The sequence below is a fragment of the Protopterus annectens genome, chromosome 6.part0 (genome assembly GCF_019279795.1).
Source record: "Protopterus annectens isolate FY-2018-M chromosome 6.part0, PAN1.0, whole genome shotgun sequence".
NCBI lineage: Eukaryota > Metazoa > Chordata > Ceratodontiformes > Protopteridae > Protopterus > Protopterus annectens.
Window position 1 is genome coordinate 1,887,769,263 of NC_056737.1, and position 144,179 is coordinate 1,887,913,441.

The following is a 144,179-nucleotide window of genomic DNA, read 5'->3' on the forward strand; positions in this document are numbered from 1 at the left end:
GCTCCACAGAGTTGCTGCCACAACGGACCACAGACAATATCAGCCTATAAGGCTAACTAGCCTGTTCTGCAAAGCTATGGAGCATATTGTAATGGGACTCATGCACATAGACATCGGGAACCTACAGACACTAGGTCCTACACATTTCAGTGTTGTTGTGGGCAGATCTTGCCTCCTGGACCTGTTTGTATTCTTTAAACAGCTACCAGGTCCATCAGTGTAAGGACGGTTGTCCACACAGCCTGCCTGGACCTTGCACAACCCTTCGACACAATACCCCACTCGGCCATTATGCATAGGCTCACCGGTGTCGATATCAACACATATCTCACATGATGGATTGCTACCTGGATCAAGGATAGCACCCACATGCTCAGTATTGCAGGTGCCATGTCTGACTATACACCAGTTACACATGGCATCACACAAGGCTCAGTCCTGGGACCTCTCTTGTTCAGTATATATTTGTGTGACGTACTGCTAACACAGGAGAAATATGGCTGACCATGTTCGCAGATTACTGCAAACTGGATGCCATAATCAACTCTCCAGCTGGCAGATGCATACTCAAACAGGGTCTCACAGAGATAGGATGACTGGTGCCTGAGCCATGGACTACAGCTAAATGCTATTAGTTGCATAGTCATCCCCTTTGGGAATAACAACATGCCCACACATTACCACATAGGTAGTAATCCATTACATACGGTAGTAGTTGTTAGGGGTTTGGGGACACAACTTGTTTGTACTCTTGCCTTTGACAATCATGTTGCCAAAGTGGTTAGACAGAACTTCTATATAGCCCACCTTATCCCATATGGTTTCACATGTTGATCAAGTGAGGTCATTGTGTCCCTATACTCATCACAACCATGCTTGGTTACAATGCCACATTTGGGATGTACCTTACCCGACACCTGCAGCAACTGTAATGACCACAAATGTTACACAACAAGCAGATGTAGGGACTCACATGGATGCCCTGCACAGTTCAGATACAGTAACCCCAGCTCTACTCAGTCGCTTACCATCTACACGGATGTGTTGTGTGCCTGTAGTTTAAGGAAATATCCAACCCAGATTTAATGGACATGCTCCACCTCAGGATATCCAACTCCCTTGGAGCTACACACCCCAGGGACATATACCTCAGCACAGATGTTAACAGGACATGCTGGAGGGACAGATTCTTATCCCAGAGGCTCCACTCACTCCGGATTGTAATCCCGGTTTTGCATGGGCAGAGCCAGCCACTGACCTCCTACAGGAGACATCTTGACAAGTGGATGGGTGATCGTATGTTTACCCATGGGATATCTTCTGGGTCCCTGCTAGACAGAGGCACAATACACTAAACGTAAATGGGCTATCTTGTGTGACCTACTATTCACAGGCACAGTGTTCTACTTTGACAGGGTTGCGAAAGCCAAACACATTCTGGCTAGGCTTGTACATGCCCTAGGGTGGATAGGCTAGTATCGACCTCTGAACCTATGCTAATGTTCAGGATGCACAATGTTTATTGCTGATACTGTTTGCAGGTTTTATCATCTTTGCTTTCCCACTTTCTATGAACAAATTAGGTATCTGCAGAACATATTTGATTATGACAGGGTCCCACTATATTATATATGTGTCTGTTGTCCTACAACTGTGTGCACAGGGCAGATTGCTGGATAGTGAGAGGTTCCTGGGTTAACACATGCAACTGCCTGATATGTGTGGCCCACTGCTGTACTCTGACATGGCCTAAGTGTGTGAGCATGCCCAGTTCAGACTGTCAGTGTTCTGTTGCCTGACATTTGTCTCAGTTATTCAAGTGTGTGAGCATGCCCAGTGTGACTTTTCAGTATGTTGCTGTCTGAGGTCCACTACATCTATTGATGTATGTGTACATGTCCAATATTAACATTTCTACTGTGTGTGTTGAAAGTCAGCTTCTATTCTTACTGCGGGACTCACCTTTGTGTCATAACTCAACAGGGATTATGCTGTGCCTGCAGGGTTTCCATGGAATACTTAGCATAGACATATCAACGTTTCTTCATACAGGCTGACCACTGCAATACTGTCATGGCTTAGTGGTTCAGTACTATGACTATAGTGCACAGTATCCTGGGTTCGAGGCCCATCACTGCTTTACATTTTCATACTGAGCAGACCAGACTGCTTAGGGCCAGTAGAGCAAATATGAGCATGTTGCCTTTTGTTCAGCTATGCCCTACTTAGGTTCATAGGTTCATACTAGGCTATCTGCCCTAAGGCATTTACAAGCCTAGCCAGAGTGTGTTTGGCTTTCGCCACCCTCTGAACTGATTTTACTGTGCCCTTTTTAAGGTTAGTTTACTGTACATCTGTCTAGTAGTGACACCGATGTAATCCCCGTTGTAAACCTATGATCTCCCATCCACTCGTCAAGATTCCTCTTGAAGAGAGTCAGTGAGGGGCTCTGCCTAACATAGACTGGGATTCTATTCCAGACCGAAGGGAGCCTCTGGGTTAGGAATCTGTCCCTCCAGCATGTCCAATTTATTTCTGTGCTCAGGTTCAAGTCCCTCGAGCATGTAGCTATACGGGATTTGGATTTTCTGAGGTGGAGCATGCTCATTAATTCTGAGTTGGACATGGCTTTATACGTCAGGCATAGATCGCCTCTAAGTAGGCAGTATGCAACTGAGTAGAGCTGTGGTTTCTTTAACCGAGCAGCATAAGGCATCTGTTTGAATCCCATGATCCTTTTTGTGAGGTACTTTTGGGGTCTTTCTAATTGCTGCAGGTGTCAGGTAAGGTACATCCCAAATGGGGCATTGTATTGAATTATGGGCCTGATGAGGGATGAATAAAGGGGCACAATGACCTCCCTCGATGTAGGTGTGAATCCTTTCATGATAAGGTGGGCTATATATAAGGTCTTTCTAACCACTTTGGCAATGTGGTTGTCAAAGGGGAAATTACTGTCAACTTGGGTCCCCAGGTCCCTAATTACTTCTTCCATACTTAATGGATTCCCACCTATGTGGTAATTTGTGTGCACTTTGTTTTTGCCAAAGGGTATGACTATACACTTTTTAGCGTTTAGCTTTAGGCCATGGCTCTGGCACCTGTTATCCATCTCTATGAGACCCTTTTGGAGGATGCTTGTGTCAGCTGGAGAGTCAATTATGGCAGTCATCTGCAAACCTGGTCAGCCACAGTCCTCCCGTGTTAGTCTGTACCTCCAAAAAATATATGCTGAACACAAGAGGTTCCAGGACTGAGCCTTGTGGGATGCCACTTGTAACTGGTTTAGAGTCTGACATGGCTCCAGCAATTCTGACTATGTGGGTTCTGTCCTTGAGCCAATTTGCAACCCATCTTATGACATAGGGGTTTATATTTAAGCTGGAGAGCTTATCTATGATGCCCGAGTGGGGTATTGTGTCGAAGACTTTTGCGAGGTCCAGGTAGGCTGTGTGAACTGCCTTCCCCTCATCAATGGCCTTGGTGACTGTTTCAAAGAAATCAACCAGGTTTAAAAGGCAAGATCTGCCCTTAACAAAGTCAAATTGTGTAGGATCCAATGTCTTTGTTTATGAGTTCCATGATGATCCTCTCCATAGCTTTGCAGACCGGGCTAGTCAGGCTTATGGGGCGATAGTTTCCAGGGTCTATAGAGGCACCACCTTTGTGGAGTGGGACCACTGTTGCTGTACACCAATCTTTGGGTACATATCCTGTAGTAAGGCTGAGATTGAACAGTAGCTTTATGTGGGGGTTTAGCTCTTCTTGGAGTTTATGTAGAACCCAGCCCAGGACACCATCTGGTCTCATTGATGCTGTGTTTTTTGCTTTGGAGAGGGCGGCTCTCACCTGAGCATCTGAGATGTCAGGGAGGCAGCACTCTGCTGGGATAGATATTTGCTCTTTGGGGGGGAGTTTGCACTGAACCTGTCTGCCAGGATGTTGGCAATGTCTGTGGGTTCAGTGTATTTGCTGTCATTTTGGACCAACTCTGAGCATATCTGGGAGTTGCCACCCAGGTTCCTAACATAACAAAAGAAGGCTGTGTGATTATCTTTAGTGTCCTGTGCAATTTTTCTCTCGAAGATGGCCTTGGATGATTTTGTGAGGGATCATAGTTTTTTGCTAGTACTGATCAGAGATGCATTCCCTTTTAAGGATTTTGCTCTATCATGTAGTAGCATTCTCCTTCTGTTGTACAGCTTATTTATGGCTGGGGTCCACCAGGCAGGACACCTGCCTTTGGATGATTAGGTCTTGGTTTTGTTTGGGATAGCATGATCCATGCATTCCTGAAGGTGTCCATAGAATGCATTTATAAAGCATTCTGCAGTTTGAGCCGTACTTTCCACAGGCCTGGGGGCCTTGAAGGATTCCACCTCGGTTTTGAGAAGTGTGACATTAGCTTTTGAGAAGTTTTTCAATGTGGTTTTCTGGGCTGTGGGTGGGATCGGGATGTGGATATCCAGTGGAATTTATTTATGACCCGATCTTACCAATGAGGCGAATACCTCTGGTATGGAGCATAGAGTCCCCATGTTGGTGATGACCAGGTCCAGTATGTTATCCCCTCTTGTGGGGGTGGTGACTAGTTGTTCCATAGCATTTGAGTTTATAAATTCTAGGAACCTTTGGGCTAGGGTGTTGGGCCTTGAGTACTGCTCCTAGTCCATGTTTGGGTAGTTGAAGTCACCCAATATAATGGTGTTTGGAGAGACCTTCATATACTTAGACCCAGCTTGTTCAACATTGCTCAGTATTAACCAACATTGCTGGATGTTGCCCAATATTACTCAACATTGACCACAGTTGTGCTAGTTGGTGTCTGTGATTTTCTTTACATATACTACATGGTGGTAAATGCTGTTTAGCACTGCTTTATATTGCTTAACACATGTCAATCATGCCTCAGGTGGTGCTGCAGGGCTGGCTATGTCAGATGCACATACTACACTCCCTATACATGTTTGGAGGCAGGTGGTGTCAACTTAGGCATCCCTTTTACTATATGTGCTAGTCAGAGAGAGGTATAATTTCCAGGGTTCCTACTGAGCCAGTGTATGTGCTATACATTGCCTCTTTGCCAAGGCCAAAGCATACTGGGCATGCCTCCTTCTGCCTACTGGGGCAGGCTCAGGTTGTTCCTCCTCTGAGTCACACTCTGCCTGTGATGGCCTTGGCAATGGTGGGGGGCTGTTTGGCCCAGGCCTATGCTGGTCCTGCTGCAGCTGTTTTCGCAGGATCATATTATGTAGCATAGCACATACCATGACAATTTGGGTACATGTAGTTGGTGAGTACTGCAAGGCTCCACCAGATGTGCCCAGACACCGGAACTGTGACTTGAGCAGCCCAAACACACGCTCAATTGCATTTCATGTTTGTGCGTGTGCCTCATTATGGCGTTCCTGTTCAAGTGTGTGTGCGTTTCTGATGGGTGTCATCAGCCACGGCTCCAGTGCATAGCCAGCATCCCCCAATAGGTGACCATGTGGGATGTCCCCATTGGCAAATGTCTGGTACAGCTGCATCAGATGCCAGATATGGGAATCATGGTAGCTTCCAGGGCAGCCAGCACACACATTCAGTATTATGCCCTGGGCATCACACACAACCTGGCAGTTGATGGAGGGGAAGCACTTGTGGTTGAAGTAGACCCTACCCCGCTCACCAGCTGGTGCTTTGATGCATATGTGCATGCAGTCTATTGCACCCACTACCTCAGGATATTCCACTATTTGCTGGAAGAGATGCATATTGTTGACCAATTCCTCATGGGAACTGGGGAAATACACATGATCACTGACATGTGCTGACATGGCATCCAGGAACTGGTGCAGTACCCTGGATGCTGATGCTTGTGATATCCCCATCATATTACCAGTTGGTCTCTGGAAGGTATCTGTTGCTAATATTCTTAGGCCAGCACATACCTTGGTTTCCACTGGAATGGGTTCCCCTCTGTGGGTTCTGTGTGTGAGGCGTGGCCTGCACAGCTCAACAATTTGCTGCAAGAGGTCTCTGTCCACTCTATAGTGCTCCACTATCTCCAGCTCATGTAGCCCCAGGTAGGTTACCCTGGGCCTGTATACTCTTCTCCGTCTCCTCACTGTGGGTAATCCAGCAGCATTTGCATTATCACCACCCTCAGCATGTTGCATATGTCGCCTTTAACAGCAATGGCAGCCTCTAACATTCAGTTTTCACTTCTATTAGCTTACTGCAGTGTTGCAGTGTCTCTTGAGAGAAACATAATGGACTGTTGTTTGCAGAGTTTTAACTGCTGGGATGGGCTGGGCTAGTGTACTGCCTGTGTAATTGCCTGATTCTGATTGTTTTCTCCTGCTAGCTCTGCTAGTACTCCCTGGTAACTTCCTACTATTTGGTGTGCTTCCTTTTTCCTTTCTGTTTCCTCAGGGGGGAGCGCCGCGCACACAAGTGCAAACACGTGTACACCCGCTAACACGTGCGCACACATGCTTACACGGACTAAAACTTGCTTATTTTTGTTAAAACGCGAGCACACCAGCGCAAATGTGCTTACAACTGTTTACACAGCCTTACATATGCTTACTCCGGCTTACATGTGTGCACAAACGCTAACACGCACACATGCTGTCTTACTCGGGTTTACTGGCGTGCACAAGTGCGCATGCATGCTCAGCAAGAAACTTTGGTGTTATCCATGGCATACACCTTCAATTTCTTTACTTTACCTAGCCTACCTGTTGACACACCTCTTTCAATGATATGTAAATGTCACCTGACACATGCCACTCAGCTCCAATGAGCTTCACGTCTTTCATACATGCCCCCCTCATGATGTCACATATCTTCTACTCTGTTACTACCCTTATCCTACACCTACACTCCACTGACTGTGCTCATTTTCTATGTAAACTTGCGATTCACTATCCTAACCCTCATTTATAGGATTGCCTACTAATGCTTGGTTACATCTCTTAGACTGAGCTTCCCCCCTTAGCAACCTCTACTCGGTGGCCATGTTGTCTTCAGCCTTCCATTCACTTGCATTGTAAATTCATATCAGCTATAAAATCCACATTTGTGGATCTTAATTATTGATTTTCTGGTTTTTAGGGCACAGCACATGTGGTAGGCGCTGCGCTATGCTTAAACCCTGGAGATCGGGATAAAAAAAAGTTATTTTATTTTTATTTTGCATAACTTCACATTGCCAATGGCCGTATTTTTGGCTATTGGTATGCTTCCTCCTGTAAATGCATCCTTTTTTTGGAGCTGTCATGGCTCTGTTTTGCTATTTGCAGAACCGTACTCAGTTGTCAACTGAGTACATTTCTACAAATAACACTACTCCTACTCGGACAGGTTTGGGTTTCCTGGATCGCAAATGTACCTCATTTGCATAGCTTTCACCTGCAATTGAGGTAATTTGCATATCTAAGCCCTGTCCGTGTAGGACTAGTTTAAGGAGCTCTGTTACACACCCCTACTGGCTCTTCCTGGATCACTCGGTGGACATGTTGGCTGCATGGAGTCTTACTCTACTCTTAGACTCCGTGCAAGCCTTCGTGAATCCGGCCCAGTATCTAAAATATTCATTGTGATGATGTAAAATGAAACATGTTGACAATGCAAGTATGTTTACTGTATAGTGTTTTGAATAGCATGCACATAAGACAGTGGAGGAAACTATACCTTCCTGTTTTGGCTAAAATTTGAGCCATTAAAATCTGCTTTTGCCAAAATTTCTCTTTTTGCAAGACATCCACATGTTAGATAAAATTAATTATTCAGAGAAGTTTCAGACATTACTAATGAACTTCATTTGTGCGCAAAACCTCCCAGGTTTCCAGGAAAACTCTTATATAGCCATTTAATAAAGGGGATAGGTTTTTCAGATATTAAACAATATACCAGGACAGCATCTATAGCACAAATTCTTCAAGTGAGAACTCTGACACACGCATAAGGATACTAATAAATTAAAGCTTGTCAGCATGTGAAAGTTAATCACAGCTCAGGAAGTTAGGAGTAATATTTAGAATCCAAGAGGTAGAGATATGCAGTATGTGCAGGACATTTTAGGCTCTAAAAAGAATTCTTGGGCATACTTTTGGGACAGGGTGTGGGACAACCCCTAGTATAATGTAAAAGGTAATCCCAGCAAAGGGATAGGGTATTTACTGTGTGTACTTAAAACAATTCAAAACCAGTGGTTGAGAATAGTTATCTTTGTTGTTGCAGGTATTATATTTAGTCACTGTAAAACAGAACCGTCAGGCTTTCTAAAATAACTATCTACGTATAAGACTAAACTTTGGCATAGCTATAAGTATAAATCACATGGGGTAGAATTTCAAGAATCCTGGTTAATCTTTTTATTTTGTCTGAACTACTAACCTGTATCCACCTCTAAGTTAGTAGAATATGGACATGGTTATAAAAGACAGTTGTATGAGCAAATATATTGTACCTTACACAGTAGATTTTCTTGCAGTGGTGATAATACTTTCAACAAAAGTATTTTAACAATTGTATAATACCTGTGTTAGAAGGATTTACAAAATCTGGAAAGGATCACATTCTTTCCCTTCCTTTTTTTTAATATTCTTCTATTTGAATGTGTTACACAGGGTTTGGGAGTATACTATGTATTTTATCTAAAATGCATGGTAATGCAACGTGATGATATAAGCTTGAAATATGTTGACCACACACTTGCATTGAATAATCAGTGCTTTGAATGATATCTCTATCTATATCTATATATATAAATGTTTGAGTGTGTGTGTGCGTGTGTGTGTGTGTGTGTGTGTGTGTGTGTGTGTGTGTATGTGTGTGCACATAACCTTCTAGTGAGAAGGTTTGTGCATTGCACAAGAAGCCATGAAATTATATGCAGAGACCTTGTACACTAAATGAAATAAAAGAAAAGCAGTAAAGCATCCGACTGCTACTGCTGCTCAGCACACAAATGCAATTAAAAGTTGCATAATAAAACATCTTAAATGTTATAACAAGACTGAGCACTAAAATCCTGTATCTCCCAAAGATAAGTGCATGTATGTGGCCTCTGTAACAATTACAAGTGAGTCCTGTCACTGAAATAAGTAATAGTTTGTTTCACTTGCCACTTAGACAATAATATTGTGATAGCCTTCATAACAAGCTAGAACAGTGCAGTGAGAAAAAGTAGTGCATTTCACCAGCAAATAAGAAATGCTGAAAGCTCACTGAAATGCCACAATAAATACATACTCAGTAATGGTAACAAAAATGCTCTTCCAGGCAACACTGCTGAAAGACTATTGCACATAAAACATATTAGTATGTTGTGAATGGCACACTAATTTGATGTGTCTTATTAGGAGTAAGATGCACTACAACACATAGCATGATTAGGTATGTAAGAGTTCATCTGAATGCTATGAAACCAGTGTGAGATACTTTCACTAAGAAAGTAAGCAAATTATATTTTGATCAGCACAGACAAACTTGTAGTATTTTTCCAGTGCACATTACTTTAAGTGTCATGATGCTTACTGTCCCTACACAGACTGCCTGCAACAAAGTGAGTAAAAGAGGTTATATTTGTGACATATTTCCTCTCTCTCTCTACAAACCTACCTGTCTGTAATCTTGGTCATGAATGTCTGCAAGCACCTAGATGGGCAATCTAGAGACAGTTTGGCTCCTTCACCTGGCTGAATACCTTGCTTTCTGTTTTTCTGCTGCAACAAAAGTATTCTTTTCTGCAATAGTTATGTGCCAACAGGTGGTAGAAGAGCTCTGTCATGTCATGGGATGCTGTGATCAGTGGAGCATTTCTACCATCATCAGAATGGTCTTTTGAGGTAGCAAAAACAACAACTTGAAGGTATCCTTTTGAAGGTTTGCAGTATTGTCCCCAGGTAAATAAGGAAGAGGCCCGGCTATATATATTTCAGAATTTGTCACAAGTACATGCACAGCTGAACAGAGTGTAAAAAAAGACAATATTTAGAAATACTGTGAATCAGATCATAGCATGAGTCAATGCATGTGTGTGTGTGTGTGTGTGTGTGTGTGTGTGTGTGTGTGTGTGCAAGTGTGTTATATTTAACAAGTCACAACTCTCAAATATATCAATTAGTGATATGCACAATACATGTTGTCTTACAAGCATATGTCTCCATCCAGGCTTATGGAATCCAAGGTCTTAAAATATGACTATGATGCAAATATGTCTGTAAAATACACACAGTGTGGGCTGACATGTAACACACTTATATTAAAGTAATGCAGCTTTACAGCTTTGCTGCAGATGTGTACAGGCATATTATAAGTATGTTATCAAGTATAGCTAATATGTACACATTTAAGTATATCAGATATAAATATTACTACCACATAATGAATGTTATGCATTAATTATACTTGCTGCACATTAACACTGTAGGAACTACATGCTCTTGATGCCCATAACATGAATGGATTCCTGCAGCAGCATGCAGTACAGCTAACTGTAACAGTGCTGCTTACGATGTTAGTGCTCATGGCAGGCCAATGATCATGGTACTCTAAAGGCACTGTGCTACTGCACTATGTAAAATTCCTTTGATGTAAACACACATTTGTGAGAGACATTTATACATAATGAGGTCATATAATTTATGCAAGGCACAATGTACCAAGGTATGTTCATGTGTGTGCCACTTTGTCAAGAATATATAATGTTGATCAAAAATATCACTGTCTATATACTAGGATTGCATTATCTAACACAGCTCTGCTGCTATCTGTACATCAATCACATATTTGTGATAGTTTTTTCTTATACTTCCTTAATCCATTATTCTCATCAGCACCACATACTCAGTATTCTATTTCCCCTTCCCAAAAGGCATATATGATAGGTTGTGCATGCTCAGACTATTTGTCAATATATTGGGCCATCGTGTTCCTTTCCTGTCCTTACAGAGACAACTACATATGCAGATACTGTACTGATACACCCATAACTTGCTATAGTATATGTCACATGCACTGAGTCTGCTTAGAAATGAACAGCAAATTACAATATTAGCTGCTTTTGTGCACACATCTGCTCTCATTTATGTCCATAGTGGAGAAGTTTCACACGTCTGCTCACATCTATGTCGACAGTAGAGCGATTGTGCAGACATCTGATCATATACATGTTCACAGTGAAACTACTGTGCACATCTTTGTTTAGTCAGATAAATGTTCTTATTGAGCATGGCACTACTATAAACTCTGGAAGAATGGACAATGCTGGCTATAACATGACTATAGTGACAGTCACTTTGTAATGCAGTTGTAAATATACTTTATGTGGACTGAATATACTGTGGACCATAAATTGACATGATTTTAGGTTCATAGGTTCATAGGTAGGTACTAGGCTCTTGGCCCGAGGGCCTACATAAGCCTAGCCAACAAGGTTTCCTGGCTTACGCCACCCAAGAAAGTTATTTTCCTGTGCCACTGTCAAGCAGAGACACAGAAGTGATCCCTGGGGTGTATTTCCTATTTCCCATCCACTCATCAAGATTTTTCATGAAGAGTGCTACTGAAGAACTTTGCTTGACATAGATGGGTAGCCTGTTCCAGAGTATGGGAAGTCTCGGGGACAGGAATCTATCCCTCCAGCATGTCCTGTTTATTGTGGTGAAAAGGTTTAGGTCCCTAGAGCATGTAGCTTGGAGAGATTGGGATTTCTCTAGGTGTAACATGTCCAACAGCTCTGGGTTTGACATAGCTTTATATGTTAGGCAGAGATCACCTCAGAGTAGGTGATATGCAATAGAGTAAAGCTGGCGTTTTTTGAGACGGTCAGTATAGGGCATCTGTTTGAGGCCAGTAATCCTCTTTGTGAAGTACTTCTGTGGCCTTTCCAGCTGCTGCAGATGTCTTGCGAGTTACATTCCAAAAGGGGCATTGTACTCTATAATGGGTCTAATGAATGTTGAGTAGAGGGGAATGGTGACCTCTTTTATGCTGGATGAGAACCCTTTTATGATGAATTGTGCCATGTAGAAGATCTTCCTCACTACTGTGGCAATGTGACTTTTAAAGGACAGACTACTGTCCACTTGGGTCCTAAGGTCTCTTATCACACATTCTGTGTTAAGTAGACTGCTGTCTATGTAGTAGTTCATGGGTACAGAGTTTTTACCAAAGGGGATGACAATGCACTTTTTGGCATTGAGCTTGAGGCCATGGCTCTGACACCAGGCATCTGTCTCAGCAAGGCCCTTCTGTAGGATTTCCACATCATTTGGGGGCTCGATTATGGCTCCTAGTTTGCAGTCATCTGTGAACTTCTTTAGCCAAAGGCCTTCTGTGTTAGCCTGTACTTCAGAGAAGTAGATACCAAACAGGAGAGGACCCAGGACTGAACCATGTGGTACTCCAGTTGTCACTGGTTTGAGGTCAGATTTAGAGTGCAACTTTTACAGTGTGGGTTCTGTCAGTGAGCCAGTTGGCAACCCATCTTGTGACGTTGGGATTTATACCTAGTTTAGTGAGTTTAGCTATAATTCCAGAATGGGGGATGGTGTTGAAAGCTTTGGCGAGGTCAAGATAGGCTGTGTAAACCACCTTACCCTCATCTACTGCTTTGGTGACTGCCTCAAAGAAGTCAATCAGGTTCAGGAGGCATGATCTGCCTTTCACAAATCTGAACTGGGTGGGATCCAGAGTTTGGAGGTTACCAATGTCTTTGTTTATGAGTTCCATGATGATACGTTCCATGGCCTTGCAGACCAGGTTTGTCAGGCTAATAGGGCGATAGTTCCCAGGATCAGTGGTGGCTCCCCATTTGTGGAGTGGGATAACTGTTGCTGTAAACCATTCAGTGGGCAGAAAGCCTGATGTGAGGCTATGATTGAACATGGTGCTTAGGTGGGGAGCCAGTTCATTCTGAAGTTCGTGTAAAATGCAGCCTGGGATGTTGTCCGGTCCCATGGATGCTGTGTTTTTGGCTTTAGAGAGTGCAGCTTTTACCTGCATAGTTGTGATTACAGGGACTCTGCATTCTTCCTGTATAGATTTGGGCCCTTTAGGGGGTGGGGGGGGGGTAAAGTTAGCACTGAACCTATCTGCCAGGATGTTGGCAATATCAGTTGGTTCTGTAATTTTCGTGCAGTTGTGCTGTAACTCAGAGCAGGTCTGGGTGTTGCCACTGAGATTCTTGACATAGCTATAGAATGCTTTGTGGTTGTCCTTAGAATCAGTGGTGATTTTGTTTTTATAGCTAGCTTTGGAGGATCTTATAAGGGATCTCAGCTTCTTACTGAGGCTGACCAGGGAGCTCCTCCACTCATGGGATTTTACTCTCTTTTGCAACAATTTCTTCCTTCTGTTGTACAGTTTATTTATGGCAGGGGGCCACCAGATTGGCTTCCTTTTTTTTGGAGGATAGCATGTTGGTTCTGTTTGGGATAGCATGATCCATGCACTCGTGTAAGTGCTTATAGAGTGCATTTGTGTAGGATTCAGCAGTCGTAACTGTATTGTCCATCTGCATGGGTGTTATGAAGTTCACCACTTCTGTCTTAAGAAGCATGAAGATGGCTTTGGAGAAATGTTTTAACGTGGTTTCCTTAATGGGGGGAAGGCATTTTGTCTTGCCTACAAAGTTGTTATAGCAACATATGCAACAGGTGTCATTGTTAGTGTTTTTTCAGGTAATATACTTAATTTTGCTGCAGGAAAATTTTAAACACGGAGTTCTATGCCCCATAATAGGTGCTTGGATTCAGTTTGCCATCTTTGGATGAGATGATGAACTGAAGTTTCATCTGCTTGAGTTGATGGTAGCTCAGACAGAGCTCAAAACCAAACAGAAAGTGACAAATAAATCCATGGTATGATAGCCATACCAAAATTAATTTTGTTACTCACAAAAAGGAAAAAAAAAGAGAAAGAAAAGGACAAAAGTATCGCTTCCCATCCTTTTAACTACATCATTTTTTAAGTATTAAAAGTTCCGTTTTGCTATTCCATCTTTATTTATATAAAACAAACATCTCCTCTTCCAAGCATATCACAAACAACATATAAATATCTGCCTATTCTCATCTTTTGGGACTCCATCAAACAGCCCACCACATACATTTTCTATAATTAAATTCTAAAACTATGTCAAATATAATTTCTAAGTATTAGCCAACCTTTCCAACAGCACCACCCAGCATCTTTTAAAGACAAGGAATTATTCCCCATTTCCTTATATTTCATTCACAAATTTTCAGTAATTTTTGAGGAAACAGTCTTCATAAAATTTGCAGGCGCCCCAACCAATCAATGTTCTACTTTCCTTTATTCTCTCATTCATCACAAACCACAAAACACCCTGTTTACTCTTGATTTAAAGTTCAGCAATCTTTGTTTTCCAAAACATCCACACATTGCACTTTTTTTTCCACAAATATTCTTCCTGTGTCTACTCAATACCTCTCAAACACCTTCAGATGTCTCATGTAACAGGCTTTTTTCAAATTAAACTCTCAAGTTTTACCATTTTCAGAATATAATGCAGATTTAAAGATGTTATATGCACTATAACATTTATTTTATTCAAGCTCCATGCTGTCTTTTTATAAAGAAAAACAATCCAGGTTTTATGGGATCATTACTTTAACTTTTAAGTTTTCTAGAACATTGACACACATACACACACCTGCAAAGTATAGTCCCATTCCTATCAAAACTGCCTTTATTAGGCTTGGAAAAATTATTCTACAACTAAATAAGGTCTTTCATTTTCTCGGTGGTTCCCCTCAATTGCTCATAAAAATACATTTGTTTACAGTCTGAAAGCCTAAACATTCTAAAATATGTTCTACTAATCATTTTTTAACACCTCTGCATTTTTGTTCACATTTACCCTAGCTTTTTCCTACTCATCTCTACCATATCAAAAACAAATGTTGCAAATTTCTTGTATTTCCTTAACCATTAAATCATCTGTACAAGCTACAAATACAGAACTGCAGACAGCCATGTCCACTGCAACTTCAGATGCTTAATTTTCCAAACCACAGTGTTAATCACAAAACAAATGATAAAGGGTGAATTTGCTATTCCTGCCTAATTCCATTACCATCTATATTTCTGACTCTACCCATGAATTTATCGATGTAAAACATAAGAATTATCATGCATTTCTAATCATCCCTGAAAATGTATTATCAAACCTGCAAAACTTCACAATGTCTGATAACTGTAGACTATAATATCAAATGATGTTTGTTATTTCAAATGTTACTGTACATGCATGAGACCTACATCCAACTATCACATGCAGCATTTCATTTATAGAAAACAATCTCCCAGATTTAGTAAACTCCATGTAGGAATAGTATTATTCCTACATGGAGTGAATAGTATCTGTGCCTGCATCTCTCTCTCAGAAGCACACCTTGCATATTAATGAAGACATTTTACTGAGGAGGAGACATGTACATGGATACTGAATGAGTACTGGGGGGGGGTGATACAGTGCTTGCAGATCTGTAACCCACCCCCTGCACTCTCAAAGTGCCGTATGAAACTAAAACAATTAAGAAACTGTCCTTGGACACTTATGTAACGATGTCAAGTGTAATGTCACATAGGGGCTGTATTACAGTATCTGTAACACACCCCCTGCATCGTCAAAGTGCAGTATGGCACTGAAACAATAAAGTGTCCTCAGACATGTATTTAATAATTTCAAGTGTAATGTCATGTAGGGGGTGTGTTACAGTGACTGTAACACCCCCCTGTACTGTCAGAGTGCCATACGGCATGGTAATTAAATGTTATGCCCCCTATTATATGTATTTGTTAATTTTTTTATTTCTTTTTCTTTAAAGTTTAAGCGTAGTTGAATGGGTTTGTGTGGTGTGGCACCTTGCTCAGCAGTGCTTAAACGTATTGAGAAGCTATATAGAAATGTATGGTGCAAATCTTCACAGCCAAGTTAGCTGTGTGCAGTAGGTGGACAGTTCAAATACCCAAACAGACCACCAAGCTTTTACATGGGAAAGTATTTTTAAAATTGTATTTTATTTATTTATGTAGTTATTAATATTTGTTAACCAGGGTAGTGTAGCTGGTGCAGAATCCCAGTGTCAGAGGAGATATGAGGTGAAAAACCACCATTTAAACACAAGTTTCCGATACAGTACAGTTACACTCCAAGGTAAGTTAATAAAAGCACATGGAGAGGTCAAGTAAACTAAAATACATACACTTAATAATAATGTATCAATAAACTGTAATTAATATCCATATATTTTTTAATGAAAAATCTTGTTTTCCCTTAGCTGTGGTTTGCTAAGCACTGCTAAGCCAAGCAATGCTTAAACAGGATCTGTATGAGCAATACTTAGCAATGCTTAGCTGGTTTGAGCATTGTTATGCAGTCCCCTTCTAAGGAGTGCTCAGCTGAGCAAAGTGGATTTGCACACCACTAAGCACTGCTAAGCATTTGCCATTTTAAGCACTGCTCAGCTAAGCTTAGCAGGTCTGCGCACTGCTGAGTTGTGGTTAGCATTTTTAAAAATGGTCCAAAAGCAGCAAAGGGTGGGATAATAGCCTTATTTAAACCACACAGGTGGGGATACAGCCAGAACCTGTTAGAGTTGATCTGTGCAGGAACTATGGCAAGTGCTGGAGAGGGACTGGGCTTTTGGGCACAGTGGTGGGGCATGTTGGAGTCCAGGGTCATGGCTGAGCTCCTTGTTAAGAACGATGATGACAGACTGCTACAGGGCTGGTACCAAGGCTCAGAATACAAGACTGAGGCCTGGAACCATCCTGCACATGAGATCACCAATGCCACTGGAATCCCATGCACTGGTGAGCAGGTCCATCATCATTATGAGGATCTGAAGCAGAGGAAGGGGGTGCTCTTGGCCTAATGGATCCAAGATGCTTGGTCACAGAATGTCCCAGATGTTTGTAAGTATATCAACTGGTGACTTATAAAATTGTAGTATAAATATCTAATAGACAGGTATGCATAAAGGTGTGTTTTCTTCCCACAGCTGTAGATGAGAGGGCTCATAACATTGAGGCCCACACTGGGTGTCAGGTGAGGCTGCACTGACAGTCTGGTGAGTGCAGATCTATCTTGCAATATATAGAAGAATAAATAAGAAAGTGTAATTACCTACTGCCTTTAGGTATAGTGTTATGTGTGTACTGAATACATGTGTTGTTAGACCCACATTGATATAAGTGACTAATGCCAGGTACTGTGCAATACAAATGAAGGCAGCAAACAAGCTACTTTTGATTATAGAAAGCCAATACTGTAGTAATACTATGTAGGAATTACAAATGTATATACAATATGAATACTAATGTTCTAGTATTAAAGTACACTGTGATTGCTACTGTGAGGGTAATAAATGACATTCATTCATCATCTACATGATACGCAGTACAACTGCATTTAGAATTTTGAATTAATAAACCACTGTGTCATGTCACCCTCAGAAAAAGTTAGTTCCACAAACTGTTGTGTTTATTCTGGTCTATTGTTGAAGAAATACAATTGTACAGGTGCTACACAGCAAGCTATGAGACCATGAATTGAGTGAGGTTTGGCTGATAACCAATTGTTATGCTAAACTATAGATGTGCAGCTATAAAACAAGATACAATGAAATTTGATATATGTTCTGCACTAAGATCTGAACCTTGAATAGTAATGTGTAAAGTATTATAGTGTGTTCCCTGCAGCATTGTGTTGTGTTAACTTTTACATTTCGACTATATGCAGTCCTGAATGTAGGTACGCTAATGCAGGCAAGTATGAGACTGTAATAGGTGGAGACTGCAAATATATGATGTGCAAATGTATATGGGTCAGGTATGCAACCCAGCACCATGCTATGGTCTGTACAGATCACACATATTCACATCCACTAGGGGTTAAATGTGTACACCTGCAGTCAAAGTATTAATACACAGTTCACTAATGATCTATAATGCATGAATCTCATGCATGTATGTTCAACTATCACTACAGTCTTCTATGACACTCTACTTATATTACAAGGTCAGACTTTAAAACCAAGGGATTTTTAGACAGAAATCAGTCAAGCAACCAACAGCAGTGGCTCAGTAGCTCATTGTACTAAGAAATATATATGCTGTTTATTTTTGCACACACAGACCATGGTTTGAATCCAGGGACTGGTAGTAAGATGTGTTTATAGTTACATACAACTAATCCTGACTATTTGTAGAAACAGTCAGGTAGTGTTAACATATATTTTCTCCACAGGTCTTACAGGTAAAGAAATGTTTGTATTAGCTGTATGAAGGGCATATTAATAAACTGTGTACAAATTTACTAGTGTCCAACCCAGTGCCTACAAATGACAGTAGGATAAGTATATACACCATGCACTCTTCCCAATACTTGTCTATCAAGTGTCACGCTGTCACAACTAGTGGTCACTGTTGCCAATAACCTTGGACACAGATATAGATCCAGTTGAGGTATGCCAGTAGCATACTCACATAACATCAGTGCAGGGTACACCTTGTTAGTCATATATGTAACCCTGACATATATGAATCCCCTAAAGTTATGTACCTAGAGTTCTCACAGCTTGCCCCATACCATTCCAAATTGACAACTTGACAGGTATGTATGTGTTACAGAAGCTATAAGGCAGAGGTAGATGTAAAGTAAGGGCAGACCTGTAGAGTATTGAGCAGTCCTGTTATGAAAATTATAGCCTATACAGTTGTTAGTGGACTGTTTTTCTCTCTCCCCACTCCTTATCTGCATCACTAATTATTATTCATATACTACGGGTATTTCATTCTCAAAACCTAATGTTGGGACTTGTGTTGTATTATTGTTCATATATTTCAATGGTTGCATACTAACATACCTTGTTCAAAAATTCCACTTTTGCTGGCCTGTTTCTGCAACTATTACTGGCATGCTTTTACAATAATGGCTGTTATTCCATTTATGCATGTGTTCCATTTGATATGCAATTTTTTTCATTTCTATTGTTCTGGGTTAATTGGAACACCCATGCATGCTGTTATAACTAATGTTGAAATGTTTTGATCATGACTAACCAATACATTTTGACAAACCTCAACACCATAGCACATTTGGGTAGGTCGAGCCCATCTGATCCACCTGTCCCACATCATCTGGCCATGGCACCAGGTCCGGGTTCCTATTAGAAGACTGAAGATGCATTCTTTCAAATGCATCTTGGTCAAACTTAAAAGACTGAAATGGCAAAATATCGAAGTAGCTTTTAAGCAAATTCTTTCCCTAGAAAATTATTCGCTTGGTCGCTTCGTTACTTTGTCATTTTTGGCACTGTAGTGCGGTCTTGGAGTTGGTATATTTAAATAGGGTGTGTGTGGAGGGTAAAGCCCCCCACTTAATGTAATGTTTAAAGTATTTTGTTTTTGTTTTTTGTTTTTTTGTTGGAACAGCAATTTTTTCCCTTGGAAAAAAAAAATCGCTGTTCTGACAGTTCAACATTGTAAGCTTTTACTTACATAGGGTTAATTAATCACTGTTCACTTTTTTAAATGTTCAGTGATCTAATATAGACCCCCAGGTCCCAGCACTTCTGGGACTCAACCTCGAGCTGCCTTCTCCACTGGTCTTACACCACCCTAGGGTGGAGCCACCTCAGGGGATGGGGTCCATCACCCCCTGGGCATGGAGAGTACCCTGTCACCCAACACCAATTCCAAGGTATGGAGCACAGGAACATCCAGCAGGATTTGAATGACTGCCTGCACCAGATAGAGAGCAGACTGGTGCACCTTGAGGTCCAGGTTGGCCCTGACACCCAGCCCCCAGTGCAGCCACCTTTGGGGCCATGAAGAGGCAGTGGTGACTGCCCATGGGTGGGGACCTCAGTCCCACTGTTTCCACCTGGGGGCACATGGTCCTCTGATTCCCATCCACCCTCCCCATCCAAGGTGTTTACCCCCCTCATCTGTCATACACCATCCCTGTCTGCTGTCTTATCTGTCTGCAAAAGCAACCTCTCCTACCCAACTTATCTCTCCAAATTTACATACAACCCTTCCCTAACATCCCACTCTCACTTTAAAAAAAAAATGGGCATCTGTCCCAAAAAAAAAAAAAAATCATCCCATACATAGCTCTCGATTTCGCCCCCATATACACTGATGTTAAGCAAGTTCCCCATGAATTACTCAACAAATGCGTGAGGCTCTAAATTCCAAATTGTCCACATCATGCACATCATGCACAGCTGTTGCTGCACAATAAATGGAGAGCTATGGTCCTTTCCTACACCCATCCTGCACATCCCTAGCTGCCATTCATAATATTTTTCTCCCTGCTTGTCCCCATTTCACCACTTTCTTATCACCCCTTTTTTCTTTTCTTTTTTTGGAAATAGCACAGGTTTAAGCAGAGATAAGTGATGCTAAGCAAAGCTAAGCAGACCTGAGGGCCACTTGCAATCATGGCATGGCACGCAAAACCGTGCAAACACACTTAAAACTGCTTTAATCACTTTATCTCATTCAGGCACTGTTCTGCCCAGTAACAAAATAACCAGCCCTGGCAAGTCTCGAACCCAGGACACTATAGTCAGAGCAACTCACCACTGTGCCAAAGCAGCTCTGAGGAGTTACTAATGCTTTTGGAAATATATCATGCAGTACAGTCATTTATTTATTTATTTATTTAACATTTGTTAACCAGGAAAGTCCGACAACAAAGCCAATTTGCAGTGGAGGTCCAGGGAGAAAAGCTCCAGATGCATGTTTTTGAACATGGCAGGAAACCAGAGTAACCAGAGGAAACCCACATGAATGCAGGGAGGACATGCAGACTCTGCACAGAAGGGATGCCAGCCAAGAATCAAACCGGAGAACCTCTTGCTATCATGTAACATTGGGGGGGGGGGACATCACTGCTGACTCTCAAACTCAGGACCCTGTGCACTAGAGTCAGAGCAATATATGACTAGGGGAATAGCCAATGCTTTTGTAAATATATCATGCAGTACAGTCATGTAACATTAGGGGGGAAAAAGACACCACTTCCAAGCATTGAATGCAGGATCCTGCGTATTAGAGTTAAAGTAATGCATCACTAGGCCAAACCAGTTTTGGGGAGATAGGACTCCTTTTGGAAATATATCATACAGTAGTCATGTAACATTAGGGAAAAAAGACACCACTGCCAAGTATTACACCCAGGATCTTGTAAACTACAACATACTGCATTACACCAGTAGGCCAACAGAGCTCTGGAAATTGAGTAGTGTTTTTACAAACATACACGTGAAAGAAAACAAAATCTGGATAAACGCCTGGTATACACCTCAAGCGAAAAAAAAATGAAAAGACTAATGGTTAGACCACAGCTGAATATAAAAATGGAATAATCGACATCAGGAAATAAATCACTTGCAGCTTCACAGTAGTGCCCTTTATAAAACCAAAAGTTGTAACTGAGATGTAGTAGTCAAGGTAGGAAACAGTTCACTTGCAGTTTCACACCACTTTATTAAACAAAAGTAAGCGCTTTCGCGATCTAAGTAAGCTGATCGCTTCTTCAGACTCATAAAAACAGTTAAAACATCGGTATTTAAAATATGGTTCAACCAATGAAAACACATGTAGAACTATGACATAGACTAATTAAAATTGCATACATCAGTACATTAATTTGTCTTATATTCTGCATAAGATGAAATAAAATATACATATAACAGACACATTTTATGTAATAATCCATATTACTTAATGTTTTAGTGGTCTGGATTTTAAAAAAAGGTTTCAAGGAAACAGCATTGTTCAATCCAGGAGACCTATCTGCCTGAAGTAATAAAATCCATCTTTGTTCTGCTTCCTCTACCTTATTCCTTATATCACCTCCCCTCTTACTTTTATTTATTATTTCTAAAACCATGAAATTAAAAGTATGTTTCCTATCTTCTTCTTCCACATGTTTTGCTAAAGCACTTGTGTCTTTTTTATTTCTTATATCTCTAAGGTGTTCAAGGATACGTTCCTTTAGACACCTATTGGTTTTGCCTATATAAAAGACATGACAGAAGCTGAAATAAACCAAATTTTGTGTTCTGCAGTCAGCATAAAAATCTATATCAATTATAAATCCTAGTGTAGGATGTTTATATGTAGATTTATTATATAAATAGTCACATGCTGTACAATTTCTGCAAGGAAAAGTCCCCTGCCTATCAGATAGGATCATTCTTTCATTGTTTCTGGATTTATAACAGAATTGCCTTTTTAAGGACTTCTTATTTCTAAAAGAAAAGCTGGGTCTATCTTCTAACAATTCTTTCAAGTCAGGATCCGACAATAAAACATTCCAATTCTTCTCAAAAATATTACAGAACCTTCTGATGTCACTTGAATAAGTTATAGGGAATCTAACTTTAAAATCATGACCTTCCTTGCTTTTAACATCTTCTATAGTATTAGAGAAGAGCGGTTTACATCTCCCATCCCTATTTTCAATGGTATATTTAGAGCTTTCATTTATGTCTTTCTTACTATAACCTCTGTTTAAGAAGTCTTTCTCTAATATAGTCATTGTCTTCACAAAGCCTTCATCTGTATTATGTAAGTGGCTTATTCTCATATATTGTCCTTTCACTACATTTTTATGTACAAATGTTGGATGCATACTAGTCTTATGTAAGATACTATTTCTCCATGTAGATTTTCTATACATCCCTGTTGTAAATTCATCTAACGCTGTCTTCTTAACCAAAACATCTAGGAACTCAATAGAGTCCCTGGAATGTTGAATAGTGACTCTTAAAAATTCAGTGGTGCTATGTAAGTACTCCACCATCTCTTGCAACTCTTCACTAGTACCATCCCATAACAGGAAGACGTCATCTACAAAATGTATATACCATACAATTTTGCCAGCATATTTATTGCTAGCACTTAATACATGATCTTTTTCCCATGCAGCCAATGCTAAGTAGGCGTAGCTGTTAGCACAAGCCGTGCCCATTGCTACACCAACTTTTTGTAGATAAAACTTGTCATTGAATATAAAGACATTATTTTCTAGGACAATATCAAGCAACTCACATATCAAATTAATCTTAGTGCTTTGAAAAACTTGTTTCAAGGTCAGAATATCACGTATTTTCTCAATACCCCATTTATTCGGTATCACTGTGAACAGTGAAGTGACATCCATTGTCACAAACATATAATTTCTATTAATATTCCTGGTCTTATTATATAATAGTCACAGAAATGCCTTTGTATCCTTTAGTATAGTCTCACATGATTTTAGGGCTATTTGTAAATTTTGTTCAATATAAATTGAGATGGCTTCTGTGGCCCATCCTTTACTGGATACAATAGGTCTCATAGGGGGCTGTGTGATGTCTTTGTGAATTTTAGGTAGAACACCTTAGAGATATAAGAAATAAAAAAGACACAAGTGCTTTAGCAAAACACGTGGAAGAAGGAGATAGGAAACATATTTTTAATTTCATGGTTTTAGAAATAATAAATAAAAGTAAGAGGGGAGGTGATATAAGGAATAAGGTAGAGGAAGCAGAACAAAGATGGATTTTATTATTTCAGGCAGATAGGTCTCCTGGATTGAACAATGCTGTTTCCTTGAAACCTTTTTTTAAAATCCAGACCACTAAAACATTAAGTAATATGGATTATTACATAAAATATGTCTGTTATATGTATATTTTATTTCATCTTATGCAGAATATAAGGCAAATTAATGTACTGATGTATGCAATTTTAATTAGTCTATGTCATAGTTCTATATGTGTTTTCATTGGTTGAACCATATTTTAAATACCAATGTTTTAGCTGTTTTTATGAGTCTGAAGAAGCGATCAGCTGACTTTGATCGTGAAAGCGCTTACTCTTGTTTAATAAAGTGGTGTGAAACTGCAAGTGAACCGTTTCCTACCTTGACTACTACATCTTAGTTACAACTTTTGGTTTTATAAAGGGCACTACTGTGAAGCTGCAAGTGATTTATTTCCTGACGTGGATTATTCCATTTTTATCTTCAGCTGTGGTCTAACCATTGGTCTTTTCATTTTTTTTACAAACATATCCTGATTGCCAGTGGCACACAAATCCTATATAGACTGGGACAAATCACAGTGTACTTGAGCTAGGGTGACCACCTGTCCCACTATGAGAGGGACAGACCCTCTTTGGGCAGTTGTGTCCTGCAAAGAAATAGAAACAATGGCAAATGTCTGAGATGTTAGGACAAACATATTTCATATATTTTATGTAATAGTTGCATAAAACAGTTATTCTGTATCTGAAACACCTAAATGTTATAAGAAACAGAATAAGCAACTAAAATGCTACAGGAATAAGCTTTTATTTAGGCAAACAAATGAAGTTCTTTCCCTTGTACTGACCATGGGCATTTTTGGCCCTGCAAAACCTGATGTATTTACCAAAAATGTCCCACTTTGACCATTTGAAAAGGTGGCAACCATAACTTGGGCCTCTGACACAGACAACAAACCAGTAAGCAGACAAATAAATGCTGGTGGATGTACAGGAGGCCTACAATATCAGGTAGACCTGACAAATGCACAGACTGTTGCTGAATGAACACGTTTGTGCCCCCTACTTATGGCAAGGTTGCCATAAAACCTATTTTGTGTCCTGACATACTGGCAATGCATTGCAGATTGGGGTTACAAACCATGACAGACAGCTCAGTGTCACACACCATACCCATCTAAACACACATGTCCATACAAATCATGTGGAACACACTGTATGCATGCGCATACGTCTTACAAATACACCTGACATACTATAATACCTTATTAGTAATATAGCATATAATATATATTATCATGATATATATAATATATTATTCGTATGAATATATAATATATATAATTAATATATTATATATCATCTATCTGTTACATTCCTAGCATGTGTCACATCTGGACACCCACAGTCCTGGCCCACAGCACAGTCTGTGACACAACTACATACATGTTAATACAACATAGGAATAACTGAGTCATGCAATGTCCAGCAAAACTGGCTGCTCCCACTGCACACACTGCCACCTACAGAAACGTGTTAAAGGTCTGCAGGGTGGGACACATTTCACAATTAGGAATATGTGTTCTAAATGTTTCCTAACATTCTCTGGATGGCATATTATGTAACATATATACCAGAGGCACATGCTTCACCTGGACAGTTATTGGTACCCTCAGCCAAGCCATGCTGTGCACAATAGCTGACACCGCTCCCTCACTGACAGTAACAGGTTATTGTCCCCCTATGTCTTCACAATCCCTAGTCAGACTCCTGGCCAGAATGCAGCAGCAGTGCCCTGCTGCACATGCAGCAGTATGTCCAGCTACCTGCTACAGACCTATCATACCTCCCAAACACCTAGAACAGAGTTTCCACATGGCACACATACATCAAGGGTTGGGGGGATTGCTCATATGAAAGAGACATGTGTCGCAGTCTCCCCCTACAAGCATACACAGTTGATAGAACAGTATCAACTATAGCAGCATGCACATTCAGATAAAAAGGATCTATGACACTCACATCTGCCTTTTTCCTTACTGACCCCAACACACATTTTTCAACAGTACACTGCTACAGAATCTGAAAGTCTGTTTTCAATGGCCAGCCATAGCACGCAACATTGTGGACATAACACATCAATCCAAACAGTGGACAGTATTTCTACCTACCCTTGGTGATGCTGTAGCTACCACACTTCAATAATGTCCTCCTCACAGGCCAGGAAAAGGAGCAAGGCCTACATGAAGGCATTAATTATAGCACTGTGTTGCCATGCCATTGGCTAATGGAAAGGCATCCCAGCTGTTCTGGATGCAATTAGCAAGTGAGAGTCACAGACTGGTGCACAGGCAAGCACCTGTTCATGAGCATTACCTACAAAAACAAGCTGCTGCCTATGGTAAACAGGTCTGAACCTTTATTCATGAAGAGAGACTGCAATTCACTAGGATACTACAACTGGATTTCTTCACTCTCAGGTCTACAACACTATACCAAGTATGTCATTGAATGAAGCATGTAATGGAGTGAGATGGGGGGATGCAGTCATGGGAAATAAAAATTTAAACTGTAGGTCTCTACAACATTGCCTGGACTGACATGTTGTTGTTAATCTGCTGTCCAGACCTATGACCATCCCTTATGGCTCTCTCTGCAGTAACATAGATCCCAGCTCTGGCCCCTGAATCACCCCAGCAATGGTCATTTCACATATGACTGCTAGGTTTGTTGTGTGTTGTACAATACTGACAGTAAGAACTGGTGGATACAGGTGGCATATGACATCATGTACTGTCAGTCAGCCCTCTCAGTCTGTGAATGTCATACAGGTTTAGTTCCAAGATTGTACTGGTGTCCCCCACCATTAATAAAGTACTCAGGCGAGGTCACTGTGTGCTCCACACCTGCATCTCATTGCCTGACACCTATGGCTAGTATACCTGGTGACCCCCCTGCAGGAGGACAGCAGGTTATAGGTACTAGTAGTGGGGGGACACTGACTCTGGCTCAGTGGCAGTGTGTACATATTGAGCATACAATGTAAGGGAATGAATACAGTACCAGATATTCATGTACCATTACTGTATTCCTAGGGGTCCACCATATCACAGTAAGATTCCTCAAACTCTGGGGACAACCATCACTTATTGTCCAATCAGTGTCTGGAAATGCACATTTATGTGGCAGGGGGTCTACATCTATGAGACACATGTACACATGCTGCAAATATCTGGATACTGCAGATGTCAGACAGCTACAAGGAGGACACACTACACCACATATGCACTGCTCTCAGTTATTGCATAGCACAGATGTTGCTGGAATGTCCACATGCACTTGTAGTACCATTCAGCTATGTTTTGGATGTAGGCTGAATGACATGGTACTAACATGCTGCCCATAGGGGACACCCAGCAGTTGATGACAGTGATGGGTGTGGACACCTAAAAACACAGTCTGTCACACTACTCAGGCCATACCTGCTAGTCCTGGTGCCATATCACGTTACTAGGCTATGGGCCCTGAGCAGCCATATGCCTAAGCCAGATGTTAGCCCATGTGTATGCAAGGCAGCTTCCGATGTTCCTGTCCAACAGGGACACAGGCTGTATCCCAAGGGTGTATGTGCAGTTAACCATCCAGTTATCCAGGCTATGCCTGCAAAGGTGTACATAGCTACACTGCCTAATGTGAAAAGGGTGCCCATTCCACCACAGGCTGATTGTGTGGGACACACATCTGTGCTGCCAGCAAGGCCACTTCATGTCACACACCAGGTTGAGGGTGTGTGTGTTAACAGAGTGGAGCATGACTTGTACTTGTGCAGCAGTTCCAGCAATATAAAGTCTGTGAGTGTCTTGCATGCCACACTGAGGTCACCCATGATGATTAAGTATAAAACCGGGTAGATGGTTGGCCTTATGGCTTATTGCTGTAAGATACATGTGTGATGGCCTGGTATTCCCTGTTGGGGAACCTCTGTGATGTCCCCAGCTGCTGCATGTGCTGTGTGATGTGAATGATTAACAGGGAAATATAGACATTAATGGTCCTCATTGGGTGGGATGTAGGGATGTTTATACCCCATGCCCCATGATGACATACCCTTATTTATGATATGGGTCATGTAAAAGGTTCATCTTACAATAGAAGTAACATTGCATTGACATGTCATCTTGCCAAATACTTGTGTCCACAGCACACTCATGACTGACTGTGTGCCTAGGATGATAATATGTGGTGATGTCACTCTCCCCAAAGGGGTTCACACTGCATGTCATGGTATGTGGCCTGAGGCCATGTGTCTGAAAATGGTCATGTATCTGTGTGAGAATCTCCTAGGTAGATGTCCACACCAGTAGGGAATCCGATGATGGCACACAGCATCCAGTCATCTGCAGACATGGTCAGACATAGGCTAATGGCTGTTACATGCACCTCAGATGTGTACATCAGACATAACAAAGGCTCAAATATGGAACAACAGGTTATAAACCTACTTATGGGTGAACCTCATAAGGTGCATTTCCCTATGTGGAATAGGTGGGTCATGTCAGTGCACTGGTGTGCTCCCCCTATGGCTCATATAGTGTGATGCATACTTGGCAGTGTTATATGTATGATGGCCATGATGGCTATATTGTCACATAGTTTGTCCAGCTCAAGATAGGCATTTTGCAGTGTCACCTCCCATCCACAGCTTTGGTGATTGTGTCATCGAGGTCATCTGAATGTAGCAGACATGAACCCTTCCTTGACAAAGCCTAAGTGTGCGTAATGGAGTGTCTCCAGGTCGCACATGTCCTTGTTAATGGGGTTCACTTGAAACTGTGCTATGGCCTTGCAGAATAGCCTAGCTAGTCTACTGTGTCTATCATGTGATTGAGTGGAGGATGGCCCACCTTAGTCTAAATGGTGACAGTGGTCGTCCATGAAATGGATCAGACAAAAGCAGTAGTCAGTCCTCCTTTGAATATGGCTCCTTATGGTGTTGCAAGGTTATGCTTGGGGTCATGTAAGATGCATCATGTGATGTAATAGGCTCCCATGGCAGATGTATACCATGACTATCACATGGCAGTGGTGACCTGTTCCCCACATATAAGAGATGAGAGTCATACTGTGGATATCTTGATGTACTCATGGGAAACACAGGGTGTGCAACTTAAACTGACTCTGTCAGGTATTCAGTATGCATTACCAACAGCAGTGGTATAGCTGGTGTCCTTTATCACTACAAGTGAGCAGCTGCAGCTGCTTCCTGTGCTGTTGCAGACATATGTGCAGCAGGGGAGTTGACTGTGTGTAGTGGATGTAGACAATACAGCCTCTGTGTTTGTTGTGCAAATTTGCAGGACCAATCCCATTCTCATGTACATGCTAAGGAGACATTGCTCCAAAATGGGCACCTGCTCCTACTTGGTCTCAGACAGCGGTATGTCATCCCTGTTATAGACAGTATGTATTGCACATGACAGACAGGTGTACATATCCTAGAAGAGGATGATGTAGGCCTGTTGGGTATACCTGACTACATGCATCTGTACAAATGCACATATAGCATTTGTGTGTATGTGTGTAAATTGGTGCCAGTCCTTGATTATGGTTTGGGCCTATGAAAGTGTGTATACCCTCCCAGGATGATGTATTCCATGTTGGAGTTGTATGTATGGCTGCCCTAGATGGATGAGTATTGTGGGAGATGATGACTGCAAACATGACTGCATGACAGTTGCTTTGCCATGGAGGATGACACTGTAGGGATGTGTCATTATTAACCCATGTTGTGTAATGTCATCTGCAATACATCTTCACCTCATGTGGGGGTAGCCATTGGCCACACCAAGGTGTCCCTACATCCACTAATGATGACATACTGGCCATTTGTGTGCTGGCATGGGTATGTCTTACAATGTATGTTAGGATTGTTCAATTGACCCAGGATTAAGGTAAAGACCATATTCCGAATACAGTTGATGAGGTCCATATAGGCAGAATGGGCTTCATGGTCACATGTGGTGTATGGTAGCTAGCTGTGATTTGAATAGGTTTATGCTGACAATGGTGAACTGCCCCTGCAGTGTCCTCTGTGCATCTTACTGTATGTACAGTGTGGAGGTGTGCATGTGTCTCAGATATACGGAAACCCCATGTCCCATGGTATTACCAGCTACACTTTGGCTTCTGCATGCATGATAGGATGGTTAACCAACTAAGGCTGGGGTGCTCTCTGCACCTTTGAAGCATGGTCTGTGTGACTGCACAGATGTCTGCAGTTCCCAGGGATAGGAATGCTTGCAATGAGGGCAAAGTTATGTCTACACCTCTAGTATTTAGCAGGATGGGCTTCAATGTGTGCTGCACTGACACTTGTATGTTGGTAGGGATAACTTCACCAGTGTTACTAATGGAGTCACTATGGGGCTGACAGGAACCACTGCCAGATACATGAAGACCTGTGAAGACAGATGGAAGCCATCTCTTACAGAACATCATGGTCTGTTTACCACATCACCCCCAACTCACAGGTACTGGAACCCCTGCAATATCACTGGAGACATGTGGACATGTTAAGGGCAATCACTCCCTGATTGTATTGTGGCATCTGTCTGGATGACAGCATAATGCTGTGTAAGGCTAATGACATACCTGTCTGGGACACATAACCTGTGTGCACACTCATGCCTCACTACATATAGTCTGGGGGCATACATGTCAGGTCAGGCACACTAACACACACTGTGACAGATCTGTGACAGTATCCATTGGTGAGAGACAGCAGTGTGTATGCATTATGGTGGAGTCTGTCACCTGACACAACAGTAACTGTGACCATCCACATACACAACCAGGTCAGAGGCACACCAATGTGTCTCCACTGGAGTCCTCTATGTGTAACATGTTTGCCATAGGCTGATGCCTCTGTGGCTGTGGGACACAGGTGTATGGCCATGTGTGTTATGTGCTGTTTACAGCTATGGCATTCATGTGTGCCTTTGACTCAGAGATCCCCTTTGTTTGTGGGTGTGCATGCTGAGGACCACTCCAGATGTTTGTGTGTGTTATGTAGGTGTGTGAGGTGTACTGATTGCACTGACAACCTGTTTGGGGACAGTTATGAAGCACTGACAGGCAGACAGCATGGACTGCAGGTTCCTACAGCCATTCCAACTCTCATACTATGTGTTCCTTGGTGGTGTTTGTAGATGGCTATCCATCTGTGTACATGAGGTAGGTGCTACACAGTGCCCTGACACCAATATCAACAACAATGGATGGGAAAACTGTAGGACATTGTCCAGCCATATACTCCAGAATCTGATGGAGGAAGGCCAGGGAGACCTGAGGGGAGGGCCTACAGACCAGGGGATTGCTAATGCAGTAGGAGGCTGACACCAAAGCAAGCCATGTACACAGCCTATGACCAAGCAGTAATAGGTGCAACAGCTTCATGCAGTGCAACACCTAATAGCACATGCAGCAAGTAGAATAAAGCATCAGGATCAGGGTGGGCAATGCATGCTGTAATGGCAATATGTTGCTGATACCCACAGACATACTGTGCTGGTAGATGGCAGGGGTATGATGTGGGGGTTAGTGGTGGACAGTGCTGGTGGTAGTGTATGTGCAGGGTCTGTACATAATGGTGAGCAGTGTATGTAGTCCTGTGATTTGTTCCCCTCTTCATGACTTTCAGGTGGAATGTACAGAAGATGCCCCCCCCCCTTCTCAGAAGCCAAGACCGTCACAATCATTGATGCCCTGAGACTCCATCACTGGAGCTGCCAAAACCTGCAGCAATGTGCTGCCCTGTGGGAAGAACTGGTAGCAACAGTCAATAATGTGGGCCACCGGGACAGAAGCTACGAACAGGTCTGACACCATGCCACTGATCTCATACACCATGCATGGCAAAGGGCTGCAGCTGTGGCCGGCCAAGGAGTGTCCAGGAAACCCTCCACTGGTCATCATGTTAATACTGTAGCATTCATAGTGGCAGGGTCTGCATACCTGTATGCATATGTCATGTCAATCTGTATCTGTGGTTGGGGTTTTGTAATGCACACATGTGCACGCATATTGTGAATGTCAGCAATTTGGGTAGTATCACAGCTTGTATTATATGCTGATAAATGCACATATTATCCTGTACCATTGCCATATGTGTGTGTACTGACAACACATCTCCCCTACAACTCCATAGGTACTTTTGGTGTGGCTGGGAAACATCAACCTGTAGCCAGTGAGTGTGAACTATCATGTTAGGGGTCACCTATATGCTTGCCATTTTAAGGGCTGCCAGTTTATCATGCACACAACTGTTAAGCGTAACCATATTTCAATATGTTCCTTGTTCACTTGTGCTGGGGTTCACTGCAGTGTATCACATTAGTAATCACAGTAGTATATTTGAAGGAGCTGTAACATATTCCCATGTAGTTTGGTATAGGTGTAGTCACTGTGCTGTACAGGGGTGCATTACTATTGTGTACACGGGTGCACTGTATGTTAGGTGAAGGTCCATCACATACTCCAATTTCTCATGTATCTCACAGGTGTATAGTACTAGCAACATTAACTGGACATAGCTACACTGCATGTTGTTGAGGTTCTGTCCAGAGTGTGTCTGTTTTGGTCTGATTGTGTATTGGGCATAGCATCAGTCAGAAAGTGTGGTCTGTATAATGCCTTTGTGGCACCTCACCTGTGTGTGTGTGTGTGTGTGTGTGTGTGTGTGTGTGTGTGTGTGTGTGTGTGTGTGTGTGTGTGTGTGGATCATCAAACATAGTTCAGGAATTAATGTAGTCATTTTGTCTTCCCCTCACAGGTGACCATGGGGGTTGGAGTGTGTGTGTCCCCCTCACAACCTAATGTCAGTGTCTCATCGGACACTGATGATGATGATGGTCATTGTGAGGCACAGGTGGGTTTGTTGGGGATTGAATCAGTCTCATTGGTTGACAACCCACTTCCACCCCCAGTGCCCCCACACATGGCTAGTATGCCCACACAAACCCAATCCCCAGCAGCCACAGATATTGGGCAGTTGTAGGGTGGTGGCACTGAACAGGGTAGTGTGGTGACTATGGCATTTGAGACTGTAGACTCTAGCCATAGCCAGAGAGCTGGTGAGGTCCCACACAGGCAGATTGACAGGGGTGTTCAAAGGATGACTGCTGCCCATCCAACCCCTATCAGAGGTGTCACAACATTTGTCACCTGACACATGTTTTGGTCCATCAAGGAGGCATAGGCACGTGAATGGTACACCAGATGGATGCTTAGGGTTATGGATGCAACACTGCCTGGCATGCATGATACCTTATATGGCATTGGTGATGCCTTCATTAATTTTGCTGATGTAGTGGATAGATGGTGGGGTGAGACATTGTCAGTTATTAACTGTGCAATGATGTCTGTGCTTGAATATGTGGTGGGAGTAGGGCATTGGACATGTGGACATAGGTCAGCAACACCATCAGCTGAGATCCCATGTGGCCGTGTACACTTACACTCCCATTGTGGCAGTACCACCAGCATTAATGAAGGGAGGGTGCTGTCCACACCACAACATGGCAGGCCATGGGAACATGGTCTTGGGTGGACCTGTGAGGGACACAGAGCCAGAAGACACCGGTCACCATCAGGAAGTAAAACTACATCTGGCCTTGGACAAGGTGGTACCAGTGCCACTCCTGGCAGAACCAGTTCCCATGTTTGTGGCTGGAGATGGTGAACTGTACATTCTGCTATGTATGGTCCATGGCTGTCCAACATACCCTCGTGTAGGGCTAGCACATGGCTTGACTGTGTGCATGCACAAAATCACACATCACTGTCACATGCAGGTCACTGACAGATGCACACAGCTCGTCTCCATGGCCCAGCTGACCAGCATGCTTCAGACACACACATGTGATGTCAACTGTATGTCACAGACTAGCCCTTTGACAACCCAACACCACACCCTGTGCATGTGATGATACCTGTGTCACATCCCTATTATCCATACCATCAATGCAGGGACATGCTAATATGTGTTTGATGCACAGGGTGATTTTAGTACAGGTAATGGTATTTTGTAGTGTAGTAGAGCTATGCCCTGTAAGGTGCTGTCTGCTGCCAATTGTCATGCATAGGCATAAAGGTGTATGTACCTTTATGCCATGATGCTTTATTGTTGTTAGTACTGCTGACTGACTGCTGTCTCACAGACCTCATTCTGTTTCTGTTCCAGGTGTCTGTGTGTGTAAGTCGTGGTGAGCTGCTGCTATTACAGAAGCTTCAGATGGCGGGCTGGCAACATGGACTCCTTTTCATCTCCAAGGTATGCGTGGAACAGTGGGTGAGGGACAATGGGGGCAGACAGTGTAACCTTGCATGCATACCCATTGACACAGCAAGCTAGTCCTGAAACATATCACCTGGGTGTTCCTTAGGATCACAGGTTCATAGTTACAGAGGAGGTTACTAGAGTACTGGACCTGGGTCTCTTATTTCTCCCCCAACACAATCATTGACCAGCACATGTTGGCCATGACATTGATGGACACATGTTGGAGCCCTGGGACAGATGTTTGTTTTTATTTCCCATCCACTCAACCTTGAAGCAATTGATGAGGGTCTGCATGGTACTATGTTTCGCATGTTTGAGGAGTGCATTCGTGAGACAGGAAAGCCTCTGTTTGACAAACTTGTCTCTCCATCAGCTTTTTGTAGTGTGTCATATGTGATTCAGGCCTGTCGTGCTGGTAATGTGCACAGAGTTATACTCTCGTATATGGGGCAGCTGTTGAAAGGCTGATCACAATGTTGTTATCTAGCCATGCTGCAGACACCTGTGGACAACCTGACCGCTAACCACTGGGACAGTACTGATTAGAGGCTGTGTGCATGGCACAGGGTGTTGAGGGCCATGGATGACCTTTGTGGGTGTTAACATAGCCTTTACAGTTTCTGCAGATGTCTGCATAGGTGCATAGCAGATCAGCCATGCCGCTAATGTATTGTTGTATTGACTGAGAACTATTCAGAGGTAATGTCCACCTTTTGTCTGGATGCAGTCTCTTTACCTATGTTGTGAACCACATACAAGCCTTTTCTGACCACTGCCACTACTTGTTGCCTGAATGCAACATTGTTAGCATGCTGAGTACCCAGGTCTGTCATTGTAGTGTGTGTGTTTATGGGGTTGCTGCTGATGAGGCAAATGGTGGGCCATATCCTTGTCATATGGTATGCTGACACTATTTTCTGAATTCAGCTTGAGCCCAGGACTTTCACACCATTCCATACCCACTGTATGGCCCATTGCAGTGTGTTAACAGCAGTTTGTGGCTCAATGACAGACTGCACTCAACTTACAGTTGACACAGCCTTATGCAGTACCTACATATGTGTGTGGTGTCAGTTAGCATTTATGCCTAGATACATGTGGATCATTGGGGGCAGCAGGTAGTCACAGGGCCTTCACATGTCTACATATTGCACACACATAGGTGATACAGATTGTGGTTGACACCTTATCAAATGTGGAATGTGGGACATGTCTTGTAGTAAAGTGACAGTTGGCAGGACATACCATACCCATGGCAAGTGCAACACACAGGATGCCCTTTGGTTTGCTAATATGACAGTTTCTTTGTGTGGCATTACCTTAACCTATGCTATTTGTCATAACATTAAGGTGCTTCTGCTGTGAAATAACTGCTCTATGCAATTAGTAGACAACTTTATGAAATGTTTGTTGTCCTACACTCTGGGGACCTCTGTATTGTTTGAATTGTTGTCATAGGTCACACCTTGACAAACATGGACTGCAACCTGCAGAGTGGTACAGATGGTGGCCATACCTGTCAGCCTTATATATTTCTGCAGAATGTTCTGATGTTTGCCACATATTTTATTTCCATTTGTTATAACATTGTGGTTTTCTGGCAATTTGGTGGAAAATCATGAAAGACTAACATTAGAGATTAACAACAGATATTGTCATGTCACAACTTTTACCCTTTGGAAAATGCATTCAAATGCACAACCTATTCTAGTATCTACTTTCCATGCATGTCAGAGCAATATGTGAAGGTTGTGCTCAATGTCTAACCTTTGCCCTACTTGTCTGCATGGCTTTAACCAGATGTCTTTCTGCGAGGGGTTGAGAGGTATGCTGGTGGCCGTAACACAGTTAGACTGTTGCAAGGGGATATACATACACACACACACACACACACACACACACACACACACACACACACACACACACACATACACACACACACATACACACACACACACACTCATGACCTGCCCTTGTTGACAGTAGAACCTCTACATGCCTAGTTTTACATACAATAGTGCTATATATATATAACATAAGCACTGCAGCGCTACTATAGTTTTGCAGTGTCTGCCCCTATTATTCAGGTGGGTGACAATTGCAGGAGCTGTTAGGATTGCCAGTGGAGGGTTAACAAGCCCATAACATGGTAGAACCATCTCAAACACACACACACACACACACACACACACACACACACACACACACACACACACACACACACACACACACACACACACACACACACTGCTGCATGGGAACATCCATTGAAACACACATGCACACAGAGTTGACACTTTTCACATTAGAATACCTACCTATCTTATGTACAATGCAGACCGACATGACTATTGCATGTGCAACGGTGCCTTTGTGTTAGAAAATGTGTAACTGTGCTTTTAAGGTGGATGACATCTGTAGGGGGCCTGAGTAGGTTGGCAATGGGGGAGTTAACAAGGTGGAACAGGCACACAAAATTGTATAACCTTTGCATACACACAGGTAAGACAGCCACAGGGGATATGCATACAGAAACACATACACTCACACAGTTGGCAATAGTCAGATTAGAACACCTACCTATCTACTTGTATGTACTACAGTGGTACGTACATATCACATGTGCCACGGAGATTATATGCTGGGGACATAACTCGCAACCTCTTACAGCAATTACTCTTGGGAATGCATTTATGAATGATGGGATACACCTGCCAAAATAGGGCCACTTCTCACATATTGCTCTTACAAACCTAGACAAGTGATAGGTAACACATTTTGCATCAGCATGACATTTCAGAAGGGTATGACATCTAAAGCTGAAATGTCTGTCACTATTTGTGACATCAACTCTAATGGATTTGCCAATGATTTGACATAAAATCCCATTGTTATGCGACATAGACCATATATATATTGAAAATCAGCATGACATTTCAGAAGGGTATGACATCTAAAGCTGAAATGTCTGTCACTATTTGTGACATCAACTCTAATGGATTTGCCGGTGATTTGACATAAAATCCCATTGTTATGCAACATAGACCATATATATATTGCAAACATCTGGACATTCTGCATACATCTGTACAGATGAGTGGTATGGCCTGTAGACTTTAAAATGGTGCATCTAAGGTGGATGACATCAACAGGCCCTTTAAAGTAATGCCATGGGGAGGGGGTCAACGGGCCTTAAAATGCTATGACCAATACACACGACAGTCACAGGGGATATGCGTCACACACAAACAAATACATATACAGTATTACAGTTGGCTGTATTGATATTCAAATCCCTACCTACCTAGTTGTATGTACTAAAGTGCTACCTACTTATCACATGCATGATGGAGTTTACATACATGGAAAGTGTCCAATAGTGGATCTAAGGTGAATGACATGAACAGACCCTATAAAGTAATGCAATGGGAAGGCGACACCAGGGTTGAATTGGCCTCAAAATGGTATTTCCAGCACACACACATAGAGAATATGCTACACACACACACACACACACACACACACACACACACACACACACACACACACACACACACACACACACACACACACACACACACACACGCACACACACACACACGCACACACTTACATACAGTATCACAGTTGACAGTATTAAGATTAGAACCCCTACCTATCTAGATTTCTACACTATAGTTCTACATCATTATCGCATTTGCCACAGAGATTATATACCTACAGACTGTCCAACAGTGCTTCTAAGGTGAATGACATCAGTAGTCCTTGTAAAGTAGGGCAATGTGAAGTTTACTGGGTGGAAAATACCTCAAAATGGTTTAACCTAGAAACAAACACACACGCACCCACACACACACACAGACACACACACACACACACACACACACACACACACACACACACACACACACACACACACACACACACAATTGCCAGTGTGGAGATTAGAACCTCTACATATCTAGTCATATGTACTATAGTGCTACAAATACACACAATTGCCAGGGCTGAGATTAGAACCACTACCTATCTAGTCATATGTACTACAGTGCTACACACACAGTTGCCAGGGCTGAGATTAGAACTCCCACCTATCTAGTTGTATGTACTATAGAGCTACATACACACACACAGTTGCCAGGGCTAAGATTAGAACCCCTGCCTATCTAGTCATATCTACTAAAGTACTACACATACACAGTTGCCAATCTAGTCATATGTACTATAGTGCTACACACACACACACACACACACACACACACACACACACACACACACACACACACACACACACAAACACACTCTATGCACGTACCTCATGTGCCAGAGAGCTTACATGGTTGAAGGGTGTCCAAAAGTGGTTCTAAGGTGAATGACATCAGCAGGCCTTGTAAAGTAGGGCAAAGGGAAGTTTACTATGTGGAAACGGCTTCAAAATGCTTTAACCTAGAAACAAACATAATTGTCTATGCTGAGATTAACCCCTACCTATCTAGTTGTCTATACTAGAGTGCTACATACTTATCACATGCACCCCAGAGCTTATATGGCTGAGGGGTGTCCAAAGGCGGTTCTAAGGTGAATGGCATCAGCAGGCCTTGTAAAGTAGGGCAATGGAAGGTTTACTGGGTGGAAAAGGCCTCAAAATCTTTAACCTAGAAACACACATACACACAGTGGTCAGTGCTGAGATTAGAACCCCTACCTATACAATTGTATGTACTATAGAGCTACATACTTATTGCATGCACCATGAAGATTACATGGCTGAAAGATGTCCAAATATGGTTGTAAGGTAAATGACAGCAGGCCTTGTAAGGTAGGGCAGTGGGCGGTTTAGTGGGTGGAAAAGGCCTCAAAATGCTTTAACCAAGAAATTCACACAGTTGCCAGTGTGGAGATTAGAACCCCCACCTATCTAGTTGTATGTACTATAGTGTAACACACAGTTGTCAGTATGAAGATTTGAACCCCAACCTCTCTAGTTATATGTACTATAGTGCTACACACAGTTGCCAGGGTGGAGATTAAAATCCCTACCTATCTAGTTGTATATACTATAGTGCTCTACACACACATACACAAATTGTCAGTAGAAACATTAGAACCCCTATCTAATTATATGTTGGATGTACTACAGTGCTAAACACACAGTTGCTTATAGTGAGATTAGAACTGCTGCCTATCTAGCTGTCTGTACTACAGTGCTACATGTTTATCACATCCACCACAGAGCTTATATCGCTGAAGGGTGTCCAAAGGTGCTTCTAAGGTGAATGACATCAGCGGGCATTGTAAGGTAGGGCAGTGGAAGGTTTACTTGGTGGAAAAGGCCTCAAAATGCATTAATCTAGAAACACACACACAGTTGTCAGTGCTGAGATTAGATCACATACCTATCTAGTTGTATGTATTATAGTGCTACATACTTATTGCATACACCATGGAGATTATATGACTGAAAGGTGTTCAAATGTGGTTCTAAGATAAATCAGCAGGCCTTGTAATGTAGTGCAATGGGAGGTTTACTGGGTATAAAAGGCCTCAAAATGCTTTAACCTAGAAACACATACAAACACACACAGTTGCCAGTGTTGAGATTAGAACACCTACCTATCGCATTGTATATACTACAGTGCTATGTACATATCACATGCACCATAGAGCTTATATGGCTGAAGAGTGTCCAAAGGCACTACTAAGGTGAATGACATCAGCAAGCCTTGTAAAGTAGGGCAATGGAAGATTTACTGGGTAGAAAAGGCCTGAAAATGCTTTAACCTAGAAACACACACACAGCAGTTGATGTGAGATTACAACCCCTACCTCACTATTATTGCACAATGCAGCTCACCTTCATACTGGCAGTGTCAATTGTTACACTTGGTGTGCAAATTTATGCATCAGGACATCACTCTCTGCCTTTCAGTGTGTGTGTCTCTCTCTCTCTCTCTCTCTCTCTCTCTCTCTCTATGCCTCTCTCTTTCTCTCTGTCTCTCTCTGTCTCTGTCTGTCTCTCCTTCTCTTTCCCCTGTCTCTGCCTGTAATTGATATATTTGCATATGTTACATATATATATATATATATATATATATATATATATATATATATATATATATGTGCGTGTGTATCACACTCAACAGATGCAGATTTATCACATATGTGCCACTGACAGATAGCTGAGGGTAATCCTGTCTGATGGCGGTGAGGAGAGATAGTTAAGGAGTACATAGCTGTCTGTATGCAAAAACTTATATGGACAGCACAGTTGTATAGTCAGATGTGGGTTTAGACATTGCCTGTAATTCTCTTAGTGTAGGACCATGCCCAGTATAACCTTCAATAGTAAGAGTTGGACTCCATTCCAGAGCTAGCTATACTCTGGTCTAAGATTTTGTGTGCTACAGCCGATTGGTTGCTGATCCTGTGTAAACAGTCCAGCACCTCAGTGATATACTGGCTGAGGATCTCTTGGCTGTGTGCTATCCTTATTAACTGAATCATATCCTAGTGTGGGTACAGAATGTATTGGACTGAGCAAAGTTTTCCATAATATGAGTGGTATACATAGTACTTTGATTTCCCGGTATGTCAGTGGCTGAGCAGTATAGAGTAATGTGATGAAACGCTGACAGATATTTGTTTTCTGACTCCATACACTGCACAGAACCTATATTACTGCACAAATTGTTCTGGTGTGCACATTCTCCGTTTGCCTGGCCAGTGGTTTCCCTTCCCCTTATATGTGTCTTGTTGTCTTTCTGTAGTCCAGTCACAGGCTTTGTCCACAGTTGCTGCTGCTGTTATGTATTTGTAGTTATGATGTGAGTGGGGTAGAAGTCATAACATCACACACAGAGTTATGGACTTTACACCTCTGGCTGTACCTGTTTATCAGGTTGTCCATCATTGCACCTCTACATCTGCTGTGGTCCTCAGATGGTTTGTGTTGCAATGTTATTATGAGGCTACATGTTAGCTATAACTGTCAAACTGTTACAGACTGACATCTGCACAGGCAAATATATAACAGTCAGACCCAGACCCAGATATGGTAACAGGGTGTCAATATTGCTCTTCCAAATGTAGACAGTTGGGAGAACCATTTTGTATTAGCTTGCACTTTCTTATGGGTATGACATCTGCTTCTTAACTGTCTGTCATTGATGTTTTCACATCAACCTTTACAGTTTTGCACATAGTTTGGCAGGCAAATGCAATGTTAGGACAACCAGAAAATATATATGAGGCACACATGTGGACATTCTGAGACACCCTGCCATTCCAGGGGTATGGATGGTGGCCACTGACTCATTGTCAGTACTGACAAAGTAACATGGCAGACATTTATAAGCTGGCACTACACTGACTTGCCACAACCTGCTGTTCTACTAGGCACTGTGTAGGTTACTCCGAGCTGTTTAGTGTCCATATGTTTGGCCCCCTGTCCCTCCATTGTCCATATTTCCTGCAGTAAAAAATATTGAATTTTAGACAGTGAGTACAATTCCTACCATAGGTGTAGCTGACATGCAAAATAATTGGCACAGCCAGTCTCGAACCATGGACCCTATCAATCACAGTAGTGTACTTACACCACTAAGCCATAACAGCCAAACACTAAGTGTTGTTTACTTCCTGACAATATTAACCACACACAGACATAGCACATTGACTCCTGCATATTGTGGACATGGAAAAAGTTAACAAGTTGACTGGGACAGGCGTGGGAATATGTGGTTTACCGTATTACTCTACAAATATAAATGTTACTACATTTCTGTGGGAACATGGGTGTGTTGCGGGAGGGGGCATACCTCTCAATTGTACAAATTTCTACAGGCTGTCCAGAATTTTGCTTCATAATTTTGGGTCTATTTAGCATAGTATTGTGGTTGTCTTGAAAAATAATGGCATATCATTAAAGACTAAAGTTAGAAAGCAATGACAGACATTTCAGTTTCAGACTTGTTACCCTTCAGAGACTTAATGGAACTGCAATACCTGTTCTAATATCATTAAGTTTGTAAGAGCAATATTTCATAACTGTCCATATTTGTGGGCCTTTGCCACATATTTCTTTATGGCTTTGTACAGATGACTTGCTGTGAGAGGCTGAGAAGTGTGTATGGGACTCTAACATTGACATCCATGCATGTGACCTATGACCCTGCAGTTTCTTAGCCCCCCACATATACTGCAGTATGTTTTGGCACCTTGGGGACTACTTCATATTCTGGGGCAGCCAGTATTTGGTGGACATTTCTTGCTGTCCCACACAGCTGTCAGTTGTCTGCTGCTATACCGGTAGCCCACCCCATTCCCTTGTATACATGCAGCAATATCATAGATATGCTACCACAGTCTACTACTCCATCCATTTGTTGTTAATAAGAGTGACTTACCTTGTGCCTGCAGCAGTTGTGAGAACAGTGCTTCAGGGATGAGTCTGTCAGATGCATGCAGTACACAGCCTATACATGGTAAGGTACAGCTAGTGTGATGTGTGTGGCATCCTTATTACTGTGTGTGCAAGTTGGAGTGAGATGTCAGTCTTTGGGTCCCCAGGGTGTCAGTGTATGTGCTATGCATTACCTCTTTGCCAAGGCCAGGCATATTTGCCACACCTACGTCTGCCTACAGGGACAAGCTCAAGGGGTTCCTCCTGCAAGTCCCCCTGCTCTTGTGGAGACCTTGGCAATGGTGAGGGGGTTGTGTGTCCCTTCCCTGTGATGTTCCTACCGCAGTTGTTTCTGCAGGATCATATTGTGTAGCATGGCAGATACTATGAACATGTGTGCACATGTGACTTGAGATTACTGCAGGGCTCCACTACATATGTCAAGGCAATGGAACAGTGACTTGAGAAGCCCAAACACATGCTCTACGATGTTGCTAGTTTGTGTGTGTGTCTCATCGTGGTGTTCTTCAGTGGGTGTGTGTGCATTTCTGATGGGTGTCATTATCCACAGTTCTAGTGCATAGCCAGCATCCCTCCACTAGATGGCCATATGGGATGTTCCATCTGGCAAATGGCTGGTACAGCTGCAATGTGTGCCAGATGTGGGAGTCGTGATAACTGCCAGGTCTGTCAGCACACACATTGATGATAATTCCCTGGGCATTGCACATGACCTGCCATTTGGAGTGATACCCCTTGCAGTTGACGTAGACTCCACCCTCCACACCAGGTGGTGCTTTTATGTGCACGAGTGCAGTCTAAGGCACCCAGTACCTCTGGGTACATAGTGCAAGAGATGTATATTGGTGATCCTCTCCTCAGGGTTGTTGGGGAAATAAATTTGCTCTTGGGCATGAGTTAGCATGACATCCAGGAACTGGTGAAGTACCCTGGATGCGGAAGCCTGTGAGATCCCCATGATGTCCCCAGTAGGTCTTTGAAAAGTACTTGTATCTATTATTCTTAAGGCTATACATACATTTGTTTCCACTGGGATGGGTTTCCCTCTATTGGTTCTGGGTCTGAGGTGAGGACATCAGAGCTCTGTGAGTTGCTGTAGTTTGTCCCTGTCCACCCTTTAGAACTCTACCACCTCCAGCTCATATAGCCCCTGAAAGGTTACTCTGGGTCTGAACTCTCTTCTCCTCTTTACTCTGGGCCAGTTGTCAGCATCATCATCATCACTGACCTCAGCATGTAGCACATACAGATATAGCAAAGCAGCAGCAACTTCTATCATTTTGTTAGTTAAAATTCTGAAGTGTGTACTCCAGTGGTACAGAATATGTTGGAAAAATGAGATTGAAGGGTGTCTGCATACGTTATACTGATATGCTGCAGATGCAGCTTGTGTGACTGGCTGACTATGATATAGTTCACCTGCCAACTACATTATTGAGGAGTTTGAATGGGCCAGTGTGAGAGGCAGAGGGTTATTAGTCATTCATAGTTGATTGGCTTTGATAAGCTATTTCCTTTTATTTATTTATTTATTTTTTAATTTCCTCCACTTTTAAGCCTTGCACCACACCGCACAAACCCATGGCTCCAGTGTAAACATTGCTCATCAGATTTGACCCTCTCCTATACACAAGCACACTTAGCTTTTCTTTAACCAGCTAAGCACAGCTTAGCAGTCTCAGACACACCCCTCTGCTTAGCTGTGCTTAGATGAACGCAAACAGGAACTGCTGAGCTTCAATGTGCTTACATAAATCGTGACACACCCTCTTTTCATGTCAGCTGTCTCTTCTGCATACACTGCCATGGTTCTAGCCCTTACATAGTTAAAACCTGCAGACATGGTGGCCCATTTTGCTAGTCAATAAACATAGCTCATTTACATACACCTAATTGCATATACCCTAGATACTGCACTACACCAGAGCCTGTGTCCTTAGCAACCATTATAGCCTGCCATTGTATGACTGCATGCTGGCCAGTATAATGGGAAACTTCAATATAGCTTTAAATGTCATATTTTACAATTTAATTTTTTTTTTGCAAGCTAGCATGTTTGCGCGACTGCGCACTGCTTAAACGTGACATATGTGATAAAAAACAGGTTTAATTTTTCATTAATTGCATCACTTTTAAATGTCAATGTCCATAGTTTTGGCTGTTTGCATGCCTAATGCACCTAATACATGCTTTTATTTGATTTGTCATGGCCCCTGTTTTATTTTTATATTCCGGTACACAGTTAGTAACCGCATACATTTTTCCTGCAGATGCGGCATCTACATTGATCCCTTTCTGCTTCCTGGATCACAAAATCACCTTATCTGCATGGTTTTCACCAGCAGATTTGGTTATTTGCATTCTGTGATTGCTGCCGTGTATGCACAGTGCTGGGAGGCTCGTGCACGCCCCCAGCCCTGTTTCCTGGATTGCTCAGTGGACATGTTCCGTGTCTGAGCATTAAGCTATTCTTACATGGAGAATAGCTCCATCTAGGCTTTATTCATTTATCCCATGGTCTTTTTCACACCCTATCATTTACCAGAATGAATTTATTTTTCTTTGTCAGCTTCACTTATTATAGTATTCCATGCCCCTTACCTGCAAAATTCTTAATAAACCTTTCTATCAGTATTTATGAACAATATAATTCTCCAGTCTTCCAAATTCTTCCCATCCCTGTTCCTTCATTTATTCCAAATAAATTTCAGCAAACTGAGTCAACTCCCTTGGTAAACAGGGCTAAAGACAAGACTATGGCCCAGGCAAGCTCAAGCCAGCCAAGTTCAGTTAGTCATTTGGGTAGCTATTGGAGTTGATATAGGAAGGATGTGGGTGCCTAACCTAATGGGAGAGGGCAGGACAGTCCAAGAGGGTGTTGTTTGGATACTGAGCACTGAATGCAGCAGGCCTTTTGGGTACAGCTGAGCATATGTCTGAATGGGTAGAGCATAATGACTCCCACAGTAATGCTGGTCACTTGTCCCATTTCCTTGGGAGAGATTAGGTCATACCAAAATATGTACCTTGGCTGCTGGGATGCTCACAAGGGCACAAACCATTGCTGAGGATGACTATATAATTGTCACCCTACTCCCATAGCTCTCACCTTAACTAGGGAGTACCCAGGCAAGATGGGAGAAAAATGAGCTTGCTGGTAGCAAAATGTCTGGTAGTTTCTTGTTACTATAGTGTAAAACTTGTTTTTTCCCTAACTCTACATGTTAAGTAAAAAAATGACCTTCAATTGCATCTTCTCATCCCTTGCATATCTTAACTTGCTCTCTGAAACTAATTTTGACCTCTACTAGCCTTGTTTCTCTTCTAGTGTTTTATTCTTCTATTATTCCTCTTTTAATTTTTTCTTTCATACACTTTCCCCAAAAGACATTATACCATCATCATTTTATTTTTACAGTGATTTAGCAAGAGTCCACCACCAGTGGCAAGAACTTTTCTTTTAATGCAGGAAAATACCATTCAGGGACATTTTAGCTGCAGTGAGGAAATAATTCACTATGACCAAATTTCCATGACTCTGACTCTCCTATAATGACTGGGAGTGCAAATCAGTACTTTCTTGTGGTAATCAGTACTGGTGGCTCATGCATCCCCCTGGCATGAACACACACACACACACACACACACACACACACACACACACACACACACACACACACACACACACACACACACACCTCTTACTTATCCCATAGTGTATAGAATGGCCCTGATTTATGAAATGTATTTTGTCACTCCCCTCATAAATCATTGATCCTTGCAGTCAGACAATAATGCCAGATATCAGAGTTTCATTTGTTTTATTTTTTGTAAAGTGTATTGTGATGCTTGACATGTTGTTCTATTAACTTTTAATAAGTGAGTCCAAATAATAATTCAACAGCTCTTTCTGTTATTATCTAGAGTTCCTCTTGTCTTTCTCCTGAAGCCTGCCATCACATGGACAAACAACCATCCCTCTCACATGTCCCTGATATTAGAGAACACTTGTACTGCCTGAGGCCTTTCCACACATGGACAAGCCACCATCCCACTCATATGTTCTTGATGTTTAGAGAACACTCGTACAGCCAGAGGCCTTCCCTTACATGAACAAACCATCATCTCTCTCAGTGTCCCTGATTGTAGAGAACATTCATACTGTTGCCTCTTATATCTGCCCTGTCCTGTACAATTCACAGGCTGTTGCAGCCAGTGAATAATGCCAGACATTATAGTTTCATACTTATTATGTAAAAAATAAATTGTGTAACCAACTCTTCAGTTAGTGTAGAGAGTTAAGGTTCCTATTTAATAAGCCGCTGTCTGTGTCATGTGTATAGACTTTGAACCGCCCCCCCTCCCATTTACTTGAATATTTTCAAACACAAGGTAATATTTTATGAGTTTCCCTAGTGTGTTATGGTGGCACAGAGGACTACCACTTTGCTAAACAGTTTTTTGCATGCAGCGAGTACAGATTCTGAATCTTTATTAAGTGCATTTGGGCCATGATATATAGAGTATCCCTGATGTCGAGTACTTCTCCCATTCTTCCACCCCACATGTTTTCATTTGATGCATCAATAGGTCACAGTATGCAGAGTATCCTTGGTGTCTAATGATCCCCACTCTCAATACTGCAGGATATGCTCATTAGTATAGAGGAGAGTTGGGATGTGACAACCCCCCACACACAAAGCTGCCCACTTACCCAGTCACACTCAGAGACACACTCACTCTTTAAAAATACATACGCACACACACACGCACACACGCACACACACACACACACACACACACACGCACACACGCACACACACACGCACACGCACACACACACACACATGCACACACACACACACACACACACACACACACACACACACACACACACACACACACACACACACACACACACACACACACACACACACACACCCACACACACACCACACACACACACACACACACACACACACCCACACACACACACACACACACACACACACACACACACACAAAGAAATAGACATACTGAGGCCACTCATCCCTCTGTATATACACTCACACACACAGCCACAACATACACATATACACATGAACACATCCCCACTACTTGCTCCCTCAATTCCATGGCACTTACCTGTAATGTAATCACATCCATTGCAAGCAATGGGTTAACCTAAGCTGTTGGCCATATTCGTTAACATGGCTGGCTGAGGTAACTATGTAAATGCCTTCCCACAGGCATTTCTGGGAGAAGAACACATGAATAATTAGCATAGACCACTCCCTGAAATACCTTATTAGAATTTGAGGTTAACTTCAGAGACAGCCCACTGCAGTGCTTTATCATGTCATGGATAGCACGATGGTAGGCTATCTCTGAATCAGAAATGGTTACCTTGAGATGTACATCAGACTTACACCTTGTGGTAACTTTTCTTAATCAGACCTTCTATTTTATGTAACTTTGTTAATCAGGTAAGTGAACTGACCCAAAGACTTAGTTTAGTTATGACTTGGGCCGGACAAGAGACAATATTTAAAAAGAGATTTCATTCATTCTGAATCACGTTTCAAATCAACATTTAAGTTCAGATCACATTATAACCTGCACTTACAATTCAATAGCTATTATAGTTGTGCTTTTACATGAATGTTACACACATATATCAATGCATTATGTACAATGATAACACAGCTCAATAACCACTATAGCTGTGTTTTTTATGCAAATGTTTTCTACATAAATCATTGCATTATATCCAAGGATACTGTCACTATTTACATATTTGCTGGACTAGTTTCATAGTTATCACTTAGTATCATTATTGTTGTATATTGCTGAGCACGGTGTGATTTTTACTAGGATAATATAGGCACCACTTTAATCGATCGACATGCTAAGTACACTGATGTTTGCTCATGATGCACATTTTCTAGAGCCTTCAAAATAGATATATATATATTTTTTGCTAGCTTTTATATTTTGCTTGGTAGAGTATTCAGTGCTACAGAGGTAGTCTTGTAGAAGGCTCTTTCTGTAGTTGCCATAGTGTATTGTGGTCTTTTTAGTTGTTGAATATTTTTCTCTCTTATGTTTTACTGATGGCTTTTGAATAGTACTGAGGTTTTTATTTTTTTAAAAGTGAGCAGTAGCTTTCATTTACCAAACTGTAGGTCAGAGTATTCAGTGAAAATGTGGTCTTTTTTCAACTGGTAATTATTTGGTTTTCAGTATGGTATAACAGAGGTTTTCCTTCTTACATGATGAATGAATCTAAGTTCTAAAAACATGCTTCTGGAGCATTTCTCCCCGGGCCTCTGCTGAAAACAGGATCTGTGGAACCTAGTTGGACTTTCCCAGTCAACAAATGTTAACTAAATAAATAAAAAAATATTTTGTTTTCAGCTATTTGAAGAGTAATAATATGTTCTTGGAAATTTAGAAAGACTAATTGTAGACTATAGGTGAGACACAGAATAAGGATATTTTTGGTTGTTGAGGCTGAGTCTTCGATAGTAAGCAGGTGGGAGATTTTATTGGATGCATTTAAATGATTTAGATTAGAAAATTCTCAAGTTGTCATTCTACATGTCTGACAAGGGATCTACCTAACATAAGCGCAAAAACTTTTGCAGTTTGGTTGATGGCATGGCTATTCATTCTGGATCCTTAATGTTCAAAGGCTGAAAATGTACAGGTCTTCTCTATGCTCCTAATAACATGGCATCAGAATATTAGCAGTTAGATTATTAAAAGGATGTCAGAGCTGTGTTAGGCGAATTTCATCTTCTAGTAAACACAACATTATCTATGTACATTGTGCATTTGTTGTTTGGAAATTTATTAGATAGATTATTGATTGAAAAAAATAGTAGATGCCCTATCACCAAGCCCTGAAGGGTTCCTTTTGTTGCATATCCCGTCTCTCAGATAACATTGTTAAGGTTAATGGTCCTCTTTTTGAAGTAGTTTTAGAACAAATGAATTTCTTCTTGAACAAAACCAGTTTGTCCCAGCTTTTGAAGCAGTAGATGGTGGTCCAAAGTTTCAAAGGTAAGTATAAAATGAAAAAAAATGGCACTTGTGAATATGTCATTTTCTATAACATTGTAGATTTGGTTACTAAAATATTCTGTATTGTACCAAAGCATGAATGGAATCTATTGTACTTGCCTGTGAGCGTTACACTTTTGACTATATTCTGTTATTTGCTTGTTGATTAGCTTTCCAAATGTTGTTATAGCACAAAAGTTGATTGACAACTGACCAGTAGTCAGGGTCTGTGGTGGAAGAGGCTTCCTTTAATAGAGACAATAATAATGAGTGTTTAAAACTGGATAAAATGGTGTTGGCAGTGCATTTGAGACAAATTATATGCTTCAATGAGTTACAAAGAATGGTATAACATTCCTAGCAATTAGGTATAGTGTGTGGAAATCCGAGTTGTAAGAGTAGGGTGTTTTATCTAATAGTTCTTGCACTTTTTTATGGAAAAGGTTTTAAAGCACAACAGTGATGTGTGTCCATAGTCTGTCAGAATGTTGTTAAAAAACTTTATTTTTTGAAAGAGAGAGGGAGGAAATGCAATGCTTTTCATTAATCTTTCTATGATGAACCGTGCACTGGAGTTAAGTTTGGAAAATATAATATTGGTACTTATGCTTCTAATGGCCCGTTAGAACCTTTTTCTGTCCTTGCTTAAGTTAATTTGCAGAGAAAGTAGATAAATCACTTTAGCTTTATTAGTGTTTATTTTGGTGCTCTTTCATAATCTTTGGGAATGTTTTGTTGTACTTTGGTTATTAATTTTTCTTTTCTAGTTTAGCAACGCTGTGTGCCTGTCTTTAATCTAGGTTTTTAGACTAGTTGTTAATCATGATGCTGTTGTTTTAACTAGATACTCACTGTTCCTGTAGAAGGAAAAACTTATCATGGATGAATACAAGGAATAGAAGGAAACAGCTCCAGTACTTATTATTAATGCCCACCCCTCCAGGCATGTCTAAAGGTCAGTTCCCTGTGTATTATCCTATTAACCTGGTAAACTTGTGCATCATGAGGCAATGTAGCAACTGCTCATGTACACTGACAGTCCTCTCCTCTTACCTCTCAACACTCAGACTTGCAAGAGATGTACTTATATATCCAAACTGGAAGCCATGCACTCTCCAGCCAAGACTGGAATAACTGGTCAAGAGGAGAAAGTCAACACTTCCACCACACCACATGGAACACATGGCCCTCCAGAACACACACCAGCACTGCCTTCACATAAAAACACAAACCGCACACCCATCTTCATGGAGGCTCTCAATAAAAATCTACCCAAACAGCAGAGATCTCCAAGGCAGAAATGGACTCGACCATCACAGCACTAATCATGAGACACATAACTCTCCTAAACAGTGTGCCACTCAACCAAAGCTTGTAAGGCAAAACAGCATGCCCAACACACTAGTCATAAGTGACTGGATAGTGAGGCACACTGATGTCCAACTCACTAGGTTGAATAAGGAGAAAGTAACAATCAGCTGCCTGTCAGGCACCAGGATCCGCCACATAATGCACACACTCAGGTCTTTCAACAACAGGTACAAATATGACTCTGTCATTGTACATGTGGGTGTGAATGACCTGAGGCATACCACTCTGGACTACATGAAAAGAGACATGGAGGAGCTCTCAGATTATGTAGCCCAGGCAGGTATGACCCTAGCCCTAAGCAGCATCCTACCATCACCCAGAATGATACCACAGTACAAGCAGAAAATGATTGATTTCAACAATTGGCTAAGTTTCTGGTGTCATTCTAAGGGGATCTAGTATCTGTCTGCATGGGATGACATGATTGACAGACCTCGATGCTTTGCCAGAGATGGCCTGCATCTGTCACCCCTGGGCTTTCGGATACTGACTAAGGCTCTTGCCACCCCTATAGTGCCTTTTTTAGGTGGTGTTCCAAAGACCAAATTTCCATTGTAACAGCTACAAAGAAATGCAATCTGATGGTCATACTACTCAACACAAAAGTCTAAATCTCAAAATGCACTCGCTTAGAAGCACTCCTTAAAATGGAGAACATCGACATTTGTGCTGTAATAGAGACCTGGTTCAAGGCAGCAAAAAGCACCCCTGCACTGCCAGGTTATAACTCATTAAACACCTTTCGGTCCCAGAACTTGGACTGAAGCTCCAAAGGCAGTGGTGTTTCCATATTCATAAAGGATGCACACACCTCCAGACTAGTAGCCCAACATAACTCATCTGAGATACTTCAGGTGCAGCTAACATTGGGTAAGACAGTGATTCAGGTCATAGCCTGCTATAGGTCCCCAACCATGTCCCAAGACTCACTATGCACATTCCTAAGCACCCCGGAGAATATTAGGGTACAACCTAACACTCTTATACTGGGTGACTTTAACAACCCCTCCATTAACTGGGAAAACTACTCATGTACCAATACACTTCCCTAACGTTTCCTAGAATTCATTAATTCCAATGTCCTGGACCAGCTTGTTCTTACCCACACTAGGGGTAACAACACCCTTGACCTGGTCATTACTAAAATGGGTGACCATTGCTCTACACCAATAGTCACCTCTTCCCTGGTTAAATCTGATCACAAACTAATCACCTCGGAAATCCACATCCCTTCCATCCCCACCCCCCTCTGTAAAGGTAACCACCATAAAAAACTTCTCCAAAGCTAACTTTGGGCTCCTAAAAACAGAGGTGGCTAACTTCATGGCACCCATGCAAATGGAGATCAGTTCCATGACCGCCAAATCATACACCAATGCACTAAACAGACATGTACACAAATGCATGGATCTCTCCATACCCTACAGAACCAAGATGTTCTCCTCCAAAAAAAAGGAAGCCAATCTGGTGATCCGCTGCCATAAAAGAACTTTACAACAGTAGGAGGAAACTAATGCAGAATAAGGTGAAGTCCCAAGACTGGAAAAACTCCCTTATCAGCCTCAACAAAAAGTTGAGATCCCTCATTAAATCCTGTAAAGCTAGCTATGAAAACAGAATTGCAGCAGATAGTAGAGAAAACCACAAAGCCTTCTATAGTTATGTAAAGAAGCTCCACAGCAATACCCAGATTTGCTCTGAACTACTGCATAATGGTACCTCCTATACTGAGCCAACAGATATTGCAATATACTGGCCGATAGATTCAGTGCCAACTTTACCCCCTCCCCCCCAGGGACCTGTCACAATACCAGTACATTGCCAGACACCCAGTATTACTGCTGCACATGTTAAAACAGCACTGTGCAAGGCCAATAAAACAGCTTCTGTGGGATCTGACAATATTCCTGTGTGGGTTCTACATGAACTACAGAGTGAACTAGCACCTTACCTGTGTTCCCTGTTCAATCACAGCCTCACCTTAGGCTTTGTCCCTATTGAATGGCACACTGCTACAGTCATCCCTCTCCACAAAGGAAGAGTGACTACAGACCCTGGGAACTATCACCCCATTAGCCTTATGAGACTGATATGCAAAGGTATGGAATGCATCATCATGGACATAATAATAATAAGCAAGGATATAGGGAATATCCAATTTCTGGATCCCACACAGTTTAGTTTTCTGAAGAGTAGATCACGCCTACTCAACTTGGTCAACTTCTTTGAGTCCGTCACCAGAGCTGTGGATGAAGGCAAGGTGGTTCATACAGCCAACCTTGATCAGGCCAAGGCCTTTGATACCATTCTCCACTCAGGAATCATAGAAAAACTCATTAAGCTAGGCATCAACCCCTATATCACTAGGTGGGTTGCAAATTGTCTCACAGGTAGAACCCACAGTGTGAAAGTAGCTGACTCCAAGTCAGACTGCCAACCAGTCACAAGTGTAATCCCACGGGGTTTGGTCCTGGGTCCTCTCATGTTTGGTATCTACTTCTCTGAAGTTCAGGCCAACACGAAGGGACTCTGGCTGACAAAGTTCGCAGACGATTGCAAGTTGGGAGCTATTACTAACTCCTCAAGTGATGTTGACATCCTACAGAAAGGCCTCATTGAGACTAACTACTAGTGTCAGACCCATGGCTTTAAGCTCATTGCCAAAAATGTGTCATCATCCCCTTTGGGAAAAACCCAGTTCCCATGAATTACCACATTGATGGTAGTCCACTGAACACAGAAGGCGTTATAAGAGATCTGGGAACACAGGCTGATAGCAACCTCTCTTTTGACCACCACATTGCCACTGTGGTCAGAAAGTCCTTCTATGTGGCACATCTCATTACTAAGGGTTTTGCATCCAGGAAGAAAGAGGTCATTGTCTCTCTCTACTCTTCCCTCATTAGGCCAATCATTGAGTACAATGCCCCATTTGGCATGTACCTCACTAAACATCTGCAACAACTGGAGAGGCCACAAAAGTACCTCACATAGAGGATCCTAGGCCTTAAAAAAATGTCCTATATGGACAGACTAAAAAATCTCCAACTATTCTCTGTCACATACCACCTACTTAGAAAAAATCTCTGCTTGACTTACAAAGCCATGTCTGACCCAGCTCTTTTAGAAATGCTACATCTAAAGAAATCCCAATCCCTCTGCACAACATGCTCCAGAGACCTCAGCCTCATTACCACAATCAACAGAACATGCTGGAGGGACAGGTTCATAAACCAGAGACTGCCCATGCTATGGAATAGACTTCCCATACATGTCAAGCAGAGCATCTCACTGGCCCTCTTCAATTGAAATCTTAATGAGTGGATGGGAAATAGAAAATTCACCCTAGGGATCACTTCAGTGGCTTTACTTGACAGAAGCACTGGGAACTAAGGTCAGGTGGCACAATGCCAGGGTAATCTTATGCGCTAGGCTTGTAAAGGCCCCAGGGCCATTAGCCTAGTACACACCTATGAATATATAAATATAAGTATATTATAAAAGTTAGAAGTTTGAGTGTTGTTTATTATTGGATTTTGTCAGCTGTATGCTTGCTCCCAGTTTATGAATTGTAACTCTGCTACCAATTTGGAGTCACTGGCTTCAGCAATTGTATGGGTTAGTGTGTCTAGGTGTTACATTTTCAGGTTTAAATTTCCAGGTAACAAGAACTAGAAATGGTTATTCATATCACTTGGGAAGATTTGTAGGGCTGAAATTTTATCAGATATGTTCACAATAACTTTATCTATTATTTTGTCATCTCCAGCAATTTTGTAGAGAGCATCTTTCAGCAGATTTGTGGCATGGCAATGGTGCCAAAGTTGGACCCTTTTTTGCAAATATAGCTATGTGCTGGTGGGAGATGAAATATTTAACCAAAATAAGTTCTTTTCAGCATGTCAACTTATACAAAAGCTACATATATGATCTGGCTTTTTTATGGACAGGCAGTTTTGAACAATTTAATATGTTTGTACAAGAAATTAATAGCAGTGTTCTGTGGCTTAAGTTTTTAGTTAGTGGTGAAGGACAAACCATTAAATTTTTGGATACCCAAATTACTCTTGATGTAAATAATAACAAGTTTTGCAGCGTTTTTAGGAAAGGCACCTTTCCAAACAACTACTCACACTTTCAAAGTTACCATCCTTGTTTTATGAAATGTAAAATCTTCAGAGGTCACATTATAAGACTAAGCAAAGTAATTTGTTTGATACTGATTTTTTGAGAGAAGTAGATGTCATTACTAAAATGTTTTATGTAAGAGGATACCCATTAGACAAACTTAAACAAATTGCTTCTGAATTTGTCCCAACTAGGAACAATACATTTCCTGCTATTTTGCAAGCTGAATTTACACCAAAAATTGTCAATAAAACTATGACACCAAAATATTCTCTTTCCCTATACCAATGAGTTTAAATATCCATGATGTTCAAAATATTCTTACACAAGATTGGAAAATTATTTTAGGGAATTAAGAACTGACAAATGTTTTGGGGACACAACCTAACCTTGTTTACAAGAAAATTAAGAATCTTAAGCAGTTATTAGAACAAATACCTAGTAACAGCAGTCAAAAGGTTAAGAATTACTGTGGAGCAAGTCCCTGTTACAACTGTAATTATTGTAGGTATATTAACCAATGTAGTAGCAATTTTTTGAACACTGTGGATTTCATTTTGTAGCAAAAGAATCATACAGTTGCAATAGTATTGGGTTTAGTTTACCTTGCAACCTGTAGAAATTGTCAAAGATTTTATATAGGGAAAACTATTATAAAAATGCCTAACAGAATTAAAGAACAATTTTTAGCCATTAGGATACACGATACTAACAATGCTGTGGCAAAGCATAGCTTGAATTGTACTATTTCAGTAAATTTGAAGTTTCAGTGTTGGAAAAAGTGGATCCTAAGTTATTTGTTGATTCATTTAACAACTACTTGGAAAAAGCTAGAGTTAAACTGGCAAGTGTTTCTTACAGTGGGTTTTCTGCCAGGTATTAATGAGACTATTAGTGTTAGAGGTATGTTAAAATACAAGATTCTATGAAGTTGTATTTGTCTCAGCTGTCGTTTTAAGCTCAAAAGAAATTAAATGAAGGTGTATATTTTTAAACTAAGTCATTGAAAGTTTTAAAAGTTTGATGTCATTCCTTTTTGTATTTAAATTGAATTATGTAGCCTTTTATTCAGTTTGTATTCAGCTTCTGATGAAGTTCACGATTAAAGAAATGAAAGCACTAAAACTGCTTTCCTGTGGAGCAGTATGTTTATTTTTTATTCTGTTTAACGAGATTTGTTTGTGTGGATAGTTGTGTGGCAAAGGGTTTTGTAGTCAAACCTTCTCATTGGTTGTTGTTCACTTGAAATCTAATGCCATACTTCAACAGTTCAGTTTTAAGTGGATTGAATTCCTTGCAGTTTTGTGCTGCAGGCCTTGCCATCGCACTCTGCTTACATCCTTAATATGTTTTAAAATATGCATTTTGACCTGATGCCTCTTCTACTCAGTGTGAAACGAATCATCCAAGGGAAGTAAAATGGGGTGTAATGACAAGCCCTACAGTACAACACTTTAGAGATTTCCTTCAGTCTAAACTTGATTTGCCAAGTTAATATGACATTGAAGAGTAGTAACAGGAAACACATGCCAAAAAGAACCTAGCTTAATTTTGAAATCTCATACTTTATTTCCGGATGGATTAATATTTAAACTAGCATGAAAACCTGTGATTAGATTATATAATTATAAACTGAGGATAATATTTAGCTTTCCAACATCAACTACTTATTACAAGGTATAAGTACTGATTTATTCATATTTTCCATTTGTGCTTTCTAGCAACTGTGACTCCATTTTTATTTTATCTGCCTATGAAGGCCAGATGCAAAAGCAACACAAACTAACATTTATTGAGCTAGCAAAGTCATTTCCACATACATTCATTTTGATGTAAGTATTGCTAATTGTATAGTGGTCAATATGTAACTATATAGCAGTTTATATAGATTACTTTCTTATTAGACATTTGACATCTTTTGTCTAATTTTTTTTGTGCTCCAAGTTTTTATTACATTAATTTTAAAGTATTGCTATGAAACTGTCAGGGTATACCCTAAGGGTACAAATGATGAATGCAGAGGTAATATTAGGATAAATATCAGTAGTTTTGAACTGAGATATAATGATAGACTCCAGAGGATAAACTGATAATGTGATTCATTGCACATTCTAAGTATTATCTTAGCTGTCCAGGCTAGTAAAACTTTTACTGGGCTTGTAGGCTAGGCACCTAGAGTAAAAGAAGCCAAACACTTATGATAACATGTATCATGATAAATAAGCATTAGTATTAGCCCATAAGCATCAGGTGAAAAAATGACATTTGACATTTTCCTTGAGTTGAAACTAAATTAGAGGAGTGGGAGTAATGTTTCACTGTAGATTAGCAAGATTTCCTTGTCAAACTTAAGTGAAAAAGCAGTATAAATTACAAAGAAGTGACACAAAATGTGTTATGCTCCATTAAAAAGAATGTTGTTTTATAACTAGCGATGACTATGCTACTTGAGCCAAACCACAAATATGAGGAGAACTTAACTACAAAAATGTAATCATCAGCACAATATTGACAGTTGCAGTTGATCTTGGTTGACAACAATCACATGGATGAAGATGCCATGATTACCAATAGACACAAAAACATTTAACATGTAGTGCACAATAGACAAGAATGGGTTTCAAGCTGTAGAGCAGTAGAATCTAAGTCTCAGAGAGCTACAATGTGACACAGCCTAAATGCTGCAATTTCTCTTCTGAATATAGGATTTCCTGTGGATTGTCAGTACAAAGACCTTAACATAAATGCCATGCTATTTTTTTTATTTCAGCAGTACTTGAATGGCACAATGGTGCTGAGGTTAACAATGATGCCTCAATGGATTTGTTTCTCTAATCTGGATTTTGCATGAGGTGCTCCTTTTGTGCAGTTTACACATCATCTCTGGGCCTTTGTAGGTTTTTGCTGGATATGCCAGCTTCTACTAACATCCCAAAGATGCAGTTGCTGAGTTTATGATCCTCTGACTTGGAGTGGTTCTTGGTCCAGAAATTGTAGTTTATTGACCATTTGGACAATTTGTCCATCTCATTCAACTTTCTGGTTTAAAAGACCACATCTGCACTTGTTTCCCATCTTTCCTCTAACTAACCTACTGGGAAGCACTAGAAAGTCTTAAAGTGATACAAGCCTTCTAGCTTAGAAGAGAGACTTTGGAGTGATTAAGTATTAGTTTTCTGTACTTTCTTGCTGTACTTAACTGTTTTCTGCCTAAACACCAATTTTCCAGCATTTATTGTGATTTAAAAGCTTGTTTTTTTTTCTTTTACATATTGCACTTATTTGACTGTCTGCACTTTTAAAAAGTTGTTTTTTGTTTACATAATTTGTTTAACTGTTGTAGGCTACACATTAAAGTGTGATAGCCTTTTCTGATCATTTGTAGTTGTTTAAAGCTGTTTTAAGTGTATTTTTTACTGTTTTTGCCTCATCTTTTAAAAAAAAATATTCCTTGTTTCCCACCTTTCTAAGCTAGCAGAGTACAGTTTTCAGGCTTGTGCTGAATTCAGGGCTGTGTTACAAGTTTCTGAGTTGCCCATACCTTACTTGGATAGAAGGAAGTTTCTCTGTTCACCTGTGAGAGAGGGGAGCTTTGAGCAGCCTATCTGTCCCTGGAGGAGTGGTTCTAGCACAGAAGTTGGTAGTTTATTGGCTATTTTGGGCTAATTTCTATCTCTTTCATTTCCCTGCTATAAAAACCACTTCTGCATGGTTTTGCACACCAGGCAGCGCCAATTAGCTAGGGTTAAATTATTCCCAGCTCCACTAAGTCTCCTCTTCAGTTTTTCCATTGAAACTAGTCTAACTCTCAACCTAAGCACTCAAAAAGCATCCTACAGCCCAGCACTTGCTCAGACCTAATTGCAAGCACTAATATACACTGACACTTGATTGCCCAGCAGGGCAAGGCTCTTTATTCACCTCTCAACAACCAAGCGACTAAGCAGCTCACCCTATTATTCAGGCATGACCAAAGGGCAATTTCAGGTGTACTCTCTAGTCCAGGTGGTGAATCTGGGTATCCTCAGGCAAAGTTACAACTGCCTCATGTACACAGACAACCCTCTTCTCCTACCACAAAACATTAACATGTGAGAGATATAATTATACGGCCAAACTGGAAGCTAAGCTGTCTCCAACCAAGACTGGAACAGACAGTCAAGAGGAGAAGATTAACACTTGCACCACACCTCCAACCACACATAGACCTACTAAACCAGTACTGGCAAAAAATACACATAAATACACAAAACCATACTCGGAGGCTCGAAATAAAAACCTGCAAAAGCATCAGAGACCTCCAAAGCAGACACCCAAACAACCTGCACCTCCCATCACAAACCAGACAACACAGAAAACACAAAATCAGTGTGCCGCACAATCACAGCCCTTAAGGCAAAATAACATATCTAACACACACTAGTAATAGGTGACTCTATAGTCAGGCACACTGACGTCCCACGCACTAGGCTGGACAAGCAGACAGTTACAGTTAGCTGCCTGTCGGGGGCCAGAATCTGCCACATAACACAAGCACTCAGGTCACTCCAGAACAAGTACAAATATGACTCTGTCATTGTTCATGATGGTGTGAATGACCTGAGATGTACCTCCCTGGACTACATGAAAAGAGACATGGAAGAGCTCCCTGATCATGTAGCCCAGGCTGGTATGACCCTGACCCTGAGCAGCATCCTGCCCTCACCAAGAATGATACCTCAGTATAAGGAGAAAATTATCAATTTCAACAGTTGGCTAAGCTTTTCGTGTCATTTAAAGGGGATCCAGTGTCTGTCAGCCTGAGACGCCATGCTCGACAAGCCACATTGCTTCACAAGAGACTGTCACCCTAGGCATTTGAATACTGGCTAAGGCTCTTGCTGCCCCCATAGTACCTTTTTTAGGCAAGGCTCAAAAGTCAAACCCACCTCCGCAAACAGCATAATTAACAAAAAACTGAGGGTTATGCTACTCAACACCAGGAGTTTAAATCTCAAAATGCATGCACTTGAAGCACTCCTCAGTATGGATAACATTGAAATCTGTGCAGTAACGGAAACCTTGTTCAAGGATCCAGAGACCACCCCAGCACTCCCGGGCTACAACTCATACCACACATTTCGGCCACAAAACATGGACTGAAACACAAAAGGAGAGGGTTTATCCATATTCATCAAGGATACCTACACCTCCAGGTTAGTGGCGCAGCATGATACCTCTGAGATCATTCATGTGCAACTAACATCAGGCAATGCAAATTGTGGCCTGCTACAGATCACCCTCCATGATCCAGGACCACCACTCCACCTTTCTGGAGACTCTGGAAAACATGAAGGTCCTACTAAACACCCTCCTACCATTAACTGTTAAAACTTCTCAAGTTCAAACTCCCAGGCTCAACGCTTCATGGAATTCATCAACTTAAATGCCCCGGATCAGCTTGTAAACTCCCCTACCAGAGGTGAAAACATATTGGACCTGGTCATCACAAACATGGGTGACAGGTGTTCCACCCCAGAGGTCAACCCGTCGCTGGTTAGATCAGACCATAAACTAATCACTCTGGATGTCCACACCCCACCACCACCCCCAACTAAGGAAACCACAGTAAAAAACTTTTCTAAAGCAAACTTCACCTTACTTAAGACAGAGGTGGTAAGTTTCACAGCCCCCACAGTAAAGTATAATGCTGCCCAAGATGCAGAAACCTTTACAAATGCACTCTATGAGCACCTACAAGGATGCATGGATCATGCCATCCAAGAGTCACTCCTCTAAGAGAAGGAAACCAGTCTGGTGGAACCCTGCCATAAACAAGCTATACAATAGAAGGAGGAAACTAGTTTAGAAAAAAAAAAACAAATTCCAAGAAGGAAAGACATCCCTTATCAGTATCAGTAAGAAACTAAGGTCCCTCATAAAATCATCCAAGGCTGACTTCAAAAGAAAAATAGCCAAGGATTCAAAAGTTAACCACAAAGCCTTCTTTAGCTATGTTAAGAATCTAAGTGGCAACTCGCAGATATGGACTAAACTAGTGCAAAATAGCACAAAATATACTGAACCTACTGATATTGCCAACATCCTGGCAGATAGATTCAGTGCAAACTTCACCCCCCTCTCACCTCCAAAAGGGCCCACAACAATACCGGAAAAGTGTAGTGTCCTAGAAATCACAGATGCACAGGTGAAAATAGCCCTTCCAGAAACCAAAAACACAGTGTCAATGGGGCCAGATGGTGTCCCAGGTTGCATCTTGCATGAACTACAGAATGAACTAACCCCCCACCTAAACACGCTGTTCAACCTCAGCCTCTCCACAGGCTACATGCCCACAGAATGACGCACAGCAACAGTTATTCCACTCCACAAAGGAGGGGACCACAACTGACCCTGGTAACTCTTGCCCCATAAGCCTGACTAGCCTGGTCTGCAAGGCTATAGAGCGCATCATCATGGAACTCATTAACAAAGACATTGGGAACCTCCAAACACTTGACCCGACCCAGTCCGGCTTTGTTAGGGGCATATCATTCCTACTAAACCTGGCTGACTTCTTCGAAACAGTCACCAAGGCCATAGATGAGGGAAAGGTTGTTCACACAGCTTACCTTAACCTCACCAAGGCTTTCAACACCATTCCCCACTCAGGTATTACAGAAAAACTCACCAGTCTGAACATAAACCCCTACATCATGAGATGGGTTGCTAACTGGCTTACAGACAGAACTCACACGGTAAGAATAGTGAGCTACAGGTCCAACTCTAAACCAGTCACAAGTGGTGTCCTACAAGGCTTGGTCCTGGGACCCCTACTGTTCGGCATATACTTCTCAAAAGTACAGGCAAATACAGGAGGACTATGGTTAAACAAGTTTGCCGATGACTGCAAACTGGAAGCCATAATTGACACTCTAGCTGGCATGGACATCCTCCAAATGGGCCTTACGCAGATGGACACCTAGTGTCAAAGTCATGGCCTCAAGCTAAATGCCAAAAAATGCATAGTCATCCCATTTGGGTAAAACAAAACACCCACGACTTACCACATAGGTGGCAGCCCCCTTAATACAGAAGATGTAAAAAGAGATCTGGGAACCTAGGTAGATAGTAATCTCTCCTTTGACAATCATATTGCCAAAGTAGTTAGGAAATACTTCTACATGGCCCATCTAATTACTAAAGGGTTTGCATCTAGAAATAAAGAGGTTATAGTGCCCCTCTACTCGTCACTCATCTGATCCATCATAGAGTACAATGCCTTATTTGGGATGTACCTCACAAGACACTTCCAACAGCTGGAGAGACCACAAAAGTACCTCACCAAGAGGATTACTGGCCTCAAAAATATGTCCTATGCAGCCCGACTGAAAAAACTACAGCTGTACTCAGTGGCATATCCCTTACTCAGAGGTCATCTAGCCTGACTTACAAAGCCATGTCCAACTCGGAATTGATGGACATGCTCCACCTAAAGAAATTCAAGTCACTGAGAGCCACATGCTCTAGTGAGCTAAACCTCGCCACAACAATAAATAGAACATGCTGGATGGATAGATTCCTGTCACAGAGACTCCCCATGCTTTGGAACAAAATTCCAAACTACATTAAGCAGAGCCCCTCACTAACACTCTTCAAGAGAAACCTTGATGAGTGGAAGGGTAACAGAAAATACACCCCTGGGATCACTTCTTTGGCTCTGCTTGACAGAGGATCAGTTAATTAATCAATGGGGCGGCAATAGCCGACACACTCTGGCTAGGCTTATGAATGCCCTCGTAGTACCTACCTATGAACCTGACTTGTCCATAGTTTTGCAAGAAATATGAGAGGGACTGTGTGAGTGTATCTTACAATGGATTGCCATATCATTCTACATCTGTTTTTGTTCCTTTCCCACTAGAGCACTGTGGCAGTCTCTTTATATCTTGCGAGTCAAAATTTTGTTATGCAGGTAATCTCAGAAGGATTTAATCAACAGAAAAATAGTTATATCAGATTCGACTCACTGTAACTTCTAATTTATTTTATTTATTTATTTATTTACATTTGTTGACCGGGAATGTCCGACTGGACGCAGGTCCATTTTCAGCGGAGGCCTGGGGAGAAAAGCTCCACAAATTAAAATATTACAGACATAGTTACAGATTAAGAATCCTAGCAATTAAAATATTACAAACATAGTTACAGATGAAGAACATAATACATTCAGTAGATAACTAGCATCTGTTCTATCCATGAAGTCATAGCAGATAACAATTGTTACAATAAGAAGTTACTGCCATATAATAATTAGACAGGCATGGAAGTATCAGAGCTTGCTGTAATCAAAGGTAGTTTGTGGGGTGGAAGAGAGGTAGAGGGTAGATGGAGTGGGAGAAGTTAGAGGGGAGAGTTACAAGGGCATAGCCAGCATGTTTTTAGGTGCACTTTATGTAAAGCTTTGAAGTGGGTCCATGATGGTAGAGAGGTTATTGTGTGGGGGAAGGTGTTCCATAATTTGGCTATAGTGCTTGAGAATTGTGCTTCTTCAGCAGTGTTATTGGCTCTAGTAGCCTGTAATTGATTTTTGTTGCTGGATCATAGTGGTCTGGTGATGAGATAGGGTTGAAGTAGATACTGGAAGAATGGGAACCTTTAGAGGATGGTTAACCAGTTTGTGGGTGAGTGTGAGTTGATATCATTGAAGGAGGTGAAAGAGTTCTAGCCAGCCTAGTTCAGTAAGTGAGAGACAGTGGTGACTGTGGTAGGATGCCCCACTGGTGAATTTGGTGATTTTGTTGTAGCGGGTCTCGAGTTTATTTAGATCACATTGCCTTACGTTGGTATATAGTAGAAAGGCATAAAGTAGGGTGGAGATAAGGTGTGAATTTGCAACTGAAATCCTAGCTGCTTTGGTGAGGAGTTGCTTATTTCTGTATAAGGCTCCTAGTTTTTGGTGGACTTTGTTTATGGTCATGGATATGTGAATGTCAAATTTGAGATTGTTGTCTATTTCAACTCCTAGCAATTTGGTGTGATCTGTTGGGTGGATAGTGGCATTGTCTTTTGCTGTGATGTTAAAGTGAGAGTTGTTTTGAGTATGTTTGGTGGGTTAGAAGATGAGGAGTTTAGTTTTGTTTGGGTTGAGTATTAACTGGGCATTGGATAGCCAAGTTTCAACAGAGGAAAAGGCATGCTGTGTGACCTTTTGCAGTTCGGGTAGGGACTGGGTGGAGCAGATGATGGTTGAGTCATCTGCATATTGTATGAGTGTGCCATGTTTGGTGGCAGAGGCTAGATTATTGGTGAAAATAGAGAAGAGTAGGGGTCCAAGGATGGATCCTTGGGGAACACCAGTAGAGACAGGTAGTTGGGGAGATATGTCATTTTTCCATACAACAGATTGCAGATGGTCAGACAGGTAACTTTGAAACCAGTTGGTGACTGATTGAGAAAAGGATAAGTTATTGAATACAGAGAGGAGTTGTTTGTGTGGGACCATGTCAAATGCTTTAGATAGGTCTAGGAAAGTAGCAGAGGAGATATGGCCATTGTTTTTATGGTGAAGGATAGTGTTAGTAAAAGAGAGTAAGGCTGTGGTGGTGCTATGGTTTGGTCGGAAACCATGTTGAGTATTAGAAAGGAGATTGTTAGTAAGGAGGTAGTCTGAGATTTGAGAGTGAATGCATCTCTCTAGTATTTTGGAGAGTGGAGATAAAATAGCTATGGGGCAGTAGTTAGTTAGATCTGTGGAGGGGCTGCCTCTGTGAAGGGGAATGATGTGTGATATTTACCAAAGTGTAGGTACATAGCATTCTGACAGAGATCGGTTAATCAAGATCGATACTGGGTAGGCTAGGGTGTCAGCTGCAATTTGTAGAAATTCACTTGGAAGGTTGTCTCTACTGCTAATTTTGTGGGTTTAAGTTTAGTTAAGAGTTTTTTTATGTTGGAGGTAGGAATGGGAGAAAATGAGAAGAGTGTGGGGAGATTACTGGGTGAAGGTGTAGGGTATAGGGGAGGGGGTTGTGTTGTCTACCTAGTGATAGTATGGTTTGTGTGAAGTGTGTGTTGAATGAGGTAGCAATATTTTTGGAGGAGTGAGGAATGTTAGGTGTAGGGGTATTGATTTTACCTGGGTGGAGGATGGAGTTTATGGAGGTCCAGAATTGTTTAGGGTTGTGTTGGGAGGAGTTGAGGGCAGACTGGTAGTATTGGATTTTGTCCTCCTTTATTAGCTTTTTGACTCTATTACGTAGTTCTAGGAATTTCTGTCTAGCTGAGCGGGTTTTGGTTTTGCGCCAGTGTTCCTAGGCTTTATCTCGGTTTTTCATTTCTGACCTAGTGGTTTTCTGTAGCCATGGGGAGGGTTGGGCTTTGGTTCTTCTTAAGTCTTATGGGGGCATGGTTACTTAGGATGCTTTGGAAGGTAGCATTGAAAGATTGGACTGCGTCATCTAGGCTGAGGTAATTTAAAGGGTGCCAGTTACATTCTTTGAGGGATGAGATGAGTGTGATTAGGTTAAAGTGTAGTTTTTTTATGTATTTGACGGTAGATGATCAGTTTAACTTGGTATAGGTGTTTTTTGAGTAGGAATGTTGGGGAATGATCACTGAGGCTATCTGATAGGCAGCTATATAGGACTGGGGAATCTTGCTGACTAGTCTCCAATCCAGGGTAGTGTGCTTGTTGGAGTTTTTATTTATTTTGGTTGGTGACTGGACAAATTGGGTGAAGCCATGAAGGTTTACATGCTAGGTTGGATGGTTGTCACAAAAGGATTGCCAATCAATACTGTAGTCACCTAAAATTATGGTATCTTGAGGGAGATGGTGGGTAGTCCAGCTAAGGAGGTTTTCTAGTGGAGGGATATTTTGGCCAGGTTGGAAGTAGTATCCTATTATGTTGATGGTTTTATTTTTGGTTTATTTTCAGGTTGGTATATATTATTTCTTCACTGGCAATTTGGGGAGCTGATGAGTTTAGAATCTGGATGCTTAGATGCTGTTTAAATATTATAGCTATACCACATCCTTTCTTGTTTAGTCGGTCTAGTCTTAGTATGTTGTAACCATTAGGGATGATTTTCTCACTGGTAATGTGAGGTTTTAGCCAGGTTTATGTCAGAATGATTATATCTGGGGAGTATAAGTCTATGGTGGCATGGAGTTTGCAGACTTTGTTGGCTATACTTCTGATATTTAGGCTTAGCAGAAGAAGATCATTTGGTTTTCTACTGGCTGGGATTTGGGAGATGTGGTTGTTAGTCTGATTATTAGAAGTGGGGTTGGAGATGGAGGGGCCAGGGTTGGGGTGGATGTCTCCACTAAAGGCAAGTTTCGATATGCATGAGGTTATTAGTTTTATCAGTTTGTGAAAGAGTTTGCATTTTAGGGAAACTTTATGATTTGGTGCAGTCGGTAACAGATGTGGGAAGGTTATTTTGTTAACTTGTAGGGATGCATTTAGTTTTAGTATTTTAGTTGATAGAATATGTGGGGGATGCATAGGGATGGTTCTTGAGTTGGTGGGAGAGGAGCAGAGTGAGGGTGAGTCATGAGTGATGGAGTGAATAGTTGTACAGTGGAAGTGGTTGAGTGGGGGTATAATGGAGTTTTGGTAATATGTAAGATTTGGTAATATGTAAGATATGCAAGGAGAGAGTATGCAAATAGTATACATATGATATGCTTATTCATGTTATCAGAAAAGGAGGGGTAGTAGTGGGTAGATGATGAGTTGGGAGTAGTGTTGTGGTTGGTGGTAGAAATGATGGGAGGGGTTTGTTCTAATAAAGGTAGGACCACCGGGGGTGGGTGGGAATTGGGGGCAGGGTGGGGAGCGAAGTGGGCAGAGACCTGTTAGCTGCTCTTAGGAGGGGTTGTGGTCTGGAAAACAATCAGATAACAGTGAATACAAGCCTTTATATAACTTCAGTGCTATGTGTTCCTAGTGGGGGAGGAGGGTAGGGACTAATTGTAGTAGGAGTCCTGTGGGAGTGATTGACAGGTCTCTCCACCAGATTCTGGAAGATGGGCAATTCAAACAAAAACAAACAATCAACTGACTCAAACTGTAGCTAAGTGATATGGACAGAGTACCAAGAGAATAGATGAACTGCAGCTAAGTAAATGGCAGTACAGTTCAAGGGGAGGGACTAAACTAGCACAAGTTAATTATTTCTGTTGTTACTAATTCTGGGGTAGTGCAGTTTAGTTTTGAAGTGGATAGCTATTGTCATACAGAAATAGTCTAATATTGACTGGTCACAGATGAAACTGGGGAAAAAAGCACAGTTGGATATAAAAGCCATAGATAAAAAATTAAAATTTTGCCTTGCTACTCAGAGAGAGGTACAGAACCCAGGAGTATGTCATCAACTAGAGTCTGAAATTGGGTCTTACAGGATTGGAGTTAGGAAAACTGGGCTAGCTAGACAGGCCTCTGCAAGTGTGCATGCTTTAAAAAAAAAATCAGTATAAAGGCATTAACATTAAGTCTTTATGTTGAAAGTTAAGACATATATTGCATTTAATTTGAAGAAAAGACGTGCTTGCAGAGAAGCCTTTGTGATATTTTCACTGGAATTGCACTTCAGTAATAGTACTTATTCAAGTCTGGAGGGTGGGGGGGGCAGGGTGCACCTGCAGCCCAAGACGTTTAAACAGATTGCGTTTAATTTGAAGAAAAGCCGTGCTTGCAGAGAAGCCTTTGTAATATTTTCACTGGAATTGCACTTAAGCAATAGTACTTATTCAAGTTTGGATGGGGGGGGGGTGCACCTGCAGCCCAAGACGTTTAAACAGATTGCGTTTAATTTGATGAAAAGCCATGCTTGCAGAGAAGCCTTTGTAATATTTTCACTGGAATTGCACTTCAGCAATACAAATGATTGCTATCCTTAACCTCTAACAATAACCTGAATTCATGAAGTTATAATGCCTAAGACTTTTTTGGAAACAAAATGTAAAGTTGTGATGAGTAGCCAACTGCCATCAATATATGATGGCCTATTTGACATTGATGGAGTTTGAATATTAGCACTGTCCACTAGTATACCACTACTACATGTGAGGGCAGGACTTACATTGTTTGGATCCATCTACTGGCTGAAATAAGTCTAAAAGCTATCAGAAGGATTGTTTAGTTTTCTATAGCCACACATAATTTGGTACTGCCATCCTCCTTTGGCTCTAGCACCAGTGATTTGGCTCACTATTGGATTATTACCAATTCCAATATATGCTGTAGTTCTTTTTCAGGTTTGCCTAACTCCTGTAGGCACCCTCTAGCCATCTTGTGTGATGGGTCACTTGTATCATGTATCCACTTGATGATCCATCAGGTGAATAAACACTAGCTGACCAATGAGCACATCCTCTAATTCTGGTAGTGCTGCTCAAATTTCTTGAACAGCGGAAGGCAATAGTTGCTTGGAAATGGCTAAATCATCCAAGAAATCAGACTGAACCTCATCAAGAAGATCAACCATCAGATCCCTTCTGATGCAACTTACTGCAAATTGATAGTGTTTCATTTTAACATAATAGAGTGTTCTACTCCCTGACTGCACCTTTACCACACAAGTAACACCACTAATTTTTCTTCACAATGATGGAAGGCCCCATCCCAGGCTGCATGTAGGTTGCTAGTCAGTAGAAGGCTTCATCCAGGAGTGGAGCATGAACAGAACCAATTGTTACTGAAGAAATCTTTTATAAGTTTTTTGAAGTGATATGTATCAGTAGTGGTTGCAATGGTCTAAGTAAGAGTATTCCATATTTTGGGGATACAGTTAGAGAAGAGACAGTCTCCAGCTTTGTTATTGGATTTGGAGACCTGTAATAATGATTTATAGAAGGAACAAAGTGTACGAGTGTTACTATAAGGTTGAAGCATTAGCTGAAGGGAGGAAGTTTTATTGGGTTGGTGTACAAGTCAGTGAACTAAGGTAAGTTGAGAGTAAGTTAAGTGATTAGAGAGTTTTAGCCAGTTTAGTTGATGTAGGGCAGTGTAATGGTGGCACTTATGTGGAGTGTTGATGGCAAATGTTGTGATTTTATTATAGCAGGTTTCTAGTTGGTGAGATCATTTTACTTATGTTTTTTTTAAAATAGCGGAGGCATATAGTAGACTGGGGAGTAGATGAGTTCTGGCTATGTCTTGTCTTGTGTTATCAGTAAGGAAAGGTTTGATTCTATACAATGAGCCTAATTTGACATCTGTCTTTTTGACTGAATGCAGTTTCACAGTGCAGATTCATTTACATATTTTATACTAGGAATAATAATTTGATTGTACAGTTTCCATTGGCTTGCACCTCAATTGAGTTTAAGGTCTTTAAGAAATGATCAGACTTTTGTTTCAAAATATTGGACCAGATTCAGTAAAGTTTGTGGAATCCTGTGCATTGTGCCAATATCAGTAGAAAAGTTGTGGATAAGCCTGCAATATGTAAGTATGCTTCAGTGAACTTAGAATATCTTGGTGCATAACAGAGCTTCTCAGTTGTAATGGCATACTGTATAGCAGTCACAGCTACTACGTAAGTCATGATAAATGTCTCACAAAGTGTGATGTACTTTAACAAAGTTAAGAAATAATATGACAATCTAAGATGCTTGATATTTGTAAATACATATCTACAACAATCCAGTAAGCTTACAGACAGATATGGAATATCTCCAAAAGTACTTTGCTATTAAAATGTACTAGCTGTCTCTTATGGATTCTTAAGAAATCCATAAAATTTCTAATAAAAAAATTAATAAAGGCAAAGGACAATCACAACCACATCGTCACAGCTAATAGTAGCTGACAATGGGTGCAATACATGTGTGAGGAACACAATAATGCACATAACCAAGGAAACAGGGAGATAGAAAAGCATACATGGGGTATAGATTAAAAAGAGGGACACAAAAGAGGTATGCTGGAATAGGAAAATCTGTGGGAAAAAATCAGAGGGCAAGAGGAGGAAAAGGCCATCATAGCAGGTATACCCATATAACAAATATCACAATATATATAAGACAACAATTTAATAATATAGCAATAACCCATGCCTGGGTGTGGGTAATGCGGGATTTACCCACGGTTGCCATGGTTTGGTCCCGAGGGTGAAGCGCGAGGGACCAAACAAAGGCAACCGTGGGTAAATCCCGCATTACCCACACCCAGAAGTGGGTTATTGCTATTATACTATGACATTATTTAAGAAAAGAAATAATTACTTTTCTTAAATAATGGCATTGTATAATGCCTCTTTACTGCCCTTCTGCAGCTGTCTGGTATCCGCGGCAGTTCTGATGCACTGCGCATACCTACGCAGTACATCAGAGCTGTGGCCAAAAGCAATGGAGAAAGCAAGATCTCTGATGCTTTTTACTGTTTTGCTATGTTAAATGGGTTTGACATAGAGAGACAGCTTTAAAATAAGCAACGGAGATGTCCATTGCTTATTTTAAAGCTGTCTCACTATGTTAAACCCATTTAACATAGCGAAACAGTAAAAAGCAATGGAGATCTTGCTTTCTCCGTTGCTTTTTTTTTTAAACCTGTCTCGCTATGTTAAATGGGTTTAACATAGCCAGACAGCTTTAAAATAAGCAACGGAGATTTCCGTTGCTTATTTTAAAGCTGTCTCGCTATGTTAAACCCATTTAACATAACAAGACAGGTTTAAAAAAAAAGCAACGGAGAAAGCAAGATCTCCGTTGCTTTTTACACACTGTGTCACTATGTTAAAGGAGTTTAACATAGCGAGACAGCTTTTAAAAAAGCAACGGAGATCTCCGTTGCTTTTTTTAAACCTGTGTCGCTATGTTAAACTCTTTTAACATAGCGAGACAGTGTTTTGAAAGAGACTTATACTAATGGAAAAAGTCCGGGCGACCGGACCTTTTTCCATTAGTATAAGTCGATTTACAATGTGCACGCTGGCCAATCAGCATGCACGTTTTGGAATATTAATGGGGGGTCATGGTATAATAAACAGTAGGTAAGTTACACAGACAGCACACTACACAACATGGGCACTGGAAAGTTGATAGATTGGGGATGCATACCAGCCATAGTGAAATGCAGAACTACATATATACCTATGCACTATCACTTTATGATATGTTGCAAACTCTGTGGCAGTCATACCAGAATGTGTATGACCGATGGTAGTTGTGTATTGTAGGGTAATAAACTGGGATTATAGTACACATTAGATAAATAAACCAATTTCAAGTAGTCTGTCAGCAGTGAAAGTGTAAGCCAAGCACGTCACAGATGAAGAAATGCAATTCTTGGAATACCAGATAATACCAGCAGCTGACAGAACAGAGCCTCCAACCAAGCATTTGAAAGGCAGACAACCGAACACAGTACCAAACAACAGCATTGGAGCAAAGCAGCAAACTGGCTGCTACTTACACAAGTACGTAGGTGTACACAACCCAAACAGATGTGTGGAACACAAAGGTAGAGGCATATATGTATGACCCTCAATGACCTAACAGGAAGTGAATTGAAAGCAACATCAATACACATACCACACAATTGACATGTAATAATAATACATGGTCACAAATCTAACGTTACTGCTATATAAACAATATCAAGTTGTGTACAATGATTTCAACGATGTACACTGGTTAATATGTAACATACAGGTATAACAAGAACAAGTATGTATTGCAAGTAGCAGCCAGCATCTTGTGTGCATATGTCCTCCATCTGTATAATGGCCACAGAAATGGCACACATTGACCAGGTAACAAAACAAACACATGAAAATGGAAGAGAATTCCAACAAAGGTGAACGTACAAGATATATGACATACCAACAAAGGTTGAAGGGAGGTGGACAATATGCGCCCACATCAATGAAGACATGGCATCTGATCTCCACACGCAAACAGTAAAGCATGACAACAATATGTAAGGTGACACATTGCAAATGAATGTATACATGACATAGGAGGTGTTGAAGTCAACCCAAACTACATTGAAGCAAATGGCCAATGTATGTTACATGGGCAGACTGCATTGTCAACATCAACAAAATGGGCATGTATAAATCACACACAGTATTGTGCAATCATACAGTATCAAGAGGCATACGTAAGCAAGCTAAGAATTGATATTATATACACATATACACACATACTGTCATGCCAATGTTAAATAACGAGCAGAATAAATACCTGGTTATTACTGAGCAGAGGACAGTCCAGTCAGCATCATTACAACACATTAACATGAAGTCAATGACTGCTCACATTTCCATGATACAACAGTGTTTCCCTATGGATTGGAATATGTGCAGAGATATGTACATAAATCATTGAATATGTACATTGTTTGCCAAAATGTGTGAACTTATGTGAATAAGGAATGGATGTGGAAATGTAACATAGGCCAAAGATGGCATAATGTGCTGTTACTGAATAAATTGTGTATACATGAATGGTATACTGGCAGTCAATGCATTCAGTAAAGGAGGACTGCCCATATGAAAGAGATACATTTATATGACACAACATGGCTCCAGCATTGTCAACATATGCCACACACAATGTCAGTATGCCAGTGGGACAACATAACAACTGTCTTCCAAAACACAGGTGCAATGGTATGTCCTTCTGTTGCACATACATGACATGGCAATCTAAAAATCATACCCATACCACTGTGGTATTTGTGGAATATGGGAAACATGTTGTTTGCAAGTTTCTTCCAGTAACACACATTTACAATGGGATCGTTGCAGCATTAGCTGCATGTTAATTGTGAAACTCATTGATGGCTGAATGTTGAATTAAAGTCTAATGTGGCAATGTGTGACGTACACACATTGAAACATTATGCTAAATGTCACACAATATATGCACTGTATATTTAGACCTGTGTCACATAATCATGGCAGCAAAATGGTATGCATTCACAAATGTGCATATGCAGTTCAGTAACTGATATGGCATACACCATGGTGGCAGCATTACAACAGTGGATCACACAGACAATAATTACAGAGCTGAGGGACTACTCTGATGGAGATTAACATTAAGAATGATCTCTCGGGCTATCTTCCTGAATGATTCATGCATACCCTGTGCCATACATTGGTAGAAAATCCCCATCATGTCCCTCATCTGTGTACACACACACATCGGTCACCATTTCTCTGATCTGCTCCCAGTGATCATCTTGTTGGGGTGCTAAGCGTCATTTCCTCTGGGGTGCAGCAGGGATGATGACATATGCAGGTGCAGCTTCCTCATCATCATCCTCATCATCATCATGATCGCCATCATCATCATCAGAGGACTCTGACAGTGGTCTGGCATGTGCTTGTCACTGACATCTGATGGTTGAGTGTCCACAGTTCCCATGCTCTGTTCAGGTGAATCACAACGCACAACAGAATTATTTATGCATACCTGATACTACGTGACTTAGTACCATGCCCACTATGACACAATGAACAGGCAGAAAACAGTCATTATGAAACTTTAAAATACATTATGGCCATAGTCAAGTGTACCACCATATGCAATGTATGTCAGTAATCAAAACTGTTAAAATGAAAAGTAAATGCCTGTCTGGTCACACATTCCTGTCAAAATCATAGTTGACATTAAATTGAAACTGATGTGCACATCTGCAATGTAATAGACGTTAAGTAACATCCCATCAACATGTGATGTCAGATTATGAGAATAAAAGTATATCTGCATACATTTCAGATATCATTAATAACACATTCTCAGATGAAATGGCCAAAACTTATTATGTAGAATTATAATTAACAGATATGCTGGTAGAGGATGGCTCCTCATGCACACAACACCTTCTCTATATCCCATATCTACAGTTATGGATGTTTTCAATACCAAGACATATCAGGGACACTGAATTCATCAGACAATGTGAGCAGCATACTCAAGCCCAAGCCATGGCATACATAACACAGCTTACTAATAACCATGATATACATTGCTCAGATCAGGTTCTCTAAATTTTAACTTGAAGATTGCCACTTCTCTGGAACAAGCTTTCAATTCATATAAAACAGAACCCCTCCCTGACCCTGTTCAAATGCAACCTAGATCAATGGATGGATGATCACAGATTCACACCTGGGGTGGAACCCATGTCCCTCCTGGACAGTGTAATTTGGTATTAACTACCATAGACCCTTACTTCTGTGAAATTAACTCAACTAACCACTGATAATTGGGGCAACTTGGGATAAATATGGCTAGGTTTGTAAGGCTTCTAAGACTGTTAGCATAGCAACCTACTATGAACCTATGAACATATACAGATATTTATTGGCAAAGTAAAAACTATAACTCAGAATTATCCATGATATCAGGTCATCTCCCTTTTCTACAGTCCAAATTTATGTCTGACCATCCCACTCCTTCTAAATTTAAAGATGAGAAAGCTGTTGAATTCAAATTAATAAAGAATGCCACAGTTATACATGAAATTCTAGTTGTAAATGTTAGTATATTCCACAAAATGTTTTTGCAAAAATATATCAGTCTGTTCCAAGCTTTACCCATAACACTGTACTAAAAGAGGTGCTGTTGTTAGAGCATTATAGATTACAGAGATATTTGTAAAAGTATGATGAATAATCGAGGTATTCTTAAGCATTTTTAAATAAACGACAATCAGAATATAATGAGAACTTTCCTCTATGTGGATTTGAACCCATATCTAGCCACGATATACATACATACTGGTCTGCTGCTTTACAAGTAACGTTAACAACCATCCTGAATGCCTTTTCAACCAACTAATATTGAGTGTGTGTGTGTGTGTGTGTGTGTGTGTGTGTGTGTGTGTGTGTGTGTGTGTGTGTGCGTGTGCGTGTGCGTGTGTGTGTGTGTGTGTGTGTGTGTGTGTGTGTGTGTAGTCTGTAATTCTGCAGATAAATGATGAATACAGAAACATCTGACACATAAATGCTATAGGCCATTAAGCTCCACAAAACTACCAGATATCATGAAGTTTTACAACACAGAAGATATGTTCTCACAGTCAGACGTGAATTGGTCTTGTGTTAAAAAAACAAGACTGTAATAAGAATGTTCACTTTGTAAAGCAGAATAAACTGACACATTTATTTTTTGAGTTAGTATTCACACATAGACAGGTAGCCTAGGCAGTGGTGTCAAAGTATCACAGATGATGCAGAAATGAGTAGTCAGCAGCAGTCTACATACTATAGGCATCAGTTATACATAACCATACTGGATGTGTGAAATGATGCCGTTATATGTTGGGAAACAGATAAAATTTACAATGTTCAAAATTATGTACATAAACATCATTAAAGAAGAAAACCCAATGGGAATAAACCCTATACTTACAAGAAGAACACTCACCTTGCCTTCATAATTACCCAGATAAGCTAATTGTCAGAACAGCTATTTAATGGTTTTAAAAGTCATGTATCTGATACATTTGGGACACAGGTGTATCTCTGAATTCCTTAGGACTGTACAGGTATATGTAGGATTGTGACACTTACTGTTTGCATTCAGCAACTGCTTCTGCACCACGGCGACCCTCTGATGAAGCTCCTCTGTGCTCCTCCAATGCAAGTCATCATAGCAGTGGTGAACCTGCACTCCAGTCCACTAGATTCTCATATATCATTGATATTGCCTGGCATTCTGGTTCCAGATGTCAATCATTGTGAAGTTCCGTGGTCTAGTTCTCTTGCGATGCTCCACTCCAGTGTAGACAGGCAGTATCTGGGTGGTCTCCTTCTTAGTCCAGTATGATGCTCAGACACATTGAAGCCTCCTGGATGTAGCCATCTCCATGATAATGTTGAGTATGAGTATGTCGATATTTCACAGTTCAATAAATTGCTCACTGAGGTCCCACTTAGGTCGTAGTAACAGTAGTTTGATCTGCAAATGTATCAAAATCAGTATTTAAAAGTGATGCTTTTGACATGTTATCAGGTCATTGGAAGACAATGGGCATGTGCTACTTATGGTCCCATTTAACAACACCTATTGGGTACTTGTGCAGAGTACTTTCCCGTTATGCCATGGTATTGGTTAATGTGTTGAATTTCAAGAAGATATATGGATATGCTCAAATGGGATTCCAAAACTTTGAATTTTAATGAACCTTATTAATTATGGATAGTGCAAACGTTACCTAAAAGATATATACATATAGCTGGTCTTACATTCAGTTATACATGAGTAACAGGTAGCTGCAAAGGTAATTTTGTAGCTGGTAGCTTTGCTGTGTTGTGAAATGTTTATCTCCTTATCGAACAATGTTAATATTGCTCTTTATGAAAGTATGTGTATATGGTTAGATTGAAGTAGTTATGCAAAAATGTGTGCATTATGAAAAATGTTTGTGACATATTGGAGGAGTGTGGGATTTACCTGTATGCATATATGTGGCAACATCTGCATCCGTAACATGCAGGAGGTTCACATATGCAGTTGTACAGACATATGTAAATAACACAACTGAACATTACATAAAGATGGATTCATGGATTCCCTGTATATATTGCTGGTGACTCAACACACTCTGTGGTATAGGTATGGAAAACTATGGATTCCAACATTATCTGCATGTTTCTAAGTAGTATGTATTCATATTCCTGTTATGAATATTTATTCATGGATAGTTCTTAAAACATGTATTAGAACTAGATACTCAATACAAAACAATCCATGTTTGTCTGTTTATCATGTACTGTATGTGGCCTGCTTGCAGATACAGAGGTTTTTAATGCCTTCTTTAAGTTGCTCAATTGATAATTTTCATATACTCTCTATTAACGTTTTCACTGGTTATCAGTTTAGGGTCCAATTGCATTATAGCTGGATCCATCACACATTTTTGTTTTACATACATGTGTGGTATGTTAATGTGATATGCATGCACTGTGTGTGGCTCATGTGGCACAATGCTGTTGTGCTTGGACCTCCACTACTGTGATATCCACTGTAAGGGGTCCAAATCCCACAGGCAGCCTAAACAGATATCACAACCTATGTTGCTGTTTAAAGTGTTATGTATTCATGCATTGTTTTATGGTTTTACATGTCATAGTACTATATAGCATAGGGACTATTTCCTAGAATTTTGCATTGCATATGACTGCATACAGTTTACTGTAGCATAAGCTGTCCATATAATCTTAATATGTGGGCCCCCACATAAAGCTAACCATGTGCATAAAACTGTATTTCAGATGGCGAATAGACCTAGGGGTGACACTTTATTCCCAAAGGAGAATGAAATTAAAATAGATGCACTGTGTCAACATAGATGGAGAATCTTTCGAATGGCAGGAAATACAGCATGGAAGAATGAAATCTGGATTGGCCTCACCAACATAATTAATGTTGTGGGAGGTCACAAAAGATCTTGGGGGGGGTCTGTCACTTATGGTGGTCTGACATGATCCTTCATGCAGCCCACAGAGTACACTGGTGTGAGAGGTCAAAGATGCCACCGGTGGTGGCCCATCACTGACATCTCTAATGAGATCACAGTTTCTTGCATCACTACATACAACAAGTAGGGAGCACTGCATACCTAGGGGTGGGATATAAACAGATGCTCCAGGCTTAACATTTATGTGTTTTGCATATAGAGTAAATTAATACATATTGCTGTTGCATGCATATTCATGTATTGTCATTTTTGTGTTGCAGGAGCAGAATTGCATCGTTTGCATGGGTCCACACAGGATGATGATGTCCACAGTAAGTGTAATGATGTGTAGCCATGCAACTTCATACAAAACAGTGCAACCAACATGTGTAATGTTGTCTGCTTTCATTTGCAGAGGTCTTTCTTCTTCTGCACAACAGCCGTACTCAACAGCTGAGTATCTCCATATACTGTTACTGTTTCTATTACCTGTTATTGCCTCAGCCTCCTGTCATGCCAGTGCTGTTTACTGTCATATTGATATTTCCCTGACATGGTAAAATACAGGTACATTTTGTGGGAGCACAAGCTATGCAGGTGCACCTACAGACAGACTAGGTATGGTTTCCCAACATGTTCATAGATAGTAACAATGCATAGCAGACCTGTGTTGTATGAAATTAATGTTGTTGTTTTTCTTCACAGGGACATCTGGCCAACAGCTGCATTATGATCACATGAGTATCAGCAGACCCTGTTACTGTATTGTATATGTCATCGTGTGACAATGCCAGTGCCTTCAGACATGACTGTGTTTGTTTTGTCTGTACTTTCCTACTCCAGGATCAGCATTACAACACAGAAATTCACCACATTGAGAGGGTGTCATTGGTATGCTATTACCTATCTTTTATACATGTCATTGCTGTTACATCTATTGTTGTCCTCTGTTAATACTGTGTCCTTCTACATCCTCATAGGACAGCCTCCATCACCAGCTCAACCACAAACAACTCGTTTGTGTATGTACTACTTACTGCATGTTTTACCTCTGTTGGAATGGTCCATGCTGGCAAGGATGTGATTAAGAATGCTGTGTTTATGCTTTTGTTTCCCCTACAACAGTTGCATTTCATCCCTCTCCTCCTATATCATCTTCCATGAAGACATGTCAGGTGTGATATGCTTGTATTCCTTACATATGTCATGTTTTGTTGCATATGTAACACAATTGTCAACTCCTTGCTATATAGATTTTGTTACCTGTTCACACACACAAGACTTCCTGGTAAGTCATTATTATGTGTAACACTGTAGTGAGATATAAGAGGCATATGTCACTAATGCTATACAGCAATTGATATAAGTATGTATTCCTGACCTGTGTCACCTGTCTCTTCTTTTACCACACCAATTGCCTATATCCTCCATTAGCCCATCTACTGATCCCAGTGTGGGATCTGATGTGGCTCAGTATTGTAGCGTGGCCTCTGGCACACAGAACACATACCTGGTGATAAAGTCCAGCCCAGATGGTGACAGTCATGTGAATGCAGCTGTAGCCACAGATATGGAGGAAAACTTGTCCAGCCATTCTGACAAGATTCTGAAATCCTACCCCTAACCACTCCTGCTTCAGAGTTGACAGACTTCATAAAAAAAAGTTGGAGGCATTGCCTTACTATTCCCAAGCATCTTTACAGTAATTCTTACTCAAAACCCATTCCCCTTTTTTCCACTGCAGAGCTGCTTGTCACCTTCCTAAACCTTAATGGCTGTAAAACCCTATGCATCATAGCCATATACATCCCACCAGGCAACAATAATCCCATTAGTCATAAACAAAAATACATAAAAGTATGAAAAATCCCCCCTTTAGGCCGATAGTGGCGGCAAAAGGATCAAAATCGGAACCTTTAGCGGCATTTATTGACATTACATGTAAAAATGTTTTGAACAAAGTGCCACACATATTAAAAGATTCTTGGCACTGTCTAGATTGTTTGAGAGGTTTGGCTAGTACTGATTTGGGAGAATTTTGGTTTGTAACAGTGGATGTTGCAAACCTATTCTCAGTTATACCACATGACCAAGGTCTTGAAAGTTTTTCAAGGAGTTTACGGAAATATGGGAACATGCAACAGGTTAAGACAGATTTGTTGACGGACCTAATGGAGATGGTTTTAGAAAACAATTTTATTCATTTTGAAGCAGAATATTATAAACAACTTACGGGGGTAGCAATGGGTGCCAGATGTGCACCCATTTAGGCCAATTTAGTGCTAGCTGATTGGGAAGAGCAAAACATGTTGACTTCACCATTTGCATCAAAAATGCTGATTTACTTGAGGTTTCTGGATGATATACTACTTTTATGGAAAGGTAATGGTCAAGAGTTGGAGGAATTCATTAAGTACCTTAATGCAACTACTACTTATTTAAGGTTTACCAGCACAGTTGGAAAAAATTTGATTGACTTTTTGGATTTGCACCTATATTTGAAGGAAGGGAAATTACATTCAAAAGTTTTCAGGAAAAAGACATATAGTAATTCTTTCTTGCACTTTACGAGCTGCCACCCCTATTACATGAAAAGGAACCTGGTTAAAGGCCAGATGATTAGGGCCTCTAGAATAACTAGTGAGGATGATACATTTTATAATGAACTAAACACACTTACTGAGTTTTTTAAAGAGAGGGGATACCCCGGGGATTTGTTAATAATGATTAAGACCGAGGTATCATCTAGAAGAAGTGTTGACTTCAAACCTATTTTGTTAGATACTTTTTTTGTAATGGCCAACACTCTTAAAAAAAGAATATAAACAGCAATCCCCACACAGGTTTGGTTTTACCATATAATGAACATTCCGGAAAACTTAAGGAAATGATTCAAACAAACTGGCAAAGTGTGTTTCCAGAAGACATCACTAAAACTATAGGTGGGGTACCAAGGTTTATAAACAGCAGAGGCCTTAATATCAAAGAACTACTGGAAAGGAAATCGGAACCCACTAGTATGAGACCAGCCAAGATGGCTAAGTGTGGTTGATGTAAGGTATGCAAGTTTATTAATGACGGAACTTACGTATTAATTGGTAACTACAAAAGGTCGATAGCAAGCCCTGGTTATTGCAACTGTAATACTAGCATGGTTATTTACGCAGCAACTTGTCTATCATGCCCAGCTTTCTACATATGAATGACAACTAGAAAGCTGAGGCAAAGAATATTGGAACATGTTAGAGACATTAAAAATAAAAAAGCAACAAATTCCTTATTCACCCATAGCCAAAAATGTGTAAGTTTTAACAAATTTATATTTTTTGTTATTGACAGGATTTACACTAAAGAATTTGGGGGTGATTACCAAAACATGTTAGAAGTAAAGGAGTGCTTATGGCAGATCAGACTTGATGCCAGTACGTCACCTGGCATCAGTGATGTAGTGTCTTTAACTTGTATTCTAAAACATAGGGCTTTACTGTTATAGAACTGTGAAATTGTAAGATTATTTAGAACAGTAGTTAGAATTTCTATGAAAATGAGATATGATTTATGTATAAACTTATTAAGAAAACAATATGCATATACTTTTCTTGTGAAATATATATATGTATAATACAAGTATTTATTAAGAAAATGCACACTTTTTACACAGTTTAAATTTACGTAACGTATATTTCAAATTTATGCACTTTCCTTGGTTACTTAATTTTAAGCACCACGTTGGTGACTGTGTTATATAAAAAGAATGGTTAAAATACCTGGGATTAGGTGAACAGTTGTTTAAGGTAACTAATTAATTAACTGGAGGTCTCATTTCATTAGTGATAAACAATTCGAATTTCTTTATATGTGTCTATAACTAAGATTTAACTGACTCTGAGGATGCCCTTTGTTGGGTGAAAGTGCTTAGTCAGTTACAGATGGAATTGTACAGTTTTTATGGTTTATTTTAATGATTAAAGTCGTGTTTTTTACTTTTTGGACTACGCTGGTATTTTATTATTTTTAATCCCATTCTTGAGGAAATTCTTGCCTGAACAGCCAATAACATAAAAAATGAATCTGTAATCTTAGGTGATGTTAATATTAACTGGCTAGATATCTCCAAATATAACCCCTCTGCATATATCAACCTACACATGTACACTCAGCTAATCTCAGACATCACCAGACCTGACAATAAAAAAAAACAAAAAAAAACAAAGGCTCTGTCTTCGATTGGTTCTTTGTCTCTGACCCAGACAAAATCTCCTCCTCCAGCACACTCCCAGACAGTATTTGTGATCACTCACCAGTCTTCATAATACGTAAACCCACCTCTATACCAAATATACACCAATATCAATATACCAGAGATCTATCCCACTTCTCCCCTGATACTCTCATTGACATCCTGCAGAACACTAACTGGAGACCACCGAAAAGTCTTTCACTCAGTGATGCAGTGGAATTCTTTAATTCTACATTTCTCAGAATCCTAAATAGTCTTGCCCCACTCAGGCTAAAAAGCATCAAAGCAAAACATGCTAGCTGGCTTGCAAAGTCCACAAAGCAAGTTATGTCCTTTAGGGACAAAACCTGGAAAGCCTGGCAAAAAAACAAAACTCCTAACCTCATGCAATATAAACAATTTCACAACCAGGCCAAACTCTTAGTTGACAAAAATAAAAAAGAATACTTCCAAGGTATCCAAGATCAACATAGACATAACCCAAAACTTTCTGGGGTGCAATAAACTCCTTACTCCACCCAGGAGCTAACAATAATCCTTGTCCAAACCCTGAAAAAACACCCTTTGAGACAGCCTCACTCCAATACATACTTTATCGATACCATCGCAAAACGAACTACCACCTTTCCACCCATTAACACAAACCCACAAGTAACACCATCACTACATATCCCCACAAACCCTCTACATACTTTCACTATCACCCATTCCAACATCCACCATCCAAAAACGTCTTCATAAACTAAAACCAGGTACTAACACCCCAGATAACCTACCTGCAGAATACTCACAACTACCTGCCTCCTCCATTGCATATCTTGTCAGCATCATGCATACCTGACATCTGGAAGAGAGCATTTGTCCTCCTACTTCATAAAGGTGGCAACAATTGAGAAATCTCAAACTTCTATCCTATTGCCATACTTTCCCCATCTCCAAAATACAAGAGAAGTGTATTCATACTCAGCTCCTAAGTCATTTGGTAAAACACCACATACTTTCCCCTACTCAACATGGCTTTAGGCCCAAACATAGCACCAACACTGCCCTAATTTCCTTTTTGGACACAATAAATAGAGCTTGTGATGCTGGCTCCATAGTCTCTGCTCTCTTTCTTGATTTATCTAATGCATTTGACACTCTCTTCTCCTTACTAAACTCTCTATCCTCAGCCTATCTCCCCTACCCTAAAATGGCTTACTAGCTATCTCAGCAATAGACAGCAATCTACTAAATGGCAGAACTCTTCTTCCCCTTTTAACGCAAATACAGATGTCCCCCAAGCTTCAATACTGGGTCCCCTCCTATTCAATATATTTGTTAATGACTTTCACAACACTCTAACCCACAGTAGTATGCTGATGACTCGACCATCATCTTCTCTTCTAAATCTCCCACTGTATTACAGCATCTTCCCCAAGAAGCTTTTACTTTTATTGAAACCTGTATGTCCCAGAACCATCTTGCCCTCAACCTCAATAAAACTAAACTCTTTGTAGTTATCACCACAAAATCTATCCCTATTGACAAATCACTTTTCTCTGTTCATTCACAAAACAACACTACCATTGAAGTTGCTCCTAATACCAAACTATTAGGTGTCATCATTGATGACAAGTTAACTTTTGACCTTCATATCTACAGCAACATTAAAATAACATCAAAAGCTTGGTGACATTTACAGGCACAACTACTTTCTTAGCCACTCTGCTAAAATAGCCCTCGCCTCATCCTTCCTGCTTCCAGGTGCTCCCATCCTGAACAATCTACAGTCCAACTTAAAATCAAAACTAGACTCTTGCTACAACAAAGTCACTAAATTTGCCACAAGTTCACATTTTCCACCCACCACCCCTCTTTACATCAACTAAATTGGTTAGAATCCCCTCAACATCTCACTTACCTACAATTAACTACAGACTACAAAATAATCTACCGACCTGAATCCTGCCCTTCCTTGTCCTTCATGCTGACCATGTATCTTCCTAATCACCACCTCAGGTCTGAAAACAAAATGCTACTGTCAGTCAATAAACCCAAGCTCTCAGTCAGCCGAATGTTGTACTCTCATACCATCTCTAAGTTATGGAATAATCTCCCTCAATCACTCAGAACTATCAGCAATCCTGCCACCTTCAAAAAATCCCTCAAACTACATCTCTCCTCTCACTGGCTATGCTCCTGCACTCCAACAACTTACCTCAAACACCTGATTTCTCTCTCTAGAGTCTCAGCTTTAATCATTCAACTACAAACTTCTCCTCTCCTTCTCTCTACCATACATACGCCTTGGCTGTCACCTTAGCGTGGCTCTTCCTCCTCTAGCCCTGCTGTCTCCTCCTTTTCCCCGAAGTCAATTCTACTCTGCTAAGTATACTGCAGATATATTTTTACTTAAGTGTTACTTGAATGTATGCCATCTGTACCTTATATTTACACCTTGACTGTAAACATTATCACTGTTGTTGCTATTCATTTTTTTCTTTGAATGTGAAATTACTGCTCAACATATTTAGTTCTGTGTGTGAATATTTCACTTTGTTATGTATTAATGTGGATATTTTTCCCTAAGCATGCACTAAAAACGGGCTCTTTCTAGGCCCAGTGGACTTTCCCGGTTAACAAATGCAATCAATCAATGAATAAATAAATGATCCGTGTTTGGATACATTTGTATATGTTTATACTGTTATACGTTAGAATTATGTTGTTTTGTCTAATGTTCAGTGTGCACATCTACTAGGTAATTGCCATTAGACACAATATGTGCTGCAGTGGTGGGGGCAAAACCTGAACATTAGAGTTTAATCTGTTTACTTCTGTTCGGGTGGCTTGTCATGACTCAAAGGTGTGTGTGTGTGTGTGTGTGTGTGTGTGTGTGTGTGTGTGTGTGTGTGTGTGTGTGTGTGTGTGTGTGTGTGTGTGTGCATCAGATTCATAGGTAGGTACTAGACTATCGGCCCTAGCCTACAAGCCTAGCCAAAAAATGTACCCTGGCTTTCACCACCCAAGAAAATTATTTTCGCGTGTCCCTGTCAAGCAGAGCCACAGAAGTGATCCCCAGGGTGAATTTGCCATTTCCCATCCAATCACCTCGCTGCAATGCTGCCTGGAAGTGGATTTGTGGTTGCACCTTCCATCACCCACACCTGTTTTTCTGCCCCCTGTGTCCTACTGCTCCTCCTCTGATAGCTGCGGAATGTCATCTTCAGACATCTGGGGTTCTTGGGGTAATTTACCCAAACCTGCAGCTGCAAGACTGCAATGTGTTGTTAGCATATTGTGTAACATGGTGCACACAGCTATCATCTGTCTTGCCTTTTCAGGTGTGTATTACAGTGCACCCCAAATTTGTCCAGACATCTAATCCTAGCTTTCAGTACACCAAACACACACACTCAATGGTATTTTGTGTGGTTGCATGTGCTCTATTGTAAGTCTCCTCTGCTAGATTTGATGGTTCTCTGTACAGGGTCATTAGCAGGGCTTGAGTGGATAACCACAGTCAGCTGTTGTGGGAATTAAACACATATGTTGTCATTATGGATAATGTTGAGAGGGATGGGTTTAGCTTACATCCTAGCTGTATTTCTGTACTTATCCAGTAGTATTCTCTGAGGTATCTTACCTTGCTTGAATGCATCCCTCAGATCACTTTCTCTCCATATGGCCGAATCACAGATATTTCTAGGTTGTGTTTCTTATGCTGCTGTCTGCTACATACACAAACTGATAGTTCAGGGATGGCCACCCCTTTCTGTTGATGCATCTGTCTGCTTCTGGATGCACTGGAGTCTGAATAGGGTTGTGGGTACAGTCTATTGCACCAAGTACATGTGGGATTTTCACGAGGTTATAGAACTGGTGCATACTACCACTCCACTCCATGGGGGTAGATGGAAAGTGTATGTGTTCATCTACCTTGTTGCACATTGTTCCTATGCATTTTGACAGGATATGACTGGCAGCTGTTTGTGACAGTCCTTCAGCATCTCCATGTCTTCTGAATGTCCAAAATGCCAGTAGACATAGGCCCAGATGCCCTTGTGTTTCAAGAGGGATGGTGTTGTTCTGCAATGTCTGTACAGATGTGTGGGGCACTCATGTTGCACACAGCCTCCACCAGCTTGCTGTCTAGGTGGTGCCTGTCAATGTTTTTTGATCTGGCAGTTGGCTTAGTTGCAGCATTGCTTTCTGTCTAGTTGGCTGCTTTCTAGGATGCACAGCCACATCCTCCTCCATAGCTTGCAGTGCTGCAGTCTGTTGCAGTTCATACACTGCAGGTAGCATTTTTGAGGGGTGGGTCAGTACTATTATGGATTCTGTAGGATTCCATTGGAATAGCAACCATTTCATGTGGTGTAGTATGGCATTTGTTGAGGATTTCGAGAACAGATTCAGCATTGTAGTTTGTCGCATTAAAGTTGCATTGAACATGGACTGTTTTGGAATCTGACAGGTGTGGATGAAATCCATAATTATCCTGAATAATTAAGTAGTTGGATTGCTTACAATATACCTTTTGAAACTGCATCTACAGCTGGTACACTGAGGTCTTCCTTCAATGTCTGCAACTATCTTTCAGAATCCAACTCATTATTTATGATCTGAGGTCATTAATTAGGCAAATTCTTAAATAGTCTGTAAAGGCTCTATGTTTAGATAATATATCACTGATCAGTGATCAAAGCTTAAGTATGACTCACAAATTTGAACAGTCTGATATAAGAAAAGGAAAACAAATACACTATATTTAAAAAAAATATCTATCTTGGCACTGCAGTTCTTCCCATAAGAGCCTCAAGGAAGTCCACATCAAGAAAAAAAGGTCTTGAATCTTAAGACCACTGCTTTTAGCACAGTACCCCATTCCCTTTATGGTCAGACCATCTGCAACGACATGATAAGTACCTCTCTTATGCTGGATAGTCATGTTATTTTACTAGTATGTGATAATCTCATTAAAAACCATTCCATTCTGCCCACTTGTCATGCACTGCTACTTTAAAGGGTTATATTCTGTAACCATATTGAACTTTCTGCTGTAGAAGTAGGGTTGTAATATTTTACAGCCCAGATAATACCCAGACACTACTTTTTTATGGCTACATAGGATTCATTATAGGGGTAAAGATTGCAGTCTAAGTACACAGTAAAGTGCACTTTTCCCCTCTGAAGAAAACTCACTAATACAGACCCCATGATATAGTTGGTAACATCTTTCTACACAATAAATCCTCAAATGTAGTCATGACTGTCCAGTACAGGTGGCCCCCTCAATGCCTTCTTGAATGTTTGAAATGTCTTCTTGTAGGCTTTAGCCCAGACATTCTTATATTTTTTTTCTGGTAAGTTCTATAAGGGGAGTGACTATCATATTGCAGTGGAGAATAATCTTCTCTTGTCCCTACAAATGGCTTTAGCTAATTATTGGTAGTAGGTGTAAGCCATGCCCAAGTACCTTTGGACTTGGCTGGCTCTGGATTTATCTTTCTATCAGTCACTGTATGACCCTGATAAGACTCCTCTTTCATACCCTGCTGACATTTGCGACCAAGATAGTCATCCCTTCCCTTTGCAGTCTGCCAGTTAGCTATCTGACATGCTGATCATGTTCTGGCCATGACTTGCTGCAGATGCCAATATCATCCAGAGCTGCAAGGGCATAGCCTTTCATTTCTGCATAGCTGTGATCTATCAGCCTCTGGAAATTTGCTGGGAAATTCTTCATTCGAGAAGACATTTCTTTAAACTTGTATCATCAAAATGGGATCTGAAATGCTAACATTTTCCTGTCTGAAGGTGTTAAAGGTACCTGCAAGAAGTTCTTGGTCGAGCCAATCATGCTAAGATACTTAGCCCCACCTAGCTACTCTAAGGTTTCATTTATCAACCTGGGAATGAGGTATGCATCTTAACTCTGTGTGACTATTCATTTTTTGATATGCCATATGAAATTCAGTGTTGCTATCATTCTTTGGCACCAGGACCACTGGTGAGACCAAGGAACTTTTGGATTCCTGAATTACCCACATTTCTAATATGTCCTATAGTTCATCCCTCATGATTTATCTAGCTCTTTCATTCACCCTGTAAGGCACGTGTTTAAAGGGCCACTAGAATCCTGGATCATCCTGGCTTACCAGTAAACGTATCCCAAACTTTCTGTAATACTACTCACATGTCCTGACCCTGCGTTGGAGATAGCCGCTGAGCGAAGGCTTCCTCACCCATGGTGTCAGATTGCGCCTCACCAAGGAGACACACTGCCAGATACTCCTCTAGTTCCTCCTGCAACCTAATCCAGATACCAAGTAGCAGGGCTTCTCTGTCATGTTAAGGCTTTATTATGTTAATGGGATACATTTTAATATCTCATGCATTTTTATGAAAATGAATGTATATTCTTTGTTTACAGTCATTTTTCATGAATAGGATACTGAGGTGTTAAAAGGTTTTCTTACTAAGTTTTATAAATTATCAGCCTGGACTATAGTATGCATAGTAACATGTTATGAACTAAAGCTTAAAGGAATCAGGTTTATACTGATGGCAAATGAAGTGCTGTGGGTTGCAGTATGGCACCCAAATATGCCAGTTTGTCATATATTCTTTTTAAGGTCTAGTGGAAGAATAACCTCTTATGTCAATAAAGTACATTTGCCACTAATGCAATAGGTTATGTTTCTGCTGTTGCTGACCTGTTTCTTTTGTGGACTGGACTGTGAACCAAGATGAGTAAGATAATTTTTAAATAAAATTCAAGGAACTTGTAATATTCTCAAGATGTTGCATAGTGTTTCACCAATGACCATTACATTTTTAATGTCACCATCTATAAAGTGGATATTGTTGTTCCTAGGACGTTTAGAACAGAGACTGAATGTTCTGACCTGTTGCTTTGTACTTGGTATTCCTCTAAATAATTAAGCAAAATCTTCCAAGTGACCAGTTTTTTGGGGAGGATATTTAGAAACAGTTCTAGAGATGATAAATTGAGGAAACAAAATATTTTTAAGAAGAATGTTAAACAGAATGTCCTACAACATTACTATTACAGATGGAAAATACTTTGGAATATAAATCCATTGTTGCTGTCCCATGCCTGCTACATACACATTTGATTCTACTCCACATCTTCTATCTATAGTTTACGTTGCTTTTTTATTACACTATATCCATTATTAGACATATTTAAAACTGTATTAGTGTCAGTTGAGTAATCCTTAACAATGTCATTCAAGGACTACTGCTCAGCGATATGGTGCAGACCTAAGTATATCATTAGAAGAAATAAGAATAGAAAATATATTGCAATCTCAATTACAGATTTTCCAGTCATTCATTTTCAGGTGCTGTTTACCAAATGGATGGTGTGTATAAAGAATGTTTTCCCTGCTATTTGATGTATCTGGCTACTTTATTTATATATCCTATTACTGAGCAAGAATTCAACTTACAGTATTTTGCCAGCTGTTACACACAATGGAGTTGGTTTAGATTATTGTTCATTGTAGTTATTCATTTTATCCTGGAAAAAATTAACAGACTGTTGGGTAGTAGACTGCATGAGCATATTCCTGATAAAATGAATAATAAGCTGACTAACAATTTGGGTAAACATTGTCAAAATATAAGAAACATGTTTAACTTTGAAGTACATTGTAACTTTGAAGATATGTGTTGGTAAGGCTGAATCCAGGGCTTATCAAAACAATCCTGTGTTGCTGTGTGATTGACAATGTAATTGCCTGGTAAGAGAAGATCTATTTTGATTTATATTTTATTTTTGACCACTGTGTTTCACTGTTTGTAAGAAGAAAGGGTTAGCTTGTAGACAAGATTTACTTTTGGTTTATATTTTGTTTTTTATTTTACCTTTAATTTTCACTGTTTGTTGTTTGAAATGGACAGATTTTAGATAGGCAAACTCTAGCCATCCCCAGAGGCCCTATCAGCTATAAATTCGCACAGGGCACAAAGAGGCCAATCCTGAGCTTATCTAAACAATTCTGTATTGGTTTGTGATTGACGGTGGAGTTGCCTCGTAAGAGAAGATTTGTTTTGATTTATATTTTATTTTTTACTGGTATATTTCACTGCTTGTAGGAAGAAGGGGATAGCTTGTAGACAAGAAAATTTACTTTGATTTATATTTTGTTGTTTTACCTCTAAATTTTACCATTTTATTCTTAGAAAGGGATAGCCAAGCCTACTATAAATTCACACAGACTGCAGAGATGTCAATCCATAGCTTATCAGAAATAATCTTGTGTTGGTTTGTAATTGACTGACCGTTACTATTAAAAAGATGTGTGACTGTTAGTGATAGTGAGCAGAAGCTACTGCCTGCATTTGCATGCAATATAAAGGAATTCCAGCTTTTGTGTGACTTTCAGAATGGGTACGGTTAGGGTTGCCAGCTGTCCGTTTTTTGACCGGACTGTCCGGTTTTCTGACAAATTGTCCAGTTACAAATTTCATTCTGGATCATTTCTCCCCGGGCCTCCGCTGAAAACAGGCTCTGTGGAACCTAGTCGGAATTTCCCGGTCAATAAATGTTAAATAAATAAAATAAAAATAAAAATTCAAAACCGGACACATGAAGTCCAGGTTTTGTGCAATGGCCATGGTCTCAAGCATTTCTCATGCGCCATCTTTACTCTCTCTCTCTCTCCCCTCCTTATTGCCTGTGGTCCCGGTGTGCTTTTTGGCTATAATTAGAGCCATTACCTGTCTCTAGACTGTCCTGAGATATATGACACTAGCAGATATGATTAACCCCTCCCATTTCTGGAATTGGAACATGACCGGGACCATTGGTGAGCATCTTTCCCGGTTCCCTGACAAGCACTGCCTCTTGCTCCTCCTTGTGTCAGCCCAGGGTGACAGTGTGGATGTGGAAGCTTGAAAGCTTGGAGGTTTTGAAAATAATCCACTGTACACACATTAACGGGGATGGATGCAGGTAGGCAAGCTGTGGCTAGAATATGTCTGTTTTATTTCTTAGTCTTAAATATGTTAGCATGGTGATAGACATGATGTCCCTATACCAGCCGAATGGTATACATGTCTTTGTGTGCAGTAGAACAGAGGGGCCCAGCTGTTCAACAGATGTAAACACATTTGTTTCTGTAGGGAGTGCAGCTTCCTAGTGTTTTGTTTTAGTGTGCCGCATTTGTCTCAGCATTTAATCTAAAAGTATACTCATGGATCGCAAGGTGAACAGACCATTAACAAATATTGTGGAGATGAGATTAGGACATGAAAAATATTGTAGGGCGAGACATCTGCCTGGATTAGGGTGGTCCATTACTAGTGATCCTTAAGTTTGTTTATTTGAACAGAAAAAAGTAAGTAGTAATAACAATACACCTAGATATTTGAAATGCATATTTTCCTGCCCCAAGTTCTGCGTTTGACAGAAGTGTTCTAGAAAAGGTTAGGAAACTGCATTAAGGGATTTTAAACTCTATGATGAGTTTAAATATCCTGTTTAGTGTACAGAAACACTGGGCATCACATAGTGGGAAGTCTGAGGCAAGACATGTTGGACCTGTAACAAGAGACAATATTCTTTTTGCTGAAAACAGTTTCTTGCAAAAGACAGTGACTGTTGTCCTCCTTCAGCTTCTTGTTGAAAAACTTTGAGCTGCATGACCAATTTTGACAGCTTCTTTCAGGATAATCACAATGTTTGTTTGCTCTTAAATGCTCCTGAACATGCCTGATTGTGTTAAATGTAACTTGGGATATTGATAGCTGTTTGAATTTTGTTTAGATGTACAGAAGATGTAGTGTAAAAGAAAAGTAACTTCTCTGTCCTATAAAGACAACAAAAACTGCAGTATTTTATATTTAAAGGCAGATATTTTGAAATGCAATGACTGTTTATTAGTATAGCAAAGACAGTGACTGTTGTCCTCCTTCAGCTTCTTGTTGAAAAACTTTGAGCTGCATGACCAATTTTGACAGCTTCTTTCAGGATAATCACAATGTTTGTTTGCTCTTAAATGCTCCTGAACATGCCTGATTGTGTTAAATGTAACTTGGGATATTGATAGCTGTTTGAATTTTGTTTAGATGTACAGAAGATGTAGTGTAAAAGAAAAGTAACTTCTCTGTCCTATAAAGACAACAAAAACTGCAGTATTTTATATTTAAAGGCAGATATTTTGAAATGCAATGACTGTTTATTAGTATAGCATAAAATGAAGTGTAACAATTTTATGAGGCATTGGTTTAGTTGTTCATGGAATACTGTGCTTGTAGAATTATTGTATATTTCACCACATCTTCTTTTTCACCTTTAAACATATTTTCTCAACCTCCACTCTGCTTATTGTCCCGTTTCACATATTGCATCTGTTAATACCTCGTTCCCCCAAACTTTCTCTTCCAGTTCAATCCCCACCTATATTTTCAGACCTCAGTATCACTACTAGCAGTAGCATTAATGTGAAGCAGCAGTACATTGCTCACCTGTAGTTGCCACATTTACATTATCTTCAAAGATAAGTAATAGTCATGCCCGTTTTTAACCAGGTAGGCCCAAAGTCCCTTTTCAGGAGTGACCAGTTGCAATGTCTGGTTAAGTGACTTAAGTTAACACAGTAGGCAAGTGAGGACTGAGTAAATAAAACCCTATACCACAAGAACTACCACTTGCAGCCTTAACTCTCTGCTCCAGTCTGTAACTACTTGTGTAAAATCCATTGTTTGATATTGTGAATTAGCAAAGGAATTTTGTTTAATAGTTTTTGCACATAATTACACTGAACTTGAGTAATTATGTTTTTATGTATCATATATGCATTTCTAATACTGCTTGTGTAGTATTTTTGTATAGTCGGTGAATGTGAGATTTAAAGGCAGAGTAGTTTTAATGCTAAGTCTGTTTTCATTGTGAGATTATATCGCTTTGTTTAGCAAATGTGTATCAGTGGTTTGTGCTATAAAATTTGAAATAATGCTTTAAATTAAATCCAAATATCTGTAATCACTGCAGAAGTAAAGCAGAAGACAGTATGCACACTGAGAGTTTTGAACAGTGTTTATGGCAACTGGGGAGAAATCAGTTGAAAGCAGGCACCCGGAGCAGAAAAAGAGGGTGTTCCCATCAGCTGATGTCACAGTGATGTTACAAAATAGGTGGAGCCTGGATGGGAGAGGGGGAAATGGGTGGAGTTATGGGTGATGCGAGGGGCGTGACCTTAGACCGGTTTTAGACACAAAGAAAGTTGGCAACTCTAGGTACAGACAGAACAATGACTTTGTTCTACTTAATTTAATATTTAGTTGTATATTGTTTGCATGCAGGGTTTGAGTCTCACAATGGATAATTGGCTAGGCTTAAAATGGCTTGCAAGGGCAATTAGCCTAGTAATAATCTATCTATTTCCCAAATAAGTTGATTTAAAATTTCTTTGAATTCTTCAGTAACTGATTTGATTATCTTTTCTTTTAGAATTCTTTATTCATTTGCAGCTGAAAATTGAATCCTTAAATGAGTATGTCATTAATGATTTGCTAAACCACAAATATCTTGGACAGTGTTCTAAATGCTGTGTGTATTTAAAAGCAGCACCTTATAACACTGTGATATGTGTTCCCTGTGGAAAGTTAGTAGTAAATCTACACTCAGTGATGACAATTGTACTTGTGCAATTGGCACAGCTTGGAGAATTGTTGTTACATATATTAATGGTCAGACTGTTGAGATAAATAATGTGAGGCAAAGATCAGATAGAACACATTTTAGAAATAAGGTGCCTATTTTCAATAAAGATCCCTCAACCCCTATTGAATAAAATGATACCACTGACAACTTTGAAATTCTGGATAGGAGTATTCAGCAATCTGATGATTCAGAGCATATAGAAGAAAGTAAATAGAGAAAGAAAGGATGATGTTTCCACAACAAATAACAAAGAAGAAAAATAAATGGATTAATGTCTGCAAAGCAAAGAGAATACATACTAAAACAGCACTGCTTTGTTATGTAACCCGCAGATTACAGGGAATGATAACATTTTTTACCAGAAAATCTTCAGTCTATAGAACAATGCATTAATTTTACAAAAGAGAATGTAGAAAAAGAAGCAAGGGGCAGATGAAAAGGAAGAAATTAAAACTGAACATGGAAGGATTGAAGAACATTAACATAAGAAAGAAAGCAGAAAGACAGAAGTTGGCAACATGGCTCAAGCTGTGGATGTGCAAAGCCAACATGATGAGAATTGTATGCTGGGAAATGTAATAAGTAATGAAAACAATGGGACCAATGGCGATGAAGCCCATTCCTTTGTAACAATTAATAGAGCAGATGTTAATGAATTATAAGTTGATGATTCTTCAGATCTGTTCAGAAAATGTATACTTGTAATTGGAGGTTCAGTTATTATATGAATTGATACTTACATTTGCAGGGAAGATAATAAATATTGAATAGTGTTATGCTAACCAAGAGCAAAAATTGAAGATGTGAGAAAGCCCTGAGAAAACCTTAATGTAAGGAAGTATGGATCTGTTTTAATTCATGTTGGTAAAAATGATGTCATCCACAAGGACTCCATGACTATTAGTTGCGAACTTTAGCTCTCTTAGATAGAATAGCTTGTACAGGTATTAGGACATATTTTTCACAAATCACATATAGAGAGGAGAGTCAGGTCACTGTGAATGAAAAGATTTTTGAGTAAATGTCTACATGAAAAAATGTCCCATTTTAAGAAATGGAAATGTGAAAAGTATTGTAGCCTAATTTTGGTCACGTGTTTAGACAGGATGGCATGCACTTGTCAAGATCAGGGAAGAAATATTTTGCAGGAGATATTTCACAATATTTGACAAACAAAAGGCAGGATTTTTGTGAAACTGAAATTTTAACATTTCACAGATAACATTTGATGCATCTCTGGTTGTTGTTAATGCTAGGAGCATTAATAATAAAAGTTTTGTTACTGGAAGATATGCACAAGATTAATGTTGTTATTTTTTGTGAAACATTGTTAAAAGAACAATGCTAGGAAACCAGCGCTATCATGGTATAAATGTTTTTGCTGTAACAAACATTATAAAAATAGTCAGGTGGGGGTGTTATGATAGGGATTAAAGATTGTTATGAGTAATGTGATTATTAAATGTTCAATGTGATAAAGATTTTTATAAGACTTGTGACTATTGCATGTTTAGTGATAACACCAATACTGTAGATTGTAGAACTGAGACAATAAAAGCATCCGTGGAACATATAACAACTGTTGGAGTGTATAGACTACCAAAATCAAGTACTAATGACCTAGCAGAATTCATACATTTCTTGCATGAAACAAAGGAGGGAAAAATAATAGTGGCTGGGGACTTACATTTACCAGAAACAGAGACAGAATAATATTGTTTCAACAACGTTAGTGAGGAAATTATGTATGATGTATGTTAATGAACAACATTGCTTCAGGTTGTAAAAAAGAGCCTACCAGGGGAATGGAACATACTAGACATTGTTTGTATTCCTAAAGAAATTACTGTTACTTTATGTCAAGTTTTGCCACCATTGATGTGCAGTGATCATGGGGTTATAAAGGTTAATTTGTTGCTGGATATTTTTTTCCAAACTGAAATCTAAACCAATGGACAGTAGATTAATAATAGATTATACAGAAGCAAAACAGTCACTATATAAAACTAATTATAGTGATGTGTTCGGTGGAAAAAGTGCAGAAGGAATTTGAAAAATTTTGAAAGTGAAATTGCTTGAATGCAAAAAAAAAAAAAAAAATACATTTAAAGTCAGGATCTTGGCACACAACTTCAGCTGAGTATATTTCAATAAGAACTTGATTAAGGTGAGAGACAAAAAATATAAGAAATGAAAAAGAGGTCAAACTATGACTTTAAAAACTGAAATAAGTAAGCTGGACTGACAAATTAAACATACCCTGGGATCCAATAAAGTGAAATCTCTATGCAGGAACAGTGTAGACATTCCTGCATGGAATATGGCTGCCGAACGATCCAGTAAACTACTGTTCTGACGTGTACTAGCCTGCCTATACTATTCCTGCATGGATACCACTGCATAATGCTAATTACCTCATTTCAAGGTGAAAACCATGCAAATGAGGTGAATTAGTGATTCAGCAAGCGGGCAGGCATCCGTCCAAGAATAGTGTTAGTTGCAGAAATGTACTCGGCTACTAGCTGAATACATTTCTGCAAAAATTAAAATGGAGGCATGACAGCTCAAATAAAAGCATGTATTATAATCTTAAGGCAAGCCAATGGCCAAATATATGGCCATTGGCATGGAAACGTGTTTCATTTTTCTAAAAATAAATTTTTTTTTTTTTTTTTTTGGCTCATCTCAGCCGTTTAAGCATAGGGCAGTGGTGTGCAAATGGGATCATGTCGAAAATAAAAAAAAAATGTGAAAACACAATTTTAAGGGAAATTTGCATTTTGCCATTATAGTCTATGGCATGCAGAATCAAAACAATACCAGGGAACAGTGGTTGTTAAGGGGGAATGCTCTGCTGTAGTGCAATAACTATAGACTAAGGTAGTGGGGGATGCAAATGAGGGCAAATTTACTGAATCACAAAAATATTCTAAGTGCCAAACCACACCTAAACATGTAGGTGCTATAACAATATAATGTAAGCAGAAGGAGCAGCAGACATGAAAAGGGGGTGTGTCATGCTTGGTGTAAGCTCATATGAGCTCCATGGCTTCCAGATAAGCTTAGCTAAGCACAGCTAAGGAAGTGTCTGAGGCTGTATTGACTTATTCCATGAAATGAGGAGCATGTTCAGGTCCAGGTAGGGCCATTACTCAGTGTTTTCATTAGCTAAATGGGTTTGCGTGGCATGTACTAGATCTAAAACAAAACAAAAAAAAAACAGAAATAGCAGGACTGTTTACATTTGGGCACTGGATTTGCATAGCATGCCTCGAGGCTTAAAAAGGAAGGAAATGGAAAGGGAAAAAAGGGAAAAAAAAGGGAAATAGTAGAATAAAAGCAATCAAGTACAAATTACTTAGCTAGCCGGTGAAATGCATTATAGTCAGCCAATCATACAGGCAGCATCTGCAGCACAACAGTATAAACTATGGAAACACCTTACAGTCTGTTTTTTCCCACAAACTCTGCACCATTGGTGTACACATGCGAGGGAATTTTAACTGGAAAAATGTTAGGGGCTGCCATTGCTTTGATCCATCAAATATGTGCTAGAGGCTAAGGGTGGTGAGGAGGATAATATTGACAACCACCACAGACCAAGGAGGAGGAGAATAGTGTTCAAACCCAGGGCAAATTACCAGGGGCTACATGATCTGGATATAGTAGAGTGCTACAGGGTGGACAGAGACATACAGCAGCAAATCATCAAGCTGTGCCGGCCTCAACTCAGACCAAGAGCAATTAGAGGGGAAACCACCCAAATGGATACCAAGGTATGTGTAGCCTTAAGAATACTAGCTACAGTTACTTTCCAATGACCTACTGGGGACATCATTTGGGTCTCACAGGCATCTGTATTCAGGGTACTCCAACAGTTCCTGGATTCCATGCTACCACATTCCGGTGAGCAGATTTACTTCCCCAACACCCATGAGAAGAGGACCAGCAATATGCATCTCTTTCACTTTGTAGCAGAATACCCGGAGGTACTAGGTGCAACATATTGCACACATATCCACATCATAGGGTCTACATAAACTGCATGTTCCCCTCCATCAACTGCCTGGCCGTGTGCAATGCCCAGGGCATTATCATGAATGTGTGTGCCGGCAGCTCTGGAAGCTATCACGACTCCCACATCTGACATTCATCACAGCTGTAGCAGGCATTTGCCAGTGGGGGCATCCCATATGGCCATCTGGTGGGGGATGCTGGCTATGCACTGGAGCCATGGATGATGACACCCTTCAGAAATGCACACACACCCACACAAGAACAGCATAATGAGGCACACACACACAAACCAGGATCTTATAGAGCGTGTGTTTGGGATGCTCAAGTCACTGTTCTGCTGCCTTGACATATCTGGTGGGGCCTTACAGTACTCTCCAGCCACATGTGCACACATGATCATAGTATGTGCCATGCTACACAATATGATCCTTTGGAAACAGCTGCAGCAGGAACAGCATGGGGAAGGGCCACATAGCCCACCACCATGCCGGGGTCCCCACAGGCACAAATGGACTCAGAAGAGGAGGCCCCTGAGTCTGCTCCTGTAGGCAGATGGAGGCATGCCCAGTATGCTCAGGCCTTGGTAAGGAGGCAACGCATAGCACACACACTGACACTTTAGGGACCCCAGGGACTGACACCTCTCTCTGACTCACACACACAGTACAATGGATGACACACACATCACATTACCAGTAACTTACCATGTATAGGCAGTGTACTGTGTGCATCCAACATAGGCGGCCCTCAAGCACCATCCTTACAACTGCCGCAGGTACAAGGTAAGTCAAGCATCTTAACAATAAATTAACGGATTAGTATGTTTTGGTAGCATATCTATGGTAGTGCTGTATGTATGCAAGGGAATGGGGTGGCCTACTGGGATAGCAGCAGACAACTGACAGCTATGTGGAACATCAGGACATGTCTGCCCAATACTGGCCTCCCCACACTATGCAGTAGTACCCAAAATGGCAAATCCCACTGCAGTATATGTGGGGGGACAATTAACTGGGGGTCATAGGTCACAGGCATGGATGCCAGTGTGAGGGTCCCATACCCACCCGTCAGACCCACACAGCAAGTCAGCTGTAGAAAACCACAGAAAAATGTCTCTCAAAGGCCCACAAATGGGGAAATGTTGAATTACCCCCCTACAGACTCTCACAGTGATGGCACAGCAGGTCTTACAGTTGCAGTAAGGCTATGAAGGGTAAGAAGTCTGAAACTCAAATGTATGCCACTACAATCTGACCTGTGGTCTTTACTGATATGCCTCTAGTCCTCAAGACAGTGCACAATAGTATGGTAAATGGAACTAAATTGTAAAGCAAATATCAGCACAGTCTGTGGAAATGTGTATAGTTGACAGGTGCCCCCCCCCCATATACCCACGTAAATGCAGTAACATGTATGTTTGTAGGGGAAATAGCAGCATAGCACACATTGGCAGGGTTGTCCCAATACACATGAAAACAGGTCAATGAGCTATGTGTATGTGTGGTTAATACTGTCAGGATCTGGCCAGCACATTCTCCTAACAGTTGTCTTGTAGTGCCCTATGTACAGTGCTGTCTCTGACAGGACCATGTGCAGATAACTGCAGTGCCAACTGTTATACATGTCAGTGTGACACCTACTGCACTGCTACTGACATACCTGGAAGTCACAGTGCTATGTGAAATATACTACACATATAATGGACTTCTTGAAGGCTGTGTAGCCGAGGTGCTAAGGCTTTTGTGAACATAATGCTTTTTGGTACTGCTTCCAGTGGTTATTTTCAATAATTCTTTTTTTTATGTTTGCTTTTGCATATAATGGACATGCCTGCACAGTAGAATGCACTCTGTAACCAAACCCATAACTCTCAACCTCTGACAGAAAGACTTCTGGACATGGGCAGAAATAAAAGTGGAGCAAAGGCACAATGATAGGCATGTGTTGTAAATATTACCATAACATACTGAGAAAGTTGGAAGGGTGAGGGGTTTGCAGTAGCGGGAATTGTCTGAAGCTTAGGTAGTCTGAAACAGTAATGCCTCTCATTATTTTGTAACATCACTCTTCAATTATATAACTAACTTGCCATAAAAAACAAGTTTACATAGGATGAAACTTCTAGCCAAACACCTGGACAATCTGCCATAAAATGTACAGGTGAGAGGTATGGACACACAATATGACATCTGAGGTTAGAAGAATGCCACACAAGCAGGAGATCCCCAGCCAGTATATCACCAAGTTGCTGGACTGTTTACACAGCGCATCATCACTCAACTGGCTGTAGCCACACCTCGCAACTGGCCTTGTTGGGCAAGAATGTACATAGCTGTCCATAATATTGGTCTATGCATCATACAACTAGTATTTCTCTGGTAAAGCACTTTGATGATCTGAGGATGTCTGGCACTAGGTAATGACACAATACATTGCAGTGTCAGACTATAGATATGTCAGAAAATGTCTGATAAACAAACTCAGTACCCTGAGGAGAGTCCTTTGTCCTCCTCTTTGGAATGGAGCCCCACTCTAACTATAGAAGGTCACACTGGGCATGCTCCTACACTTAGAGAATCACAGGACATGTTAGAACCCACATCGGACTATATGACTGTATTGTGTATATATGTCTGTTCATACAGACAGCTATGTACACCTTAACTGCCCACACACATCAGACAGGATTACCGTCAGCTAGCTGTAGGTGGTCCATATGTGATATAGCTGCATCTGTTGCATGTGATACACAGCCATATATATAGGCAAATGATAACATATGTCAAGCATATACACACATAGATGTGGGGAAGTAAGAGACAGTGATAGAGAGAGATAGAGAAAGAGACACACACAGGATGGCACAGACATATTGAGGCAGAAACATGGATACCCTGAATGGTATACAGTGATGTCCTGCTGTGGACAGTGGCATACCAGTTGTAAACAGTTGCATGTGCCAGCATAAAAGGTGAGCCCCATTGTGTAATAGTACTGAGGTTGTGTTTATAATATCACATCACCTGTGTGTGTGTGTGTGTGTGTGTGTGTGTGTGTGTGTGTGTGTGTGTGTGTGTGTGTGTGTGTGTGTGTGTGTTTATAACAACATATGTACTAAAGAATTTGATATATGTCCATTGTCTCAAACACTACAATAATTTTGTGGATGATGTTTTTATTGTATGGGGGAGAACTGAACAACAGCTGATGGAATTTGTTGAATATATCAATGGCACAACCAATTTCTTGATTTTTGAATGTTCATATTCACATCAGATGATAGAATTTTTGGATGTAATGTTAACTAAGGGCAACAATGGGATTGATACAGATTTACATAGGAAGTCCTGTTGGAAGAATAGCCTTCTACATCGAAACAGCATTCATCCCAGACATATACATTCCAACATAGTACAGAACCAAGTCCTTAGAGCATCGAGACTAACCACGCAAGACACAACTTACCATCAGCAGCAAAGTAGACTGCTAGATAACTTTGTCTCTAGAGCATACAAAAAAACTGAGGTGCAGAAAGCCATTAAGACGGGCAATATACATAGAGCCGGTAAAGGTACCCCGTTTTTTAACAGGGACAATGATTTTAGGTATGAGAATACCACTAGCAATACTGAAACCAAAAATAGGTTAGTAATTCCTTTCACCAATAGAAACACACATATAAAACAAATTTTGGAGGACAATTTGAGATTATTGAAAGCTGATGATAAAATTAGGAACTTAGTGAGCGAGAAGCCGAACATAGGTTATAGAAACATGAAATCATTGAATAGGCTTCTATGCTATGAACAAATGCATAGGGGCCCTACTTTGACATCGCAGGAAGGCACTTTTCCCTGCAATGCATGCAATCAATGTAAATACATAGCGGAAGAAACAACTTTCATACACCCTTATACAGGGCATACATATAGATTTAAAGGCTTTGCCAATTGCAAAACCACAGATGTGGTCTGTTTGGCACAATGTCAGTTATGCAAAACGTTCTATGTTGGAAAAATAAACAGAACGTTACGTGAACGCATAAGAGAGCACATCTACGCTATAAACAAGGAAAATACCACCAATGCACTGACACGACATGTAATAGAAAATGGTCTAACGCATTGTTTTAGATTTAGGGTGTTGGAAAAAGTGAATAGGACAAGTAGGTTGGGGAACCCCAAAATTAGAACAGAGGAAGTAGAAAACAAGTGGATTCTTAGGCTGCAAGCTCATAAACATGGTCTAAATGAGAAGATCTCACTAAAACCATTCCTAGCAGCCAGACCACTTAAACACTGAAGCTTTGTATATGGACACAATAAGCTTGCTAAAAAACATTGATTTTTTATATGTTTTTTTAGTGAGAAATTTTAAAAATGGCATATATATTTTTCACTAGACATCATAGTTTTTTGTATTTTATTTTTTTATATATTTTTAATAAGCTAATTTATATAGACAAAACTTTATAAACTTGGTCAATAAGTTCAATGGAGTTTTCAGAAGAAGACTTCAAAGGATGAAACACACTTGTTGAAATAACATTTTCATTATGTTATGCATATAATATTGTACTGAGTGACTAACTTTTAAAGCACCATTGAATTCTTTAGGCACAGGCACTTTAAATATGATTAGTCAACTGCTTGACATGAGATTATGTTGTGCAAAGAAGCTGCATCTAAAGAGTGGCTTATATGTGTTTTATGAATAATGCTGAAACAACACTTTTATAAAGTTATTTCAACTGCACTTTGTTATGCACATAATGCTGGGTTAAGTGATCAACTTTTAAAGTACTACTGAATTCTTTAGGCACAGGCACTTTAAACATGAATAGGTAATTGCTTGCTATGTGATTAAGCTGTGCAAAGAAGCTGTATTTAAAGAGTGGCTTTTCACTGAATGTTATTGAAGTCTGAAGAAGCATCATAGGATGTGAAAGCGCTTACTATTTTATTCTGTTCCTGTCAATAAAAAGTGGAATATATTGTTGGCTGTTGTCGTTTTGGATTTGTTTGCTGATAAATTTTGGATTTCTACATAGCTGTTGGTGCATCCTTGGTTTTTGTTCTCTTGTATTTGATAGGTTTCCCACCCAGTGCCCTACTTTATCAGTCCTGCTAATGTCATTCCCCTTATCAGCACCTTTGGCCAGTTATCAGCCCAGTACGCTCTGTAGCATATGCGATAACTTTGTAAAACTATAATACAAATCACTAGACAGGCAGGGGTTTTACTCTCAGACCGGCAAATGTGTGTATAAGTGTGTATGATTGTAGGAAAAAGTATTTTGATAAGTTTCCCACCCAGTGCCCTTCTTTATCTGTCCTACTGATGTCATTCCCCTTATCAGCACCTTTGGCCATTTGTCAGCCCAGTAAGCTCTGTAGCACATACCATAACTGCACAAAACTATAGCACAAAACACTAGATAGGCAGGGGTTCTAATCTCAATACTGGCAAGTAAGTGTGTGCGTGTTTGGGTGAGAACCATATCAGGTGTGGGTTATACCATTTTGTGTTGTGTACCACCCTGTACACTTCCCATCACCCTACTTTACAAGGCTTGTTGATGTCATTCACCTTAGAAGTACCTTGGGACAAGGTGAAATCAAATAAGCTCTGTGGTGCATCTGATAACTGTATAACACTGTAGTAGAAATAACTAGATAGGTAGGGGTTCTAATCTTAATACTGGCAACTGTGTGTGTGTTTTTGGGTTGAGAATCATATTCTGTGTGGGTTATACCATTTTGAGTTGTGTACCACCTTGTACACTTCCCATCACCCTACTTTACAAAGCCTGCTGATGACATTCACCTTAGAAGTACCTTGGGACAAGGTGAAATCATATAAGCTTTGTGGTATGTCTGATAACTGTGTTACACTATAATAGAAATAACTAGATAAGCAGGGATTCTAATCTCAATAACAGCAACTGTGTGCATTTGGGTGAGAAGCATATCCTGTGTGAGTTGTACCATTTTGATGTGTGTACCAACCACACCTGTTTACTACCTCCCGATGGCCTTACTTTATATATTGTGTTAATGGCATCTGCCTCACATGCAGCATGTTAAACAATTCTACAGGCCATACCAGTCATCTCTATCTCTATGGGATATCTAGATGTCTGCAATCTATATGCTGTCTGTGTCCGCTAACAATGGCCATGGATGTGATATTGTTGCCAAATAGGTCACAGTTACTGTAGGGACATACATGCCAGTATCAGATATCATACCTGACTGAAACATCATGCTGATATAATGTCTGTTACTCTATCACTTGTCCAGGCTTGTAGAACCAATAGATGACTCTAGTTGCTATTTCTGGTGGGTTATCTCACCAACTATGAAGGCATTTATAACATTATATTTTGTAAGAGGTAGTGGGTTATGTCCCACATGTATAACCTATGTGGGGCATGTCATGTGTATGTAGCACTATAGTACATTAAAGTGGATATGTAGGTTTACTAATCCGTCTGTTGCCAACAGTGTTTGTGTTACTCCAAAACGACAAAGGATTCAGCTCCCAAAAAGTTTATTGTTGTATGTCTTGTCTTAGCGCCTCGGCCATTGCAGCCTGCAAAGAGTACAAAAATATCAAAAAATACTCCCCTATTTATACATCAAACAATCATTTGATTCACTTAAAATAACAATCAATAAAGCAATTAAGCATACATTTTAAACAAATTAAAGCAAACTTCTCCAATTAACTTCTCTGTTCAAACCTCTTGGTGTCTGTGTGTCAAACTTTAATATAAATACAGTTTCCTTATAAGTTAAAACACTTTTAATTAATCTCTCATCCCCCTTCTTAATAAATACTTCTTCCAAAATAGAATGGTGATGCTAATTTGTTGCAACAGAGAAGTTAATTGGAGAAGTTTGCTTTAATTTGTTTAAAATGTATGCTTAATTGCTTTATTGATTGTTATTTTAAGTGAATTAAATGATTGTTTGATGTATAAATAGGGGAGTGTTTTTTGATAATTTTGTACTCTTTGAAGGCTGTAATGGATGAGGCGCTAAGACAAGACATACAACAATAAACTTTTTGGGAGCTGAATCCTTTGTCATTTTGGAATATTTACTGGTCTTGCTGCTTTGCTGTTTCTTGTTATTTTTAGCGTTTGTGTTACTGTATGCACATCCCCTATGTCAGTCTTTACTGGGTATATGCAAAGGATATACCATTTTTGTCTCCCTGTTCCACCCTGTGAACTCAGGAATACAAAACACAAACCTGCCATACAAAGTACCATGCATGCCCTCACCAACTGCATCAGGGTTGAGTGAATGGGAAAGAAATGGCAGGGGCAACAAGTGTTGATAGGTGAATCTGTTGTGGTTAATCTATTGGCTAAGCTTGTGAGGGACCTGCTGACAGTACTCCAGTAACCTTTTCTGTATGTATGAGTGTGCGGCACTACACAACACTGAAGTGACATGTCTGAGGGCTACCTGTCTGTGACAAGGGGTATGTATGCATGGTCACACTGTCTGACAACAGTGTCCATCACATACTGTTGCATGCATACACACCTGGTAAACGTACATATAAAGCTGCACCTTGGCTATGAAATGGTCAGTGTATTTCCACTCTGCCATACTCCATGTTGCTAATGTCTGCAGGGCCACAACATGCAGACACACAGACACCTGGAACACAAACAGAATACAGCATGTCAGACTACATTCAGTCAGTGGCACTAACAGAGAAAATGCATCATAGCTAATAAGGTACATACACCTTTATGTGTACCCATAACAAATGCATGCAGACAGCACCTTACAAAGTACTGCATAGCTACACTGCACTATATTTACCCTGTGCAACAAAACCATATTAGCAAGTCCCTGCATCAATGGTATGGATGACAGGGCTGTGGCACAGGTATCATTATCTGCACAGAGTGTTGTGTGGGTTTACCAGAAGCCTAGGCTGTGCCATATGGTTGACATTTATTTTTATTTTTTTTATTTTATTTTACATTTGTTAACCGGGAGAGTCCGACTGGATACATGTCCATTTTCAGTGGAGGCCCGGGGAGAAAAGCTCCAAGTACATAACAGACATATGAACATTGTTAATGCAAAAAAAGGAAGATAGTTGAGTTCTAAATACAATATAAAGATACATCACATCTTGGGAAAAAAAAACAACAGCAGCATATAAAAAAAAACATAGGTCAGTTACAAAGGCGAGGTGCCTTGTTAAAAAGCGGTTAAGGATAGTGAGGTAAGAGAAGGGTAAATGATAGTGGTTAATCATGTGTGTTGTGTTTGGAGGGGTATACTATAGATGGGCTGTGCAGAGGTGCTGTGTGTGTCTGGAAGTCACCTCCCTGTGATACAGATGTATTTGTGTATGTATGCACTCAGTCACGCCACACAGGGGTATGTTGGACAGCTGTGAACCGTACATGGCAGGGTTTCTAGTTCACCATCTCTGGTCATGGACACGAGAACTGGTCCTGCCAGGGGTCTCACTGGCACCACCAGGCCTAAGACCAGATTCAGTACTTCTTCCTGATGGTGACTGCTGTCTGCTGGATCCGTGTCTCTGATGGGACCAGCCAGGACCACATGCCCATGGACTGCTCCATTGTGATGTGGACAGCAACCACCTTTGGTAGTTCTGGTTTTCACTGCCACTACAGGAGTGTGAAGGTGCTGACCTACATCCATTTGTCCAATGCCCATCTTCCACCACATGCTCTAGCACAGACATGCCATGGTCGGGGATTGGCAAGGTCTCACCCCACCATCTATTCATGACCTCAATATTTTGGAGTGTGGCCTCAACAAGGTCATGTATGTTGCCACATAAATCAGGAAGTATTGCATCCAACACCCTGAGCATTTGTCTGGTGTTGCATTCACTACATGCCTGTGTATTCATGACAGCCCAAAACATGCATCTGGTGACATCTGCTGTGGCACTTGCGACAGTGGCTTGATGAGCAGCAGACCTCCTGTGAGCACCCTTGTCTATCCGCCTGTGTGGGCCTCACCTGCAGTCTGGCTATGGCCAGTGTCTACACTCACACCTGCCATAGTCACCACAGTAGCCTGTTCCATGCCAGCACTTGACAACTGCCCATCATCTGTGGCTGCTGGGGACGGGGCATGTGTTGGAATTGTGACTGTGTGCAGGGACATTGTGGATGATTGTGGGATGCCAACCAATAGCACAGATTCTGCCCCTACAACCCCACCTGTTCCTAACTATGACCATCATCATTGTCAGGGTCTGCAGAGACACTGACATCAGATTCTGAGCGGGAGGGACCACTACCACCATGACCACTTGTGGAGGGAAGACAACATATGTAAATTAATACCTGCACTATAATGTCTGCTGTTACTCACACACATGTGCACGCACACACACATGCACACACATGCACATGCATACAGGTGAGGTGGCAAACAAGCATTACATAGACCTCAAAATAGCCAACTATTTTGACATTCACAACACAGTCAGACCACTACGAACACACCCTAGAACGGCCCTCAATATCATGCAGTGCAGCTCTTTCCACTTAATGTTACTACTTATATACACCTCTGTGATACGTGAGTAGGGTTAGTAGGTGATGGGCCTTCAAGTAGCACAAACTGCACCCATGTACACACAATTGCTGTTCACCTGTATAGAACAGTGGCAACTCCTACAGAACATACCTTTCGACTGTGCAGAGTGTCGCTGAATGTCTACATGTGTGGCTCAAATTTCTGGTCTGTTTGTCATAAATCCTGTGTTTGTCTGACACATTACTGGAATGATATGAGGACTGATGTCACTAATTAATGACATATTTTGAGTTTCACACTTCAAAACCTGCAGTACACTAACAACCTTCTAAGCTTATAGTGGATATTATAAGTGTAGACACCCCTGTTAACATGCCAGGTTTGTCTGATATATAACATGAGACCATAGAAATAATGTGATAACATTTCCCACCTTTAATGTGACCTATAACCTGTGCAATCCAATTGAAGAACAAACACATCGATTAGGGTAACACATAGAAGTTGAAATACATACAATAGGCTGGTTGCATGACTGTGCACACCCTTAAACTAATACTTTGCTAAAGCACCTTTTGATTTCGTAACAGCAGTCAGTCCTCTTGGGAAGGTGTGTATCAGCATGGCACATCTTGACCTAGCAATATTTGTACACTCTCCCTTACAGAAGCCCTCCAACCCTGTCAGATTGTGAGGGCATCTCTTCTTCACAGACCTCTTCAGGGCACCCCACAGATTTTCTAATGGATGTAGGTGTGGACTGTAGCTGGGCCATTCCAAAATGTTGACTGTCTTCTGGTGAAGACATTCTTTTTTGGATTTTGATGTATGGTATGGGTCATTGTCATATGGAAAGGTGTAATTCCTCTCCATCCATAGCTTTCTAGCAGACACATGAAGATTTTGGGCCAAAAGGGACTGGTATTTTAAACTATTCCTAATTAACTCCACCTTGGCTAAAGGCCTACTTCCAGCTTATGAACAGCAACCCCAAAGCAGGACACTTCCATCACCATGCTTCGCCATGGGGATGGCGTTCTTTTGGTGATGCACAGTGTTGTTACCGTGCCAAACAAACTTTTTGGTATTGTGGCCAAAAAGTGCAACCTTGGTCTCATTACACCATAACACATTTCCCCACATGCTTTTGGGAGACCTGATGTATTTTTTCTTGAGAAATTCACCAGACCTGGATGTTGTTCGATATGTGAGAAGGCTTCCATCTTCCAAATCTACCCCATAGGCCAAACATGTGGAGAATACGGGATATTGTTGTCACATGTAGTACACAACCAGTACTTGCCAGAGATTCCTGTGACTCCTGTAGTGTTGCTGTAGGTCTCCTGGCAGACTCCCTGACCAGTTTGGGTCTTGTCTTTTCCACATATTTGGAGGGATGTCCAGTTCTTTGCAAGATCACTGTTGCCCCATATTTTCACCACCATCTGATGACTGTTTTCACTGTGTTCCATGGTATATGCAATGCTAAGGAAATGTGTGTATACCTTCTCTGGGTTGATACCTTTCATAAATGAGATCCCTTTGCTGCTTCATAAGCTGTATGCGAACTATGGCTGTTGCTGTAGCAGCCAACTGAGTACATTTTATGATAATCCTGGTAGGACAACTAATCATTATTTGCTGTTAATCAAAGAGTCTTTGTAATTGATGGCAGGTGTGTACCCAAGGAGATGTAATCCTGTAATTATATCGAAAGCTGCTTCAACACAGTATTAGCTTCAGCCTGTGTACACGTATGCATCTAGCTTCTTGTATGTTTTTATGTGTCATAATTGTTTCCCTAACAGATTTGTTTGTTTTAGAATTGAATTGTAGAAGTTATAGGTCACATGAAAGGTTGGAAGGGTTTGGAAATGTTTTATTGTGCTCTCATTTTTTATATCACAAATAGCTGGCATTCTAACAGGTGTGTGTACACCATTTATGTGCACTGTATAACAGTAATTTATGAAATATGTCCCTAGTTTTGAGCCTTTGTCCCATCATTTTGTCAGTCTTTGTCCAGATTTCTTGGAATAACAGGTTGTGAGGCATGCTACAGATATTTGACATCTCATGAAAATAGGCCACTGTGTTGACCACTGTGATGTAATGCAGTTAACCCCCACCACAGGTAAGCATGCAGATATTGCAAAATGGCTGAGAGTAACAGTTGTGTGCATAGTGAAATGCATGACCTTAACATGCCTGGGGTACTGGTGAGCCACAACAAGGAAAATACCATACTCACTGGCTTCAGGCTGCTGTCCCACATCCAGGCCAGAGGTACCTATGTAGTTGTGGGGCAGATGTATTGTCAGTAGACTCATATTTGGCATTGGTACAAGATGAATGTTACTTTTCTGCACAGGTAGAGTACAAGCTCTGATAGTACTCAATTTGCTGTCCTTCACCATAGATGTGCACTTGTGTGCATTACTAAACCCCACCTACAAATGCAGTTTGAACTGACATATGCATCTAGATACTCTATAGAAGACAGTATAACTGCTACATGATTAAATTGATGTGCATTGTGGCCTTACCTGGACACTCCTCGACTGTTGCCTGAGTGCCACCTACCTCCACGACTTGTGTTTCTTGTGTTGTCTGTTGTGTAGGGGCTGTCCCAAGGTAGTCAAGGAGCTCCTCTGTTGCTGTAAGTGGGGCCTGAGTGGCTGGACTCCCACCTGTAGCAGTATGGTCCCTGGGCATGGCAGCAGCTCTTTGCTGGGCACAATGTAGCAGGTCAGTTACCCGATGCCTGACCTGATCATATGTGCACCATGGTGACCCAAGGTGTAAACTCTGTGGACAAGGTTGTCCCACAGGGCAGATTGGTCTTGCAGATTTTGTCGCCTATGGCCGAACATCACCGTGTGGTGCTAGATTATGGCATCTGTGATAGCTGCATTCTCATCTGCAGTATATGCTGGCTGTCGCTGCATGCCACCTGGAAGACATAAAAAGGGAAACACATCACATGACCTCAGATATTGCCAAGAGTTATTTACAGATCCAGCACATCAATATTGCCTATCATTATCCGCCACTTACAACCACATCATACCCCTGTCAGCATAGTGTGAACTTGCATTGCACTCCTGGCCCTAATGTGTCATGTTTCCCCCAATGAGGACCAGTACATTGCATAAACCACCATTCATCATTCATGTTTGTGTAGAGGGATGAGAGTGGCCATCTTCCTTGCAGATGGGATGTCAATGGTGCTCAGGATTTGCTTGCATACAGTGAGTAATGGAGCTGGAAGCATATGCCTGAGTTCATGTAGGATGCAGGCAGGAATTTTATCAGGTCCATGGAGACTTGATTTTGTTGACTTTGATTAGGCAGTATGCACCTGCTCCCTGATGGTGAGGGGAGGGGTGCGGGTGCTGTGCATATCCACCTATACTGATGGTGAGTCAGGGTGATGATGTTTGCCCTAAACCTGTCTGCAGCAGGTTGGCTATAGCAATGTTGTATGTATATGTGGTGTGATTGACCACCATTACAAGGTGGGTTGGGTTGTTGCCTCTGAGATTGCAGACATATGTGAAGACGCCTTGTGATTGGCCTTGGTGTATGTGAAAAATTTGTACTCATAGTTAGCCTTACAGTAATCCACGTGTGACCTTATATGCTTATTCAGACAAAGGTTGATTTGCTGTCAAGTTGGTGCCTGCTACTACTTTGCCCCATACAGCTGATATAGTAACCAATTATGTGGTTTGTGTATTGCTGCTGTCCAGAAAATGGGATTACTCTACTTTGGTGGAGACAGGTTTTACAAGTAAGGTATTGCTGAGTCCATACAACTATGTAGGTGGTCATATAGCTGTTTGTAGTAGGCATGGACGCAAGGTCATAACACAGTTGGACACCTCTCCAATTTCAACCTGATAATCATGTTTATTCTAGTAACTATGTCTGTGTCATGGCAATGCAACAACCAGTAGCTGTAGAAATATAACTTTGTTGGATGCACAGAAATTAAGATTACACACGAGTACAATATGTGCACCATATTTACCTGACGTTTTGCATCCCATGTCTGTTGTTATGAGGCAGCCAGGTACACCTACTCATACATACCTGCATAGGTAATACCTGATATACATTTCTGTTCTATGTCAGTATGGCACACTGTATATACACTCTTGCTGTTCAGTCATTCCTCTCAACCTGTTAAAGCAGGACATCTGGAGGATGTCACACATACTTTGGGGGTGATGGGCCAAAATTAGTGACACTTTCTTAATATTGCTGTAACACACTTAAGTCATTTGATAGCACAGTAGCCTTTGCATTCACAGACATACCCTGGAGGATGCCTGACACTCATATGGCAGGAAGAGAGGAGAAAGGCTAGGTTTGTGGTAGTGAGGGTAGGAACTTTTAATGTTGGCAGTATAATTGGTATGGGGACAGAGCTAGCTGATATGATGGACAGAAGGAAGAGGTGTGCAAGAAACCAGTTTGAAGGGGTAAGGCTAGGTGTATATGAGGGGGGGTCCAAATTGTTCTGTCATGTTGTGGATGGGAGGAGAAATTGTGTAGGGGTTATCCTGAAGGAACAGTATGCCAAGAGTGTTTTTGGAGGTGAAAAGAGTGTCGGTTAGAGTGATGTTTTTGAAGATGAAAATTGATGGTGTTATAATGAATGTTGTTAGTGCATATGCTCCGCAAGTTGGGTGTGCGATGGATGAAAGTGAGTTGGATGAAGTGGTGATGACTGTACTCAAGGGTGAGAGAGTGGTGATTGGAGCAGATTTCAATGGGCATGTTATTGAAGGGAACAGAGGGGATGCAGAAGTGATGGGTAGGTATGGTGTTAAGCAAAGGAATACAGAAGGTGAGGTGGCAGTGGATTTTGCAAAAAGGATGGAAATGGCTGTGGTGAATATGTATTTTAACAAGACAGAGGAGCATAGGGTGACATACAAGAGTGGAGGAAGATGCACACAGGTGGAGTATATCCTATGCAGGAAAGCCAGTTTGAAGGAGATTGGAGACTGTGAAGTGGTGACAGGGGAAAGTGTACTTAGGCAGCATAGAATGTTGGTCTGTGGGATGACTTTAGTGATCAAGAAGAGGAGGAGGAGTGTGAGGGCAGCACCAAAGATCAAATGGTGGAAACTGAAAAAGGGTGATTGTGAGGTTGAGTTCAGGGAAGAGTTAAGACAGGCAATGGGTGGCAGTGAAGAGTTACCAAATATCTCAGTAACTACAGCAGAACTAGTAAGGGAAATGACTAGAAAGGTGCTTGGTGTAACATCTGGACAGAGGAATGAGGACAAGGAGACCTGGTGGTGGAATGAGGAAGTACAGGAAAGTATACTGAGAAAGAGGTTGGCGAAGAAGAAGTGGGATTGTCAGAGAGATGAAGAAAGTAGACAGGAGTATAAGGAGATGAGGTGCATGGCAAAGAGAGAGGTGGAAAAGGCTAAGGATGAGGTGTATGAAGAGTTGTACGAAGGGTTGGACACTAAGGATGGAGAAAAGGACCTGTACCAAATGTATAGACAGAGAGAACAAGCTAGAAAAGATGTGCAGCAGATATGAGTAATAAAGGATAATGAGGGAAATGTACTCACAAATGAGGACAGTGTGTTGAGCAGATGGAAAGAGTACTTTCCAATTAGATGATGTGGGTATAGTGAATCAGGAAGTACAATGGATTAGCAAGCAGGAAGTAAGGATAGTTATGAAGAGGATAAAGAATGGAAAGGCTGTTGGTTCAGATGACATACCTGTGGAAGCATGGAGGTGTTTAGGAGAAATGGCAGTGGAGTTTTTAACCAGATAGTTTAATGAAATCTTGGAAAGTGAAAGCATGCATGAGGTGTGGTAATAAAGTGTTTGCATACCGATTATAAGAATAAGGGTGATGTGCAGAGCTGTAGTAACAACAGAGGGATAACATTGATCAGTCACAGCATGAAGTTATGGGAAAGGATAGTGGAAGCTAGGTTAAGAAGGGATGTGGTGATTAGTGATCAGCAGTATGGTTTCATGCCAGAAAAAAGCTCTACACATGCGATGTTTGCTCTGAAACTGTTGATGGAGAAGTACAGAGAAGGTCGTAAGGAGTTGCATTGTGTCTTTGTGGACTTAAAGAAAGCATATGACAGGGTGCCTAGAGAGGAGTTGTGCTATTGGTTGAGGAAGTCAGGAGTGGTGGAGAAATATGTAAGATTGCTACATGATATGTGCAAGGGTAGTGTGATAGTGGAGAGTTCTGCGGTGGGAGTGCAGATGTGTTTAAGGTGGAAAACGGATTACATCAGGGATCAGTTCTGAGCCCTTTCTTATTTGCAGTGGTGATGGACAGGTTGACAGACAAGATCGGACAGGAGTCCCCGTTGACTGTGATATTTGCAGATGACATTGTAATCTGTAGTGAGAGTAGGGAACAGGTTGAGGAGACCCTGGAGAGGTGGAGATATGCTCTAGAGAGGGGAGCAATGAAGGTCAGCAGGACTAAGATAGAATATATGTGTGTGAATGGGTGGGAGGATAGAGGAATGGTGAGGATGCAAAGGTGGATGAGTTTAAATACTTGGGATCAACAGTTCAGAGTAATGATGAGTGTAGTGTAGGGGAGAGGTGAAGAAGAGAGTACAGGCAGGATGGGGGGATGGAGAAGAGTGTCAGGAGTGATTTGTGACAGATGAGTACCATTAAGAGTGAAAGGGAAGGTCTACAAGAGGGTACTGAGACCAGCTATGTTATATGTTTGGAGACAGTGGAACTGACATAAAGGCATGAGTCAGAGCTGGATGTGGCAGAGTTGAAGATATTAAGATTTGCACTGGGTGTGACAAGGGTGGACAGGATTAGGAATATATATATTAAAGGGTCAGCCCAGATTGGATGGTTTGGAGACAAAGCCAGAGAGGTGGGATTATGTTGGTTTTCACATGTGCTGAGGAGGGATGCTGAGTATATTGGGAAAAAGATGGTAAGGCTGAAGCTGCCAAGTAAGAGGAAAACTGGAAGGTCTAAGATAAAGTTTCTGGATGTGGTGAGAGAGGACATGTAGGTGGTTGGTGTGACAGATCAAGATGCAGAGGACAGGAAGAAATGGAGACAAATGATCCTCTCTGGTGACCCATAACGGGAACTGCCAAAAGAAAGAGAAGCAGATGTAATGTCAGTCTTCACAGGTTGCCAATGATTTGCCAGACATAACACAACTCTATAAGTAAATGATTACAAATATGAGGCACACATATGGTCAGTGTGCCTAACACTGGACAGTTGAATTGTATGAGCTCAGTATATCACATGCAGTTGAACACACATATCAGCAACATAGTTTACTATGCAAATACTTTGCATAGGTCTCTCACATTTCTGAAACAAACATGTATATCATAGTTGTATTCACAATTAACGTATGGATATCTACGACATCTCACTAGCTGGCCTAGTAGTGCAAAGTCAGTATTGTTCTACACACACTCCAGTAGTAGTCATATGTGAGCCATCCTTTCATGGGGTGACTCAGGGGCCTGAGCTGTGATCTATGTCACTGCAGAAAGACCCAGATGCTATGGCCATAGGATCTGATCAGCAATATATCAGTACAGCAAGTCTTGATGAGACATATTTATTGAAGTTCCTATTTCCTATTATTACATACCCCTTACTGCATTCCATTACATGCTTACTTGTTTGACATACCTTTTCATTTTCCAAGTATAGTTGATTTGATTCTGATTTGTGTCGGTTGGTTTGTTTGTTTTCTTGTTTGTTTGTCTGTCTGTCTGTCTCTCTCTCTCCAAGATGTAAGGTATATATATAGGATGTTCTTCGTGTTTCGCTGTTGCAGTCATCACACCTGGGTTATCTGCCTGCAGGTAGCCCTCAGTCGGCCCGAATACCAGAGTCTTGGGATTTCTGCATCGGATACTGTCACCTCTTCCATGACATCAGTTCATCAGGGGTATAAAACATGCAGCTAACACCATTACCCCAGTTTTTCTTGCTGAGAAGGAGTCCGAAGCAGAAGCAGTTTGCAAGTGCCGGTCAGCCACTACCTGAAATTTTTGTTTTTCGAGTTTTAAACTTGATGTCTTTTGTCAGTGAGTATTTGTTAGAATTGTAAGGTGATAACTTAATTTTTAAAGGCTCAGTCCACACCCACTAGGAGTTAAAGGTACACACTCAAAAGAGTTGTACTGGAGGGAGAACATCGACATTTGTGCTGCAACGGAGACCTAGTTCAAGGCAGTCGAAAGCACTCCTGCACTACCAGGTTGTAACGCATTCCACAACTTTCAGCTTCAAAACTTGGACTTTAAGCTCTAAAGGAGGTGGTGTTTCCATATTCATAAAGGGTGTGCACACCTCCAGACAGGTAACCCAACATAATGCATCTGAGATACTTCAAGTGCAGCTAACACTAGGTAAAACAGCAATTCAGGTTGTAGCCTACTGTAGATCCCCAACCATGTCCCAAGACTCACATTTCATGTTCCTAAGCACCCTGGAGAATATTAGGGTCCAACCTAACACTTTCATACTGGGTGACTTCAACTACCCTTCCATTAATTGGGAAACTACTCATGTACCAATACAATCGTGCAATGTTTCCTAGAATTCATTAATTCCAATGCCCTGGAACAGCTCGTTCTTTCCCCACTAGAGGTAGCAACATCCTTGACCTGGTCATTAGTAACATGGGCGACTGTGTCTCTATACAAATAGTCAACTCCTCCCTGGTTAGATCCGACCACAAACTAATCACCTTGAAAATGCACCCCCCCCCCCCCCCGCAAAGGTAACCACAATGAAAAATTTCTCTAAAGCTAACTTTGGGCTCCTAAAAACAAAATTGTCTAACTTCACGTCACCCTCACAAATGGAGAATAGTTACATGACTGCTGAATCATACACCAATGCTCTGTACAAACACGTACACAAATGCATGGATCTCACCATACCCAATAGAACCAAGACACTCTCCTTCAAAAAAAAAAGAAGCCAATCTGGTGGTCCCATGCCATAAACAAACTCTACAACAGAAGGAGGAAACGTATGCGGAATAAGGTGAAGTACCAAGACTGGAAAAACTCCCTTATCAGCCTCAACAAAAAGTTGAGATCACTCATCAAATCCTCTAAAGCTAGGTATGAAAACAGAATTGCAGCAGATAGTAAAGACAACAACAAGGCCTTCTATAGTTATGCAAAGAATCTCCATGGCAATACCCAGATTTGCTCTGAGCTACTGCACAATGTTATCTCCTATAGCAAGCCAACAGATACTGCCAATACACTGGCTGACAGATTCAGTGCAAACTTTACCCCCCCACCCAAAAGGAATAATCACAATACCAGTAGATTGCCAGACACCCAGTATTACTGCTGCACAGGTTAAAACAGCACTGTCCAAGGCCAAGAATACAGCTTCTTGGGACCTGACAATATCCCTGGCTGTGTTCATAGGTTCATAGGTTGATACTAGACTATCTGCCCTAGGGCATTTATATGCCTAGCCAGAGAGTGTTTGGCTTTCACTACCCTTTTAGATTAGCTGACTGTGCCTCTGTATAGTAGGTCACAGAAGGAAGCCCTTTTAAGGTTAGTTTACTGTAACTCTGTCAAGTAGGGACACAGAAGAGATCCCAGGGGTAAACTTACGATCTCCCATCCACTCGTCAAGTTTTCTCTTGAAGAGGGTCAGTGAGGGGCTCTGCCTAACATGGATTGGGATTTTGTTCCAGAGTGAGGGGAGCCTCTGGGATATGAATCTGTCCCTCCTGCATGTCCTATTTATTTCTGTGCTGAGGTTCAAGTCCCTGGAGCGTGTAGCTCTAAGGGATTTGGATTTCCTGAGGTGAAGCATGTCCATTAATTTTGGGTTGGACATGGCTTTATACGTCAGACACAGATCGCCTCTGAGTAGACGATACGCAACTGAGTAGAGCTAGAGTTTCTTTAGTCGAACTGCATAGGGCATCTGTTTGAGTCCCTTGATCCTCTTGGTGAGGTACTTTTGGGGTCTTTCCAGTTGCCGCAGGTGTCGGGTAAGGTCCATCCCAAATGGGGCACTGTATTCAATTATGGGCCTGATAAGTGATGAGTAGAGGGGCACAATGACCTCTCTTGATCTAGATGTGAACCCTTTCGCGATAAGGTGGGCTATATAGAAGGTCTTTCTAACCACTTTGGCAATGTGATTGTCAAAGGAGAGATTGCTATCTACTTGGGTCCCACAGTCCCTAATTACTTCTTCTGTAATTAATGGATTACCACCTATGTGGTAATTTGTGGGCACTTTGTTTTTCCCAAAGGGGATGACTATGCTTTAGGCCATGGCTCTGGCACCAGTTATCCGTCTCTGTGAGACCCTTTTGGAGGATGCTTGTGTCAGCCGGAGAGTCGATTATGGCACCCAGTTTGCAGTCATCTGCAAACTTGGTCAGCCATAGTCCACCCGTGTTAGCCTGTACCTCGGAGAAATATATACCGAACAAGAGAGGTCCCAGGACTGAGCCTTGTGGGACACCACTTGTAACTGGTTTAGAGACTGACATGGCACCTGCTATTCTGACCATGTGGGTTCTATCCCTGAGCAAGTTTGCAACCCATCTTGTGACATAGGGGTTGATATTTAAGCTGGTGAGCTTATTTATGATGCCCGAGTATGGTATTGTGTCGAAGGCTTTTGCGAGGTCCAGGTAGGCTGTGTGGACTACCTTCCCTTCATCTATGGCTTTGGTAACTGTTTCAAAGAAGTCGACCAGGTTCAAGAGGCAAGATCTGCCCTTTACAAAGCCGAATTGGGTAGGATCCAGTGTCTGGAGGTTCCCAATATCTTTGTTTATGATTTCCATGATGATATGCTCCATAGCTTTGCAGACCAGGCTAGTCAGGCTTATAGGGCGATAGTTTCTGGGGTCTGTCATGGCACCACCTTTGTGGAGTGGGACCACTGTTGCTGTACGCCATTCCTTGGGTACATATCCTGTAGTAAGGCTGAGATTGAACAGTGACTTTATATGAGGGTTTAGTTCTTCTTGGAGCTCATGTAAGATGCAGCCCAGGACACCGTCTGGTCCCATTGATGCTGTGTTTTTTGCTTTGGAGAAGGCAGCTCTCACCTGTGCATTTGTGATCTCAGGAAGGCTACATTCTATTGGGATAGACATTTGCTCTTTTTGGGGGGAAGGGGGGGTTGCACTGAACTTTTCTGCCTGGATGTTGGCAATGTCTGTGGGTTCAGTGTATTTTTTGTCATTTTGCACTAACTCAGAGCATATCTGGCAGTTGCCTCCCAGGTTCCTGACATAACTAAAGAAGGCCTTGTGATTATCTTTAGTGTCTTGTGCAATTTTTCTTTTGAAGCTGGACTTAGATGATTTTATGAGGGATCATAGTTTCTTGCTAGTACTGATCAGAGACGCCCTCCTTTTTTGGGATTTTGCTCTATCATGTAGTAGCTTTCTCCTTCTGTTGTATAGCTTATTTACAGCCGGGGTCCACCAGACAGGTCTCCTGCCTTTGGAGGAGTGAGTCTTGGTTTTATTTGGGATAGCATGCTCCATGCATTCCTGTAGGTGTCCATAGAATGCTTTTGTAAAGGATTATGCGTTTTGGGCCGTATTTTCCACTGGCTCGGGAGCTTTGAAGGATTCCACCTCGGTTTTGAGAAGTGTAAAGTTTGCTTTTGAAAAGTTCTTCACCATGGTTTCCTTGGCTGAAGGTGGGGACGGAATATGGATGTTAGTGAGATTAGTTTATGGTCTGATCTTACCAATGAGAGTTATACCTCTCGTGTGGAACATAGAGACCCCATGTTGGTGATGACCAAATTCAATATGTTTTCCTCTCTTGTGGGAGTGGTGACCAGTTGTTCCATACCATTTGAGTTTATAAATTCTAGGAACCGTTGGGCGAGGGTGTTTGGGCTTGAATAGTTTTCCCAATCAATGTTTGGGTAGTTGAAGTCACCCAATATAATGGTGTTTGGAGAGACCTTCATATTCTCTAGTGTTCTAAGGAAGGCTGAGTGAGGTTCCTGTGTTTGGGAGGGTGGTCTGTAGCAGGCTACAAACTGAAAGGCAGTTTTGCCCACTGTTAGTTGCACATGGATGATCTCTGATGCTTCATGCAGTGCCACTAACCTGGAGGTGTGGGTATCTCTGATAAATATGGATACTCCCCCCTCCTTTTGTGGTTCAGTCCGAGTTTTGGGGCTGAAAAGCATGGTATGAAGTATAACCTGTTAGTGCTGGGGTGCTCTCAGGAGCCTTGAACCAGGTTTCTGTTACTGCACAGATATCGATATTCTCCATACTGTGGAGAGTCTCGAGTGCATGCATCTTAAGGTTTAGACTTCTGGCATTGAGCAGCATTACCCTTAGTTTTTTTTTCTTTGTGTTGTCTGTGGAGGTGGGTTTGTCTTTTGAGCCTTGCCTAAAAAAGGGACTATGGGGGAAGCAAGAGCATTTGCCAGTACTCGAAAACCCAGGGGTGACAGGTGCAAGCCGTCCCTAGCGAAGCAACGTGGCTTGTCAAGCATGTCATCCCAGGCTAACAGACACTGGATCCCCTTTGAATGACACCAATACTTTAGCCAGTTGTTAAAATTGATCATTTTGTCTTTATACTGTGGCATAATTCTTGGCGAGAGCTACAGAGTGAACTGGCACCTCACCTGTGTGCCCTGTTCAATCACAGCCTCACCTTAGGCTTTGTCCCTACCAAATGCTGCCCTGATACATCATCCCTCTCCACAAAGGAGGAGTGACTACAGACCCTGGGAAGTATCACCCCATTAGCCTGATGAGTCTTATATGCAAAGCTATAGAACACATCCTTGGCCTAATAAAAAAGGATACAGGGAATCTCCAAACTCTGGATCCTACACACTTTGGTTTTGTGAAGGGTAGATCATGCCTGCACAACTTGGTCGACTTCTTTGAGTCAGTCACCAGAGTTGTGGATGAAGGAAAGGTGGTACATACAGCATAGCTTGATCTGGTCAAGGCCTTTGATACCATTCCCCACTCAGGAATCATAGAAAAACTCACGAAGCTAGGCATCAACCCCTATATCCCTAGGTGGGTTGCAAACTGGTTCACAGATAGAACTCATAGTGTGAAAGTAGCTGACTCTAAGTCAGACTGCCGACCAGTCATGAGTGGAGTCCCACAGGGTTCGGTCCTGGTTCCTCTCCTGTTTGGTATCTACCTCTCTGAAGTCCAGGCCAACACAAAGGAACTCTAGCTGACAAAGTTCTCAGACAATTGCAAGTTGGGAGCTATTATTAACTCCCAAGTGATTTTGACATCCTATGGAAAGGTCTGACTGAGACCAACGACTGGTGTCAGAACCATGGCCTTAAGCTCTATGCCAAAAAATGTGTCATCATCCCCATTTGGCCCGGTTCCATTGAATTACCACATCAATGGGAGCCCACTGAGCACAGAAGGCATTGTAAGAGATCTGGGAACACAGGTTGACAGCAACCTCTCTTTTGACCACCACATTGCCACTGTGGTCAGAAAGTCCTTCTATATGGCACATCTCATTACTAAGAGTTTTGCATCCAGGAAGAAAGAGGTTATTGTCTCCCTCTACTTTTCTCTCATTAGGCCAATCATTGAGTACAATGCCCCATTTGGCATGTACCTCACTAGACACCTGCAACAACTGGAGAGGCCACAAAGGTACCTCATAAAGAGGATCCTAGGTCATAAACACTTGTTCTATATGGACAGACTCAAAAAACTTCAACTATTCTCTGTCTCATAGTTTCTACTTAGAGGTGATCTCTGCTTGACTTACAAAGCCATGTCTGACCCAGCTCTGTTAGAAATGCTACATCTAAAGAAATCCCAATCCCTCCACACCACATGCTCCAGAGACCTCAACCTCATTACCACAGTCAACAGAACATGCTTGAGGGACAGGTTCATAATCCAGAGATTGCCCATGCTATGGAATAGACTTCCCATCCACATCAAGCAGAGCACCTCACTGGCCCTCTTCAAGAGAAATCTTGGTGAGTGGATGGGAAATAGAAAATTCACCCCGGGGATCACTCCAGTGGCTCTACTCGACAGAGGCACTGGGAACTAAGGTTGGGTGGCATGATGCCAGGGTAATTCTATGAGCTAGGCTTGTAAAAGCTCCAGTGCATTAGCCTAGTACTCACCTATGAACCTATGAACCTATATATGCATCTCCATACATATATACATGTGTATATGTATATATACAAAACCTGACTGATTCTACAGACTCTTTTCCCTACTGTTAAATTACTCTACTGCATGATATGTTTGAAACAGCATCAGACATCCCTATAGCTCAAATGGTGTAGTGGTACATTGCTGTGACTATGGTGTACAGAGCCCTGGGTTTCAGAGTTGGCAGGGCAGATTACTTTGTTGCTAGGCAGAACAGTGGCTGATGGAGATTGAGTGCATAAAGCCATTTTTAGTGGCTTTAAGTGGGTTTTCATGGGTTTGCGTGATGGCATGCGATGCCAACACATGGTTAACTGTAGAGATGCTTAATCTCTGTTGGCATCACTTGGCATCATGCAAACTCATTTACTCCCACTTACACCCGCACTAATTTCTTTAAAAGAAAAGAAAAAGGTGTGATAGGAAAATGATGAAAAAGGGACACACAGAGGGAAAAACAATATGAAAGATAGCTAGGGATGTACAGGGTGGGAGTAGGGAATGTCCATAGCTGCCCATTTCTTATACAGCAACAGCTGTGCATTTGTACAGAATTTGGAGGTGAATTTGGACACTCAACCCCAGAGAGAGGGGTGAGGACAACAGAAATGTGTTGTCAAGCTAATTGGACCAGATTACATGTGTCCAGTCAACACATGTGCAAAATGGACAGCTATGTATGGGGTAATATTTTTTTTGGGACAGATGCCCTTTTCATTTTTTTAAGGTGAGAATGGGATTTTGGGGAAGGATTGTAGGTACATCTGGGGAGGTAGGTTGTGTAAGGAAACATACAAGACAGCAGATAGGGGTGGTATATGACACATGAGGGGGGTAAACCAATTTGACATGGAGGGTGGTTGGAAATCCAAAGCCCATGTGCCCCCATATGGTTACAGTGGGAATGAGATCCCCACCCATGAGCAGTCACCACTTCACCTACATGGTCTCAAAGGTGGCTGTGCTGTGGACTGCACAGGAGAGGTGGTCTGATCCTCAAGGTGCACCAGGTGGCCCTCAACCTGGCACAGCTGCTCTCTGATATCAGAGCTCAGCAAACCCTGGACCTGACTGCAGATGATAGCTCCCAGGGTGCAATGGAGCCCCGTCCCCTGCAGCAGTTCCACCCAAAGGTGGTGCAGAACCAGCAGACAAGGGAGATCCAGGTAGGGTCCCAGACATGCTGGAGCCCAGTGCATGGCCAGATGAGGTGGGATAGGTGGATCTGCTGAGATCTGCCTTCCCAAATGTGCTATGGTGTTGAGGTTTTACAAAATATGTTTGTTAGTCAAGAACACATTTCGAGATTAGTTATAACAGCATGCATAGGTGTTCCAATTGACCCCATAAAACAGATTTGAAAGAGTTGCATAGCAAACAGAACACATGCATAAATGGAACAACAGTATGCATCATAACAGCATGCCAGTAACATTGACGGCAACAGGCCACCAACAATGGTATTTGAACAAGGTGTGTTAACATGCAAGCAATCAAACATATTAACAGTAATATAACACAAGTCCCAACATTAGGTTTGGAGCACAACATACCCATAGTATATGAGTAATAATTATTGATGCAGATGTGGGGGTGGGAAGATAGACAAAAAGTCCATTAACAACTGTTTATGCTTCTATTTTCCACAACAGTGCTGCTCAATACTCTATGGGTCTCCACTCATGTTACATCTACCTATCCCCATAGCTTCTGTAGTACAAACATACCTATTAACCTGTCAGCCTGGAATGGTATAAGGCAAACTGTGACAACTCTAGGTACATGACTATATGGGACTCGTACATGTCAGGGTTACATATCTGGCACAGGAGGGGTACACTGAACTGCTGTTATGTGAGTATGCTACTGGCATACGTCAACTGGTTTCCTATCTGTGTCCAGGGTTATTTGTAGCAGTGACCACTAACTACTAGTGCTACTGTGAAACTGCAGTTTCTTGTTTCACAGGTTTCTGCCTAATAGTCTATTGGTTAGAGAGTCTGAACTTGTAATCCTCTGATGCATGGATGACAGATAGTTATTTTACTGTGCCTTACTCCTATGGATTACTAGAGTCTGAAAAGCAAAGGTTTATACAAGACAATGCTACATGGAGCACAATTTGATACTTTACATATTACTATTCAAGGTTCAGAGCTTAGTACAGTATATATGTCACATTTCATTTATATCTCGTTTTACAGATACACCATCTACAGTTTCTCCTAACCGCTTTTTCACAGATGCAGCTCAGTCAATGCATGCTATCACAGCCATATTTGCTGTGAAGAACCTGTATACATTCTATATATGTGCACAACAATATACCAGAATAAACACAACAGTTTTTTTTATGGGTGTTTATTGTACTTCAGTATTCATCAGTCAAACTTTTTTATTTATTCAGTTCACACAGTAACAGTATACCTACTAACAGTAAGCAATGTACTCCTTCTTAGCTATTTTAACAATACAATGCAAAATAAATTTGTACTCACCAGCCTGTTGGCTCAGCCTCAGAAGTCTGTCATCATGGGCTTCGATGTTCACAGCCCTCTCTGCTGCAGCTGTAGGGGAGAAAAACACACATTATGCATATCTGTCTATCACATTCGCAGGCTACTATTTGCTACAAACTACGTAATAGTAATACTTACATACTACTGGAACATTCTGGTCCTATACATCTTGGATCCACTGGTCCAAGAGTGCCCCATTCCTATGCTTGAGGTTGGCATACTGATTCTGTACCTCTTCACCAGTCCAGGGTATGCCAATAGCACTGGTGAGGTCACATACGAGATGGTCCCAGGCCTCCACTTTGTATTGGGAGCCGTGGTACTGACCCTGCAGCAATCTCTCCTCATGGTTTTTTACTAGAAGCCCAGCCATGACCCTGGAATTCTGAATGCTCCAGCATTGCACCCGGAATGGCACTCGCTCTCCTACGCCAGCCATTATATCGCACAGATGGACTATAACAGATTATGTCTGTATTCCTGGCTGTGCCATTTAAATACTGTGGTATTCCCAGCCTTTTCTGTCATTGGACCATTTTGAAAAGGTAAAGCTTGCTAAGCAGTGCGCAAACCCGCTGAGCCAGTTTTAACACTGCTTAAAGGGAAAGTTGTTGAGCACTGTTTAACAGTGCGCAAATCCGCTTAGCAAAGCTACCTGCTGCTTAGCATTCATGTCTTAGCATTGGTTACACCTGCTAAGTATAGGTGAGCATTGCTCACGTTTCATTTATTAAATATATCAGAATACTGACTTCATTTATTAAGTGTATATGATTTACTTTACATGATATCCCTCTATGTGCTTTCCTTACATTCACAAGGAGCGTGACTATATTGTATAGGACACTTGTGCATACATGGGTGGCTTCACATGTTATATGCACTCACACTTCCATTTTACATCAGCTACACTACTCTGGTTGACAAAAACTACTTACTACGTCATTTAAGTTTAAAAAAATAATTTTAACACGGCTTTCCCATATAAAGCTAACTTGTCTGTCTTGGTACTCAAGCTGTGAATGTAAAGCCGGGACTCTAAACTTTACACTATCTGAGCTGTATATTTGTATTTCTCTCCTATGGATTGTTTAAGCTATGGTAAGGGGAGGGCCATAACCCACACACCCACTTAGCTACTTTTAAACATTCATTAGCCTAGAAAAAAATATATAATACCATTATTATATTATTATGTTATATAGTGAGTATTGTGGTGTTCTGACAAGTTATTGAGGGCTTCAACTGTGAAATAATTACTACATTTGGCTTTCAGGCTCCTATCTTTCAGAGATTCATGCTAATACAAATACTATTTTCTATCAACTTTCTAGGTTTGTGAGGGCAATATTTTAGTGGCGTCCCTATTGTAAGTGTTTAGTCCCCCCATTATTTGTGCCTTTGTCCATATGGATTGCTGTCAGGGAATATTGGCATACATTTGACTTTCAGACTTCTATCCTTCGGAAATTCATGTTAATGCATGACCTGTTTTCTATCAACTTTCTACATTTGTGAAGGCAATCTGTAGGTCATGTCCCTTTTCTTGGCTTTATCCCAGATTATTTGTGCCTTTGTACACATTTCCTGCTTTAGCAGGTTGCACAGGTGTCATATGGCACTTATATAATGCAGAGGTTGTGTCACAGAACCTGTCACACCCCCCTGCATTGCTTTCATGTTGCCATATGTATTTCAATGTCCACAGACACTGAAATACTGGCATAATATTAGAGAAATTCTCTAACATTATGCTGGATCGTGATTAGAAAGTGCCGAGTGCAGGGGTAGTGTTCAGTGTCCATGCATTACTTGAATCTGCCCCCCTGTGCTCCTTCATGGTTCGTGTCCACGTAGCTTAAACAGCAGCGTGCCTTCATGAATATGCAAGTCGTGCTGCTGTGGCTGCATGGACATGAACCACTCCATGCAGGAATAGCACTGTTCCTGCATGGAGTTTATTGAATCCCAGGGATAGTGTGAGACAAGATCAAGAAAAAAATTGAAGAAAATTTATGTAAAGATATTGAGCATAATAGGAAACCATTTTATAGGTACATAAGACGTGGAAGGAGTAAAGGCACATACATTGATAAACTGTGTGTGGGTTCTAAAATTTCTTCTCAGACAAAACAGATTATAGATATATTTACAAAATCTTATCCAGAGCAGTTTGGCTCCCCAAAGGGGGTGATACATTGTCCTAGTGACATACAAGTAACCTTATATACTGAAATTAAATTAGATTTTATTGAAAAAGAGCTATGTAAATTGGATTCAAACAAAGCACAGGGAGGATGACCTGAGAACACTTTGGCATGAATTTACAGTATCACTAAATCTGTTATTTACTAGGCCATATAAATATGGGGGATTCCTTAAGATTGGAGGCATGCACTTGTTAAATCTGTATTTAAGGGAAAGATGAGTGAGACAAACACAGAGTCATACAGACCTATAAGTTTACTTTCATGTTGTGGAAAAATAATGGAGAAGGTTATATTAGATAAACTATTTTCAGAACTGGAAAGGTTGCGATTCAAAACCATATATCAGCATGCATATGTTGAAAACAGATTGATTTCCATCTGCAACATGAGGATCTATAACAATATAATAACAGCTATGAATGAAAAAGTGTGCTGTGATATAATTTATATTGATTTAACTTCAGCATTTTATAGGGTCATACATAAAACATTGATCAATAAATTAGAACAGCTAGGTATTGTATTCTTGAGAAGATGGATAGCTGCATGGCTTACAAATAGGACATAGCAAGTATCATACAGCAATTGGACAGGGGAAATTTGGGAATACACCCAGGGTGTCCCACAGGTCCCTATCCTAGGCCCATATTTGTTTAGATTGTATCTTTTAGATCAATCTTTTTCATCTGAGGTGTTCTACAGTCAGTATGCAGATGACTTGAAAATGAGTAAACTGATTACATGAACTTGACTAAATTGACCATTTGGGCACATTCATACAGTCATTTAAGGACATGGGTTTATGGGTAGGTCCAGCTTTTTTTATTCATATTGACCAATTGGTTAATGATAGTTATAAAACTATAGATTGCATTAAAAGATTTATAAAGTTTATGAAATCATAAATGACAAAGTCATTGCTTGTTAGTTACATTACACCCAAACTTGATGATGAATGATGGGGGTGTGGGCTGGCATAATGGTAAAGGTGTTCACCTTCCTGGCACAAGGTACAGGATTTGTTTCTCACTATTGAAAGGGAAGTTGGCTTATTCCCTCCATTGGAGCTGTGGAAGTTTGCACTACAACTTCCAATGGGTGGAGCCTAAGATTTATTTGGGATGAGAGGTTGGCTTAATGGTTAAAGTGTTTACCTTACAGAGACAAGGTACAGGGTTTGATTCTCACATTGGGGTAAATGGCTAGGCTTAAAATAGCCCAAAAGGGCAGTTAGCCTAGTACTAATTTATGAATCTATGGAAACTTTATAAGAAAACAGGAATGAGTAAACTGGAAAGAGTACAGTGGAAATATATCAAGGGCATCCATGTATGTAAACATTTGTTGTTACGAAAGACTAAAATATCTGAACTTGTACAATGTTTTATATGGATATTTAAGAGAATACCTTATTCTGGTATGTAGGACATTTATAAACAACTACCTCTGGGAATGTTTGGGGTTATCAAAATGTAGCACAGAATCATTAGAGAATATATGTAGAAGATTCTGTAGGAATGAGAATTGTTCTAATTGATTTTCTGAAAAGCAGCTGATACATTGAATAGGCTACTAAATTACATTGAAGCTAGTGCTAGCTTAAATATTTTTAAGAACAGCCTGGACACCTATTATGGGAACAATTGTTTTGGTATAGTGGCGGCCTAGAAGGATATTAATGCCCATGTCTGAAATATTTGTATGTATGTATGTATGCATGTATATACGTATGTGTGTAAATAATTCTTAAATAAGAAAGTAAATGATAGGTTAAGCCTTCCTTGTCCTTCTTGCCTTTTTTCAGATTCAGGGATCCTTTCTTCATCTTGAAATAAAATGTAGGGCATCTCACAAATGTTCAGGAATGTTCTTCATGGGCACTGTTCTGGTTATAGGATCAGAATCTTCATTTATGGCTAGCATGGCTTCACTGCATAGACAATACTTTTGATACCTGTGGTGAGGTTAAATAGGTTTCGTTCCCTTTTTCACTGAAACATCAGAAATGCTCCAGAGCACAGTCAAAGTGATTTATGAGCTTTACTGTGTTGCTTCTCAACAGTTTTAATATACACTTAGTATGTTCATCAGAATGCACTCCCAAAAACAGCAAAATGTAAGTTTATAGAGTCTTTGTAAATCACACCATTAAGATTTGTTCAATGTTTCATACTAAATTCTTAGTTTCACCTTTCATAATTTTGCAACTCTCCAGTATTCCTTTTCTTAGTAATTTCCTTTAGTGATCAGTCTCTTTTCAAAGGACAGCTTGGATGTCTGCAGTCACTAAGTTTCATATAAGTATTCAGGTTTTATCAGAGACCAGTTACCATAATGGTTAAGATCTTTACCTCTCATGTACAATGTTAATGGTGTAAGCCTGACCTCTGGTCAATGGCAGTATGGAATTTGCATGTTCTCTGTGAGGTTCCTTACAACTCTTAAAAACATTTTGAGTGTTTCCACCTCAATCTCACCCAAGAATGGAACTGTGGGCAGCAGCACAGACACTTGATGGTACCCTTTTGGGAGAAGAGTTGTACAAACCAAGGGCTATGGCATCAACTGCAGTATGCATTATACTCAAGATAAGAAAATGGTGATCACAGACTGCCCATTATGCCTAGCCAAGATAGGAAGACATAAATAAAACACTGCACGTTGTAGCTAGCCAAGATAGGAGAACATAGATCACAGACTGAATGTTGTGTCAGGGCTAAACACTCAAAAGTGTTAAAATGTATGTAAGCGATTTAAGCATGATGAACAATGTCATAAAATGGGTGTGGGTATGTGCAGGTGATAAGAGGGTTGAGGATTTCTCCTACTCCAGCTTATGCCAAGTGAGTATGACCCTACTGGCCAGTGTCTACTTACCAGCTGTGATCACCATGATGATAAGGAGGAGGCTAGACATTCCATGCATCCAAGATACAAGATGGAAAAGGTCCAAAGTCTTACTACACAGGAGGAGGACAAACTAGAATCGTTGTGGAAAGAGGGAGGCTTCAGAAGATAGTGAGGAATGATAGTAGAAATAATGACAGACTTGTGTCAGTCAGACTCCATTATAAAGATAGGGCACTATTCATAATTGCAGCTTATGCTCAAAAGCAGGGATGTGATAGTGAGGAAAAAGCAATTGCTTCTAAGTGGAACAGAATATGAAGACTACCTTGGTCGTCATGCGTGGGGCAGCAAGAATATAGAAGAGGCCATTCTGTCTGACAAATGACTTGATGGTGGCCAACACATGTTTCAGTAACAGAGACAGTCACAAGACATGCCTCTCAGCTGTCCAGAGTTTCACAGAATGCCTATTTTTTTGCCTCATGTTTTGATCTGTTCCTCATAAAATCTGTGGTTTCTGGCAAATAACTGAGGATCGAAATCACCAAATAATGATATACATTTGTGTCTCAGACTTTATATCCCTCGGAAAAATGCATGCCAACACAAACCATGTTATTCTGGTGACTTTTTAAGTTCACAAGAGCATTATTTAAAATTTGTCCCTATTTCTGCACCTTTGTCCCCATTATTTTAGTCTTTGTCCAGATTTTTTGTCCTAACTCATTGAGAGGTATATCACAAGATCACATACAAGAGTGGTCAACTCAGGTAGACTTCCTTCAAGTGAGGAAGGGCAGCATGGTAGAATCAATGACTGCAGTGTCATCCCTAGTGAAACAGTCATCCCGCAGCATAAACCACTGGCTGCCACAATCAGCTGTTGTAAGGTCAACAGTAACTAAGTTAAAGACCTGGCGGTTGACTGGAGAGAAAGCATCCAGGCTCTAGCAGCTGAAGAAGAAGTGGAAATAGGCAGAGATGAAGAAGTACAGCAGCACCTCAAAACAGCACGTGTGAGGACTGTAGGACAGATATGCATCTAAGCCAGGTAGAGGCACTCTACCAGCTTCTGAACAGTAACTCGGTTGATGGCACAAAGTAACTCTATCAGGTTGCAAGGAAAGACAGAAAGATAAAGGAGATAGATACCCTCCATTAGAGATTCCAGAATCAACCTGCTCGTCATCCCACAGGAGATCAAATGCAGATGAAAGGAGCACTTTCAGCAGGTTCTGAATGATAAAAAAAAAATAAAAACACAGGAGCTGTATTGCCCCAGACACAGCCTACTATGAAAGAAGAGGAGGAGCCTACCTTAGAAGTAATAAGAACAGCACTAAGAAAAGTGAAGTCAGCGAAAGCAGCAGGCTCAGATGAGGTCACAACAAATATGTTAAAGATGTTAGGTGAGCTAACAGTGAAATGGCTCTTAAGGGTACTCATAGCAGCAAATTTGCTTCATGCAGACAATGTGATATTACATACAACTGAGCAAGAACTTCAGCAAAGGATAGGGGAGTGGAAAGCAAAGCTGAAGTCACACAAGATAAAATGGAGTACAGTTAAGACAGCGGTAATAGCAGCAAATGGGAGAAGTCAGAAGAAGCTGAGAATTAAGAAAGAAGGGATAATCAGTGGAACAGATTAACAGCTTTAGGTATATGGGAGGTGTGGCTGAGGAAAAGGGAAGTCTGAATGAAGAGGTTAAAGCTAGAATCAGGGGGCTGTAGCCAACTGACAGAGAAAATCAGGAGTAGTGCATGACAGAAGAATGCCAAAGAAGATGAAAAATAATGTGTCGAAAACTGTACGGTACAGAAACCTAAGCAGTAAAGGCAGAGCACTTGACAAAGCTGGAGGTGATAGAGATGAAGTGCCTAAGATAGGTTGTAGGATGCACACTGTGGGACAGGTGAAGAAATTAGGGCATTAGTAGCCATCAGAAAACAAAGTAGCTCCAGTTGCAGAGAGGGTCAAAGAGAACAAATTACAGTGGTTTATATACATGTGCAGAAAAGCAGAAGAAAATCTGGTGAAGAAGATTTAGGACAGACAATAAGAAAGCTAGAGAAAACAAGGCCATCCGATAAATACATGGATGGACTGTGTGGGAGAAAACCTAAAAAGTCAGGTATGACTGTTGGTAGGAGAGTGGCATTGATTTGAGAGAAATGGCAACAGTTGACACAACAGCCTGACCCCATGTATAAAATAAAAAAAAAAGATAGATGATAAAGATGATTCCTGTTTTATCATGTTTTCTAAAAGATTGATTCTCTCAATATTCTGCTAATTAATTCTACTTTCCTTGCTCCTATGTATTCTCATTTGCATTTCAAATTCAAGCATTACCAAGTCACTGTCCTCCTGTAAGTATGACTGTCCCCTGATTCAGTTTGTCAGCTTCTATAACTGCACTTCTTTGTCCTGCTGCTTATATGGTCCAGACTAGGTTATTTGGAGTTTTAGGGATTTCTTCTAACTCCTTTCACTTTTCTGTTCTTAGCACTTTATTATAGTTATTCATTTTCTTTTTTATAATTTTGTTTCTTCTTTTTTAATATTTAATACATCCTATGTATTGTTTTGACATTTAAGATTTCACAATTTAAACACTTAATAAATCCAAAAAATGGCCAGCACAGGCAAAGAAAGAATAAATACAACTAATTTTTATTAATGAAACATACCAGTTTCAGCTAAACGCCTTCCTCGGTACACAGATACTCACAACTAATAAACCACTTTTTAAATGGGTAGTAAACCAATCAAATCATACATCTCATGAATATGAATATTCAAAGTGTTAAAGTCATACATTCAATATAAAAAATATATATGGATGTATTTTATATATGTTATTTTTGGATACTTTATATCAGTCCATCCATGTAATATCAAGACTAATTGCAACATACAGAACAAATGTAAAAAGTGCATAAAAGTGTGACTTTATGTCCAAATATATGGTGTCATAAGCATTTTAAGACAACATGATAAAGAGATATAATTAACAACCGCAATATGCACCAAAGCTATTATGAACAATAGCTAGGCACATATTTACTAACAAATTATAATTTTGTTAACATGCCTAGAAAAAGGGATGCACCAATTGTCCCATTGATTATAATCATGGGACTTAATGCAATATAACCCATTATATCAACAAAAATAATACCAAAAATAATATGTCAGAAGAAGAAGCAATGCATTAAGTTTCCCCCGATCAATGCAAATAATGTTAAAATAAATTGGAAAATGCTTCCCATGTAAAAAGCACATTAAAAACTACCTAATATAACAATATTAATCAGATGGACAAAAAAGACTTAATTAAAGCTGTTCATTTAAGCCCAGTGAAAATAGACCACCAAGTTTAATAATCCACGTACATTCCTTTTTGCTGAGAATATTGCGCAAACCTGCTTTCATGTTCCTATTTCCCATAATTCTATCAATGATGGTAAATCTAAAACTAGCTGTCTGATGTTGTATAGAGTATTTGTACAAAGCATTTGAAATATTTTTATTTATAATGGCACCCAAATGTTCAGATATATGTGATTTAAATGGACGGGAAGTTTGACCCACATAAAAGGCTAAACAGCTGCAGGTAGCAAGATAAATAATCCAATCCAAACTACAATTTGCAAAAATATTAATATAGAACATTTCAGATGTATTTTGGCTAGTGAATTCCTTGGTTTTATTACCATACTTGCAAAAGCTGCAATGACCACAGGGAATACAACTAGATAAAGCCCCACCTTCAAGTGACCTTTGTTGAGTAGTTGCAAATCGTGAGTTGTGTTTATAGTGGTTTAACCCCCCCCCCCATTGTTATACCTCTCCTAAAAGAAAAGTGTCACTTGTCAACTAGCAAGGTAAAAAGACTTTTATCCACCTTTAGAATATTCCAATGTTTGTGAATCAGATCAATAAACTTAAGTGTATTATAAGCATAGGTAGTAACAAACCTGATGGTATAATGGTCATCAGAATTGTGATGTTTATATTGTAATAGATTTTTTTCTATCTTGACTGCCTGCTGATTTACTATCTTGAATCACTTGACTATTGTAACCCCTGTTGAAAATTCTAGATATAAGATCATGCCTCTGATTTTCAAATGTCTCCATACTGGAGCAGATACGATGTATCCTAAGTTACTGAGATTTAGGAATGTTCTGCATAGTGTGTTTCAGGTGACAACTCGAAGCAAGTAAAAGGCTATTGGAGTTAGATTGTTTCCTATAAACATCACTAGATAGGGTACCATCATGTAAATGGGTTATTTGGGCATCCAAGAAAGAGATAGAATGGGCATCATAATACACAGTAAATTCAATGGCCCATTTTTTTTCATTGAGGTAATTAACAAATTCTTGTAGATATCCTGGATCGGCTCTCCAAATGAGCCAACAATAGTCAAGATATTGTCTACAGATATCAATTTCATCTAAAAAAAGATTATGTTCATGATCATATATGATTTGTTGTTCCAAATAACCCATAAATAAATCCACATAGATGGGTGCAAAAGATGCTCCCATCGCTGTACCTTTTAATTGTAAATAGTACTTATCATCAAAATAGAAAACATTTTTTGTTAATACATGTTCCGCAAGGCATACCAAAAAATATTGAAACCAGGGCTATATAAAGGGATCTTATCTAACTAGTATTGTAAGGCAGTTAAACCAGCCCAATGGGGTATACTCATATATAATGATTTCACATCTAACGTACACACAATCCATCCTGGTTCTAACTGAGAATCAGAGATAATATTCAGAAATTAAGTGGTGTCCTGGATTCTAGCTCTAACACCTTTTAACAGGGTCTATATCATAACTTCAAAGATTTAAAACTTCGAAAGTTAAAATATCGAACCCACAACATCGAATGGTGAAAATAGCAAAGCCCAGGAACATCAAAATCTTACCTAGGGAAAGATTTTGGTGGGCCATTTTGTGGCTTCGCTATTTCCTCCACTGTGGTGCAAGAGTTATGGACCTTAGGGTTAGGGTGCGGGTTAAGGTAAGTAGATAGTTAGCAATGTATGAATGGTGAAGTGTAGGGTTGTGTTTTGTTAACTGTATGTGTGTGTATTAATTAGCTTGTTTGTGTATAGTTTCATAGGGTATGTGTGCGATAGTTACGGACCTTAGGGTTAGGGTGCGGGTTAAGGTAAGTGGATAGTTAGTAACGTAGTGTGGGGTTGAGTTTTGTTAACTGTATGTGTGTGGTTTATTTATTTTGGTGTGCTTGTGTTGTGTGTATATTTCTTAGAACAGCAAATTTTTTCCCTGGGAAAAAAAATTTGCTATTCTAAGCATTCAGTGTTATCAATATTCAAAATTCCAAGTTCGAACTTATAGTGTTCAATATTTTGGAATTTCGAATATATGATATAGACCCTTTTAACAGGGGTTTCAGGTTAGACAGTGAGAAAGGCAGACAGTGGTTCAGTCAAAGAACCATGACCAGCTAATATTGATCTACCTATACATATATGTGGATTTTTATGTATTTTGGGAAGCAAGTATAAATGTTGTGGTAAGAGGGTCTGAAACTGTTAAATGGCACATATTTTTATTATTAATAATACCTTCACTTAAAGCTAATTGTAAAATAATAAATTTCCTGTTTGCACTTATGTGTAGGATCGATAATCATACTGGTATAAAACCTACCATCAGAAAGTTATCTATCTGCTTCAACCAAATAAATAGACCAATCCAAGACCACCACAGCCCCACCTTTGTCCACTGGAATAATGACCAAATTCTTATTATGTCACAAATTAATTCCATACTTTTCTTCACCCATTAGATAGTGCTACCCTTGTGTAGTGTATAAATCTGGCAAAAAATGTAAATCTTTAAGAATGCATTTTTGAAAAATCTCTACATATTTGTTGGCCGGAGGAACAAATGTAGCCCTATGAAATCTAAAACCCGACTGTAAGTCATGAGTTGAAGCAGATTTATCAAAAAGAATTTAAGATTTATGTTTTTGCAAAATGATATAACATCATTAACCAAATCCTGTTCAGCCACAACAAAACCTGGTACAATGTTCAAACCTTTATTAAGCAGTTTGATCAGAGCATCAGATAAACTAACCGAAGAAATATAGTGTATATTATCTTGTCTAACTAGTGGGGAATCAAAAGATGACATAATGTTTCCAGTGATTCTGCCTGATCGATGTTTCATGTCACCCCTCCTTTTGACCCTAAAGGGTTAGATGTTGTGGGTTGACTGTTACTTACTGAAAAGGTGACATGACGTCTTTTATTATATGGTGTCCCCTCTATATGATCTGATTCAACATCAGTACATGAAGATGAATCTACTCCTGAAATGTCACTTATAGAGAAATTAACTAAAGATTTAATTGAATATGAAACACAGTTAAGGGACAGAAAAATTCATAAATGTAATAGAGACCTGCTGGATTACAACTTGGGTAAACCATTTGACCAATATAAACGCACCCAAGTTTCCAAACAAGATAAGGCCTTTGTGGGGACAAAAAGGAATCGATCTATGCCTATTCTTAAGAAATCAAATAATTTCCAGGATCACTGGAAACATTACTTCATCTTTTGATTTCCCACTAGCTAGACAAGATAATATACATGATATTTCCTCGGCTAGTTTATCTGGTCTTAGATTAAACTGCTTAATAAAGTTTTGAACTTTGTACCAGGTTTTGTTGTGGGTGAACACAATTTGGTTAATGATGTTATATCATTTTGCAAGAACTTAAATCTTAAATTATTTTTTGATAAATATGCTTTAACTAATGACTTGCAGTCGGGTTTTAGATTTCATAGGTCTACATCTGTACCTCAGGTCAACAAATATGTAGAAATGTTTCAAAAATGCATTCTTAAAGATTTACATTTTTTTGCCAGATTTATATACTACACAAGGGTGGCACTACTTAATGATTGAAGAAAAGCATGGACTTGAGAATTTTTGACATTATAGGAATTTGGTCATCATTCCAGCGGACAAGGGTGGGGCATTCGTCATCTTGGATCGGTCTATGTTGGTTGAAGCAGATGGACAACTTTCTAATGGTAGGTTTTATACCAGTATGATTATTGATCCTACACATAAGTTCAAACAGGAAATTGATGTATTTTTACAATTAGCTTTAAGTGAAGGTATTATAAATAAGAAAACTTTGTGTCATTTAACTGTTTCAGACACCTTACCACAACATTTATACTTGCTTCCTAAAATACATAAAAATCCACAAATACATCCAGGTAGACCAATAGTAGCTGGTCATGGTTCTTTGACAGAACCACCATCTTCCTTTCTCACTGTCTACCTGAAACCCCTGTTGAAAGGTGTTAGAGCTAGAATCCAGGACACCACTCATTTTCTGAATATTATCTCTGATTCTCAATTAGAACCAGGATGGATTATGTGTACGTTAGATGTGAAATCATTATATACGAGCATACCCCATTGGGCTGGTTTAACTGCCCTACAATACTGGTTAGATAAGATCCCTTTATATAGCCCTGGTTTCAATACATTTTTGTTATGCCTTATGGAACATGTATTAACTAAAAATGTTTTCTATTTTGATGATAAGTGCTATCTACAATTAAAGGGTACAGCGATGGGTGCATATTTTGCACCCATTTGTGTGGATTTGTTTATGGGTTATTTGGAACAACAAATCATATATGATCATGCACATAACCTTTTTTTAAAAGGAAATTTATATCTGGATACTATATTTTGACAATTGTTGGCTCATATGGAGACCCAATTCAGGATATCTCCAAGAATTTGTTGATTACCTCAATGAAAACAAATGGGGCATTTAATTTATCGTGTATTATGATGCCCATTCTATCTCTTTCTTGGATGCCCAAATAACAAGTTTACATGATGGTTTGTTATTACCTATGCTTTACAAACATTGGAATATTCTAAAGGCAGCTGAAAGTCTTTCTAGCTTGCTAGGTGACAAGTGCCACTTTTCATTTAGGAGAGGTATAACAATGGGGGGGGGGGTTAAACCACTATAAACACAACTCATGATTTGCAACTACTAAACAAAGGATGCTTGAAGGGTGGGCTTTATCTAGTTGTATTCCCCGTGGTCATTGCAGCTTTTGCAAGTATGTTAATAAAACCAAGGAATTCACTAGCCGAAATGCATCTAAAATTTTCTATATTAATATTTTTGCAAATTGTAGTTTGGATTGGATTATTTATCTTGCTACCTACACCTGCTCAGCCCTTTATGTGGGCCAAACTTCTCGTCCATTTAAATGATGTATGTCTGAACATTTTGGTGCCATTAGAAATAAAAACTTTTCAAATGCTTTGTACAAGCACTCTCTACAACATCAGACAGCTAGTTTTAGGTTTATCATCATTGATAGAATTATGGGAAATAGGAACATGAAAGCAGGTTGGCACAATATTCTCAACAAAAAAGAACATACATGGATTATTAAACTTGGTGATGTATTTTCACCGGGATTAAATGAAGAATTTTGATTAAATCTTTTTTGTCCATCCGATTAATATTCTTATATTAGGTAATTATTAGTATGCTTTTCACATAGGAAGCATTTTCCAATTTATTTTAACTTTATTTGCATTGATCAGGTGGAAACTTAATGTATTCCTTCTTTGTCTTATATATATATATATATATATATATATATATATATATATATATATATATATATATATATATATATATATATATATATTACTTTTGGTATTATTTCTGTTCATATAATGGATTATATTGCATTAAGTCCCATGATTATAATCAATGGGACTATTGGTGCATTCCTTTTTCTAGGCATGTTAACAAAATTATAATTTGTTAGTAAATATATGCCTAAGCTATTTTTTATAATAGCTTTGGTGCATATTGTGGTAGTTAATTATATCTCTTTATCATGCTGTCTTAAAAAACTTATGCCACCATATATTTGGACAAAGTCACACTTTTATGCACTTTTTCCATTTGTCCTCTGTGTTGCAGTTAGACTCGATATTACATGGATGGGCTCATATAAAATATCTAAAAATAACATATATAAAATAAATCCATATATATTGTTTTATTGAATGTATGTCTTTAACACTTTGAATATTCATATTCATGAGATGTATGATTTGATTGGTTTACCATCCATTTAAAAAGTAGTTTGTTAATTGTGAATATCATTACACTGAGGAGGGCGTTTAGCCGAAACCGGTATATTTCATTAATAAATATTAGTTGTATTTACTCTCTGATTGCCTGTGCTGGCCATTTTTTGGATTTATTGGGATTTTGTTTGGGCCTTTGCACTTGCTTACTGGCGAAAATCTTTTTTGGGACAATTTAAACACTGCCTCACCCCCAAAACACACACACACGCACACACGCACACACACACACACACACACACACACACACACACACACACACACACACACACACACACACACACACACACACACACACACACACACACACACACACACACACACACACACACACACACACACACCATAATTACTTCTATCAGTCTTTTCCTTTCTTTGGACATTCTACTCTTCTCGTAACTTTCAATCATTTGCAGAAGTTTTTTCTGTGGTTGTGTAAATTGTCTTTTGTATGGCAAAAAAAATATATATATATTTTGCCACCTGTGTCTGTCTTTGGCTCTGCTACATTGGTTTATGCACCTCTATGTGTTTCATCCCTTGTAGATAGCATGACTCTAATGTCCTATGTGTTTTCTTATTCATCCATGTAGTCGTTGTGCAATCAGAAACTTAGTATGACTTCCTTACCTCTCCTGGTTGCCTTTTAGGAACATGCAATAAAATATTCATAGCTGTAGTTAAGTCAGTAGTTTACGATTTATCTATATGCCTAGTTCTTTCTATTTTCTCTCTCTTTCTTTTTGATTTTTGTTAACGAGATAAGCCCACCAGACATAAATGTTCCACTGGTGGAGTTATCCAGGAGCATGAGCTGGTTGAGTGACTTGCTTTCTATCAGTTCTGCCTTGCATCTTTGAGGAAGTGTGAGTGGGCTCCAGTATGCAAGCAGATGTTGCATTTTAATTTAGCAACTCAGTGATAGGAATGAAGTAGCTGCATTTTATTTCTCTTTTTTTAAGTCAGGTTTGAAGGACAAATAGACGAAAGGTATATATTTTAGTGTGTGTGTGTGTGTGTGTGTGTGTGTGTGTGTGTGTGTGTGTGTGTGTGTGTGTGTGTGTGTGTGTGTGTGTGCGTGCATGCATGTATTATTTATCCTACAATTAAAAAATGGATGCAAGGCTCATTCCTTGCCTCTATTTCCTCCTTCTGCTACTTCTGCTTGAGGTTCTATGATTTCTTCATCTTCATGTGTTAGGAGCACTAGAAATAAACAAAGGCAATTCATTGTCTCAGAAAGTTTATGAGAGTGCTGTGTACAATTTCCTATTCCTCACAAGCTAATACTTACATCATACTGCACGTAGTGCTGAGTCTGGCATAAGTAGTGGTGGCAGCCAATGAGTCATGGGGTATGCCAACTACCATTGTCGGGAAAGATAACCAGGGCATAGCCAAGACAGTCAGCATGAGCATAATGATGGTGTGGTGCAAATGGTGCCATGCACTGTTCCTTGTGCTGTTTGTATGATGCCAGTGGTGGACACTGGCATGATGCTGGAGATGCACAGACACACACTCATATATCCATATGTGTGTTGAGGACACTCCTGCTGCAACTCAGACATGGTAGTCCTTTTCTGTTACAAATCAAGATGATACTATGGTATAAGCTGCTTACAAATGTGTGTGAGTGTGTTTCCTGTGTATCAAGAGCTACAGCCAATAGAATTCCATGATGCAGTAACAGATTATGCCTTTATCAATGTGATTCAAGGTGATCCACTGCTGCAACATGTAGCATACGTTGCATGACTGGCAATTCCCAGGAGGAGATGAGCAGTATACTAGCAAGCATTAAATGATACACTAGCCATGCACTGAATGGTGGTAATAAGAAAAACTTGGCTGCTGCTGTGTCTTTCGGCTTTTCCTGGTTAGGGTCGCCACAGCGGAACTCCAGTCCACTACTGATTGGTAGTTGATTTTTACGTGCCAAGTTACCAGCCCTGATGCACAACCTTCAACAAAGATACACCCATTCACTCATGTCTCCACACAGAAGACGCTCTAGCTGAGAATCGAACCGGACAGCATCTTACTGTGAGGCGACAACGCTACCGCAGCACCACTACCACGGGTAAATGTAATGTTGTGTCTTTCAGCTTTTCCTGGTTAGGGGTCGCCACAGTGGAACTCCGGTCCGCTAATGATTGGTAGTTAATTTTTACGTGCAGAGTTTCCAGCCCTGAAGCACAAACTTCAACGAAGATACGCCCATTCACGCATGCCTCCACGCAGAAGACGCTCTAGCTGAGAATCGAACCGGACAGCGTCTTACTGTGAGGCAACAGCAGCCATTATAATTTGATGCTTATCACAGCACCACGTGTGATGCAACCTTTGATCAGGGTGTGCATTATGCATTTTTATTTATTTTTTTGCTCTGTAATAAGAAAAACGTGGCTACAGAGCAAAAAAATAAATAAATAAAAATGCATAATGCACACCCTGATCAAAGGCTGCATCACACGTGGTGCTGTGATAAGCATCAAATTATAATGGCCTGCATCAGCAAAATTTTGGAGTACTTTGCTGACTTTTAGGACACTGCAGAAAACATAATTTGTATATCACTATATACAACTACCTGAATCATTGAAGTCATTGTAGGTTTAGCTCCTGGAAATCCCATGGACACCTTCCTAGAGACCCCCTTTTCATGCAGTCAAACAGCCATTGTCTGTACAGGGACGTTCTCCATGAGTCTGTGATATTCATTGAGGTCCATTAGCTTATTTTGATGTCCCCACAATGAAAGGTTACGACTGTACCCCTTCTGCATTTTCTAAAAAAGTTATCAGAGCTACTCAGTGTTTGGCCTCTTTAGCCAGATATCTGAAGTAGTTTGAATAAAATCCAAGGCATCCTGTGAATTCTACTGATAAATGAGTATTTATATAACCTTCTTTGCACTTTTAAACTGTTGGCAAATTTTTTGCCACCTACATTAAACTATGTTTATTGTTTGTGACTGTGTTTTCTGCACTGCCTATTTATAGTACTTGAACAATTTGTAGCATAGGTTAGATTCAGACTTGATGAATCTATAGACTGTTTGGCAGTTTCTGAGTGCTAAAGCTAGCCAGCTTACATTAAGAGGACCCCCCTGCACCCTTGTGGCAAAAGAGTATCATCAAGGATTATTTGAAAACTGTTTTACTTAGCTGATATTTAAACACAACCTTTGCTGGGGTTTGTGCTCAGTCAACTAGAGCTGCTCAGACTTAGCCAGAGATCTGAAGTCAATCTGAATGAAATCTAAGGCATCTTGTGAATTCTAATGAAAAATAAGTTATTTTTGTAACCGTATTTGCACTTTTAAACTGTTTGCAACTGTTTTGCCACCTACTTTAAACATTTTTTTTATTGTTTGTGACTGTGTTTTCTGCACTGCCTATTTACAGTACTTGAACAAACTGTAGCATAGGCTAGGTTCAGACTTATTGAATCTAGATGATTTGGCATTTTCTAAACACTAAAGCCAGCCATCTTACATTAAGAGGGTCGTCCTGCACCCTTGTGGCAGAAGAGTGTAGTCAAACACCCATCTGAGTTGGGGATTGTTGGAGCAAGGCTCTGTCTTGGTCTTTCCTGTTGTTGCATTGTTTGAAATCTGTTTTACTTTGCTGATATTTAAACACAGCATTTGATGTAGTTCACGTGCTCAGTCTACCAGAGCTGCTCAGAGTTTGGTCTCCTTAACCAGAGATTTGACATCAATATGAACAAAATGCAAGGCATCCTGTGAATTCTATACTGAAAAATAAGTATTTTTGTAACCTTCTTAGCACTTTTAAACTGTTGGCAACTGCTTTGCCACCTACTTTAAACTGTTTTATTGTCTGTAACTGTGTTTTCTGCACTGCCTATTTACAGTACTTGAACAATTTATAACATAGACAGATTCAGACTTGCTGAATGTAGACTTTTTGGCATTTTCTGAGCACCAAAGCCAGCCATCTTTCATCAATAGGGCCCTCCTACACCTTTGTGGCAGAAGATTGTAGTCAAGGACCCTTCTGAGTTGGGGATTGTTGGAACAAGTCTCAGTCTTGGGCTTTCCTATTGGTTGGATTATTTGAAAACTGTTTTACTTAGCTGATATTTAAACACAGCATTTGTGCATAGCTGCACAGTGCACAATGGGGACTAGCACTGCTATGTATATACACAAAGGCTTAAAAAGTCAATTTTTCCTTTGATAACTGCTAGCGAACTCTCCTAAGCATTTCTGCTTCTCGGCATACAATGAGTTGTGCACTGCTACCCAGACAGCAACCCAGCTGTGCTTTTTGAGGCACCAGCGTAGGTTTCTACCCATAAACCTCTCATAGATTAGCTGATTTTGCTAGTTCTACAATAGAACCTAGTCCATCTAGCCCACCCTCCACCACTTATTACAGAATACACCTGACATAATGGAAGGTCAGTGTGCATCCTGAGGCAATGTAGCAATTGCCTCATGTATACAGACAACCTATTGCTCTTAAAACATGCAAATACAATATGTGAGATATATATATATATATATATATATATATATATATATATATATATATATATATATATATATATATATATATATATATATATATATATATATATATACTATGAATCTGGAATCAATGCTCTCTGTCTTACATAACAACAAGCCAAATACCAAGTAGGTTATCAGCACCCACACTCCACCTCCCACACATACCAAGCACACAACACATAAACCCACATACATGGAGGTACTCAGTAGAAATACACCAAAAGAGAAAAGACCTCCGAAGCACAAAATATAGTCCCAACAGCACCATTAGGAACATATGCATCAGTGTCTTACTCAATAAGCCCCTAAAGTAAAACATATCTAAACCAAATGTCCTGGTCATAGGTGACTCCATAGTGAGACACACAGATGTCCCTAACACTAGTCTGGACAAGGAAAAGATCACAGTCAGCTGCCTGTCTGATGCCAGGATCCAACAAATCATGCACTCACTCAAGTTTCTCAACAACAAGCACTTTTATGACTCCGTCATAGTCCATGTTAGAGTGAATGACTTGAGATGTACCTCAATGGACTATATGAAGTGATATCTGATGGAACTTTTAGAGTATTTGTCCCATACAGGTATGTCCCTAACCCTAAGCAGCATTCTTCCAATACCCAGGATGATACCACAATACAAATAAAATATGATTGACTTCAACAATTGGCTTAGCTTCTGGTGTCATTCCAGGGGGATCCAGTATCTGACAGCCTAGGATGATATGGTTGACAGATCACTCTGCTTTGCCAGAGATGGTCTTCACCTGTCACTTCTAGGCTTTAGGTTGCTGGCAAAGGTACGTGCCTCCCCCATAGTGTCATTTTTTAAGCAATGTAATAAGAACAAAATTCCTGACGTAAAAATATTCTCTAGAAACAAACTCAGTTATGCTGTTTAATGCTAGGAGTCTAAATCAAAAACTGTGGGCAGCCATGGTGGTGCAGCGGTTAGCGTTGCCACCTCACAGCAAGAGGTTCTCTGGTTTGATCCTCGGCTGGGGTGCCTTCTCTGTGGAGTCTGTATGTCCTCCCTGTGGTCACGTGGGTTTGCACTGCGTGCTCCGGTTTCCTCCCACATCCCAAAGACATGCTGTAGGTAGATTGGATACGCTAAATTGGCCCTAGGTGTGAGTGCATGTGTGTACCTTCTGTGGAAGGTTGGGCACCGGGCTGGCAATTTGACACCATAAAAACTTCATTGCCAGTCATGAGCGGACAGGTGATCCACTGTGTTGACCCCTAACCAGGAAAAGCCAGAAGAAGAAGAAGTCTAAATCAGAAACTGCACTCCCCTGAAGCACTTCTCACCCTGGAAGATGCTGATATCTGCAAAGTCACAGAGACATGGTTCAAGGCCTCAGAAAGTACCCCAGCCATGCAGGGCTACAATGCCTTCCACACATTCAGACCACACAAAAAATATGAAAAAAAAAAAAAACAATAAGAGAGGAGGAGTATCCATCTTCATTAAAGACATATACACCTCTAGTCTAGTTAAACAGTACGACTCCCCAGAGTTACTCTACGTCCAACTAACTGTAGGAAAGACCCCCCCTCCACATCATTGTTAGCTATAGGCCCCCCACCACAAACCATGAAAACCAATCAGCCTACTTGGACCAACTTGAGTCACTCTCAGTACAGCCAAATACCTTGGTCATTGGTGACTTTAACTATCCTTCCATCAACTGAGTAACTTATATGAGCTCAAACTTGCTCATTCAAAGGTTCCTGGACTTTTATAATTGCTCACAAATTGCTCTAACATCCTTGACATAGTGCTCACCAATATGGAGGATTGCTGCAACACCCCATGCGTGGGGCCCTCCCTGGTAAA